Below are 121,896 nucleotides of genomic sequence, written 5' to 3'. Positions count from 1 at the left end.
TGGCAGAAGTTCCCCTCAACACGCCTCACCTCAGCGTAGAGGAGAGGGCAGACCACAGGGCGACAGGAAAAAAAAAGGTGTCTTGTGTCCAGAAGCATTTGGGTAGCTGGTGAGCCCAGGAGAGATTTCTGGAAGTTTTCCAAGGTGGAGATTCCATGTGGCTGAGCCCTGAAAGTCCCAAGAGCCCACAGTATTAAGTTACCTTTTCCTTTTGCATTTAATAAATGGTAGCCCCTATCTTTTACACATACAGATGAACATACACATACATACACACACACACACACACACACACACACACACACACACACACACACACGGGAAGCGGGGAGAAGGACAGAGAGAGAGAGAGAGAGAGAGAGAGGGAGGGAGAGAGAGAGAGAGAGAGAGAGAGAGAGAGAGAGAGAGGACACATGCATTTTTTGCAGACCTGGACACCACACTTTGATCGTGATGGAGAAATAAGTGGCCTCTCTAAGTCACTGTTATTTCTGCCTGCAGAGTTCTCACAACACGACACGGCTAGCACGTCTCATGGTAAGCTGTACTATTATCCATCAATGTCTGTTTTTCTACGCACAAGAACTTCATATTTTCTTGCTGTTATGGCTTGAGTCTGAGAACTCCCCCACAGGCTCACTATTTGAAATGGTGGTGGTGGTGCTATTTTGGGAGACTTTGGAACCTTTAGAGGGGGGAGACTGGCTGGGTCACTAGAGGTAGGACCTGGAGGATTATAGCCTATGGAACATTTGCCTGGACCCCCAGGGAGGGCCTAGGGTGTGGCTAAGCAGTGGCGTTCTTGCCCATCACGTGGAGTTCCATCCCAGCACCACACACACATACTCAAGGGTTCTAGCCCAGCCGCTCCTTTCTCTGCTTTGCCCCTGCTTTGCCTGCATGTCAATTGTCACTGTCACACCTCCACACTGTCCCACCATGTGGACTGAAAGCCCCCAAAACCATGAACCACAATAAAGCCCCCCGAAGTCCCTTCTGTCGGGACTTTTTGTCAGAGCCGAGCAAAAGTAGCTAATATCATGAGGCTTAACCAGAACCAGCTGCCAGAGCCGCCCTGAGGCCAAATGACTGTCTTATTTCCGGTATGACCTGTCAGAGTGCTCCAAGAAAAAGGAGAGCAGTCCTACCAAAACAGGGGAGTTTGGGTTTTATCGGGTGGTTTCAGCTGGGTGGGAGCTTGCGGGAGAGTCAAAAGGAAAAGGGAGCTGTGGCAGACAGAAGGGACGACCCTAAGCACGACTTCCAGGGGACCGCGGCTGTTGGGTACCAGCAGCCGTCAAGCTGCTCTCCTGAGATAAGGCATCAGCACACGTCTGAGATGTGCGGAGCATCCAGCTTCCGTTCCCTTGAAGGGGCTGGGTCCCACACGGGCCGCCATCTTGGTGGCTCAGGTGACTCCATCTTTGGGGCAGCCCTAACAAAAGTACCTGCCCTGTCGATCTTGCCTGCAGCCCTGTGACTTGTGGCCAATGAAAGGATGAGAAGAAATGAGGTGTGTCTCTTCTTGGTGGAGGCTGTCCGCTCTCTAACAACGGCTTCCCTCTCAGCTCCTGTTCCATTCCATTGTGGCTCCTCTGGCCATGATGGACATGCAAGGTGGGTGGAAACCCAGCCTTGAGCTTAAGTCACCAAGATTGTGAGGTGAGGACTGTCCGGCCTAACAGTGGAAACTGGAGGTTGACAAGGTCTTTGGGAATGACACCATGCTACAAGGGTTCCCCACGACGTGGCCAAATTACAGAAATTCTCCCTCCACCCTGTGCAGGATTTCACAGGTCACCTTCAGAATCCCCTTGTTCTGTCTGTGAGCCAGGGTCTGGGAACTGTCCCCACCCAGAGAACTGTCTTTTGTTTTCAGCTGTATTTTTCTCCCAGTGGCCTGAGCTGCCTACAAGTAAAGCAAGCAGCTTCAAGGATACAGGAGTTGCTACCCAAGCTAGGGTGGGCTTGTCAGTGATGCAGCTGCTTTCAAATCATCCGTGTTCCTCTTCATAACCCTTACCCTACTCCTGTGAGCAAGTCAAGTAAGCTCACAGTGTCACCAAACCGGGCTTAGGTGGGCTCATTGCTTTGTTCTGTCACCAATGCCCTATTTGAGTGAATAAATGCTTGTTCATATTTCACCAGGAAAACAGAACATTCGAGAAAGTTGCTGGGTGTGGTGGCGCAATGCCTTTAATCCCAGCACATAACTGGCAGAGTCAGATGAATCTCTGTGAGTGGGAGTCCGGTCTTTAGGGCTAGTTCCAGGACAGCTAGGGCTGTTATATAGAGAAACCCTGTCTCTAAATAAATAAATAAATAAAGGAATGTCCATGTCAGCTGGGCATGTGGTCCACAGTTCTAATCCTAGCACTCCGGAGGCAGAGGCAGGTAGATCTCATTGAGTTCGAGGACATCCTGGTCTACACAGTGAGTTCCAGGACAGCCATGGCTACACAGAGAAACCCTGTCTTGAAAAAAAAAGAAAAGAAAAGAAAGAAAGAAAAAAAGAAAGGAAGGAAGGATGTTCATGTTTCTGCTCATATTAGATGGTGGTTTGAGGCAAGTGTCACAGTCTTAATACCATCTCCTCAGCAGCTGGAAACGAATGCTAGCCATGATAGTGGTATCAGACCATCAAGTGTAAGGCAGCCCCAGTAAAAATCTCAGACACCAAGACAACTGTGGGTATACCTCGGTGATTGTTCTGTTGTGAAACTGAGAAGACACTGAAGGGAGGAAGAGCCACTTGGGATCCTGATTTGAGAGAGTCCAGTCTATGGTCACTCGGCTTGTGGGCTTGGGCATCCTACAGCGGCAATGTGAAAGGCTGTCCACTTCATGGTGGACGGAAGCACAGAGATCAGAGAGGAACAAGAGAGCACATCCCCTGTGACCCTCAAAGGCAGACCCCCTAGAATCGACGTCCTCCAATGAGTGCCCATGCTGCTAGAGCCATCTAAAATTATGCCATCACTGGCTAGACAACCAGAATGATCCTGACGGGGACATTTGATATTGGGACTATGACAGCTGGCAATACTCCATGTGTGCTGTCACACTCTGTTGCTTGAAGAAGTTAACACTATCCACACGTGACTACGTCAGGACCGACTGTCTGGAGGTGTTATGCATGGACCACTGGAGCCTTCCCCAAGGCCTCTGCTTCTCTAGTGGGTTTTAACATGTTTCTTTTTTTTGCTGTAAGAAGCTGTGACCAGGGTCTGGAGCGATGACTCAGAGGTTAAAAGTGCTGGCTGCTCTTGCAGAGGACCAGGCTGAAATCCCATGTGGTGATTCACAACCCAGGAGGCCCGATGCCCTCTTCCGGCCTCTGGGACACTACACACATGTGATGCACAGACGTATGCAGGTAAAATACTCATACATGTAAAATAATGCAATAAAAACCTCTGTGGCTCCCAGGGGTTTGGGAGTCCTTCTGGGGAATTATCAGACCCAAAGATGTCAGCGTTCTGCTACTGGGACAAATTTCCCAAGGCTAACAACCTGTAGGAGAAATTTCAGTTTTGACTTCCAGATGGTTCAGTCCAACATCCTCGGCCCCGTTGCTGTGAATCTGTGGCAAGGCGGAACACCATGAACAACCCAATACAAAGTGCTCACATCCTGGAAAGCCAGGAAGCAGAGAGTAACAGGGAGGATCCTTTTAAAATCAAGCCACACCCCCAGTCATCTACTTTCTCCAATCAGGCCCCACCTCCTAACAACCCATTCAGCCCTGAGTGTACCAGTGCGTTAATTCATCCATAATGTTGCCACCCTCGTGGACCAATTACCTCTCACCAGCTGAGACCCAGTCTTCAACCCAAGACCCTTTTTGAGGGACACTCAGATCTAAACCACAAGAGCAAGGGTTACCGTAGGCACCTTCAAACCTGCAACTGGTGCCAGAAATGTGGGTGTTCTTGAGCCTCCAAAACGATGCCGTTCCTTTGGGTGCCAGGCTGGCAATCATGTCCCTGATACTTGATGGTCCTCATCCAACAGAGAAGACTCTGGCTCAGAGCCCTTGGTCAGCAAGTGGATACTCAGCTAGAAGGCAATATAATACTTTGTCCTTATGTGTTGTCCCTGCAGCTACCTCAATGGCTTCTATTTATAGCGAAGAGTATCGACTTCCCACAGGACTGGCTTTTAGAGTAAATTTATTAAAGTAACGGAAGTTGGTCCTTACATGAAAGCAGCGCAGAGTCCAGGTGGAGGGAGATGTGGGAAAGGTTGGAGGATGCCATGACTGATGCCTGGGAAATACCATCCAGCATTCTGTGTGATTGCCCAGCCAGGGGGAAAAACATGGCTGCCGTCTATTCTAAAGGGCACTTTCCCTCCCCGTGACAATCTTGTTGCGCCTTTCCCAGGGCTGGGAAATGTTTTTTAAAAAGTGACCCACAGTTGTTCATAGTAGCGCATGCCTTTAATCCCAGTACTGGGGAGGCAGAGGCTCTGTGAGTTCAAGGACAGCCCAATCTACATAGTGAGTTACAGGATAGGCAGGGCTACATTTTGAGACCCTGTCTCAAAATAAAATAACATAAAATAAAGTGACCCACAGTTGGAAATAAACCTCATATCATTGTCATTGTGTATTATTTTTTTCCGGTTATACATATTTATTAAATCAGCAAGACACGATTGGTACACACCTATAATCCCAACAGTTGGGGAGCGGAGGCAGAGGGCATTGAGTGTGAGGCCAGCCTGGGCTAAGTAATGAGCCTGCCTCAGAACTTTAAAGTTAACATTAATAAAACAATGATAAGTAGGGCTCAGTTGGTAAAGTGTTTGCCCTGCATGCGGGAGACTGTGGGTTCAATCCCCGGCACCATACAAAACTGAGTGTGGTAAATGCATGTCTGTAATCACTCAGGAGCACAAACAGGGGGACTATCACATGTGGCCAGCCCAGGCTACAGAGAGAGCCTCTCCTTAAAAAAAAAATAGAATAGTGATATTTTCAGGTTTGTGTGTGTATTTGTGTGTCTGTGAGAGAGAATGTGTTTGTGTGTATGAGACTGTGTGGGTATATATGTGTTTGTGTGAGAGAGACTGCACATGTACGTGTATGAGCAAGTGTATGAGAGAGAGAGGGGGCGGTTTCTTGCTGATTGATCGATTTTGCTTTTTTCCTGAGATGGGAAGTGTCCTGATATGTCTTTACACTACATAGGCCACTCCCTGAGTCTTCCAAGGCGGTGCTTCAACTGTAAGGAAATAGCTCCAACAGTTGCTCCTGCTCTGATTCGGTGGTTAGTATCAGTAATGCCAGTTTGCAGGTCCCCGCTCTTAAGACAGACACCATCTCCCTCTCTCTTCAGGAATCCCCCAGGACACCAGAACCCACGGGTGTTCAGGTCCCTTACATAAATGATGTAGTGTCTGTACATATCCCTCCATACACCTAGAGCATCTCTAGGTAGGTGTCCATGGAGGCCAGAGGCATCAGATCCTTCTGGGAATCAAACTGGAGCCCTCTGCAAGAGCAGTGCATGCTCTTAACCGAACAACCAGCTCTCCAAACCTTTCTTATTTTCACATGTGTGCGCGTGATCCGCACATGACTTGGGTGCAGTGAGTACAGAGGTCAGAGAGGGCACCCAATGCTCCAGGAGCTGGAGTTGTGAGCCACCAGACATTGGTGCCAGAAATCAGTATGTCTCTTAACAGCTGAGCCACCTTCCAAGCCCCTTCCCCTTATTTTTGGGGCCAGGATCTCTTACTGAGCCTGGCCTGTTTTCCCAGTAGACTAGCTTGCCGTTGCACCTCCTCCCCCAACGCGGGGCTTACAGGTGTGAGCTGTCACAACTGGCTTGTTTGTGTGTTTGTTTTGAGACAGGGTTTCTCTGTGTAGTCCTGGCTGTCCGGGAACCCGCTCTGTAGACCAGGCTGGCCTGAACTCACAGAGATCTACTTACCTCTACCTCACAAGTGCTGGGACTAAAGGTGTGCACCACCATACCAGGCTCAAATGTGGCTGCTTATATGAGTGCCAGGGAGCCGAACACAGGTCTTCCTGTGGAGTACATCTTCCCCACTGGGCCATCTGCCCAGAGCGATTTATTTATTATATGAAACACTCAGCAGACATTTTCGTTTTATATTTATTTAGTTTTGTTTCTTTGTTTTCTTTTTTCTTACTTGTTTTTGAGACAGGGTCTAGCTAGCCTAAAACTTGCTATGTAGACCAGGCTGAACTTGAACTCTTGCCTCTGCTCCCTTTCCCCCTAGCTCTGGGATTACAGGTGTGCACCATCATACCCAGCCTAGTTAGTTATTTTTAAGACAGGGATTCATGTAGCCCAGGCTAGACTTGAACTTGAGTTATGCAGCCAAAGGCATTGAACTTCTGGCCCTTCGAAGTGCTGAGATTCGAGGCATGCTCTGCCAGGACTGGTTTTCTGGGTTGCTAGGGTTCAGACTGGGACTTCTGGACATACTGGACAGACACTCAGCTCATTTGCATATCCAGCCTAAGGTTTTCTCTCTCTCTCTCTTTTTTTTTTTTTTTTTTTTTTTTTTTTTTTTTTTTTTAAGGCAGGGTTTCTCTGTAGGTTTGGAGCCTGTCTCCTGGAACTCTCTTTGAAGATCAGGTTGGCCTCGAACTCACAGAGATCCAGCTGCCTCTGCCTCCCGAGTGCTGGAATTAAGGGCATGTGCTCCCACCGCCCGGCCCGGTTTTCTCTTCTTATGACTTCTTCTCTTCTTCTTTTCACGTGGCCGGGGCCTGCCTGAATGATTTCATAACTCCAGCTCACCCTGACTTAAAGCGTGCACAGCACGCTGGCTCCTGACTGTGTTGTGACCCTGACCAAACCCTGGCGAAGCCGCTCGTGTCCCCCTGCCCCCCAACACCCTGAGCCTGAAGGGGCCAGCCAGGCAGAATTTGGTTGAGCCCTCCTCATAAAGTAGAGTCCAAGGATCCTCAGGAAGTGTCTGCCGGAGCCCACCCTCTCCCAAAGTGCCCTCTGCTCTGAGCCGTGTTCTGAGGCCCCACCTGTGGGTTGGTAGGAGACAAAGCTGGAGGGTGCAGGCTGCATATTCGCACCTATGTATGAGGGACCCTGAGGGGCAGAGGGACTAGTAGTGTGACCTTAAGGGGGTGACTGTGGGCAGGGGCCCCGTTAAGGTGGAAGCTCCACCCCAGCCTCTGGCATCCATACACACCCAAACAATCTGGGATGCTATGTGGAGGCTCCACCCAAGCCCCCCCCCCCCCCCCCGTCTCCCTCCAAACCCTGCTGCATCTCAGAAAGCCTCCAAATGATGGCCCCTCCCCCAGAGATGCTCAAGACCACTCAAGACCACTCCCACAGGGTATTTAAACTGCCCTCCCACCCCCGAGAACAGACTGGTGGTTTTTCTGATCTCCCTTTCCGGTCTCCTCTCTGGGGGGGGACTGGAAGGCCATCGGGGAGCACGGTATCCATTGAACGTGGGCTTTTTCGAGTTCGGTTTGATTCGGTCTGATTTGGATTGCTGCATTGGCGGAGAGGCTTATCGGGGTGTAGAAACTCCTCTTCAGCCCCCACTTCATCCTTACTCCAGCTCTGACACCCAGATGTGCTGGTCCTAACCCAGGTCCTGGAAGTGGGCTGGACTGGGGTTCCGCCTCCGGCCCCCAAGCACCCTGGCCACATCCTCCTTCCCTGCACACATCGGACCTACCCTTCTCACTCACTTTATTTTGTCGCCCACCGTGGAATGTGTGGCACCCTTGCCTACCCCCAAGGGCTCCAGGCCCAGCCCTGACTCTTCCACTCACCCCTGTACCACAAACTCTCAGAAGACAGAAGCCACGGGACAAAGACCATGGATTTATCTTAACAGGTTGGATAAGGGGCAGGGCAGTGCCCGGGGAGCCAGGCACCCTCGGGGTGGGGAGGCCACCAGCCTCAGGCCTGGCTTCCTCCAGTGGTGTCTTCCTTGGAGAGTCCTTACATGCTGACCACTACAGGCTCTTGGGAGGGAGAAAGCAGGGGTGGCGAGCTGGTGTTCTATGAGGCTCCAACTGGGATGTCCATCGGGGTGTCGGCCCCCACTCACCTGTGGCGATTCAGGCACATTCGGGACAGGTGTCTACACTTCCCACCTGGAAGAAAAGGGACCAGTTCTCCCATGAGTTGGGAACGGTGTTGATTATCACATGCACTCTGGGGACCAACTAGGGGACAGTTAGGGCAGTCTTGGCCCTCAGGAAGCTCCCAGTCTACTTTATACACATGTGTGGGAGCCAATGAGATGGCTCGGCCACTGAAGGTGCTTGCTGCTGAGCCAGGCAACCTGAGTTCTATTCCTGGAACCTATGTGGTAGAAAGAAGACCAGGGACTGGAGAGAAGAAGGCTCAGCAGTTAAGAGCATAGGCTGCTCTTCCCTTGGTTCTGTTTTCAATTCCTAGCAACTGCATGGAGGCTCACAACCATCAATAACTAGTCCCATGGGATCCGATGCCTTCTTCTGGTGTGCAGACACAATACAGACAAAACACCCTATACATAAAATAAATCTTTGTAGTTTGTTTGTCTTGGGACAGGGCTTCTCTGTGTAGCCTTGGCTGTCCTGGAACTTGTTCTGTAGACCAGACTGGTCTCGAACTCAGTGATCCACCTGTATCTGCCTGCCTACTGAGTGCTGGGTATTTGCTACTACCTGGGATAATCGAGAGGGAGAGAGAGAACCAACTCTTGTAAGTTGTCCTCTGATCTCTACATGCACACATACGCATGCATGCATGCATGCACGCACGCATGCACACACACAAATGCAGGAGGTCGGGGGCAGAACAGCCTGTGCAAAGGCCTGTATTAAAAGGGCAGAGAAGAGTTCAAAGAACAGGAGAGAGGCTGGGGCCTGACCTGAGTCAGTTAACTGGGCATGGGGTAGAGAGTTTAAGAAGCCCGGGGACGTGAGAATATGGCAGCTCAGCTGCCTCTCGGGCCCTCTGCCCTACCCTCCCTACCTGTGCCTCCCTGACCTCTCCTCGAGGCAACTACCAATGCCCAGCTGTGTTCTGCCCCTGGCTCTCAGCAGATGATGCTCCCACCACCTGAGGAGCGGTCTGGTTTTACCCTCCCCCTCTTGCTTTACTGACAAGGACTCATCTCTCATTGGCTCTGCCATTTTCTGAAGCCCCCCCCCCCAGAGCAAGCCAGCAAGTCAAGGCCTTGTACCATGAGTCTCATGTGGCTTGGGTGTGTCCCTCCAAATGCCCATCTTAGAGCTGGATCATCAGTACTGCACTGGGGACCTTTGGGAGGCAGGGTCTGGGGCACCCAGGAAGTCACAGGTCTGCTCTCGGTTAGTTAACCCTGGAGGAGGAGTTGTCCTAGAAAGATCACCCAGCCTCCTCCCTGCTCTCCCCCTTCCTGTCATGTCATGTGACCTCTTCTGCTACACGCCCTCCCGCAGCAGAGGTGGACATGGAGTGTGTTCCTCCATCACGCTCCTGTCCCGCACCGAGTCAGCCACACTGGTTGGCTCTCTCTCTTCAGCATGGGGTGGGGGATATCACAGGCGAATGCTGCCACCCCGGGGCTGGGCAAACAGTTTACCCACTGGTAGCTCCCAAGCCTGTGGATCCCTTCCTAAGCTATAAGCCAGGACAACCGCTGCCTTACGTGACTCCTTGCTGAGCATTTGGTAACAACAATGAGAAGCGCCCAGCACAGCTCCCGAGGATGAGTGAAGTCAGGGCGGGGATGTGGGCACACGCGGTACAGTGTTTGCCCAGTGGCAGGTTTGAATCCCAGGGCGGCATTAACCGAGTGTGCCTACAATCCAAGCACTTGGGAGGTAGAGGCAGGAGGATCAGAAGTTCGAGGCTGAGATGGAAGAGGTGGCTTAGTGGTTACTCACTTCCTACCTTTGGAGAGGATCCAAGTTTGTTTCCTGGCATCCATCCCCATGCAGGGAGGCTTACATCTCCTGCAACTCCAGGGGATCCAACACTCTCTTCCACCTGCCATGGGCATCTGTACTCACACGCACACACTCATACAGACACACGCCTATACACAGAATTTAAAAATAAATCTTAAAAAAAAAAAATAAGATGTTCAAGGCCATCTTTGGCTACACAGAAAGTTCAAAGCCCCCCCTGGGCTACATGAGACCCTGTCTCAAAAAAAAAACAAGCAACCAACCCAAAACTGCTGAGTGGTGTGGCACACATCTCTAATCTCAACCCTCAGGAGGCTGAGGCAGAAGGGTTGTGAGTTCGAGCCCAGTCTCGGCTACACAGTGAGGCCCTGTCTCAAAAGGAAAAAAAGAAGAAGCCTTGTTTCCCCATCTCACAAATGGCTTACAGTGAAGCAGAATGCGGTGGGCATATTAGCAGCTGTCTGAGCCTGTGTCTGCTCTGTCTCCTCACCCCTCTCATCTGAGCACCACTATAAGAACAAACCCAGGAAGACTAAGATGACAAGAAGTGGCAAGCGCCCTGGGAACAGCGCCCCCTGCTGACTCAGAACAGCTGCAACCCGAAGAATAGCCCGGGGGGGCCCAGCCGGCTGCCACACCACCTGCTCAGAGCCTAGTCACCTCTTTTCCGTGGGGGACCTGAGATTGCACAGCTTTGCCCAGGGCGTTCAAGACCCTGACCCTCAGTGACCAGGCAGCCCAGCCCGTCCCACCCCGAGTCTCGGCGCCCTTGGCGCCCAAGCCCCACTCTCACTGGTGAGGATGATAATGCCCGTGATGAACAGCACCGCTGCCACCAGCAGCCCCCGTTTCCGGAGAGTAAAATCGTCTGTGGAGACAGAAATGGAGGCGAGAGGTCAGGGGTCTCCGTCCCTCCTCCCCGCTTATCTCCAGCGGTGCAGGGTGCGGGGCAGGCAGGGTGGTAACTTACCATAGTAGAAGGGGTTCTCATTCGAGTCTAGAGGGGACAGAGAGATGTGAGTCAGCTAGGCAGAGGTTTGTGGAGCGAATAAGTGAAGTGCAGAACTAACTAGGGAGCGGGGACACTGTGACACGCCCTGTGGCTGCCATCAACCTTCTCCACTCAATGTGTCTCACCCTTGGCCTCCACTGGCCTTCCTGCTCCCAAGTCCAACCAGACATCCACTCACCTTAGGTCCTTTGTGTGAACAGCCTTTCCCCAGACACCCACAAGGCCCCACCGGCACTTAATTCACCAGAACCCCTTCCTTGGTTCTGTGTATGAGTGTGACTATTCTGTAATCCCCAATTTCGCTCGATTTTTCTTGGCAACGAATTAAAAATCACCCGATATATAAGTGCTCCAATTATTTACATGCCGCCTCCCCACTAACGCGGCAGCTTCAGAGGGTCTTGCTATATAGCCCAGGCTGTCATGGGACTTGCTATGGCAGCCATCTTCCTTCTCTGCTTCCCAGGAAGAAGGATTGCAGTGATGCTGAGATATTTGTCTGTTCTATTGGTGGCTGTCTGGCACACACGTGAATCTGGGCTGAGTACGCAGACGAATGGGTGACCTGGGCATATGGCTTCTATGTCTTCAGTGGGGGTTCAGTAGGTGGGAAGTGGAGGAGATCAGGAGGGGAAGATTCTAGAACCCCTGCTGGTCAACAGGGGATCTTAGGTGTGTGAGCCAGTCTCTAGTGGCCAGCTGAGCCACCCAGCTGAGCCCAGCCTGAATTTCAATTTGCAGAATTCAGAGCCACCTAAACGTGCTGCACGCTGACCTGGCTAGTCCGACTGACCGTTTAGGCACTTGCTGCCATCTGCCCAGTCAGACATCACAGTGTTCCTGCCCTCTGTCAGCCTCTTTCATGGCCTGAGCCCTGCAGGTTTCCCCACATCAAGCAGATGTGGGTGCCTGTTTCTGGTCAGGAAAAGGAGGGACTAACCTTGTGGCTTGTAGAAGGGGCCCGATGTGAAGTGTTTGGTTGGGCTTGGAGACCCGATCCCAGGGAGTGCTGTGGTTCCTTTAGGTGATAGGCAGAAAATATAATCAGAAGACAGTGGAGAGCGGGAAGGGCCGCAGAGGCAGACACAGGGATGTGGATGTAATAATGGGCTACATCTGTGCATCTGGGAGGAGCACCCAGGCACCTCCCGCCAACACTCTAGCAGCCACACCTAGGCAGGCCCCTCTCCTGGAACCCCATTCATAACCCAAGAGCAGGGGCCAGAATTTCACTGACTTGCTCCACCACCTGCCTGGAGATATTTAATGACCATATTTCGAGCATCCCCTCTGCTTTGGGACCAAAAATAGCAGGGCATTCTATTTTAAACTGAAATTCAATGTAAGGAAGTGGAGAAGGGGTTTGCTATGTAACCCTATTGGCCTCATGCGCTCTCTTGCGCTCTCTCTCTCTCTCTCTCTCTCTCTCTCTCTCTCTCTCTCTCTCTCTCTCTCTCTCTCTCTCCCTCTCCCTCTCTCTTCCTCTTTCGCCTCCAGGGTTCTGATAAGGAGTTATCTGCTGCCTGGTCTCAGCCCCACCCCTTCCTCACACCTGCTAGTCAGTCTAGAGGAAACTACTTCCTTCCCGATTCTGGGCGGTGTGGACTTTTCCAGCCTAAGGTGGGAACAAGGCTCCTCTGACCAATCAGGGCGACCCACTTTTCAGCCCCCTTTCACGCTTCCATTGGGTCAGACAAGGACATGTGACCTCAACTGGGCCAATGAGAGTCAATTTCAGGCTTATGGGAAAGAGTTATGTGTCTCCTAGCTGCTCAGGTGTGGGACGTCTCTGCTACCAAGAAGAAAAGAGAATGTAGACAGTTAGGGGCGTGGGGGAGAATTCAGATATACGGACAGTTCCTAACTTTCTTGGTCCAGCTATGCTTGATACCTTCTCTTCACATTTTACAGAATCGAACTAACACATCTTTTTAAAAACAGTATATTTTTGCAGCTGAAAAGCTCCTGCTGTACCAGGAAAAAAGACACAAAGGAAACCCACAACTCCACTTCTCAGCTCCAGCCAGCCCAGAAATAGGGAAATGGCCAATCAGCTTGTCTATTGCATTGGGGTAAAACATGCTAGAATGTTCCAGCATGGAGTTGTTGGCTATGGAGTGGCTTCATCAAGGATCTGAGAAGGTCTTCCATAAAGAGGCATTGAACTTTAGCTCAGAATCCTCCAAATAGCTACACACACACACACTTGCACAGACACACACTTGCACAGACACATGCCCACACACAGATAAACTCACACATACACACTCTCTCTCTCTCTCACACACACACACACACAGAGAGAGAGAGAGAGAGAGAGAGAGAGAGAGAGAGAGAGAGAGAGAGAGAGCTTACTAGCAATTCTCCAGGCAAGTGCTTTAAGAAAAACACTTGGGGGAATGCTGACCCAGAATGGAGGAAATTAAACAAAAACTAGAGTCTGCTGCTGTCAGCCAAGGTTCTACCTTCCCCGCTGCTCCCGTGTGTCCCTGGATCTGTCACCGGATGCGTGGTGTCCATTCCTGTCGTTTGCTGGATCTCGGTTTTGCCCGCTGTCTGGCTTTGCGTGGTCTCTATTGCAGTCAGAAAAGAAGACGGGGAGGGGATGAGATGTGTTTGGCCACAGAGCTGCCAGACCGGGCTCCCTCCACATGGTGGTACACACAGTCTAAAATACCAGGTGTCACTTTGTTGGGATGGGGTGAGGACTCTGTGTTTTGCTTGCTTGTTCATCATCATCATCATTATTTGTTGTTGTTGTTTTGAGGCAGTGTTTCTTTGTGTGGCTTTGGAGCCTGTGCTGGAACTCGCTCTGTAGACCAGGCTGGCTTGGAACAGAGATCCACCTGCCTCTGCCTCCTGAGTGCTAGGATTAAAGGCTTGCGCCACCACCGCCTGGCAAGGGGTGGGGACTTTTTTAACACTGCAGGAGAACGATATGTGTGTCCATGTCCACTACTAGGACAACTTTCCTCTTTAAAGAAAACTTTTCTTTAAAAACAACTTTTCTCTTTAACAAAACAACACAGAGTCTTGCCATGCAGCCCAGGCTGACCTTACATTTTTTAGCCTCTTCCTGCTGCTTCCTGTGTGCTGGCATAAGACAATTTATACTTATTTTGGGGAAATACTAAGGGTTGAACTCAGAGCATCGGACAAGATAGGCATGCAATCATTGAGTCACCAGTCCTTCACTGGGGGATTCTAGGCAAGGACTCTACCACTGAGCCACGCCCCCAAACCCTCACTGGGGGATTCTAGGCAGGGGCTCTACCACTGAGCCACGCCCCCAAACCCTCACTGGGGGGATTCTAGGCAGGGGCTCTGCCACTGAGCCACGCCCCCAAACCCTCACTGGGGGGATTCTAGGCAGGGGCTCTACCACTGAGCCACGCCCCCAAACCCTCACTGGGGGATTCTAGGCAGGGGCTCTACCACTGAGCCATACCCCTAGCCCCTCACTGGGAGATTCTAGGCAGGGGCTCTACCACTGAGCCACACCCCCAAACCCTCACTGGGGGATTCTAGGCAGGGGCTCTGCCACTGAGCCATGTCTCTAATGTCATTAATCATTAACTGAAGAAATGGTATGTATACTCCAAGTAAAAAGTACAATAATTACTTGAAAAACAGCTTGTAAAGAGATACGGACCTAAGCAGAAACCACGGCTGAGCAGACACTGGGAGTGTCTGTAAAGATCGAGTGTTCAACTTTTGAAAGTAGGTCAATTAAAAAAAAAAAAAAAAAAAAAAAAACTATTTTGTTTTTAAGTCAGTGGAATCGGATGCCAGATAGGCACAGGCAGCTTGTAATGCCAGCACTCCTGAGGCTGAGGCAGGAGGACTGCCCTGAGTTCAAGGCCACCCTGGGCTACAAAGCAGTGTTGTCTGGACAAAATAAATATAGAGCGGAGCTGGCAAGGGTCCAGAGCTGTGGTGGGCTGAAGTGAGTGAGGTAACGTCAGCTGTCAGAGGTGCAGGGGTGGGTTCCCCCTAACTTTGCCCTACCCACTCACCATCGGATTCCCAGATCCTCACGGGAGTGGTAGGCTGGACTTCTGGGTTGGTTCTGTCTGGAATTGGGGTAAAAACAGGGTCAGAGAGAGAAGTGAGAAGGGAGCAGCAGAGTTTCCGCAGGTGGAAACTGGGGTTCCCATAGCAACTGCATCTTTTTTTTCAATGTCTGTGCAAGGCAGCCTCCACTGCCTTTCCTTTAGAGCCCTCCACCTTCTTTGAGACAGGCTCTCTCATTGGCTTGGAACCCTCCAGTAAGCTTGGCTGGCAAGCCCTAGAGGTCCATCTTCCTCTGCCTCCCCACCTTGGGATTTGCAACCCTCATGCCTGTCCTTGTATGTGCACTCTAGAGATTGAACTTGGGTCCTTGTGCTTGGGAGGCAAGGCCTTTACCGGACTGCCTTCAGCTCCATTTTGAGGTGATGAGAAGCATTCAGGACCCTTGATAACACTCAAACATGATGCCCCAGTCTGTCTGCCTCCAGAAATCCTTCCTGAAAAGGGGCTTTGACTCAGTTTCCCAAACCTCCCTGACCACAAACCAGTCCTTGGAGCATCCTCCTCCCCGGACATCAAACGGGACAACCAATGAGTTAGAAAGAGTCCCCTTCTCCCGGCTTTAGATCCTTCTCCATGAGAAGGTGACTAGGGATGAACCCAACACAGAGGACCCAGAGTCGGTGTTAGGTCCCTGGCAGTAGCATTTAAACACCTAGATCAAGCCATGCCTGAAGCTCACTTCCTGATCTTTTTTTTTTTTTTCCAGTTACACAAATGTCAATTTCTTTGTTTGGTCCAAGTGTGGTGGTGTTGTTACCTGCAGTGAGAATTTTAGGGCCTGCATTGCTTTCCTTACTTGGGACATGAGTATTCACAGACGTCTGGTCCACCGCAGAGCTGGATGTAGCCTTTTCTGTTGTCTGCCCTAGGGAACGGAAGCTGAGTCATCAGAAGGAGCCTCACACTCCCATCTGTCCCACCGTGCCCGACTTTCTGAAATCTCCTGAAAGCTCCGGCTGGGCTACTCAGTGGTCCCGAGGATGCTGTGAGCCCGGCAACTGCTATAGGACCTTCGCATGTCCTTGAAGGACAGCCTCACTGGGAGGCCAGGTGCCAGGGTCCGCCAGGGCCGTGGTTTCACATTCCACTCCCAAGCACTTCCTCCTGGCCATGTTGTGTGTCCTGAGCTGCTGACACCCCCTATGGCTCCTTTGCCTCCTCTGAAAAGTGGGGGATAATACCTGACTGTGGCTCCGTCCTGTGTGTAGGGAGTCCCTCACTGCTTCCTCGGCTAGGCCCTGTCCCCTCCCACTGGGGTGTCTAGCAGCCTCTCTCTGGCCTCCTGCAGCCAGAAGGAACTTGAGGGCACCCAAGTCAGGACAGACCCTGAAGGCGCAGAGCCCAGGGCAGCTGTACCTCACTCTAGGGAAAGCCAAAATTTTCACCTGGTTCTCAAGTTCCCCTGCCTCCAGTCCCATCACCACCTTCCACCTCATCTCATCCATCTCGCCCCGAGCCAGCCTTCCGCCCCACCGTGTCTCAGATTCACGCAGGCCGCTCCTTCCTTTCCCTGTGTCCCCACATTTGCTCACTGAGCATCAGTTCCCATCCATACAAGAACGGAAATAACTAAGCATAAGTGAGCTCACCGGCAAGACACACTAGCAAGTGCCACCCAGCCTGCCCCTTTTGAGAAGTGCTTGCCCCATGAGGGTCTCCTACTTGGCGCACTGGCCCCACCTGGATCCCTTTGCTGACCGCACACTCTCAGAAAACCCAACCGTTCTGCTTTGCTGGGAGCCTGGGGTTTCCTGGCTGCCCAGTAGAAAACTGACACCAATCTCTCAGCCAAGTCAAACTCAACAAGTCCTTCTCAGAGGTGAAAGGGAGGGTACCCAGCAGGACAGGCTCCAGCCAGACCCTCTGGAAACAGCCACCCTGCGACTGAAGTGTCCAAGGAGGGTGCAACCCGGAGCCCGCCTCGCCATCCCCACTTCCTGGTGCCAGCTCACTGCGGGGGGGGGGGGGGGGAAGGGGCGTGAGAGGAGGGAACAGAGAGCATTCAATCCCACTGAGGCTGGAGGAGGGGGTCGTCTTACCTCTGCTGAGCAGAATCAGGGCAGCAAAGACGAGGAGACACAGGCACCAGGACGGGGACATCTGCGGGAACAGTGGAGGCAAAGGTCAGTGAGGCATGGCACCTCGGCAGCTCCACACCCTCCCTGGAGCAGGCCCCTCTGGTACCTGCCTCTGGGAAGGGATGCTTTGTAAAAACCAGAGTCTCAAGCCACCATCCCCTTCTTCCATGAGCTGATTCCCAAAGAAAATCAGATTCGTCAGCTGAGCCTGGCCTCCTGATACCCCTGAGGCAGAGAAGCCTCTTCCTTGTCTTGCAAGCTGGAGCTGACCCTCCTCGTCGTCAGTGGTTCCCTGGCAGAGGAAGCCAGCCTCCCCTCACCCCACCCCACCCCCGCGGTGTCTGCTCCCTCGGGGACTGGAGCTCAGAGCAGTGGGGCCCGGAGGGGAAGAGGAAGGGTGACTAATGTGGGGCTGCACTCAGAGGAAAAAGTGAGCTGGTATCCAGCTGCCCTGCAGGCACCGCACCCATATTGGGAATATCTTAGCGGGGCAGTCTGCCGGAGATGGAGAGACTCGGCTCTGGGGAGACTGAGGCAGGAGGTAAACCCATAGAGGAACCAGGATGAATGTGAGGCAGAGAGGCATTGAGGTCCCCCTCCCAAGCTGCTTCCCACCTGCATGCGTGGCCCTCAGCAAGAGGGTAGAGCGAAGGAGGGACTTACATCCGAGCCCAGGGTCTCTAGCCTGGAGTGTGAGAGTACCGCGTGGGAGCTGCCTGGGGCAGAGGGTGTGGCCAGGGGCGCGGGCTCGGGCGGGCGGGGACCAGAGCAGCTCAGTCATTTCCTCTCCAGCTTCCAGGCCCTACAGTCAGGGGTGGGAGCAGGGGCGGTGGAGGACGATGGGGGACTGAGGGCGGTGGCCTCCAACTCGAGGGTCTGGGGACACAGATGGGGACAAGGGTACAGAGAACGGAAGGCCCCTTGGGGAGGTTTGGAGGGAAGGATGTGGTGAGGAGGAGGAGAAGAAGGAAGGGGCAGGCAGCCACCTCAACCTCCCACCCAGTCCTTGGGTGCCCACAGATGACAACATACAGACAGAACGGGGGAAAAAACGAATGCACATTTATTAAGCTCAAGACGTGGACCCTGAGGGTACAGCCAGGAGGGTCCTGGAGAAAGAGATCAGGAGATGCAGGAGGGAGGATCCCAAGGGACTGGGGACAGGTTCTTGGATCCCAGGAGCTGGAGGCCTGAGTCTCTGGGTCTGGGGTGCACTTGGGCTCTTTGGGGGATCGTCGTTGCCAAGGCCTGGGGAGGGACAGCGGGATGCAGTGGCTCCAGCCTTGGGGTGGGTGTGGCGGTTCATTGGGGGCACGCTCCCCGGCTCCAGGCTGGGTCCCCACCGCCTTCACCGGGTCCTCGGGCTCCTGCGCTCCGGCCAGGGACAGCAGTGGAGAGCTGCAGAGGATCCTACACGCCACCACCTCCAGGTGCTGGGAACAGAAGAGAGCCTGCACTAGTGACCCAAGTTAGGGAGTACACCAGAATCCAGGCTTGACCTCCCTCTGGCTATCCCTGGGGAGTCCATATCTTTCCATCTCTGACATCTGACCACCATGGGAACATTTGCATGGCTGCTGTCTGCCCATGTACGGCCACAGAGTAAGGGAACCTAGCTGTGGTGGACACTTAAGGCCGACCTGGGTGTTCCTGCAGGCTTAAAGTTTCCTTGGCAGAAAGAGCCCCTACCTGATGCTACACCCACGTTCCTTTGCTATATATGCTCTGGACAACCTGAACATCTAGTGGCATTCTCCAGGCCTCCACGTTCCTTCCAAAACAGGCCGCCTTTGCTAAGGCTGGGCCAAACACCTGCCCCCACGCTTCCCCAGCTCCTCAAAGACACCTCTGATGTCCTTAACTCTCATTAGGAAGACATGAAACAAAATATAATTCCTCACCCAGCCTGCCCCATATAACCTAGCCTAGTGGTTCACACCTGTAACCCCAGCACTTGGAAGTCTGAGGCAGGAGGATGGCTGTGAGTTTGAGGTTGGCCTGGGCTACAAAGTGAGTTCTTGGACAACCAGGACTAAAGAGACGTGGTATAAGAGGAAGAGAATCCCACCTCTGTTTTTTTTTTTTTTTCCTCCCTAAAATACCTAGAAGGGAGGTAATTCTGCTAATAATCACCCCCAAGTCTCCCATGTGCATCATCCTTGCCTCCCCTCCATCTTTAGGTCTTTATTCTACACTTCTGGTTGCCCCTATTCAGAAAGCCAGCCTCTCCTTTCTCCCTCTTGCCCCTAGCTTTTCTGTGGGCTCAGTGGAAGGTAGAGGGGAAGCCTGTGTGGGTTTCCCAGGTGCTAACTGGCGGCTTCCATCCTTGAAGACTTCCCCAGCCACACCCCAGCCACCAAGCTTTCTGACACTTGGGATCTCCTTGAGATATTGCTGCCCCCCCCAGATCCAGCCCCCTGAAAGACCTTGAATCAGCTGCTGCCTAGTGGGGTACCGGGCTCCCATCCTCCCAGGTAGCCCTCTAAGGATCCTGCTAGCATCCTCCAAAACCATGCTCACCTGAGGAGGGCAGTTCCGACTTACAGGATTTGCATGTTGGGCTGTGGAGAAAGAGGGAGAGAGGGGAGGAGAAGCTTAACCCGGTGGCTAGGCTCCCTGGGCCCTAAGTTAGGGGTCTCCATCCCAGTTCCCCAGGCTGCCCCACCTCTCAGACCTGGAGTCCGCCTTCCTGCACTTCACCTTCTTGCCTGTTAGGAAAGAGATAGCAGGGAAGGATACAGGTAGGGTAGGAAGAGACAGGGCAGGGCGGGGCGGGGGACCTTCACAGGTAAGCACGGAGTGGGTGGGGCCAGCAGGAGGCCCTCTACGGTGGGGACACTGTCAGTTTGGGGACTCACCAGTGGAGAGGGTACTTACTGAGGATGATGATGATTCCCAGCACAAACATGATAGTGGCCAGGGTCATCCCCACAGTCTGCACGGTGGCATAGTCTACGGGAGACAGGAGAACCTCAGGGCAGGGGCCCAACAGGACAGGAAAGCTGACAGCTGAGCCCCTAACTCCAGCAGGGACTGCGGGGGACCCAAATTGTCTGGGCCAGCCCGAGACCTCCACCCTCCCTTCCAGTGCCACCTTCCTGGAGTCTCACCCTGGACACTAAGCCCCATCAATTGCCCCATCTCGGGCCTCCTCTTGGTCCTGCCCTCCATGATCAGGGCCTACACTACCGCAGCAGGCCTCTCTATGGTCTTGCTGCCCCGCTTTCCCTCCCACAACCACCAGAGCCCTATCACTCCCAGTCAGATCAGGAGCCTGCTGAGGCCTCCCAAATGGCCCCTACAGTATTGCAAGCAAAAACCAAGGTAAGCCAAGATGCAAACCTCAGAGTTGTCTTACGCCTCTTCTCAAGGTGCTTCTCTGATTATTTGCGCACGCACCTGCCCATAGTCCTGATCCTAATCCATGGAGCCCCTGCTGAGTACTATTTGTTATGAGGCAGGCAGCAGCCTCACCTGACTGATACAGTCCATATAGCACCGATATAATGAATACTAGTCCTTCAGTAGATGACCTAGTCCTGATCCTCCTCAGGCTTCACACACCCCTTTCTCCTCCTCGGGCCTCTGCTTAGCTATGTAACCCCCTCTAATTCTAGAGTGTGCCAGCCATCCTGCCCCAGGGCCTTTGCACCAGCCCAAAGGCTCCATGCACTTAACTTCCTCCCTCACCTGTGGGTTTAACTGAGATGTCCCTTTGAAAAGTCTCTCGGCCCCAGCTCTCTCTAACCCCATTTCCTCTTTTAAAGTCTCTTTCATACAAATGAATGCTTTGAGACGGGTCTCCAACTCACAATCCCCCTGCCTTGGCCTCCTGAATGCTGGGAAGAATTATTCTTGTCTGCTGTATATGTGTGATAAGTAGAAGAAAAGGCCAACAGGCAGAAAGGCTGGCCCAGAAACCTCCCCATGGTGTCCCCAGAGCCAGATGTGGGGGCCTAGCTCCCAGCACACAGGCTCCACGGGGAGGCAACTGAGGAGCACTTACTGTATACACCCAGCATGTGCTCTTCAACACCTGACTTCAATGCTGTGATCAGACATTCATCAACAAACAAAAGCTGCTAACACACACAAATCCCCAAGTCATGGCAGGGTGTGGTGTGGCTGCTCCTGCTGGGGACTCAGGGACAGCCTCCTAGCAAGCAGCAGTCAATATCTGATCTGAGGCCAGCAAGGAAAGGAGCCTTAGCTCAGTGTGGAGAGCCGGAGGTAGGGGAGCGTGTTCCTGGCAGAAGGAACTGTGAGTTCAAAGGCCCAGAGCTAGTAAGGACCTTGGCCTATAAGAGGGTCTGTATTCATGAGTAAAGATGGAGGGAGTCGGGAGGCAGAAAGTGGAGGGAATTCAGGCTGGATCTCAGATCTGCCAAACCCAGGGCTTCAGTGTCTTAGGGATGAGAGACGGGCATCGTTAACGGTTACTCTTTCCATAGTCCTCATAGGTGGGAACCATTACTACTCCTTCTTTATAGGAGGGTTCAGAGAGGCCACACAGCTAGAGAGTGGATAAATGATGACTCAAACCTCTGAGTCATTTTACAACTCTTCCCAAGCTGCTTCTCTGATTACTTCAGGGCATGAGCCCACAGTTCTGATCATAACCCCTGGAGGCCTTGAGTACTATTTATTATTAAGGCAGATAGCAGCCTCACCTGGCTGCTGTAGTTCATCTAGCACTGATATAATGAATGTATTTGCCCTTCCCAGCTCTCTTCTTAGTCGGCAAACAGGAAGCGTGAGGTTGGTGCTTGCCAGCCCCAGTTAATCTCTGACTTTACAAGGTACTCAGCCTCTGTCAAGGGCTGGAGGGGGTAGGAGACCACCTCGTTTCCCCAACCTGGCTCTGCCCTCCTCCACAGACCCCTTCAGTGAGCCATAGCCACATGGCCACATGGCTGGTGGTCCAAGTCCTGTAGTCCCAGATGGAACTATCCTTCCATTCTAGCCCTAGGGCATCCCCAGCAGAAGATCCAACACTCACCATAGTAAAACGGGTCTGTTTCTTCAGGAACTGTGGGAAAGAAGACAGAGAAGAGGGGAAAACATGTTTCAACACTGGCTTTCTGGGCATCTTCGAGGACCAAGATGGTCCAAATGCTTCTTTATGAGACTTGGAGTAGGAAGCCCCTGGATGGTGGATGATGCTGCCTCTCAGAATCACACACAGGATGTTCTCCAGACCCATTCACTCTATCTGTCAGTGTCATGCCCTGTGTAGTGTATGACCCACCCAACTGTACATGGCAGTCCTGGTCCTAGAACCTTCAGAAATATTCTGTGAAACACACATACACACACACACATTCATACATAAACAAGCATATGCACACACACATGAACACATACATGAACACATGCACATGCATGCAACACAGGTACACACATGCACACATGCATACACATGAAAACATGCATGCATGCATGCATACACATGTACATACACATACACAGCCCAGTCTCACAAGAGGACCACCTGATGGACTTCCCCTGAAGACTCCCTCAACCCTTCCAGTCATCCCAGAGCCCCTGAGGTCTCAAGGCTGCCCCCTGCAGGGCTCTCCCATCCACTTAGGCTGTGACCAAATCCAGTATGGGCAACCTGTGCTGACTCATATTCTATCACCTAAGACGTCAGCAGTTTTGAGTGCTGGGATCAATCTTATGGCAACTCTGTGCTCTTCTGTCAATGAATCTTCTCCTCCATGTGAAGCAGAAGGCCCTTGGGTTCCTGAGGTTGGGTTCCTGAGGTGTGTGTGTGTGTGTGTGTGTGTGTGTGTGTGTGTGTGTGTGTAGCCTTTTTCCTTCCAGCAGGCTAGAAGAGGCAGACGTAGTAACTCATACCTATCCCCCAGCACTTGGAAGAATGAGACAGGGTAGAGACATCAAGGACAGCCTGGGCTATAAGAAGACCCCCACTCCAGGTGGAGGAGGACTCAGAACATCTTTCCAGTGTAAGATGTCCACCCTGGCCAGTCATGGTAGCACAGGCCTTTAATCCCAGTACTAGGGAGGCAGAGGAAAGTGGATCTCTGAAAGTTTGAGGCCAGCCTGGTCTACATAGTGAGTTCCAGACCAGCTGGGACTACATAGCGAGACCCTGTCTTAAAAAAAAATTAAAGTAAATTAAAAGATGGCCATCATGTAGCTTTCAACATTCTACCCCATCTACAGCAGATTTCTGCATCTTGTGCCACAGGGAAAGGAGGGGGGGTGATGACATTGGTGTTTCTCTCCCCCTTTCTGGGTTCTACTGGAACTTGGTGGGGCTGTGTCCTTAGAGCTGACTAATCAGCACTCAGGACTGGGAGTGCTTTAGTTTTTGGGGTGTGGAGACCTCCTGCCTCCATCTACATACCCATAAGTTAGCAATGCATCCCAGGGGCCTTTCTCCACAGAGATGGTTGGTACTATTTGTTACCAATACCACCTGGAGCCTAAACTGACACAGCTGGCTATGAGGGAAGGCCACAAATAGCTCTTTATCTGGCCTTCCCAGGTCTCTGTCCGGACTCTAAAGAAATCCGGGATTGGTGATGATGCATCTTTAACATTTGTCAGTGCAATTGTTGTTTGGGGAATGTGATTTAGTTTTGCTTTTTGGAAAGGTTCTCATTATGTAGTCCAGGCTGGTCTTAAGCTCATATTCCTCCTGCCTCCGCCTTCAGCATGCACCACCGCACCTGCCTCCTGTCTTTTAGAGCAAGAGAGGGGAAAAAAATACTAATTTTCTATTTGTGGTGGTGATTAAAAAAATAAAATAAGCCCACTAGTGGGTTTTTTTAAAGAAGTTAATCCTCTGAAGGAAAAAAATACATAAATAAATAGAGATAAAAGGAAAATTCTAATAGAGCAACAACACTCAGCCAAATACAGCCAGGACCCCGTGTCTGAGAGTCACCTGGCCTGCATTTTAGCTTCACCACCAGAGGGTGGGCAAATTGGTCTCTGCAGTTCAGCCTGGTTCTCAAGAAGTTTTCTGGAATGAATGAGTGAATGAATGAATTAATGAATTAACGAGAGGGTCTCCGAGTCTGCAGGTGATTGTATTAAAGGCAGAGTATCGCCCATCTCCCAAGTCTCCTGGTTTCCCATACATCCCTTCTCCAGGTGATTGCCTGTCCCAGCATCTTCTTGAACTCCTCCAAAGATCCCCTGTGGGTCCCTGACCACCGCAGTCCCAGTCTTCAGGGTGTGGCTGGGTTAAGGGTGGAGCCAGGAGACAGGAGAAGTAATGTACACCACTCTTGGCCAGTTGCCAGGGAGAGATCAGAAAGGAGGTGGTTGCTATGGTAACCAGGGCATCTTTCGAGGTGATTGGGGTCCTGGCACTCCAGGCTGGGTGGGATCCTATGTGAGGTTTGGGGGTTGAGCCAGTTTTATCTCCCCTTGCAGACCTGGCTTCTGGCCAAGCTGAATGTCTTCGCTCCCAAAAAATAGGGACCTAGAGCCAGGTATGCCCACATCCCCGTTCTGCTCACCCCTGGTTCTCCCTCATGTTCTCTGTCAAGAACCGCATTTCCATTCTCTCCCTCAACGATTCATTAATTTGTTTCCGAATGCTGCCTGCGAAGAATGCACCGGAGCTTTTCCTCCCCCGGGGTTTCCCAAGTCCTGCGGTCCCCTATCAGGCTGTGACAGGAAAAGGGGGATTGGCGAGCCTTCTGCCCTCCCACCTCTACCCGTCTGCTGCCATCGATCCTGCTAACCACCACCTCTGCGAAAAAGAAGCCCTGGGCTCCCGCCAGACCTGCTGGCTCAGCCCTGCCCCCTCTCCCTGGGGTGGCTCCCAGCCTCTGCAGCCCCTCACCCCCGCCCTGCCAGGGATTCTGCAGCTAGGGCTCTGCACAGCAGCGCCCCCCACCCCCTCCGCCGCGCCTGCTGCGATAGAGGAAAGGGAAGGGGCCCTAAGAGTGGAATTGGGGTTCCCTCCACCGCTAGGGGTTCCGCAGAACCCCCAGGTCCTCTGCCTTCAGCCTCCCCCGCCCCGTTCAAGCATCCTACCCCTAGCTCCTCTGCAGAGAACCAGGCAACAGAGGGGGAGATCAGGAAGCTACGGAGCCAGAGTGTTGAAGCGGGTGTACGCAGATCTGGGTTAATGGGTGCTAAGTGTAAACCCAGTGCGGCCAGATGCGGGGAGGCAAGTGTGTCTCCGAGATGAAACCATCAGTACACGTGGGCTGGGGAGAGGGGTCCCCGACATTCCATCACCACCATGCGGGTTCTCTGCAGCGCCGCAGCCCCACCCGTTCCCCCTCCCTCCATAACTGTGTGTATTCCTCTCTGTCTCCACGTCTGGAAATCGGCCTCCTTTCCTTCTGTCTCTCAGTCTCTTTCTCCTCCTAATTGCATCTCTGAGAGACTGTCTCCTGGGTTTTTGTGCCACTGGCCCTTCTGATTCTCTTGGTCTCTATCTCTTTCAGGCTTTCTCAGGACATCTCTTGTCACACCACCACCCTCTTCTCCCTTCTACAGTTCCTCTGGTCCTTTAGCATCTGCCTGCCTGGGACTTCAGCAAATATTCACATTATACTAGGCAGTTATGGCATAATGACCCTTTTCACTAGCCCACCTCTGGGTGCTGAAGTCTTCCAGAACCTCTGTGGCTGCAGATCCATCAGCTCCCACCCTTAAACCCCCATCTCTTCCCGTCAGCTTCCACTGCTCTGTGCTGGACCAGGCACCCGGTTGCCATAGCAACCTGTCCGAGCATCCTTTCTCTTGGGACTGCCACTCTCTAATCGTAGGTCCTGTACAGGGTGCCCAAGAAACCCCAAGGGGTGTCAAGGAATGTGCTCTTGGGCTTCCGCCCATGATAGGGGCAGACATTTCCCCTTCCTCTTCCTCTCAGTATGGGATTCTCCCCACATCCTGTCCCCTAAGCTCTTAGATCCCCCACCTCCATGCCAGCACCCATTCCCCAGGTGATGCTCACCGTTTGTGGGGCTCTGGGTTGGGGTGGCCATGCTGAGCCCGAATAGGGGGCTGCTGAATGCTGAGGCAGCGAAGGCGCGGCTGCAGCAGCTGGAAGCAGGACAGACTGATGTGGGGGGGTAAGGTGGGGGAGCCCTGGTAGGGCGGGGGGCCTGTAGCCAATGGGGGCCCGGAGAGCCCGCCCCCGTCCAGGCCATCCCCCCGCCCCCGCCCCCGCCCACTGCTGACGTCCCCGCCCCTTCCCCAAGGGTGGGGGCGCCCCCTGCCGGGACCAAGGGGGCTCCCGGGTTTTCGCCCAAGAGGCACTGAGATCAACCAAGCGCTGTCAAGAGGGAAAACCGAGTTTTATTGGAGGTCTTAGCAGTAAGGGGTGTTCCAAGAGGCAGAGCTGAAGCAAGGAACGCTGGAGGTGACCACAGGCGGCTGGGTGAGGAAAGGCGTCAGGTGGTGTCAGGGGGGGTCCTGTGTGAGTGACGGGAGTGAATGGCAAGCAGAGACCCCAAGCTTCCCTCGCCACGCTCCCGCCCGGGTACTGTGCTCCTCTGTCTCCCTTCCTCCCAACTTCAGCCCATCAGCTGCAGAACCTGGCTGAGTTTCCTGGAGCCAGGTGGAGGTTCTACCGCCTGCGGGTGGACAGACCTGAGGGGGGGACACAGAGGGTTCAGTGTCGTGGAGGGTATCAGCAACCTGGGTAGCTCCTTGCCAACCCATCGTGCTGCGCGCCCAGGAAGAGGGGTTCTTGGAAACAGCTGCCCCACAAACCCCCCCCCTCGCGCAGTGTCTACGAACTCACGGCGGATGGAGCTGCGGAAAGTTCCCTCCTCTTCATCGGGTTCCCCAGTTCTGGGAAGGGACAAACAGAGGAATTCGGATGGGCCAGGAGAGGCAGCTGCTTCCGAGAAGCCCCCTAGTGCAGGTCTTATTTCCCGAATGGCACCGGGAACTTGGATATGGGCACGGTCCATCCAAAACGAGAAGCGCCCTGCTGCAGTTTCGGGGTGCGGCAGGAGGTACTCCCAGTGAGGGCCTCCGGGATGTTGGGGAAGGGACTTGATATTGTTGGGGAGAGGGTCTTAGGAGACTGCCCTGATGGGACTTGGGTCCGATGAGTGACCCTAAGTCACCTTACCTCCCCGTACCTCAGTTTCCTCATCTGCAAAACGGAATTGATGATGATACCCACCTCATCCAGGTTGGGCGAGGGGTACATAACAGGGAAGAGGAATCGGCGCCTGGCGCGTGGTGCGCGCTCACGCACTCTAGAGAGTCGGTATGGAAGCATCTGTGATCGTCTTAGCACGCAGAAGGCATGCCTACGTTGCCTGCGCTTTAAAGGTTTATTTCGAGAGGGATCCTGCGCGACGATGGGGACTGGAGCTAAACTGGGCCGCCCTGTGAGGTGATCTCATTTCAGCAGCTCCTGCCCAGCTTCACTTCACTACGCTTGAGTTTCCAACTGCGGGGTTGGTGGGAGCCCAGCGCCCCCACTGGCTGGGAGCTGGGCCAGGCAAAGCGGGAGCTTGACCGTCATTCTGGAGCCAAGAGCTTGACTTGGGGTTTGGCACACACTAAGCGCTTAATACATGTTCGACTGCAGGATGGGGGCGCTTGCGGCCTCTCCCCAACCACTGCGGGAGGATCGAGGGAGGCCCGGAGGGCGCACTCACCTCTGCTGTTGGTTGAATTTGCACCGACATCTCTTGCCTGTGGAGTGGGAGGGTATAGGCTGAGCTTTCCTCGGGCTCCCACATCCCCAGGCTCTCCTCCAAACTGGGGAGGCCGCAGGGGTGGGGCGTGAGGAGGGACTGGAGGAAGGGTAGGGCGTGGGGGCGTGGTTGAATGTGGGGGCGTGGTTGGGAGTGGGGTGGAAGGTGAGGGGCGGGGTTTAGAGTGGGTGTGGTCTTGTGGGGCGTGGCTGGAGTCCGGGTAGGCGGTGAGTGATGTGGTTGGAGGCTGAGCCTGTGCTGCGCGTGGGTAGGGCAAGCCGCGTGGGTTGTTAGGAGCCAGGCTTGGACAGGGAAGGCTGGAGGCGGGGCCCAGACGGCAGGTGCAGACACTCACTAAGGATGATGAGGATGCCCAGGATGAAGAGGATCCCAGCGATGGTGAGGCCACCGATCCTCAGGGTGTGGTAATCTGTGGGCAGCCCGGAGGAGAGTGAGCAGAGGGGAAGAGGAGTCCAATGGGGAGAAGTATGCGGGGCAAAGGGGAAAAGAGGAGGAGCGGAGGAGGAGGGAGAGCAGATGGGGAGAGTGGAGGGCAGGGCAGAGGGAAGAGGGAGGGAGGAGGGAAAGGCCGGAGAGGAGGCAGTAGGGACTGGGGCACCTGATGCGGAGAAACCAGTCCAAATGAGACAGGGGGATCTAACAGGCAGGTAAGAGGGCCCAAGGCAAGCAGCGCAGGAGGCAGTGGAGAGTGAGGCAGACACTCACAGAGACAAAGAGGAAAGAGACAGAGAGGCAGAGACACGCACAGAGACATACAGAGAGACAGACACTCACAGAGACAAAGAGGAAAGAGACAGAGAGGCAGAGACACACACAGAGACATACAGAGAGACAGACACTCACAGAAACAAAGAGGAAAGAGACAGAGAGGCAGAGACATACAGAGAGACAGACACTCACAGAGACAAAGAGGAAAGAGACAGAGAGGCAGAGACACACACAGAGACATACAGAGAGACAGACACACACAGAGACAAAGAGGAAAGAGACAGAGAGGCAGAGACACACACAGAGACATACAGAGAGACAGACACTCACAGAGACAAAGAGGAAAGAGACAGAGAGGCAGAGACACACACAGAGACATACAGAGAGACAGACACTCACAGAGACTAAGAGGAAAGAGACAGAGAGGCAGAGACACGCACAGAGACATACAGAGAGACAGACACTCACAGAGACAAAGAGGAAAGAGACAGAGAGGCAGAGACACGCACAGAGACATACAGAGAGACAGACACTCACAGAGACAAAGAGGAAAGAGACAGAGAGGCAGAGAGACACACACAGACATACAGAGAGACGCAGAGTATAAACACCCAGGCCCTCTCTCTCCAAAGTCCATAATAGCTCCCCTCACCATAGGTGAATGGATCGGGTTCCTGTGGACCTTCTAGAAGAAAAACAAAAATCAATATTTCAGTATTTCTTGGGATGTGACAGGGACACACATAAGAGGAGCCTTTGGGGGCTCTACCTACCTTCTTGGGCTGGGAGTGTGGGTGCTACAGGACCATAGATAAGCTGCCAGCCTATTCTGCACCCTAGCAACCTCCTGTGGTAACCCAGTACCCCGATATCTTACAGGTTGTTCGTGTTGCCATCAACCAGGGGGCCAACGTCTATCGATTCCCACTTCTGCCTAACTCGGGCACCCACCCTCCTCTCTTCCCCAAAAGCCAGCTATGGCCACAGCCCGTGCGGTGCAGTGGTCCCTGGTTTCCTGCCACATGGATTTCTTTCACTTGGGGTCTCCCACTTCGGGGGGGCCTTCTCCTCCCTCTGGCACCCACGGGGTTGAGATAGAGGGCACCTCCTTCGGACTCACCTGCACTGGCCATGGTGAAGAGACACATGCAGAGAGCCAGGATGTGACCGGGAGATGCCATTGTCCTAAGAAGTCAGCCAGGGTCAAGAAATGTCCTCTCCCCTGCTCCCCTCCCCTCCTACAAAGGGCCTGAACCCACGGGGTTAAGTCAAGGACAGCCTAAGGACTTAGTTGCCTGAGAAACAGGGGCTCCCCCAGCTTTACAGGAACCATCACCAAAACAACTTCCTAATGGGGGCCAGGAGACTACACAGCAGATACCACAGCAAGGCAGGGGGACACACAGCCCTCCGGGGGCCTCCCACGGGCCACCCCCTACCAACAGCTGGTCCCAGAGTCCCAAAACCTACCCTTGTAAGGAAGGGCAGCAAGCTGCCTCTGGACACAGGTAGAAATGTGGAGACAGAGAGCAGGACACGCCCAGCCCCACCTGCCACTACACTCCTCAGCCAGTGGTCTCTCTAAACCCGGGCAGCCCCAGTGGTCTCTCTAAACCCGGGCAGCCCCGGCTCTCCTAGCCTGGGCTCTCTGCCTGCCCGCTCTCTCCCTGACCCTGGGTATAAATATCTCCCACTTCACCCCGGAGGAATTCGCTGCACACAGGCCACCATGGCAACAGCCCCCCCCCCCCGACGACTCGGGGGGTCCTGTATAACACGGCTGGGGTGAGGCTCAGCCAGGAGCTATATCCCCACAGGCCACCCCACCTCCCTTCCTGGAAGCTGTGAGAAAGGGGGAAACGGTTCTCCCTTTACCCTCCTTTGGTTGACATCTTTCATAACAAGACAACATTAGCCAAGTGAGTGTGACAAGAAGCCCGTGCTTGCGGGCCTGAGAGAAGTTAGGTGCTTGGTTCAGGGACAAACATAACCAGCACAGGCACACTTATCTGTGAGCACACACACACACACACACACACACACACACACACACACAACACACACCCCAACCAAGAACGGGTGTGGCTGGAATGGGGACAGACGACACCCTCTCCCCAAACCGCTGATTGGAGGGAGGGACACAGGGTGTAGACATAGCGCAGATTCCTCCAGGCCTTCTGTACCTCCAAACAATGACAGAAACAGGCCTATACTAATGGACACCCAACCTCATCCCCAGCCAGGGGTCTCACACAGCAGCCACTGGAAAAGGGAGGAGTCAGCAGCTCGCCCGCCCCTGTGCAACTCCTGTGCCCACATACTCCTCCCTCTTAGGTCAGGCCTGCCTGAGAAGCCACAGGCTGGCCACTCTTGTTCCCAAAATAGGCCTCCCAGCGAGGGGAGCAGAGAGGCCTGGAGGGAGGGCTGGGAGTCGCTCACCCCATTCACGCTGTCCCTGCTGACAGAAGACCCCCAATTGTCCAGCTGTGCACCCTGGGAGCTAAGCACTTTGGACCCCCTGGCCCAGAACTGGACGCTCCACCCCCGCAGGCTCCCCTCCTGGCCCCACCCTACTCTTGCCCTCCCCAACAAGCAACTGAAACTGGAGCCCAGGCTGGAGGGGGGCCAGGGGGCGGCCCCCAGCCCAGACCGCCCTGGCCGCTAGATTAACTCTCTCATCACAGCCCCAGGAGCAGCTGGGGCCTCAAGTGGACTAGACTGTGAGATGATATAAGCACTCTCTCTCTCGTGTGTGTGTGTGTGTGTGTGTGTGTGTGTGTGTGTGTGTGTGTGTGTGCGCGCGCGCGCGCGCGCACCCGTGGATGCAGCAGGGTCAGAGAATGTTTTCTGCTAGAATTTCCGGGAATTGGCCCAGCTGGGGCCTAAGGTCACACAACCTAAGTGCTTACAAGGTCACTGGCCTCTGACCGATGTTCTGCCAGGAGTAACACACACACACACACTCACACACACACACACACACTCGGGATCTGTGCACACACTGGATGAGTCTGGTGCTACACTAAGGAAGCCGAGGCAGGAGGATTGGGGATTAAAGGTCAGACTGTCCTGCAGCGTGAACTAGACAGAGTGTGAGACACGTGACCCTTCTCATTAAAAAAAGGCATTGCCATACTCTGTCTACTCTTACACATGGTTACACACTATCACACACAGCCCGCAGGGACACATCCAAAGACAGACTCACACCCAGCACTCCCATTCCCACAGGAGGAGGAGGTGAGCACACAGCTGAGCCCCTAGGAATGTGGGCTCACCAGCAAGTTGATGGTAGGGCTCGTCCTCTGCACGGCCATCGCTAACCCTCACACCGGGTGTACACCCTGTGTGCAGACCAGCAGGCACATCATGGTCTACAAAGCCATAGACACGCAGGGCCACATGTTCCAGAGCCGCAGATATGCACTTGATCTTCCTGTCCCCTTAGGGCATGTCATCCTGTGGAGCCATGGGGGAAACACTTCTGACGTTCTCACCGGCCAGACAGCTTCACAAGCCCTACAGACAGAGAGAGCAGGGGACAGGCATGGGTTCAAGACTCCTTGCAGCTATGGAGACTTCACTGTCCCTCAGCCATCCTGGGCTACAAAATGGAGAAGCCACTGATGTTCTATCTGCAACTCCTGGCCAGGCTCAGAGGGTCACGAACTTGGCGTTTTCTTGTCATCTCCATTTTAGAGGCTGGTAAACCGAGGTCTAGATATCTGATCTTCCTTAAGTCTGCTTGCTGGTAGAAATGCCCCCCAGCCTCAGCAAACAGCAGCCCAGATACTATGCTCCTCTGACAGACCTGTCAGGGACACACTTCCAGCCTCAGATAACCCTGTGTCCCCACATCCTTCTTCTACCCTCCAGGTCCCAGTGTCCCTGGTTACAGATAACCCTGGTTTACACAGCAACCGAGAGGGGACAGGAGCAGCCAGCCAGCCTGTCCAGCCTCCTTTGCTTACAGAGTGGTTCTGACATGCTCAGTGCCCCGGGTGAAACAGCTCGATCCTTTCTCATTGTGTGATGCTGGGCTGGTGACAGCCTGTCTGGGGCTCAGTTGTCCCATCTGTAAAATGGAAGGAATAGTAATATTCCCCCAACAGAGGGAGGTGGTGTGATTATCTAGAACAATCCGTGCAAAGCAGTGAAAAACTAGTGCTCTTACTGCAAGGCTGGTGCACAGTAAATGTTTGTTTGTACCCAGTTACCCCTGTCTTCACTGTAAAAGCCATCTTTCTAGCCACAAATGGGAGTGAGAACCTGTTGGAATGGTTCAGGCCTGACACTGTCCCCTTTGCATCCCTAGCCGAAAACTTTTTCAATTGCTTTTGCTTGTTTTGAGACAGGCTCTTGTTCCACAACCCCAGGTTGGCCTCCAACTTACTGTGTAGCCTAGACTAGCCTCCAACTTTTGATCCGACTGCCTCTACCCTCTGAGTGCTGGGGTTACCTGGGCCGTCACCACTGTGAATTCCCGTATAGGGCTGGGGATGTGGCTGTGAGCAGAGTGCTTCCTTAGCAGTCATGGAGTCCTGGGCTGAGTCCTCAGCACCACAGAACCTGGGAGAGTGATGATGCATGCTTATTCCCAGAGGGTTCTGAGATCAAGGCCATCCTTGGTTAAACAGCAAGTTCAAGGCCAGCCTGAGTTTTGTGAGACTCTGTACAAGAGAATTGCCCCCACGCCTGACTGAACCCCAAAGAGGGGATCTGATTTATTAGCTCACAGAGCCATCCATCTCCTCAGTCTGAGCATGGATAATACGAATGATCTCATTGACAAATAAGGAAACGAAGGAACAGAGAGGTCAAGTAACTTGACTGAGGCAACACAGTACTGGGCTGGACCCAGGATCTGTTTGGCTCCTGTCCTCCAATGTACCTCCGTGGAAAGAGGCTGTGCATTCCTCTGCCTTCTGGCCCCAGGCAGCAAAGTGGTTGTTACTATTACTCCAGAACCAATTGTCCCCCGGGGAAGCTAATCATTTAAGAGTGCCCCGTTTTTTGGAGAAGGGATTGTAAAGCAGGAACAGTGGTACCCCAGCCCCACACCTCACAAGGTTGCTGTGACGTCAGTGAGCTAACACACGTAAAACCTGGCACACAGTGTGGAGGTGCCCATCTGTCATTCCAGCACCAGGCAGGCTAAGCCAGGGGAATGTTGCATTTGAGGGCAGCCTGAACTACAAAATGAGTCCCAGGCCAGTCTCAAACAAACACGCAAACACATATAAACGATTATCACATAGCTCGAGGGGTGTGGGAGGGTCAACCCACTGGTTATGTGTGATTTACACATCGTTCTCAGTTAATGAAGAGAATATGTCCGAGTTTCTGAAAGCTTTCATCTGAAAACATCCAGTTGTGCACATGTCCACAAATTTCAGCCTCTAAAGAAAGGATGCAGGACAATACAGAGGGAACCTGGAGTCGGCTTCCCCGATTTGGATCCTGACTCTTCCTCCACTGGGCGGGGCCACCCTGAGCCCCTGACCTTTCTTCACTGTGAATTAGTCATGCAAACGACACTGGCCTGAGGGCCAGAAAAGATTCGACTGCTGGTGGTGAAGTTTTAGGGCAAAGGTCGATCGATTTGGTGTGGAAGAGAGAGGCAGCATCATCACTGTTAATTCTTACATTCAGTATCGGATCTTGGCTTTCATAGAGTTAATTACGGGGATCTGGAGAGAGCTCTGGTTGTCCTGCCAAGGGTGACCACCAGGGGGAGCAGCTGGACCAGTGTTGGCCTGGTGGTGCCTTGGTGACAGAGCGGACCACACCCTCTAAGAGAAGGGGCTGGCGGGACAGCTAGGATACCCCCCATCCCCCACTGACTTCTCCTCTAGCCCCTCCCATCCGCAGTCTGCAGAGCCATCTGCTCTCCACCCTGGGGACATCCTTCCCACTCTCCCCAACTGGGGTTGAGTGGGGACTCTGATGAGGGGGTTGGTTGGAAGTGCCTAGGGTGGGTCACGCCCTTGGCAGCCCCGCCCCCTCAAAGGCCATTCAGTCCCTTCCCTGGGCCTTTTCTTCCTATGGCCTCTGACCCCCTCCTTCCTACCCTTCTGCTGGGCACATCCCAGGCCACAGCAAGTGGAGCAGGAGTGTGGGAGGACTCACAGAAAGTACTGGAAACTTCAACAGGGCAGGGAGGTGAGAGGTACATGACACCAGGCAGAAGGACAAGGACAGACACACAGACACAGACACAGACACACACACACACACCAGAGATCTAGAAGCTGAACCAGAGACAGACAGACAAAGACAGAAATGGACAAGAGATTGCAGGGGTGGGAAACAGAATGATAGGGAGATAAAGATATTGACAGCAAATCCCACCCTCCAGATCCAGAGAGAGAGAGGGACAGGCTGAGAGAGAGAACAAGGAGGCCAGCCAGCTACAGGACAGCATGGCCAGCAGCAGGATGGAGGGGCAGCCCACAAGGATGCAGTGATTGCAGTCTGGCGGGACAGGGTCAGTGGGACCTGGGCAGGGGCAGGGGGCATGGGAGGCGCAGGCATTCTGTTGCTGCTGTTGGCCGGGGCTGGGGCAGGAGCAGCCTGGAGTCCCCCCAAGGGAAAGTGTCCTCCACGCTGCTCCTGTTCCAAGGACAGCACCCTGTGTGAGGGCTCCACCGAGCTGCCCGACAGCCTCTCCACCACGCTGCTGTCACTGTGAGTGCCAGACCCTGTGTGGGCCCAAAGGGAGGGAGGAGGCCTGGGGCCTTGGGGTGTGGTGCTGGGGTCTCTGTCAGAATCTTGGACATCGAAGGATTCTTGGATGTGTGGAAGAGGGCTGCTGAGATTTGGAAAGGTGCCCACTGGGAGAGTCCCGACAGGAAGAGCAACAGCCAGGGGCTTGTGCTTGTGCGGAGGGGGTCATGGCGGAGGGCAGGGTAAAGGGCAGTTGGAGGTACCCCCAGGCTCAACGTGGAAGGCCAGGGCCTCCAGAGCAGCCCGGGGCTCTGCTTTAAGAGAGGAAAATTGGAGTGGTTTTTCTGCTCACTGATCTCACCCATGTCCCCAGCTCCCTCGTCAGGATGGGGGTCTCCCAGCTGAAGGCTGGTAGCTTCATGAAGATGCCATCCTTACACCTGCTGTGAGTATAGTCTGGCTGGGCCCACCACCCACTGTTCAAGGAAATGGGTGTCCGTGTGTGTGTGTGTGTGTGTGTGTGTGTGAGAGAGAGAGAGAGAGAGAGAGAGAGAGAGAGAGAGAGAGAGAGAGAGATGCACGCATCCATGGTGGGTGTTCAGACACGTATGAGGACATGTGCACGTCATGTGTATTTATGCAAACACCTGTGTCTGTTCACATACGCCCACGCTTGCATGTGTCTTCGGGTTGGATGGGGGCTAAGAATAGAGCCACAGACACCGGTCTGCAGCTCTGAAAACATCTGCTTCGCCGCACCCCTTGCCAGGCTCTTCACATCCAATACCTTCTCCGTGATTGAGGATGATGCCTTCAGCGGCCTATCCTACCTGCAGTACCTGTGAGTACCGCCAGAGGCTGGGGAAAGGGGGTCTGGAGGGGCAGGCAAGCCTCTCTGAGACTCCCAGTGTAAGAAGACAAAGGGAGGCCGTCTGGGGAAGGGGCATCTGGCCATTGGCAGGTCCCTAGGAGGAAGGACAGCTCAGGGGCTACTGGTTGGAAATGAATCTCACTTCTGCGTACTTCAAGATTCACAAAGGAAGCTGGGCCTGCTAGCTTCAGGAGGTTAAAGCAGGAGGATACCTAATTCAAAGCCTCCTTGGGCTAAAGAGTGAGTTCAAGGCTAGCCAGAGCAACTCAGTGAGACCCTGTCTCATAATAAGAAAGGAAATAAAATAAAACAAGAGACTAGGGTTGCCATCTCGGGAGTAGACGCTTGCTTACCATGGGTGAGACCCTGGGTTTCAGTCCCAGCCCTGGAAACCAAAAAATCAGCAAGGGACTTAGATAGCCAGATTCAGTTGCCCTGATGCAGGGGGATTCCAGGAAAGGGTGTACAAAGAGGTCAGTGGCAGGGAATATTTGAAATTACCGGAAACCACTTGGAGCTGTGCAGTGACCATGTGAGTGTGGTGGCAGTGCCAGAGAGGGGATGGCTGCATGACAGGGCTGTGGTGTGATGCTGCTGCTGTGAATATGTCTGTAGGGGTGGCCCTTATTACTGATGAAAGAGAAATGGTGTGTGCAGGGAAGTCTCTTTCCCACCGGCCAGTTCCGATGCATGGTTGGTGGCTCAGGCTTATTGCTAATTAGCTCTTACAACTTAAACCAACCTATTTGTATTAATCTTCATTCTGCACCCGGCCTGCAATCTCCTTCCAGTGCTGACTGACTATGGGGGCTGCTGACCAAAATGGCTGCAACGATACTGTTGGTGTTATTGGGGATATCTATTAGGTGTGTGGGGCTGGCGTGTATGGTGATTATCAGTGTAGGTGCATGTGCTTATGGTGTGCGTTGATGCTGGTCACGGCTACGGGTAGAATGTTGGCGGGAGCTCTTTTCTATTTGTTTTTGGAAACTGGGGTTTTGGGCATGCTAGGACAGTAGTTAAAAACTCCTCACTGGGGGATTCTAGGCAGGGGCTCTACCACTGAGCCTCACCCCAGCCCCTCACTGGGGGATTCTAGGCAGGGGCTCTACCACTGAGCCACACCCCAGCCCCTCACTGGGGGATTCTAGACAGGTGCTCTACCACTGAGCCCACCCCAGCCCCTCACTGGGGGATTCTAGGCAGGGGCTCTATCTCTAAGGCACGCCTTAGCCCAGAGGTCATGCTTCTTTAAAATGTTGCATTTATGGGGGGGGTAACAGTGTATGTGTCATGATCCACATGTAGAAGTCAGATGACAACACGGGTTCTGGGGATCAAACCTGGGTTATCAGGCATGACGGTGACTGCCTTTACCTGCAGAGCCGTGCCCAGCCCTGTTGTTAGTTTTGATGGTGTTGTTGGCTCTGGGTTTACCGTTGATGATGAAGACACCGAGTGTTGGTGGTGACAGCGACACTGTAGGTATCAGCTGAGGTTTGTAACAATGGTGGCAGCGTTGGTGTCATGGCAGCAGCAGTCCCGGTTCTGGTCACGAAGGTGTGATGTTGGTGACACTATCTGTGTTGTTGGTGTAGGCTCTGGCAATGGGCGCTGAGGGAAGGTATGGCCATTCCAGGTGAGAGAGGAAAAAGAAGCCTTTCCGGTGGCTTCCTCGGGCTGGTTTCCCCAGCACTGTGGGCCTCCTACTCAGTCCACCCTCTCCCCACAGCTTCATTGAAGACAACAAGATTGGCTCCATCTCCAAGAACGCCCTGAGGGGACTCCATTCGCTCACACACCTGTGTGTACTTCCACAGCCCGGTCCTCCCCCATAGGCACCCGACATCCCTCAAGGCCATAGCATCTGCTGGCCACAGCTGACACTCTTTCTTCTCCTGCTCCATCAGAAGCCTGGCCAACAACCACCTCGAGGCGCTCCCCAGATTCCTGTTTCGAGGCCTGGACACTCTGACTCATGTGTGAGCTCAGGCTTGGGGGGGGGGGGTGGATGCTTACAGAGAGGGAGAGCCGGGCCTCCTTGGGCTAGCATGCACGGGTATGCTTTGCTTATACTTTCCGGTCACCTGAGGGTATCCTCCTACACCCTCACCTGCCTCTAAGCCTCAGAGAACCTGGGACACAGCTTCTTCCCCGTTTCTTGCCCCAGGGACCTGCGTGGGAACCCGTTCCAGTGTGACTGCCGAGTACTGTGGCTGCTTCAGTGGATGCCTACGGTGAATGCCAGTGTGGGCCTGGGGACCTGTGCAGGCCCCTCTGCCCTGGCCCAAATGCAACTGAGTCACCTTGACCCTAAGAAGTTCAAGTGCAGAGCCACAGGTGACAGCTTCCTTCCCCTCCCCCACTCCTCAGCAGTGGGAGGGCCCACAGGGCCTGGGTGGAGGCAGCCATAGGGCTTTGGAGATGGAGATACCTTCCCTGGGTCTCAGTTTCCTCATTTGTAAAGCAGGGTTGTAAACAGTGATGGCCGTTCTCTGGGAGGATTAAACGCTGGGCAATATTTTTCTTTACGGTTTGGTAGGCTCTTGACTCACAGACAAAGCTGTCATTGAACTTGTGACCCCCTTGCCTTCTGTGTGCAGGGGTTGCAAGCATGAATCGCAACTTGGTCTCTGCACAGCTTTCCGTACCAGTTCTGGGACAAGAGGTTTTTGTATTATTATTGTTGTTGTTGTTGTTATTATATGTAGGTGTGTGTGTCTGTGTATGGGTATGTGCATTCAAGTGCAGATGTTGAATCCTCTGGAATTAGAATTGTAGGCAGTCGGAAACTGGCCTGCATGGGTGCTGGGGACCGGAACTCCAGTTCTCTGCAGGAGCAGGAAAAAAAAAAAAAACAAAACAAAACAAAAAAAACCCTGCTCCCGGTAACCCTGAGCGGTCTCTCCAGCCCTTATTTGTTGCTGTTTTTGTTTGATTTTCTGAAACAAAGTCTCACTATGTAACCCAAGCTGCCTCAAACTTGTAGCAGTCCCTTGGTCTCAGACCCCCCTCCCCCCCCCCAAGTGCTGGTGACTGCCGGCAGCAATACGCAGGGCTTCCATGAGGGTTTTGTAAGCATCCCCTGGTATGGTTAATATGACACTTTTAAATACCCCTCCTTGGCACCCATTTTGTGCCGGGAGCTGTGGGCACCTCCCTCCTCCCTGGAGCTTGTCTTCTTTGAGCTTTTCCACAAATGCATAGATTATATCATGACATTTTTTTCTGAATGATGGGTCCTGCAGGACCGCAGTGACTCGCTGACTGGCCCTGGGTTTCGCGCTCCCTCCCCAAGGCTACTGTTGAGAAGGCAGTCAATCCCAAACAGTCCAGAACAATCCCTCTAAAATGAGGAGGCACAGGCAGAGTCTAGGGTAGGTGTGAGGTCAGGACCCGAGAAAGCATTAGCATCCGAGGAAGCCCAGAGCCTCCAGGGAAGCCAAGGAAGGATACAAACAGCACGTAATATGGTTTTCGCTCACATTTGCTTGTTTTTGTTTTTGAGACAGGGTTTCTCTAGGTAGCTCTGGCTGTCTTGGAACTCACTCTGTAGACCAGACTGGCCTCGAACTCACAGAGATCCACCTGCCTCTGCCTCGAGTGATGGGATTAAAGGTGTGTGCCACCAATGCCCAGCTTCATTTATGTTTTAAAATATGAGTGTGGGGGAGTGGTGGCTGTGTGTGTATCACACATGCATGCATGGCACACGCACAGAGTTCAGGGACAAGTGGGAATTAATATTCTGTCCTTGCACCACTGGGTTCTGGGACTAAATTCAGCTCCATCAGACTTGGTGGCAAGCGCCCTTACCCACTGAGCTATCCCCCCTCCCCTGGTCCCTCCAGCCCAGGAAGGGCTGATTTAAAGGATTTTTTTTTCTTTTTTTAAAGATTCTGCAGGGCTTTGTAGTACATACTTGTCTTGCAATCCAGCACTGGAACTGCTAAGGCTGGAAGATTGTGAACTTGGGGGCAGTGTGGGCTACATGGTGAAGTTCTACTTCAAAATCAAAATGAGATTCCCTTTGTGTGAACATCCATCCCTGTTTTAGCTTACTGTTTTAACCTTGCCACCTAGGAACAGGGCCTGGTATACAGGGTGACATACTACCAATGTACCGTCTCTCACTGACAACCTGGAGAGTGAATTAAAGAACCTCCTGGGGGTCTGGAGAGAGGGCTCAGTGGTTAAGAGCACTGATTGGTTTTCCAGAGGACCAGGGTTCAATTCTCAGCACCCACATGGCAGGCAGCTCACAACTGGTCTGTAAGTCTGAAATCTGACAGCCTCTCACAGACGAGCATGCTGGATAAACATTGCACACAACATAAAAATAAAAGAATTTCCTGGGCTGGTGAGATGGCTCTGTGAATAAGGACCTGGGTTCAATTCCCAGAGCCCATACGATGGAAGGAGAGACTAGCTCTCACACTTGCCCTCTGACCTCTACACGTGTCATGCAACCTCATACATAAACACAAATGGGAGCAGATGGCCTTTCCTCTGCATGGGTGGGGTAGCCCCTTGTTGTTGCCCTTGTTTTTATGGTTCAAGTCAGGCTGTGGCATCTCCGTATGCTTTCGGGTGTGGCACAAAAGCAGGAGAAAGAGGCCAGGTCCAGGAAAAGTCATGTTCACACACTGACGGGAACATCACACTTCCCGTCCGTTGTGAACTTGATCATGATTATCTGGGGATATCATGTTTGAGTAGGGCTGCTAGAACATCCTGGCTGGGCTGTCTGATGGTCATCTCCCTGCTTCATGAAAAAAAGTGCTTTGTGTGTGTGTGTGTGTGTGTGTGTGTGTGAGAGAGAGAGAGAGAGAGAGAGAGAGAGAGAGAGAGAGAGAGAGATACTAGGGATTAAACTCTGAGCATTCCACATGTTATTCCACTACTGATCTATACCCCCAGCCCCTCACTGGGGCATTCTAGGCAGGGGCTCTACAACTGAGCCACTCCCCCAGCTCCTTACTGGGGGATTCTAGTAGGTGTTCTAACTGGGTCATACTCCCAGCCCCTTACTGGGGGATTCTAGGCAGGGTTTCTACCACTGAGCCACGCCCCCAACCCCTCACTGGAAGACTATAGTCAGGGGCTTCACCACTGAGCTACATACATCCCAGCCTGTTTTTTACTTTTTTTGTTTTGAGTTTACTTTACTTGTTTTGAGATAAGGTCTGCTATTAAGTTGCCAGGTTTATCCTGAACTCCTGTATCCCAGACAGGCTCCGTCTCCTGCGTAGCTGGGTTGACAGGCTTGCCTTCTGTGCCCCAGCTCCAGCTGGGGAGGATGAGTGTTGCTGGCCAGCTGGCTGCCTGGCCCACTTTTATCCTCAGGTCCTCATGGTAACAAAGTGAAGCTCTCAGGAATGCTGCTGTAAAGTTAACTGAGTAACTAAACGTGCTGTTTGTGTTTTTGAGACAGGATCACACTATGTAGCTCAGGTTAACCAGCAACCAGAGATCCTCCTGCCTCAGCTTCCCCAAGGCTGCCATCATAAGTGTGTGTCACAACATCTGTCTAAGACAGTTTCTAAGAGACTAGTTGATGATGCTATATAGCTTTGAAAAAAAAAAAAAGATGTTCCTGTTAAAGATGTTCCTGTTTCTGAGAGTTAACACAGCTATAGACGAAAAGGTTCCATTCTATAGGTCCTGATGTGATGAACACCATGAATTCTCATTTCAAAGATGTGTTAACCAAGGCTCAGCAATAAGGTCCCCTGCCCACCACCAGGCACCTGACTCTCTTGCTGCCTCTAGAACTGTCCTGGCTCCAGACTGTTGGGGAGTCGGCACTGAGCGTGGAGTCCTTCTCCTACCAGGGGGAGCCTCACATGATCCTGGCACAGCCCTTCGCTGGCCGCTGCCTGATCCTGGTCTGGGACTATAGCCTGCAGCGCTTCCGGCCTGAAGAAGAGCTGTCTGGTGAGCTCCCTTCCTGCCCCTTCCCTCCTGTCCCCAGACTGCCACTGAGCCTGACTGTGTCCCACTCTCCCTACAGCGCCCTCCGTAGTCTCCTGCAAACCTCTGGTGCTGGGTCCACGCCTCTTCATATTGGCTGCCCGCCTGTGGGGAGGCTCACATCTGTGGTCTCGGACCAGCCCCGACCTGCGTCTGGCCCCAGTGCAGGTCCTAGCCCCTCAACGACTTCTGCGACCCAATGACGCCGAGCTCCTGTGGTTGGATGGGCAGCCCTGCTTCGTGGTGGCTGATGCCTCCAAAGCTGGTAGCACCACGCTGCTATGCCGCGACGGGCACGGCTTCTACCCACGCCAGAGCCTGCACGCCTGGCACCGCGACACGGACGCTGAGACCCTGGAGCTGGATGGCCGACCGCATCTGCTGCTTGCTTCGGCCTCCCAGAGGCCGGTGCTGTTCCATTGGTTCGGTGGCCGCTTCGAGAGGCGCACAGACATCCCAGAGGCCGAGGATGTCTACGCCACGAAACACTTTCAGGCCGGTGGAGACGTGTTCCTGTGCCTGACTCGATATATTGGGGACTCCATGGTGAGGCTGGGGGCAGGCAATGGAAGCCAGGCCTGGTCACAAATGCTGACCCTCATTTGACAGGGGGGCTGGACCACACTGTTTCAGCACAGCTTCTCACTGGTGGATTCCAGGCACGGTTTCTATCACTGAGCCTCCTTCACAACCAATTCCTCATGAATCCTAGGCGAGCAAGCCCCACTAAGCCACACACCCAGCCCTCTTCTAGTGAATTCCAGGCAAAAGTTCTACAGCTGAGCTATACTCCCAACCATCAACTGGTGAATTCTAAGGGAGATCTTGCCTCCTGAACTACAGCCCGAGGCAGAGACTCAGAGAGGGTCTTAATATGTAGTCCAGGATGGCCTCAATCACATGATTCAGTCAGTCCTGCACTGGTGTAACAGACATGTGCCAACATGACCTGCTCCGCTAAACTTAACTCTATTCTGCTAAGCTTGGCTCTGTAACTCTAGAACATTCCAGGATGGTAGTGAACTCCAACCCCTCCCCTCCCATTGGGATGCTACACCCTCGAGCCTGAGCTGGTGTTAGACTCTGCTTACCACCTCTGGGGCTCGCTTTTCAGAACGAGGTACAGTCAGGGACAGATCCCTCCTAACTCAGCTATTTGAAGGGTCTCCAGGGGAAAACACTGGAGATAAGAATGGGTGTCAGGGATCAGGAGGCTGGAGAAGGAGGAAGCTGGGTCGGGGTATGGCCAGAACAGATGGGCTAGATGTAACACATAACAGTAAAATCAACAGACCATTGCTCGGCACTCTGCATGGCATTCAAGGGAGAAAGGTCTAGAACAATGATCTGCTCTGAGCAGATAAATGTTATCTATACATTAAGAAAGCTGCTGGACATAGTGTTGGTGTCACACGCTTGTCATCTCAGTACAGTATGGTGAAACTGAGGACCTACAGGCTCATGTTAGGGCTTGAGGCTGACAGGCAGGCCCAGTGCCTCTTGACCCAGGGTTTAACTAGCTTCCACACCCTGCAGGTCATGCGCTGGGATGGATCCATGTTCCGCCTGCTACAGCAGCTTCCGTCTCGAGGTGCTCATGTCTTCCAGCCATTGCTCATTGCCAGAGACCAGTTGGCCATCCTTGGCAGCGACTTTGCCTTCAGTCAGGTTTTCCGTCTCGAGCCGGATAAAGGGATCCTGGAGCCACTACAGGAGCTGGGACCCCCGGCCTTGGTGGCCCCCCGAGCCTTTGCCCAAGTCACCATAGCAGGAAAACGCTTTCTATTCGCAGCATGCTTCAAGGGTCCCACGCAGATCTACCAGCACCACGAGTTGGATCTCAGTGCCTAAGGCTGGGCAGGACCCTGGAAGTGGCTGTGGGGCTGACAAGGGCTTCCTGCGACATTTGGGTACCCTCTCCGGCCTGACGGCCTGACCATCACAGCCAGTTGGTCCTGTGTGATACAGACCACTATTCAAATGTATCAGCCTGAGTCAGGCTTAGCCTACGGTTTGAAGGATGGGCACCTTAGAGGCAAACGGGAGGAAGTCTACCTGCTTCCAACAACGTTTGGGGCCCTTGCAGTCCGAAGTCTCCTTTTGCCTGAGGACAGGTGCTCCCACAGGCAAAGACTTGGGAGCTCAGCCTGGAGCTGGGATTACAGAAATCAAAAAGACAATCTACTGAATTCCAAAAGGTCTGGATATCCCACCCTCAACGACCCCTTGGTCCTGCTCCATATAAAGTACCGAGAGAGAGCTTTCTTTTCCACTCAAACCCAACCTGGCCATTGGCTTTCGTGGAGGAGTACGCATCTCTGTGACGTCACAGTTGCTGGGCAGTTTCCGGGCCTGGCACTTTGCTGCTTGTGCGCATGTCTGCTGCCAAAGGCTGATCGCTGGTGTTTTGTTGCTTTTACACGTGCGCAGAAAAAGTGAAATGGTAAAGATGAGTCTGGAGGTGTCGGAGAAAGCCCTGGGCACCCGGTTCCCAGAATGTGACAGGGCAAGAACAGAAAATGTATCCATTCAATAAATGCCCTGCGCTCCGAACCTGCCCAGTCTGTGGGCTCATGGCAGGAAAGTCTTGTCAATGTTGTTGAGTGGCAGTGATGATGGCGCTGGATGGGATCCTGGGCAAGAACTTTGCTTTGAAAGGTTTTAGGCATTTTCCCAATGTTACATGGCATCATTCCGGAGGCCTTGACATCAGGGTACTGGCAGCCTCAAACCTGGGGTTAGTGGAGGGTCTCACTCCGTGTAACCACTGTATAGTGTTAGGTGTATTCTGGGGGAATTAAAGGCTTCCCAGGGACAGGTGGTATATGGAAAGGTCTCATGATAAAGTGAGGTCTCACAATGAATGAGAAGGTTACTGCAGGGGCTAAACTGAGTGTCTCCAACATGGGGACATGGTAGGATGACCCTGTTATATAGTTATTCTCAATGTCAACCAGAACACCCACACTGCGTGCGATTAGGGTTCTTTTTTCACACCCACAATTGTCCCTAGTTTACCACTAGAACATCTTAAGTGACACAGGAGGCTGCCCATGGTCAGAGAGGGAAGTCTCATACCTACCATCAAGCCACGACACCAAGGTCTAAGCGAGACTCAGCCACCGACTGCTGCACACACAAGTGCCCACCTCATCAAGGCCCACCCCAACACCTGCCCACTTCCTCGCCGCCCACTGCCATACTCCAGAATGCACACGCGGTCTCTAGCTCACCTGAGCACGATGTAAAATTATTTTAGGTTAACAACTGAACAAAGAGCCTGCTACCACGAGAGGTAAGATGAGGCCCGGGGGAAGGCAGAGTCAAGAACGGACAGGACAGCCGTCTTGGAATTCAGGCTCACTTCCAGAGCCAGGACCTGGGCTCAAAGGCATTCTGTGCTCTTCAACTGGTTCCTCTTCAGCAATTGTGAGCAGAGCCTGGTAAAGGGATAGAGTCAATTCGCAAGGGTCTGTCCAGCCCCTTCCCCCCAGTGCAGGCACACTCTGGCCCCAGCTACCACTTGTGACCCTTACCCCATCCACAACCTGCAGTCATCCTAAGTGTCTTACCAGGTGTGATGAGAGGTGGCCCATCCGCTGGACGGTGACTAGGGAAATAGAAGTGATAACATACGAATAAATCACCCATTTGCCCTCTCCCTCGGGGCTAAGGGATTCTCAGCTTGCCTAGCTAGACCATTTCTTAGCTAGACCATTTCTTAGTTTTCCACTGTAGGTTTGTACAAAGCTATGGACCAAAGCCTTAGGATAATTTGCATGGAGCAAAGCCCAGGAAACCTCGGGGCAGAGCACCCAGGCCTGTCCTCTTTGCACAAGGCTTAGCCTTTTTTGGGTGTGCCCAGAACCCATCTCACCTGGGCTTCTGGCTGAACTTGCATTTGCACTTTCCACCTGTTGGAGATGGATGTGGTCAGAGGAAGGAACACATAGTCCCTTCCCTGTTAACCCCCGATTCCCCGTCCCTCCTGTACTCACTCAAGAGGACGATGATGCCCACAGCACAGAGAATCCCTGCACAGATGAGCCCGCCGACTCGGAGGTTGTACCAGTCTGAGAGGAAAACAGAAAATGTCAAAGCTAGCCCAGATCCCCCCACCCCCACTTAGCTCCCCACTCACTTGACAGCAGTAAAAGGGAAAAGCAAAACCCCAGCCCAGTGGGGCATACATTGCAGTTTATATCCAAGCAAACGAGAAAGTCCATGTCCATTCAGGGACAGAGAAGCCATCTGAAGGGAAAGGATCAGTGTGAGGGACGGAAAGTCAAGATGTGGGTCTTTAGAGAGAGCGGTGGAGCAAGGGCTCTCTGAGAAGGTCCCATTGGGATGGAGAGCTGCAGGAAGGCAGAGGTGGCCCTGAAGACACGTGGAAGACAGCGGTCCAGGAAGGACCAGCAGGTGCACAGGTCATGAGGTTGGAAGTTGCCTTCTGTATCTGAGGATGATAGCTGAAGCAGGGGTGAGGATCGGTGGAGGAGAGGCCAGGGGGGCAAGTGACAGCTCCTGGAAGAAGCTGGAAGTGGACAGGTATGGGGTAGAATTCCCTACCTTCTCTGGTACGATTTTCATGACCAGCATTCTGTGGTTAGTCTAAACCTAATGCCTCTTGCAGACGGGACTCAGGCCTGTGTCTGTCTTGAATTCTCCCTCGTGGCTGATTCCTTTAATCTATCTGCATGCTCAACAACCCATTTCAAACCCTCTCCTATCCTGGTCCCTGGGTCTCCGTGAACTGTCAGCCACCCTCGTGTGAGACACTTGGCACAAAATAATGTGGAAAGAAGCAAAGAGGGGACACGGCTCTTACCATAGTAGAAAGGGCTATCCTTATCTGCAAAGAGAGACAGGACACACATGAATCTGAGACAATAGCAGGGATCTGGGGTAAGGGGCATGGAGGGGTGGGCTCTGACTCACCTTCGGGATCGTTGGCATCCAGAGAAGGCAGGCCTGTGGGGACAAGTAAGGACAAGTCATACTATGATGGTCGTAGAAGAGCCCTCAGCAGGAACCATGGGGGTTTGTTGCCTGAGGAAAAATGTTCCATAGCGGAACAGCCTCACCTCCAAAGTGAGGACTTAGCCACTGGCTAGTCCCACCTGGGCATGCGCCTGTGAGTCATGCCAGCATTTTGCCACCGGAAACAGATCCTATTCCGGTACGTTTTGGCACTGTTTGAGCGAATGTTTCCAGACACTCGGCTGGGCCATGCCTCCTCCTAGAGAGACTTTGCTCTTCCAGGTGGCAGATGGTTTCTGTTCCCAGAACAATTTTCTTCACACCAGCAATGCCCGCAGCTCTGCACAGCCACAGCCCACGGTTAGCAGGGTTGCTGACCCCTTTGAAATAACTCACAGTTGGCAACGTCAATCCATTCTTACATCCCAGATAGAATGCAATGTGTGCCCAAAGAATGGTAAAGTAAAAAGCAGAAAAAGGGGGCGGGGGGGGGGGAACCAGAGAGAGATGGCCCAGTGGTTAAGAACTTGGATTGCTCTTGCAAAGACCCAAGTTCAGTTCCCAGCACCCGCATGATGGCTCCCAAACATCTGTAACTCCAGTTCCAAAGGGGATCTGACACCCTCTTCTGGCTTCCACAGTCACCAGGCAAACGGCAAAACATCCACACACATAAAATTAAAAAAAAAAAAAGAAAGAAAACGTGGATAGCACCTCAGAAATGATGCCCAAAAGTGTCCCCCGGCTGCCACACCCACAGACACACACACATAGGCACAGCTGCACACACGTGAACACAGTCAGTCATGCACACACGAAAGAGGCAGAGGGAGGAAAGAAGGGGAAAACACACAAAGGCAAGGACCAAGGATTAAATGCTGGCTGAGTTTTGCTAACGGGAGAAAAACAATGCTTAATTATATTTGAGGCACGAATTCTTGGGGCCCACTCCACCCAGGCCCTGTTGCACTGATGTTCAAACATTAATGTATTGAAGCCTTACAAAGTCTCTGTGACTAAGTGCTGTTCTCAGAGGAGGGGGAAACTGAGGCACGGGGTATTCCAGTTACACGCACACACGCGCGTGCGCGCGCGCGCACACACACACACACACACACACACACACACACACCACAGCTTGTCACCACCCAGCTGACAGGCCCAGGGGAAAGGGCAGCTTGGTGACCAGCTACTCACCCACTAGGAGGAGCAACAGGCTCAGAGCAACCTCTTGCATGTTGCAGCGTGTGTCTAGAGGAGCCCAGAGAACAAGCAGAGCGTTAGCAGAGACCCGGATGCACAGCCTTGCAACCTCTGCTTCCCTACCCCACCTGTTTCTCACCAGGGGCACAGCCCAAGGAACACATGGGAAGGCCGCTAGTGACTGCAGCTCACTGGGAGATAAGGAGCCCCAAAGTCAAGTGGGGGCTGGGTGAGCACCCAGGAACCATGAAGGGACAGCCATTGCCATTCCCGGGACAGTGACTTTAGGTTCTTCTTGGAGACGAGAGGTGGAGTGGTGTTTTTGCTACGTCCAGGCTGGCCTTGAATTTGCCATCCTCCTGCCTCCGCTCTCCAAGTGCTGGGGTTAGAGGTGCACACCTTCACATTCGGCATGTGGTCCCTATCTGTATGATGGGGGCACTGGGGCTCTGAGAGGTGAAAGTTCATGCCCACAATCGCTTGGTCCGGAAGGCAGGGTTTAACAACGCCCCGTTCCCCGCTAGCTGTTTATAACTAGAACCATGAGGGCCTCGGGGTGTTTTGGGGAGCAGGGTGTCAGGAGCCAGGTGGCAAGAGGCCCGGGTACTGGGCGTGGCTCCCACAGACAGCTTGGAGCCTGCCCGGCTCTGCCCACACGCTGCAGGCTTCTAGCTGGGTCCCGAGCTGACTTCCTGGGCTCCTGGGTGGGTGTATGGCAGAAATGATGCCAAGTTGGTGGGGCGTGTGCAGAGGGGGACCCTGGCTTCAGTTTTACCCTCACTTTCTGCCCCAACCTTGGGTCAGACCCCACTGAGCTTTCTCTCCAGGCCCAGCTCAAGTCCAGTCTTTGGCCCCTACCCTGGCCCTCATCCCTGACTAGGCCTCTGCTCTTGCTCCTTAGCCCAGCCCCTGGCCCTGTGAGGCTTTCCTTTCAGCAACAAACACTCCATAGTTCCCCAGTGAGGCTCACTCAGCACAGAGCCCCTTCCATACAGCCCTGGCCTAATGGTCTGCCTTTCTGTCACCCTGAAGGCCTGTAATCAGCAACTTGTCTCTGTATCCCCTACTTGCCCTGCTCACCGTCGTGAGCTCGTGTACACACACACACACACACACACACACACACACACACACAGTCCCCATTTCCCACATGCTGGACACTGTCCAGTGACCTTGTAGGTTCCTTTTTCAATCGCTACCAGTCCCAATGTCACCCTTCTGAGCTAACCCTTTTTTACCCACATGAAAACACACACTTGGAAAGAATAGAGCCAGCCACTGATGGTGCAGGGGTGTCCCATATGCTCACACAGACTTCTCCATTTCCCTGGGCTCACCCCCAGAGGCCTGGGAAACCTTTCAGCTTCTCTAGTCATTGAATTCGGTCCAGGCCTGTCATGCAAACTGACCGGGAAGCTGAGGCGGAAGAGATGATAATTCACAGCCAATACAGAGTATAAGGCCAGTCTGAACAATGTAGTGAGGTGTCACACAATAAAAAGTAAAAAGAGGACGGCAGATGCAGCTCAGTGGCGGAGCCCCTGCCTAGAATCCCCCAGTGAGGGGCTGGGGTGTGGCTCAGTGGTAGAGCCCTGCCTAGAATCCCCCAGTGAGGGGCTGGGGTGTGGCTCAGTGGCGGAGCCCCTGCCTAGAATCCCCCAGTGAGGGGCTGGGGTGTGGCTCAGTGGCGGAGCCCCTGCCTAGAATCCCCCAGTGAGGGGCTGGGGTGTGGCTCAGTGGCGGAGCCCCTGCCTAGAATCCCCCAGTGAGGGGCTGGGGTGTGGCTCAGTGGCGGAGCCCCTGCCTAGAATCCCCCAGTGAGGGGCTGAGGCGTGGCTCAGTGGTTGAGCCCCTACTTAGAAATCACCCAGTGAGACGCTGGGGGCGTGGCTCAGTGGTAGAGCCCCTGCCTAGAATCCCCCAGTGAGGGGCTGGGATGTGGCTCAGTGGCGGAGCCCCTGCCTAGAATCCCCCAGTGAGGGTCTCGGAGAGCGCCCATCAGTGGAGGCTTGCTTAGTCTGCTCTCCAGGCCCTGACTTTAATACTCATCTCACACACACACACACACACACACACACACACACACACACACACACCCCTCATTTTAGACTGAGCACATATTTTTTGCAGTAGATTTGGGGACTATGTCTCAGATGTCTAGAGCCCCAGCACTATGAAGAGCTGGAGTGGTGGTGGGGTACCAGCTACGGGTGTCTGCCGTCTGAGGCTGCCCGCGGTGCGTGTAAAACAGCTGGCTGTGCAGCTGGCTGCTCCTGAGTGCCTAGCCCATGCAGGCACTTTTTCCCAGTTCCACCTGACTCCCTCATATTTATCATCTCCACAGCTCGGTGAAGCCGGCACTGTCATTACTCCACATCGCTGTCACAGCCCTCACTTCTGAATTCACCGAAACGTCGTATGCTGTCATCTCGGCTACTGGGCTCCCCTCTCCCTACAGACCTCTCCAAGACCCTGGAAACCACCCAGAATTGGAGAGCCTGGGCAGGGGTGGGGAAAGACAGGAATTTCCTCTGTAGCCCCTGATGCAGCTGTCTCCACCGGGGCGTTTGCAGGGCTGCGGGGAGCCGGGAGCTGCTAGCAGCTTCTACCCTCACTATCCTGCCCTGCCAGCGCTGTACTCTGAGGAGAGCCTGCCCGCTTCTGAGTGAACCATACAGAGAGCAAGCTTCGCCTGGGACACTACCCACCCTCATCTACTTCCTGTCAGAGGACAGTTGCTACCCCCCACTGCCTCCTGTACTTTCTCCTCCTCCAAGATGGAGGAGGATGGCCACATCTGCAGGGGCATGCAGCACACACCCTTGCCATCTCCTAACCAAGTCCTACTTCACAGCCTCCCTAGAGCAGAGCACCTCTCATCATCGTGTGCCCCAATACCTGTTCATCCAGGCACAGCCCCCACCTGCTCCATCCCTCAACACATTTAAATTACCCCTTGTCTACCCAGTTACCCCTAGACACCGCTCCACACCTCACCCACCGAGAAACCCCCAATCGTGATAACATGGTGTAATCACTTCCTGTCCACCCTGACCCCCCACCCGGTTCAGAGACCACTGGCAAACTCGGACTTCTCATCCACTCAGACCCCCCCCCCAAGTCTCCCCTGATTCCCACTGTGACCAGCAGGTGGGTTACCCTAGTAGTCTAGTCCAGTCCCACAGAGTCAAGCCATGAGGGACAGACAGACCGCTGAGGCAGAAGAGGGTAGTCTCCTGTCCCCAGAAAAGAAATCTTGAAGCTGGAAGACCGTTGGGGTGTTTAACACCCGTTTCTGTGTAGCAGGAACAGTCAGAGGAGAGCGGGGGTTGGGGGACAGAGGCCCCTGGGAGGAAGGGGCCCCTGGGCCGCTCACCTGAGTAGCTCAACAGGCTGAGAGGTGGTTCCGGGAGAAAGCAGAATGCGGACTGCCAAGCCTGGGCAGCCTTTATCCACAACTGCCACGCCCTGAGCAAACCTGGGCAGGCAGGCACAAGTCAGGTCTCCCTGAGGCCAGGGACGCCCCCACCCCATTCCTCCCTTAAAGAGACAGTTCTCCCCATTCTCTGGATATGGTAGCCCCGGATGAGATGAAAGGGGGCAGGGTGGGCTGGAGATGGGCATCTTAGAGCAGGGGATATGCTTTGTTCAATCCCCTGAACTCTAAAGGAGACCCGGAATGGGGACACTTCCCAGCTCCTTAATGACAATCCTTATCTTTTTGGAGGGAGGTTAAGGTGGAACATCTGTGTGACCCCTTTCTGATTTAGGCTTGCAGGGGGACTTTTTCTTTGTTAGTTTGTCTGTGACAGGGTCTTACTATGTAGCCCTGGCTTGCCTGGAACTCACATCACATTGTAGACCAGGCTGGCCTTGGTATCATCGGGGTCTACCTGTCTCTGCCTCCCAAGTGCTGGGACTAAAGGTGTGCTGTGGTTTTGTTTGGGGGTGGGATTGCTGGCATTTGTAGGCATTAAAGCCCTCTGTCTCTCCTGGATTCTTTGTTGGCAAGGCTGAGGGGTTAATAGAACCCTGGCATGACCAGAGTCGCCATGTGAAGGACACACTTGCACAGTGGGCAGATGTGGGGGGGTGTGGCTGTGGGGCTCACAGACCAGGCCCTAGAAGACTGGGAACAGAACTGGCTTGGGGGCACCAGGCTGTAGCTCCAGAGCCATGTTTCTCCCAGGAATCCAGAGCTGACGGGAGGCTGCTCCAGAGTGGGTGTTGGTGTGGATGCTAAAACTGCCTTCCTCCACTGCAGATAAGCCCCCCTGTACACAGCAAACCCCCACCCTGCCCTCCTCCCTGTCCTGGCCCCCTCCTCCTTCCACACTCTTCCGCCTAGGGTCTATACAAGCCCCCACATGGTCCCTGTTGGGGGCTCCCCTCCCCCCCCAATTCTGCCTTCTTGCACAGAAGGACTGTTGTCTGGGGGCTGGATAGAGAACAAGGCACCATTGAGTGGCTGGCAGAGGATTGGGGTCACCGGGAGGGGCAGCACCAGGAAAGGGGTGGCTTCTATTCGGCTACCAGATGGACTCCAGACGACCCCCAACACACCATGGGGGTGGTGGGGCGGAGCCCCAGAGGCATCAGGCTAGGCTGCCCTTGTGGGAATGCAGAGGAAAGTTAAAGGGGACTTAGGGTCAAAGGTCTCGGCGGCAAGGGAAAAGACCCCCAGACACCTACCCCTTCCTATCCCGGCCTCTCTCCTCGATGTAGCTAACTTAGCCTGTGTTCCCTAGGGCAACTCTTGAGCTCCATGCCCTAGCTACTGCAAGGTTTTCTGCCTCCTGTAAAGGAGGAGATCTCTCCCTGAGGGTAGGAGGCAGATGCAGAAATAAAAACAGAGGAGAGGCCTGGAAGAGGTCTGACCAGGAATGGAGTGCAGACAGAAGATCCCAGATGCCTTTAGGGGATCTTTGTACCTAGCTGCATTTTAACACCCTTCCCCAAGCCAGGAACTTGACAGTCCCTCTGGAAAACAACCAAAACCCTTGGTGGTCCCAAGAGTAGGATGGTGTCTCTCTCTGCTGGACACTATTAGGAACTACAAGCATCAGAGAGCGGGGCGGGTGTGTGTGTGTGTGTGTGTGTGTGTGTGTGTGTGTGTGTGTGTGTGTGTGTGTCCTTCCTGGGTGCAAGGCCAGATGCTAGAGGGACCAGGTGAGAATCGTGAGTAAATTGTGAGGCAGGAGACTATGAGACCATCCAGCACGGTGAGAATGATTGTCTTGACTAAGATGAGTGATGCCCAGTGGTCAGATGTAAGTGGATCTCCAGGCACCTTGCAAAGGGACCAAAGTGAGTGTGAGTGAGTGTGTGTGTGTGTGTGCGCGCGCGTGCGCGTACCTACATAGGGATGGAATATCTCTGGAGAGTCATGCCCATGGGTATGGGGGTGGACCTGGGAGAAGGTGGAGGAGGAATTGGACTTCCACTTTATACTTTGGAATTTTACATCCTGAAAATATACTATCTTTTTAAAAAGCTTAATTGAGGGGGCTGGAGAGATGGCTCAGCAGTTAAGAGTGCGCTTGAAGAGGACCTGAATTCTGTTCCTGAAACCCACGGCTCAAAACCCATGGTGAACCGATGCCCCAGGCCTCTGAGAGTACTGCACACACATGCACATACCCACACAAAGAGGCACAATTAAACATAAACTAAGTGTGTTATAAGCTTGATTGAGACTGTTAAGGGTAGGGCAGTCTGGTACATGCCTGTAATCCTAACATCTGGAAGGCTGAGTTCAGAAGAATTTGAGTTTGAGACCAGCCTGGTCTACACAGCAAGTCCTAGGTTAATCCAGGATGTGTTGCAAGATCCTGTCACAGTTGCTAACAATATTAAGTAAAATTAAATAATAAACTAAAAAACATACATTATTCAGTGTCTGTCTACACATATTGCCAGGATACCCTTATGATGCCAAATGCTTATCTGTTCAAATCCCTTATTTACAATGCTGTAGTATTTGTCCAGAATTTATCCATGTCTGCTGTAGATTTAAAATCACCCCCAGAGTGATTTTACAACACATTTATAGAGATGTTGTGTTGCAAGGTCAAAAGGTCAGACAGCCCCCCCCACTACCACCACCATAGGACTCCCCCAAAGTGGATAAACTCTCCTCTCACACAGAGCTGGCAGGTGCATAGGGATGATTGTATATGCAATATCTTTTATAAGCATATATTAATATAGATGGTAAAGTTATTGGCAGTGTCCTTCCTTCCTATTGATTTATTTCGTTTTTATTTGTGTGTGTGTGTGTGGTGTGGTATGTGTGTCTCTGTGTAGGGGTTGTATGTGTCTGTGTGTGGTGTGTGTTGTTGTAGGTGGCATGTGTAGGGTGTATGTGTGGGGTGTATTGTGGCATGTGTGTCTGTGTGTGGTGTGGTGTGTGTGTGTGTGTGTGTGTGTGTGCACCTGTGGTGCCCTCAGAGGCCAGAAGAGGACACTGGGTTCCCTGGAACTGAAGTTTCAGGCCTTTCTGAACAGCCCACCGTGGGTGATGGGAGCAGAACTCTGCTCCTCTGCAGAGCGGTAAGAGTTCTTAGCCTCTAAGTCACCTGGCCGGCGCCCTCGTGTTGCTTTTTGTGGATCATTGGCCCAGAGTGGCCTGTGGAACCTGGGATGGGCTGTGTTTTCTCAGCACTGTGGGTGTTCTTACTTAATATGAAAAATCAGCCCTCTATGTGGTCCCTGAGTAACCCAGCATTGTCAGGAATGCAATGAACGCAGAGCCAACGCCATGGGTGTTATGGAAGCAGCCTTGGGAGGCGTGGAGGATGGGTCAGAGGGCTCTGTCCAAGCCTGTCAATGAAAAGCTGTGTCCTCCTGGTCAAAGGCATGGAATCTACCTCTGGCCTTGGGTGAAGATGAGACATTCTGATCTGCTCCAAAGATTAGAACATGACATACCGTAGTCTAGCTTGCTTTTGTTGATGTCACTCTGACCAAAATTGACTTAGGGAAGGAGACTGGTTATTTCAGCATGCAGTCCAATGTTGGGAGGTGAAGGCGGGAAGATAAAGCAGAGACCATGGAAGAACACTGCTTGCTTGGCTTGTTCACAGGTCTCATGCTTAGCTAGCCTTCCTATACAAACAAGGGTCACCTGCCCAGGGAATGGTGTTGCCCGCAGTGGGCAGAGCTCTCCAGCATCTTTAAACAGCCCCCACAGACATGTCCACAGGTCCCTCTGACCCTGTCAGTTCCTCAGTGGGGATTCCATTCTCGGGTTCTAGGCTTCAGTTAACCCAGCTGGGCCTGTCTATCATCCAGCCAGATCATCCCTCAAAAAGGCGATCCACTAAAGCCATGCTAGGGAGATGGGAGGAATTATTATCCCCTTAATGCAATAATGTACTTATCCTTCCCTGAAGCCCCTCCCCTATGTAGATGCTTGAAAAGTTTTCATCTTGTAACACTGTAGCCTAACAGTTTTTTCTGAGTCCCTCCACCCTTCCCAGAGCATGCTTTTTCCTTTCCTGGCTGTCTTTTTTGTTCATGTACCTGCCAAAAATCCCAAGCATGCATTCTTTCCCTGGCACACTGGATTTTTTCACTCTTTCTCTGAAGCTCCCACACCTCTTCTCCCTTGCAGGTCTCCGTTGCCAAAGAGATGGCTTTCTCGATCCCTCTTCTCTAACACCTTCCTCGGCAGCTGCGGAGATCAACGGCCTGCCTGCCTGACCTGACGCTTGTTGCTTAACCTCTTTCCTATGGTGGTTTGGATAAAAACGGCCCCCATAGGCTCATAGGCAGTGGCACTATCAGGAGGAGTGGCCTTTTTGAAAGAAGTATGTCACTGGGGTGGGGGGGGGGAGCTTTGAGGGCTCAGATGCTCAAGCCAGTTCACTTCCCGCTGCCTGCTGATCCAGATGTTGAATCCTCAGCCTCCTGTCCAGCACCGTGTCTGCCTGCATGCCACCCTGCTCCCCACCATGATCATAATGGACTGAACCTCTAAACTGTAAGCCAGCCCCAATAAAACGTTGTCTCTTCACAGCAATAAGACCCTAATACAACACTCCCACCTGAGTTGTTTTAAAATTCTTTTATTTTTGAGTCCAAGTAAAGAGAGCGCAGGTCCTCATGCTGTGTGAGTGAGCCATCTCCACCCTCTAGAAGTGTATTTTTAACATGTATTTTGTGTATAGATGTTTTGCCTGAATGTGTGTATATGAGTCGTGTGTGTGGTGCCCACAGAAGTCAGAAGAGGTCTTAGACCCCTGGAGCTGGAGTTACAGATGGCTGTGAGCCACCATGTGGGTGCTGGGAACTGAACCTGGGCCCTCTGGAAGAACAGCCACCTCTCCAGCCCCTTAAAAGTGTATTTATTATTATTATTTTTTTTTTATGATGACCTCTCCCGATTTCCCAAGAAGTCGACTTTTAACTTTCTTGGTTTTAATTTGTGTTTTGTTTTTGAGACAGGGCTTTCAGTGTAACCCAGGCTCCTCTTGCCTCTCCTGGGACCACAGGTGTGCAACCACCACACCTGCTGATGCTTAACAGGTTGCTGACCAAACAAATTTGTCTTGTGGTTGAATGTGGCTCTAGGGCTTTCGACGTGAACTCTCCAGCTGAGGGAACCAAACTGAGGAGAGACTCAGCCCAGCCCAGCAGTCAATCACCCCATTGTAGTTGCTACTAATCCCAGAATGCTCCAGGGGTGGAGCTCGGGCCCAGCGTTTTCCCAACAGCAATTCCCTCCGCTGCAGATCTCTTCCCCTCTAAGTGCCCAGCTGGTTCCTTCACCCTTGACCCCAGCAACCTGGAGGCTCCTGGTCTGAATCCAACTACTGTAAGTTTCCTTTACTTTCACACAGTGTTACCAAAAAAAGTAACAGTTGCTGCTGTGCCTACCGTTGGTCTGTTGGGAATTTGATTCTCAGAGGAAGGATGTTGAGAGGCGGGGCCTTAGATTCATGGGCGTGGGCTATTCTAAAAGCAAGCCACTTGCTTCTTGTTACCCTCACTTGCTCTTCCACTCTCTGCCATGGGATGATGAGACCAGAAATCCGTCACCAGAGGCTAGCACCATGCGCTTTGAACCTCCCAGCCTCCAGAACCGTGAGCCGAACACAGACCAGTTAATTCTAAATGACCTGGCTCCAGGTATAATGTTAGGGCGGCAGAAAATGGAGCAAGACCAGGCCATTTCAATACAACCAGCTGTATTTCCTGCTTCTCCCGGGAAGTCTGGCCTAACTGGACCCAAGCATCACCTGGCAGCAATAGTTAGAGTGAGTTTTGTCTTCCCAGGGTGACCAAGTTCCATCTGTCCTTGGTTTTCACTGAGGATCTTTCTAGCTCCAGGCTGGCTCCTGACCCCAGACAGACGCATCATCTTCAGCAATGTCTGTGTAGTCAAGACCCCCACAGGATGTCACTGGAGCTCACCTATCCAAGTGAAGAGAAAGAGGCAAATGATATCCTTCCTCCCCACCCCCAAAGGCTTTGGCAGGTTAACTGACAAAAATGCCTGGGGCTGGACATGACCTGTAGAGGCCTGTTATCCCAGCAACGGGAAGGCTGGGACAGGAAGATTGGGAGTTCAAGGCCAGCCTGTGCTACATATCAAACCCTGTCTTAAAAAAAAAAAAAAAAAAAAAAAAAAATCAAGCAGGTCGGTCGGACAAGATGGCTCTGTGAGTTGAGGTTCTCGCTGCCAAGCCTGATGCCCTCAGTTGATAGCAAGCTTCCCCACCAACATGGTAAAAGATGAGAAGAGATTCCCGAAAGTTGTCCTCTGGCTTCTACATATACATCGTGGCATACCCCCACAAATATATAAAAGATCTTCCTGACAGACAGACAGAGGGGTAACTGGACTACAGCAAAGGCTTTGTTGAGGGGAAGAAGAGAACCAGAAATTTCTCTTTTTAGGCCTTCGGTCGGCCATTGCTGGGTGTAGGCAGAGAAAAGAATTAAAGAACCCCACTTAGCTGGGCGATGGTGGTGCACCCCTTTAATCCCAGGGCTCCAGAAGCAGAGGCGGGTGGATCTTCAGAGTTCCAGGACAGCCAGGGCTATCAGAAACCCTGTCTTGAAACACCCTCCCAGCAAAAACAAAAAAGAAAAAAAGAACAAAAAGAAAACTAGAACTCCATGTGACTAATAAGAGCCCTCCTCAGGGCCAACCGTTACCCAGGGCCCACAGGAAGGCAAGACTGTAGGAAATGAGGGCAGGTATAGTGGTACACACCTTTAATCCCAGCACTCGGGAGGCGAAGGGGAATGGGTTGGGGAATGGGTCTTCAGGGTAGCCTTGGCTACACAGAGAGAGCCTGTTTCCAAAAGGGGGTGGGGCCAAGACTTTATAAAAACAAGTTGCTTTAGTTTTGGGGGATTGTCCTTGCTTATGTTACACGGGGTGGGGGGAGGGGGCTCTCTGAACCGGGTGTGGCCTGGCTGTTTTAATGAGTTTTTGTTGGATAGGCTGAAAGGGACTGCAGCTGTTGCCCAGACAGCTGTTTTCTGCTGAATAGGGCAGTCAGGGTCCTCACCAGTGGAGGGGGAGGGGGAGGATGCCTATCCTTAACACCAAACAGTATTAATGACAAGATCAACACGCTGTGTGGAAAGAATGAAGATGTTTGAGTAAACCTGGGCCAGTGAGATGGCTCCCTGGGGAAAGGCGCTTGCCGCCAAACCTGGAAACCAGCATTGAACCCTGGCCACACATGGTGGAAAGTGAGACGTGACTACTGAAAGTTGTCCTCTGACCTCCACAGGACACACACACATGCACACACACACACACGAAATGTGAGTACATCTTTTTAAAGTTATTTTTTTATTCATTTATTTTTTTACTTTTATTTTACATATCATCCCAGTTCCCCTCCCTCCCTCCCTCTTTCCCTCTCTGTGACTACATTTTTAAAAAGAAGAATAATCTAAAAGTTAGTTAGCCAGGCAATGGTGGCACAAGCCTTATAGTCCCAGTACTCAGGAGGCAGAGGCAGGGGGATCTCTGTGAGTTCGAGGTCAGCCTGGTCTACAAGAGCGAGTTCCAGGACAGGCTCCAAAGCTACACAGAGAAACCCTGCTTTTGAAAAACAACAACAAAAAAGTTACAGAGTTTAGTTGAGGGTAAGAAATCATATTTATGTGTGATCTCTATGTTAAGTATATTTCTGCATATTAAATACCTTACTATCGATTCTCCCCCTAGCTAAAAGCTTTTGTCCTCCTGCCTCATAGCCTTTGCTCAGGGATCAGTTTCCAGCCAGTGACCCCTGGCTACCACTGCCCCGTCCTGACTTAACCCCTTGTGTATGTGGTCAGAGCCTGAGGCTGTGGGGTCTGTGAGTGTACAGTCTTGGGGTTGGCTGGCACTCGTGTGGCCTGCTGGCAGCCTGACCCCCATCTCAGCATCCTCAGTCACTCTGACCCTCCTTGCCCTGATCTCAAGGCCAACCCTGGGCTCTGAGCATGCCTGGGCCAGGCACACCCCTTTGTGGCTGACTATCTTGGCATTTTCAAGGGATTGTCCCAGTGCCTGTGGCTCTTGGGCTAGCTGTGACTGGCTTAGTGACGTGTGACTTAGGGCCAAGTCAAACCACTAAGGGTCAGACCCAGGTCTTGCATGTATGTGCAGGGGGAGAACAAAGGACAACAGAGTCCCATTGAGTCCCCCCCACCTCCAAAGACAGACAGAATCAGAGAAGCGCATCTTCACAGGAGGATGTCCCAGAAGCAGGCTCTGCCTCCTACTCCACTGTCCTCACCGAGACCCAGCTTCTTACCCACCAACCTCTGCCTGGTCCCCTGTCCCTGTCTGCAGTCTCTGTGTTCTATCAGCTGCAGCCAGAGGAAGCCTGTATCGCTGAGTCAGCTCCCACGGCCCTGCCCAGAGGCATCTCGTTCCAGCTAAAAGCTAAGACTTCCATGTCACCATGTGTAAGTCTCCCCATCTGACTCCTTATCACCCCCGGACTTACGATTTCCACTATCTCACCAACTCTGTGCTATACATCAAGCCTCTCTGCTGCTCCTCCCACGCCCCACAGGCCACACACCAGCCACCCAGGTCCCAGGGCCTTTGCACACCCAACAAGCAACTTTCCTAGGTGAGGGTGCATTCATTCAGTCGCTCCCTCATCTTCATTCTCCTGGGCTCCTCTCCGGTGCCACCTTCCCAATGAGGCCACTCAATTTAAAGTCACAGTGTGTGTGTGTGTGTGTGTGTGTGTGTGTGTGTGTGAGAGAGAGAGAGAGAGAGAGAGAGAGAGAGAGAGAGAGAGAGAGAGAGAGAGCATGTGTGGAGCTCACAGGTCAGCATTGGCTGGCTGTCTTCCTTAGTCACTTAACTTTGTATTTTGAACTCACAGATTCTGTGGGACTGGCTGCCCGGTGAGCTCCAGGGACACTCTTGTCTGAGGGGGCAGGAAGTACACAGTCTCCCTGGGGGACAGACAGACAGGGAGAGGGGCAACCCTTGGGGAGTCCACGAAGTCTGGCATAGCAAAATGAGGCAGGGCCAAGCCCCTCCCTCCTGGGTCAAGGTTGAGTAAGATATCCCGCCATAGGGAATGGGCTCCAAAAAGCCAATTCTTGCACCCAGGATAAGTCCTGGTCCCACTGTCAGGCCACCCGCCCCCCCCAACAGATCAGGCCACATAACTGTTACCCACATGCAGAGGGCCTAGTTCGGTCCCATGCAGGTTCCCCAGCTGTCAGTCCAGAGTCTGTGAGCTCCCACTAGCTTGGGTCAGCTGGCTCTGAGGTTTTCCTCATCATGATCTTGAGCCCCCTTGCTCATGTGCTATGAAGATGGTAAACTTCCAAGATGGCTGACTTCTCCCCCCTTCTCCTGACCCAGGACAAATGCTGGCAGCTAAAACAAAGTGTGGTGGGGTCCTTTTCTCCTACCAATAGGGTCCCCAAGTGATGGGCTGGCTCACCAAGGTCAAGGCCAGAATCAGGACAGTTTGAGCAGCTGTGAGCCAGTCAGTCAGCCAGCCTTTCTCTTATCCCACTAACCCTAAACTTCAGATTTAGGAAGCCCCAGGCCTCAAGGAGAGACTGTGCACGTGCGTGTGCGTGCACATGTACATTCCTGATCGAGTGTGCATGCGTGCCAGCGTGCTTTTTCTCTGTGAGCCTGCTGTGACCATGCTTCCTCACCCTAATAAAAGCCTTTCTTCAGCTGGTGAGTCTGTCTGCTGCCTGCTGTGACCATGCTTCCTCACCCTAATAAAAGCCTTTCTTCAGCTGGTGAGTCTGTCTGCTGCTGTCTGCACTGTTCACAGTTTCTCTGCTGCTGGCTGTAATGCTTCAGATCTTTTGAGCCTTTTCATTTTTTTTTAATACAATTTTTTTTTTTTTATTTAAAGTTGCAACAAGCTCATTTTACATGCCAATCCCAGTTCCCTCACTCCCCCCTTCCCCCTGTCTCCTTCCCAACCCCCATCCCATCCCCTTTCTGCTCCCCAGGGAGGGTGAGGCCTTCCATGGGGAGTCGTCAAAGTCTGTCATGTCACATCATTTGGAGCAGGGCCTAGGCCGTCCCCCGTGTGTCTAAGCTGAGAGAGTAACCCTCTGTGTGGAATGGGCTCCCAAAGTCCATTTGTACACTAGGGATAGATACTGATCCACTGTCAGAGGCCCCACAGACGCCCAGTCCTCCTAACTAACTCCCACGTTCAGGGGGTTTGGTTGGTCCTATGCTGGTTTCCCAGCTGTCAGACTGGAGTGCATGAGCCCCCTCCCCCTTGTCAGAGAAAACAAACCCAACTGAGATTCCTAGACCATAACAGCACCGTGTCTAGCTTTTTCTTTTTGTGGAGATTTATGTTGTTTTGTTGCTATCACTGTTTTAATTTTTTTGAGTATGGGTATTTTGCTTGCATATATGACTGTGTACTGTGTGTGTACAGTGCCAGGTAAAAACCAGAAGAGGGCGTCAGATCCTCTGGAACTGGAGTTGTGAGCCACCATGTGGGTGCTGGGAATTGAACCTGGGTCCTCCCGGACAAGCTATTAAGAACAGCCAGTGTTCTTAACCACTGAGCCCTCTCCCCCCCAGCCCCTCAAAGTCCACTTTCTGCCTGACATCACTTCCCTGCACACAGTTTAGTGTCTGGGTACTGGAAAGGAGGAAGGAGCTTGACTGTCTCACAAGCTGCCACCTGCCCCAAACAGAACTCACAGGTGCCTGAACACAGCTCAGAAATATTTCCCGGGCAGCTGAGTGAGAACCACACTTGTGAGTTAGTGCCCCGGACCCCAGCATGATTCAGGCCCCCACCTTCCTAAAGACAGGGACCACTGGAGAGAGCAAAGTAGGCCCACGTAGGTGGAGGGACCGAACTCACAGCCAGGCACCTGGGATCCAACTCTAGGGCTGCCATTTCTCCTCATGTGCCCTCAGCTGGGCACAGCTCTCACTCTGGTCCTCAGTTTCCCCTTGTGGCAACTGGGATAATAATAGCCAGTCCCCTGCGGGACTGCCCTTTTGGCTTCAATGGGGCTGTTGTGTGGGATACAGACAGCATGACTAATTCTGGAAGCTGGTTCCCTTCCTGGAAGGGGGTGGAGTGGGAGGGGTGGAGCTGTGGGGTTTTCATCAGGCAACAAAGGAACCGTTGTGGGCAGGGGCCCCCAGGGGAAGGAAACATCCAGCCCTGTGGGTCCTGGACAGAAGTCCCAGGTCTCAGAGAGGATTACCAGGGCGTTCACATTCTTTGAAGGCTGCATCAAGAAATACTGGTTTTTTGCAAGAGGAGGACACTGTGGTGTCCTGGGCTTCACCAGAAGTAGCAGTGAAGTTGGGGGAGAGGTCGCGCCTGGAAGGTTTCTATAACCCGATATTAAGTCTCTCTGGCCATGAGGCCGATTTAAGTCCAGGTTTAGTTTGAGCAAAGCATTCCCAGGTGGTCCCAGGGGAAGAGGAGAAAACCGAGGGGAGAGCCATGAGTAGGGGGCTTTTAATGCCCTCTGTGAGTAGAGGTAGAATGCCCATAACAGCCCAGTGGCTCACATACTCTGCCAGAAGGTCTCTGGGCCTAAGCACTTTCTTACACGCGGCAGCCATGCCGGACTGAGCCACTCAGACAGTGCCACTGAGCACAAAAACGCAAGTCACAAAGCAGGGCAGTGGTGGAGCAAGCTTTTAATCCCAGCACTCGTGAGGCAGAGGCAGGCGGATCTCTGTGAGTTCGAGACCAGCCTGGTCTACAAGAGCTAGTTCCAGGACAGTCTCTAAAACCACAGAGAAACCCTGTCTGGAAAAACCAAAAAAGAAACAAAAACAGAAACAAACAAAACACCGGTCACACTGACGGCCCCTGGTAAGTGCCAGGCAGCTGTCAAAAGGTGATGTGTGCACAGGAGCTGGCATGATTCTCAGAGCGGACAGGGGCTGTGCCAAGAGCAGACTGGTGTAGAGGAAGACAGCTTGGACGACATGACTCTGTGAGCATGGCTTGGCTGGAGGCATTTCCTACCAGAAGAGTACCACAGGAGCAGAGAATGATGGAAAGGGCGGAGGGCAGCAGAGGGACTGCTATGGAGATGCGGTGGCCATGGTGATGGTGATAATGACGGTGGGAGTATTGGAGGTGATGGTTGATGTGAATAAAGTGCGGTGACCCTTGGCGAATTCCTTCGCAGGTGAGGGGGACCGAGGTTGGGGACAGACAAGCCAGGCCGACAGAGCTTAAGTGAGAAGTTTTATTAGAAAGGGAAGCAGTGGGAAAGGAAAGAGAAAAGATGTAAAGAGAGAGACAGAGGACAGAAGAGAAGAGAGAGACAGGAAAAGTCTGCCCCGGGGGAACAGCGGGGGGGGGGGGGCGCTAAGTGGGCGGGGTCTGTCTTTTAAAGGTGTCTTTGCACCTGCATGCAGACTACTTAGTCATGGAGCCCTGGGCTGACCAGGGTACTGTCTGAGTGCATTCTGCCAGGTGTCAGGGGAGGCCAGCGTAATGCCCGAATCCTTATAATGGTGGTAGTGGTGATTATGATGCTAGCGATGTCAGTGATGATGGTTGTGGTGATGATGGTGGTGGTAGGGACGGAGGATGTGGTGATGGTTGTGATGTGGATGCTGGCGACGATGGCCATAGGGTTCTTGTGCCAGGGGCACTGAAAAGGGCCTGAAGTTATTTGTCAGCTCTTCAGGGATAGGATGTGGCTCAGCAGTAGCTCCTTGCCTCACACGCAGGAGGGCTGGATTCTGTCCTCAGCTACAAAAGTTAATGTGACCCTATAATCACAACTAAGGGAAAAGAAACAAACAGGAACTCTGCCGCTGCTTCGCGTGGGGCCTGTCCCTGGAAGACTCCACATGTCCAGTGTCCTGCCAGCAGCTGGGAGATCACAGGGTCTCTCAGCAGGGCCACCTCCAGGCCTCTGTCCTGGCCAGCCCTCACTGCCAGCCGCTGCAGCTCTCTGTGCCATGTTGGAAACAGTTAAGAGCCTCAGGCCAAAGTCCCAAACCGCTTTTGTCCTGACTCAGTGTGAGCTGCCCTCCTTAGATCGTAGGTTCTGCAGTCTGCTTGTTTGGCTCCCAGTTCCAGCTCAGCCACATGGGCAGGTCTCCCAGTGTGTGCCACCCTGCTCTGGGACCACCGGCCCCCAGCAGCCAGGGCAGCCCAAGGGCTGAGAAACCACGGGCTCCCTGAAGCTACTCCACTGTGAGGTTTTGTTTGTTTCCTTGAGATAAGGTTTGGCTATGCAGCCCAGACTGGACTGAATAAGCCTCCTGCCTCAGCCTTCCAAGTGAGTGCTAGGCTAACAGGCCTTCACGGACACCCCAGGCTTCCACTGTTTAAAGAGTTACGGTGGCTGGCAGCTACATCACATGTGGCATGATCAAGCTGTGGGCCATGGCGTGTTCCCTGTCCCCCTTCTCCTGGTGACAGTGGGGGGCATCTGGGATTCTGTTACATGTGTGTTGGTGTCTCCTCTTCATCTGAGGGTGTCATTCACACGGACAGCGAGACCTTGTTTGACACGCTGTTACCCACAGCCTTCATCGGTCAACTCTCACAACTGCACAGGTGGGTGTGAGGGCCTCGCTCTCCACGTTTTTATTTTAAAGGAAAACAGGCACAGAGGTGCTAAGTAATTTTTCCAGGGCACCCAGAGAGTGGTGTTGCTGGGTTCTCACCCGGGCAGCTTAGCATTGGGATCTGGACTTTCCTCAATGCCGCAGAGGCAAACACCAACCAAACAACAACAAAAAACAGAGCTGGTTCCGGCAATGTGGACATGCAACCTCAGCTACACTGGAGGTTGAAGATAGAGCATGGGTTCACACCGGGCAGGGACAACTTAGCAAGTTTAGTCTCAAAATAGAAATCACAAAAAGAGTTAGGGATGTAGCTTGGTAGAAAGTGCCTGCTGGGAATATGGCTGAGCGGTAGAGCAGCTGCCTAGAATCCCCCAGTGAGGGGCTGGGGTGTGGCTCAGTGGTAGAGCCCCTGCCTAGAATCTCCCAGTGAGGGGATAGGGTGTGGCTCAGTAGTAGAGCCCCTGCCTAGAATCCCCCAGTGAGGGGCTGGGGTGTGGCTCAGTGGTAGAGCCCCTGCCTAGAATCCCCCAGTGAGGGGCTGGAGGTGTGGCTTAGTGGTAGAGCCCTTGCCTAGAATCCCCCAGTGTGGGGATAGGGTGTGGCTCAGTAGTAGAGGTCTTGTCTTACATGCACAAAGCTTTAATCTTTGGAACTAAAATCATGGTCACAATGACTGTTGAAACTGCTTAATGCTCTTGACAAAAATGGCCTGGCAGCAAGGCAAGGACACGGGAAGTGGACATTTGTCCTTTGAGCACTGGCCAGTACCTATTGCCACCACTAACCTCTTCCCAGCCTCTGCCAGGCCATCTCCCCAGGGGTTGGCCTGGGTCAGGAAGACACCAATTGGAGAATCCCGTTCCCAAGCCACAGGACAGGTTCAAGAAGGAGCCAATCAGAGCTGCACTACGAACTGATGTTTGGGTTTCCTCAGGACTCTTTCTCTTGCCGAGCAGAAATTGAGGGGCTGCCAAGTGTGTTCTGGGAGATTGTGTCTTCAGGAGGAGCCAGTAGGGTGGGAAGCAATACAGAGCCACGGAGGCGGACCGTAATGGCACAGTTGGAGTACCTGAACAGAGCCTGGCCTGAAATCCCCACAGCGTTCATGAGGGGAGCCATCCCAATGAGCAGACTGACAGGCAGGTGGGTGGAGGCAGTGGGCGTGGACTAACAGGTGGGAGGAGGCAGCGGGCGTGGCGAAATCCTGGGCAGGGCAAGTACCCCTTGCTAGCCTCTGCCTGGAGTCATACAGAGGCTTCCCATCTGGACCTACTAGGTGTGGTCCCTCTCTACCATGCACAGACTTTCTACCAGCACAGCGCCCCCAAAGAGGGAGAAACACAGAGGTCACAGAGACAGGTCTCCATGTGGACTAGTGCACCTGTCAGCTCAGTTGCAAGCCTGGGTAGCTGCATCCCACATAAAGCAGGCAAAGATGCACACCCTCCCCTTTGTGATGCTCAGGGGACTAGGCTGGGAGAGCGACTGGCTTGGGAAACAGGGAAACACAAGCAGCTGCATGTGACAGAGACAGGTGGTGTGGGAGCTCAGGGCACCTCCTGGGTCCCTACCCAGGCGACACTGGACACAGGCATAGGTCTCATATAGCATGACAAATATGTAATGACACTAGCCCCAGGAGACTAGGAAGCCAGCATCAGCCTGCGTCACCCTCCTCAAGGCACTGAGGTGGACATCATAAAGCCACCAATCATATGCAGTGGGTGAGTCTGTGCTTGCCAGACTCCCGGGACCAGGCCTGAGACTCCCTGTCTTAGTTTCTTTTCTATGCTGTGATAGAAATTGCCTTGTTTATAGAAGAAAGGGCTAATTTGGGGCTCAGGGCTCTAAAGGATTGGGCCCACAATGGTGGGAAGGGCATGACCACAGGGGCGGGAACAGAATTGTGGCTTGAGAAGCAGCTGAGAGCTCACATCTCAAACTGCAAAGAGGAAGCAGAAGCCACATACTGGAAACTGGGCATCGTTTTTGAAACCTCAAAGCCTGCCCCCAATAACATACTTCCTCCAGCAATGCCACACCTCCTAACCCTACCCAAACACTGTTATCAATTGGGGACCAAACATTCATTTGGGCACCCAAATACCAGGGACATTTCATGCAAATCACCACACTCCGCTAGAACCTTTGGGGTGTGACCCTGCCTCTTTAGATGGATGCCATGCCCCGGACTGGCTTTACTTGTATCTGTCAGGCAGGATGTGAACTGAGGAGTGTGGAAATGAGGTGGGGGGGGGGCTTTGTCAAGAAAGCCTTTGGCTGTGGACATAGCTCAGTGGTAAAGCACTTGCTTGCCTGGTTATACACAAGGTCTTGGACCCCATCCTAACACCACCACCCCAAAATTGCAGTGGCACATGCCAGGCCAGCACGTGCTACACAGAGAGACTCAAAAGAAAAACAAGTTGCTGGAAAGACCGCTCCGTGGTTAAAAGCATGTATCGCTTTGGCAAAGAACCAGCGTTGGGTTCCCAACACTCACGTTAAGTGGCTCATGACTGCCTGCAACTCCAAGGGATCCAGTGCCCAGCTCTGGCCTCTGCAGCCACTGCACTCACGCACAAACACCTAGACAGATGCATACACATAAATAAAAATAGAAGACTTGGAAAAGGAAAGTACACCGTGCCATTTCCAGTTGGCTCTCTGTGTCTCCCGCTGGTGGGTCACATGTGAGCTCCCAGCTTCTGCTGCAGCCCCATGCCTGCCCGCCCTGCTCCCATGCTCCCATGGACTCTGACCCTCTGGAACTGTACGCCATGAAATCAACGTTGTTTATAAGCTTCCATGGTCATGGTGTCTTATCACAAGATAGAAAAGTAACGAAGACACGAACTCAGGTCTGTGGCTGTCAGGCTCTCCTAGGGCTGGCTAACACTCATCCAGAAGAGCAGTCAGGGCAGGCCCCACAGCTATGAATTTCAACAAGTTCCCCATGATGCTGATGGTCAGGGATAGCCTCTTGAGGACCAATGATGTTGAAGATAAAGCACCGTTGCTGGGATTCAGGGGCAGTGATAGTGCGGCCTTCTGCTACAGCAGCCTGGATGCAGGCAGGGGACGGAAGATGGGGTTGGGGGCAGGGTTGGATCGTGGGATAATCATTTCCCTATGGAAGTCAGTCAGAAGAGGATTGGCCAATCAGGGTCAAGGTCACAGGTGTGACAGGGCATGGAGTGTTCGGCTGCTTGTATCTGGTGATTTTCTTGGAGAGACCTGGGAGGAATGTTTGTTTGTTCACCCCAAACAGGGAGGAAGATGATGGACCAAGGAAAGTCTCCCTCAAGCCCAGCTCAGCCAGTTGCTTGGGCAACTCAGAGCAGCAGCACCCCAAAAACGTCCATCCTCACGAAATATCCCTCCTCTCCTATAGTATGAGCAGCAGCAGCAGGGCAGGAGGGTTAGGGTTAGGTTAGGGTTAGGTTAGGGTTAGGTTAGGGTTAGGTTAGGGTTAGGTTAGGGTTAGGTTAGGGTTAGGTTAGGGTTAGGTTAGGGTTAGGTTAGGGTTAGGTTAGGGTTAGGTTAGGGTTAGGTTAGGGTTAGGTTAGGGTTAGGTTAGGGTTAGGTTAGGGTTAGGTTAGGGTTAGGTTAGGGTTAGGGTCTCATGGGGTTAGGGTTAGGGTTAGAGTTAGAGTTAGGGTTTAGGGTTAGGTTAGGATTAAGGTCTCATGAGGGTCAGGGTTAGGGTTTAGGGTTAGGGTTAGGGTTAGGTTCTTATGAGGGTTGTATAACCCTCCCCACCCATTGCCACATACCCAGTATGTTACTTAACCTTTTAAAATTATTTTGAATTTTATTACATCTTATTTGTGTGTGTGCGTGTGTTTAAGTTGTGGTACACATGTGGAGGTCAGGGGACATCTTGCAGAAGGGAGTTGGTTCAGGCTTGACAGCAAGTCCCTCTACCTACTGAGCCGTTGTGTCACAGGCCCAGGTCCTTGTTTTATTTTCAGACTGGGAATGAAACCCAGAGCCTTGCACTTGACGTGGATGGTTCGTCTTGGCTGTCAACTTGAATGGATTGAGAATCGCCGTGGAAACACCCCTGTGGATCTGCCTGTGAGGGTGCTGGAGCCTGAGACTGAGTCTGAGGCAGATCTCCCTGACCTCAGCATTGTAAGCAGTCACAGGGAGTAAAGGTTGAAATCCCAGCACCACAGGGTGCCCACATCGCCAGCAGCCCCTCAGCTGATTGCTCAAGCCCCATTGAAGTGACCGAGATCAAAGTCATCTAGAATACCTCATCCCCCCTAAACACTCCTTCTGGCTTCTCCACAAATCTGGGGTGCCTTGGTGTCCCCAGAAGCATCCATGATACCCAAACTGTAGCTGAAACATTTTCATGGAGGTCCCAGGCACTGGGTGACCACTCTACCTTACGACCTGGGGGGTGTGGGCCCTGGGGGGGGGTAGGCCCTGGGGGTGGGTCCTGTGTAGTGGGCCCTGGGTGGTGAGTCCTGGGCGTGGACCCTGGGTGATGGGCCCTGTGTAGTGGGCCCTGGGGGTGGGCCCTGTGTAGTGGGCCCTGGGTGGTGAGACCTGGGTGTGGGCCCTGGGGGTGGGCCCTGGGTGGTGAGTCCTGGGGGTGGGCCCTGGGCGTGGGCTCTGGGTGGTGGGCCCTGGGTGGTGAGCCCTGGGGGTGGGCCCTGGGCGTGGGCCCTGGGTGGTGAGCCCTGGGTGTGGGCCCTGGGGGTGGGCCCTGGGTGGTGAGCCCTGGGTGTGGGTCCTGGGCGTGGGCCCTGGGTGGTGAGTCCTGGGGGTGGGCCCTGGGCGTGGGCCCTGGGTGGTGAGTCCTGGGGGTGAGTCCTGGGGGTGGGCCCTGGGTGATGGGCCCTGTGTAGTGGGCCCTGGGGGTGGGCCCTGTGTAGTGGGCCCTGGGTGGTGGGCCCTGGGGGTGGGCCCTGGGGGTGGGCCCTGGGTGGTAAGTCCTGGGGGTGGGCCCTGGGCGTGGGCCCTGGGTGTGGGCCCTGGGGGTGAGTCCTGGGGGTGGGCCCTGGGTGAGTGAGAGTGAGACTGAGGTGGACTGGCACACGGTGGGGTGGGGTGGGGTGGGGCGGGGCGGGGCGGGGCTTGGGAAGTTCCCAGGGATTACTCTTGCCTCCTAGCCTGACTGCTGCTGGGCTGGATGAGAGGTGGAGGAGAAGGGAAGGAGACGGTGCCTCCAGGCTTGCTCAATTGGTGGCACTGTCACCAGCACCCAGGACCCAAAAAGAGGTCTGACCCTATGCACAGGGAGGGCAGGATGCAACTGTTGTCACAGACAGGGAAATTGAGGGAGTGTTTGACATAGAGGGGACACATGGCTATTATAGGCTGCCCGGGGCCAGGCGCCGTATCTGCAGTGTGGTAGGGATGCCTGCCCCCCCCCCCCAGCATTTGAACTGTTACAGGGAGACTAAAGACAGAGGGGGAATTCACCAGGAGAGGCTGCTGGGGTGGCTCAACAGTAAAGGTACCGCCACCAAACTTGACAGCCCCAGTTCAATCCCAAGGACCCATATGGTAGAAGAGAGCTGATCCCTGACCTCTATACATGTTACACACACACACACACACACACACACACACACACACGCACGCACGCACGCACGCACTCACAGAACAAGAGACTCCACACTCAGTGGAGACGGAAAGGGCTCAGAACCGTGTCTGCAGAGATTCAGGATGACATTTGGCCAGAGCCAGGGATGGGGACCCCTTCTTCAAAATGTCACCCCAGTACTCAGGAGGAAGGTGGGAGAGTTTGAGGCCAGCCTGAGCTACACAGTGAGAGTCCTTCTCCAGGAAAAAGAAAAGGTAGGGCAGGGCTGGAGAGCGCGCCACTTCCCCAGAGGGCCGGGAGCTCCCAGCACCCATGGCTCATCACGGCTCCAGCTTCAGGGCATCCAATACCACTGGCTTCTGAGGACACTCACACTTACGGACACATGTTCCTCTGACATCCTTCACCATGCTGTTTGAGACAGGGTCTCTCGCTGAACCAGGAGCACGCAGATGGGCTAGATTATCTATCGGGCAGTGATTCCCAAAGATCCTCCTCTGTTTCCTCAGCACTGGGTTACAGGCATACACTTCGGGATCCAGCTTTTTCAGTGTGTCCTGGGGATCAAACTCAGAACTCCATACTTGTGTGACAATTATTTCTCCTGCCAAACCATCGTTCAGGCTGCAGCAGGCAGCCCCTGAGGCTGGACCTTTAGAAGGAGCCCATTTCCCTGCTCTGTTAGCTGCCAACTGGATCCAATGTCTGTTCTAAAGTAAACGGCCCCCAACTCTGATGGCTTCCCTATGAAAGGTGGGGGCTTCGTCCCCGCCCTTAGAGTTCAGGCAGATTGGCAATTGTACTGGCTAACCAAAAAGCAAAAACAAGGCCAGGCATCTTTTATCCCAGCACTCAGGAGGCAGAGGCAGGCAGATCTCTGAGTTTGAGGCCAGCCTGGTCTACAGAGTGAGTTCCAGGACAGCCAGAGACACACAGGGAAACCCGGTCGTGGAAAAAAAAAAAAAAAAAAGAATCAGTTAACCAAACAACAACAACAAAAAGCAAAGCAAAATCAAGGCTGGAATGTCAATGGCAGAAGCTTCTGAAATACTAACTCACTCTGGAGCCCTGGTTACCTTGTAAGAAGTAAGATGTCTTGAGGCATCAATGATGTGACAGAGCTCAAGCCACTCAGTCAGAAGATGAGCTGGTGGTGGCTGTGGAGGCCAGCCTTCCATCCATCCATCCATCCAGCCAGCCAGCCAGCCTTCCATTCATCCAGCCTTCCATTCATTCAGCCTCCCAGCCATCCATCCATCCAGCCTCCTAGCCTCCCAGCCTTATAGCCTCCCAGCCTTCCAGCCTTCCAGCCTTCCAGCCATCAAGCCTTCCATCCATCCAGCCTTCCAGCCTAGACACAGATTATGGGTCAAGAAGCCTCCATAGTCCCTTACACACCAAGTCCTTGGTCCTTTTTGTTGCTAACCAACTGCAGCGCATCATGGAGCAGACACAGCTACCCCTGGCCAACCTTCCATGCCACTGAGCCAGTGAGCCTAATAGAAGGGTTATTATCCCCTGCTAGGTTTGGGCGGTTTGTTTTGCAGCCAAAGGGCAGAACAGCAGCTCCTTGAGTAACTTGCATTATTGTAATAACATTGCTTTTATGCAGAAACCAAAAATTCATCTCCCCACGCACACCACTGTTTGAACCTTCCCTAACAATTACCTCTGAATGTAAAATTAATGGCCTTCAGAGCCCTTGTTAATCACGGCAGCGTTTCCACCCGTAAGTCTAGCACGAGGAAGAAAGTGCACATTACTCTCGGCTTGACTGTGAGGGTGCTAGCATTCTCACACACAGAGCCTGCGTGCGCTTGCATGTGCACAGGTTCTTCTGTAGGCATGAGAAGAACAGAGCCAGTTGTAGGGGTGCAGACCTGTATTCTCAGGAGCCCCGGGCAGGAGGATGGCAAGTTCTAGGTCAGCCTGGGCTACAGTCACGGTTTGAATCTCGAATATCCCCCACAGCTTCCTGCATCTGGGTACACAGTTCCCAGCTAGTGGTGCTGGTCCCAGAGGCTATGACACTGAGGTAGGGGAACCCAGCTGGAGGACAGAGTTCACCGGGGCGGCGGGGTTGGTGGCGCGGGGGGGGGGGGGTTGACAGTTTCTGGTTTGGTTCTTTCTCTCTGCTTCTTCTGACCCAGCATGGTGTGAAGAGCTTTGGGTTCCAGCTCCCACCACTGTGACCGTCTGCCCAACCCCCACCGTGATGGATCATTGTTCCTCCAAAACCATAAGCCAGCATAAACCTTCCCTTCAGTTATCCCAGGGATTTCGGCACAGCAGTGAGAAAAGCGACTGTCACAAATATAGATAGATGCTGTCCGGAGAGAAAGGGCACGGGTGGGTTTATGTCTGTCACTCCAGAACCCAAGAGGCTGAGACAGGCGGATGAAGGGCTTCAGGCCATCCTTGGCTACCTAGTGAGTTTGAGCTAGCCTGGGCTACATGGGACCCTGGTTGTCTGTTTTGTAAACAATGTGAACACGGTAGTGGAGAAAGAGAAAGTTTCTGGAGGCCGCAGAGCCCTCCCCTGCCACTTGAGGGCATTAGGGTCTCGTGGCGATGGAGAATGAAGATGCTGGAGGAACCCAGAGTGGAGGTCCCTGGTTTATAGTCTCCTGGTGTTCCTCTGTGGTTTGCATCTGGTGTGCCCCCTGGGGCTGGAGAGGTGGCTCAGGGGTTAAGAGCATTGACTGCTCTTCCAGAGGTTCCAAGTTCAACTCCCAGCAGCCACATGGTGGTTCACAACCATCTGTAATGATATCTGGTGCCCTCCTACATGCTGGCAGAACACTGTATGCATAATAAATATATAAATCTTTTTTAAAAAATCTGCTGAGCCCCTTTGTGGCCCCTTGGAAGCTTGGTCATTGGGGACTAAGAGGCAGGGCCTGGAGCAAGGGCTTTGGGGTGTTAATGCTAGGAAGAAAGGTTTCTGTTGCTATGATTGATAGAACACCGTGGCCAAAAGTGACTTAGGGAAGAAAGGGTTCATTTCAGCTGGACGGCTCTTGGCTCACACTCCATCACTGAGGGAGTCAGGGCAGGGGCCTGGAGGCAGGATCTGAAGCAGAGGCCATGGTGCAATGCAATGCTACTTACTGGCTTGCTCCACGTGGCTTGTCCAACCTATGTTCTGATAGCAGCCAGTACCACCTGTGGGGGGGGGACCTCCACACTGGGCGGGGCCCACCCACATCAATCATCAACCAAAAAAGACTGACCAACAGGTCAGTCTGATAGAGGCATTTTCTCAACTGAGCTTCCCACATCCCAGATGGCCCCAAGTAGTGTGAAGTGGACACGGAACTAGCCCGTACGAGAGGGATCACTAAGCACTGGTGAGGCCTAAGAGTGCTTATTCCAGAAGGACAAGGCTAGCCCTGCCCTTGTCTGCCTGCAGTCTCTTCCAGTGATCTTTTCCCCATGGCTTGCTCCACAGCATTACTGGATGCCAGGGGTGCCTGTGGGCTGCATCACTTTGGACTGCAGGAAAACACCCCCACCTCTATTTTGGAACAGGTTCTCTCTATGTAGCCCAGGCTGGCCTCAAATTCATGACCCTCTTTGTGTGTGTGCGCGCACGTGCATGCATGCACGTGTGTATGGGTGTGTATGTGTGCAGGTGCTCTTGGAAGCCAGAAGAGGGTGCCCAGATTCCCGGAGCTGGGGTTACAGTTTGTTGTGAGCAGCACGATGCGAGTGCTGGGAACTGAACTCAGGTCCTTTGAAAGAACACCAAGCACTCTTGCTGCTGAGCTATCTCTTCAAGCCCTTAAACTTCGTTTCTTAATAACCACCCTTGGGTGTCTTACTATAGCAATGGAAAAGAAATAAATACATGTCCAAATTGCTACCAGATCCCCTATGGCCATCAGGACAGGGCCATGCTATCTCCAAGCTGTGCCCTCTCTCTACACAAGCATACTTCTTCCTCCAAAATATATCTGTTCAGACCCTCCACAGGGCATTATGCTCCTGGAGAGGCTTCAAGCTTCTAAAACACAAGAACAGCACATTTTCAGCCGACAATTACAAAAGGAACATTTATGCTCATCCCCTCCAACTTTCTGTATACGTGTGTGTGTGTGTGTGTGTGTGTGTGTGTGTGTGTTTCTGGGATCTGAACCCATGCCCTTGAGCATGCTAGGTGAGTCATGTTCATATCTAACAAATCAACATTTAACTGACCCCCAAAATGCCACAGACAAGGCAGTTTTGGGAACCCCCTGAGGGGCAGTGTTCTGCAAGTAACATGTGGGGCTGTTAGGCTTTGAGTTGGCAACACAGTGGTAAAGGCAGACCCTACTAAGGCTTTGGGGGCCAGGTGCTGATGGCTAGAACATTTCCAGACAAATGGAGTGTGAGTCCCTCCAAGTGCTTTAGAAGAAATGTCTCTGGAGCTTGAGGCTGACCACCTATGTGTTCTCATGTTTATCAGTTATGATCGTAAACAGGCAGTGGTGGTGTGTGCTGCTGAATCCATGCACTGGGAAAGCTGAGGCAGGCGGATTGTCACATATTGAAGACCAGCTTGGGCTACATAGAATACCAGACCAGTTATGGCTCCATAAAGAGATCCTGCCCCTGCAACCTCACACCCACACCCATGCATCCGCACCCCCCAGAAAGCTGGATGCAGTGACAAGGCCCTTAATCCCAGCACTTGGGAGACAGAGGCAGGTCTGTCTCTGGGAGTTCAAGCTAGCTTGATCTTCATAGAGAGTTCCAGAACAGCCAAGACTACATAGTGAGATTTGGTCTCAAAAAGAAAAAAGCCCCAAAGCAAGAAAAGAAAAAAGAAACTTAGAATTTTAAAAAAGTCTTGAAAATCAGTGTCTGTTAAGCACTTTCTCCTGCCACTGAGTAGAGCGTCCTTTTTTGGCTGAAGAACCCTAAATTCTCAAGTGCCAGGGCAGCAGTGCCCCCTGGTGGCCACCGAGCTCTGCTGATGCAGCGGGAAGGGGTACTGAGGGGCGGGTGCTTCAAGCTGTACTTAGAAGGCCTGTCGCTCACTCCTTCTCTCTGTCTCTCTGTCCCACAAGGTTTTGTTTTCTCTTGCCCCAAAGCAGATGTGTTTATTGATCTTGGATATCTGATGTCCATTTTTCCTCAAAACAACTCGTTCTTTCTTTTTTGAAAGGTTTATTTATTTTATGTATATGGTGCTCTATCTACATATAGAGTCTACATGCCAGAAGAGGACATCCGATCCCATTGCAGGTGGCTGTAAGCCACCATGTGGGTGCTGGGAATTGAACTCAGGACCTCTGGAAGAGCCACCAGTGTTCTTAACCTCTGAGCCATCTCTCCAGCCCCTCATTTTCTTTTGAAGAGTCTCTCACAAGCATCTCGTGTGGTTCCTGAAGACCCAGCACCCATCCCCAGGCAGCATTTCGAGTAAAAGGTACTCCAACAAGGTCACATGACCCAACTGACCACTGAAAGCTGGGCATCCTTGGGACACCCCCCACTTCCACTTTCTAGTGTCCTCGTGAAAAGTGCACCCCCTTACATCCACCCCGCTGGACATCCTGAACCTGGTCCACAGCACGTACCCTGGCTTACATAGAAATGAGGTATGTCTCTTGTGGGAAAGACTACTTGGGAATGGAGCTCACACAAAATAATGGAGATCTGAGAGCTTTCGGATTGAGCAATGCCTAAAGTCAGACTCTCCTGGGTACTTAATACCCTTCTCCAATATCTCCCTCCTTTTTATTTTTTAAGATAGGATCTATCTGTCTGTGTAGCCAAGGCTGGCCTGAAACTCACTATGTAGCCCAGGCTAGCCTTTAACTTGTGACGTTCCTCCCAAGTGTTGGGGTTATAGGAGTGAGCCACCATGATTGGCTTAAATGCTTTCTCACATGGGTAAGAATTGGGGGGGGGGCTCCCAATCCCATCCTGATTTGCCTTCAGGCCTCTCTGCTGCTCTCAAAATGTCCACATTGCTGCTCAAGTTTGTAAACTCAGAGACCCATTAATCAAAACCACCTTTATTAGTTAAAGAGTATTCCCACAGGGGTGCCTGGGAAGCAGCCCCCAGAGGACAGGGAATATATACATGGGGTGGGCCGGCCACTGTGGAGGAGAGTCCCTGGACCTGTGGACTGAGTGGGTGAAAACTGCTCCGTGTGAGGCCCGCTGTGGAGCCGACCATGCGGGGCTGGAGCCGGCAGACCATCTCCGGCTCTGGAGGCACATGTAGCGCAGAGGTGAGGTGAGGCTGGGTCACGCTTGCGTCACCATACCACTGGCTTCGGAGTGAGTCTAGGGAAAGAGCCATGGGCTTCCAAGGTCTCAGACGCTTCTCCCAACCATACTCTGTAACTAGCCCGTTCCCCAGCCCAAACACAGGCTTCCCCCAAACTCCTACTCTCCTTAGTAGAATCCCAGACAGGGCCGCCCAATACCAGCTCACCTTGATGGCCTGGAAGATCCACTCCCGGAAGTCAATGACTTTGGTGTACACTCCTGGCTTCTGGGCCAAAGCACAGCCCGTACCCCAGCTCACAATGCCACATAGCCGCCATCTTGACGTCCCAGAGATGCTGTCCTCACACACAAAGGGGCCGCCGCTGTCCCCCTGGTGGGCGGGATGGGACACCTGGCTGGAGGCCGCCGTGGCTGGGGGGAGGAGAAGGGGGGAGCCCCATCCCCACTACCCTAGCCTGGCCCATTCTCTGTAGTGTCGGGCCTGGGGGCTGCCCCGCTGTGTCCCTCACCTGGCAAGCATCAATGCCACCCTCAGGATATCCAGCACAGAACATCTTGGATTTGATCTGATTCCAGTAGAAGTCAGGGCTGTTACAGACCTCGTTGCTTATGATGGGCACCCGGGCCTCCTGGAGCATCACAGCCTGCTGGCCTGAGGAGATGTGGGTAAGGTGGCCAGAACTGGGAAACAAGCCCTCCCCTCCTGGTGCCATAGCCTTGGGGTCCCTTTGAGATTCACCTAGTTCCACCCCCACCCCACACCCCACCCCCAGCAGCTTCAGGCCTAACGGCATGGCTGGAAGGACCTGGAACTCACCATAGAACTGTGTGTTGCCCCAGCCAGTCACAGTACAGACCTTGCCGTCCACCAGGGCCTGTCCCGCAGCAGGGAGACACACCGGCTGGATGTATTCTGTGAGAGGAAACATACCACTCCAGTCCCCACTAGCCTGTCCCTTGTGAGAGGCAGTGATGCAGCCACCTCACCCGCCACACAACTCCAGAGCACCCTATCGCTACCAGATGGAGCCTTCGTCGTCCCTAGTTGTCCCAGGGAGCTGGGGTTGACCTTTGCCTCAGGACGGACAGGAGGCCCCGTCACCTGTCCAAAGTTTGACAGAAGCCAATGGCATAATCAGAACCGCAGCCAAAGTTAGCTCAATTCCCCAAGTGTGGGCTCTTAACCATGGTCGCGGGACTATAACCAGCTGAGAGGCAGGAAATAGGAAAACACGCCCTGCCCTTGAGACCCCTGGCTTCTACCTGTCAGAAAACTGTCATCATAAACACACAGGCCTCCTCTGCCATTGGCTTCCCTGAGATGGAGGCTCCTTGTGCAGGTGCACACAAACGCAAACAGTGCTGGCAGCCCTCACTGTTGCCATGACGTTAACTCAGCCTCCCTCTGCTTCAGCACCTGGCTACAACAGGCTATGATCACGCCCCACGCTGGGGATAGAGCTCAGTGGTGGAGTGCTTGCCTACAGTACACAGGATCCCTGGGCCACCTCCCCGGCACCGAAGAAGACACAACACACACACAAAATAATTTCCGTGTGGAAACTGTGGCAAGAAATGGATGTAGCATTGAAAACAGGAAGTGTTTGTAAGAATAGTAAGTATAAACAACATTAGAGAGACCACCGTGGAGGACTGTGGGAAAATGGAGGAGTCCAGACTTGGGACGCACAGAGGCCCACGAAAGCACACGGTCAGTTAGCAACAAGCAGATACTCTAAGAAGTGTGTCCTCAGATGCTTTTGTCATTGTGTGCAGATCGTAAGAGCCCCTTCATACAAATTAAGATGACTCTGATGTCAAAAGGCCATCTTATCTCATAGGACCACAGTCGTATAGATGCTGCCTCTGTCTGTGACCAAAATAATCTCATGCAACGCACAGCTCTTATTCATTCGCTATTGTTTATGTAGTAATTTATTTGGGACCTTTTGAGAAAGGGCCTCTCAACACAGTCCAGACTCATAGTCTTTCTTCCTCAACCTCCCTCAGGGCTTAGATGCCCAGGCATGTGCCACATTAGCTGGTTCTCCATATTTGTTTTTAAAGGATGTATGTATGTGTGTGTGTGAGTGAGTGTGTGTGAGTATGTAAATATGTGTGTGTGAGTGTGTGTATGTGTGAGTGTGTGTGAGTGAGTGTGTGTATGTGTGAGTGAGTGTGTGTTGAGTGTGTGTGAGTGAGAGTATGTGTGAGAGTGTTTGTGTATGAGTGTGTGAGAGAGTGAGTGTGTAAATGTGTGTGTGAGTGTGTGTGTGTGCGTGCGCATGTGCACGCATGCACACATGCCTATGGAGCCCAGAAGACAGAGCCAGAATCAGAGATAGTTGTGAGAGGCTGAACGTGGTTGCTAGGAACTGAATGAGGGTCCTCTATAAGAAGAGCAAGTGCTCTTAACCACAGAGCCATCTCTCCAGCCCCTCTCCACACGTGTTAATCTGCATGGTGTTTGGAGGGGCGTATCCTTGCTAACAATTACTGCAGCTTCACACAACTATAACCCACGTGGCCTCTAATTCTCCATGCGCAGGTGTGTATGAGTTGATGCTTTGGCATATTTCCAGATTGGCATAGCTGCCATCATGGTTCACTTCAGAACACTATCTCCCCCAAAGGAGCCTCGGATTCCTTACCTGTTTGTAAATATCTCCACCCCAACTGCTCTCCTATCTGGGTGAGCTATTTGTAGTTAGTTAGAGTATCTTGCATAGCCTACGTTAGCATCAAACTCACTATGTGGCCAAGACTAGCCTTGAACTCGATCCTCCTGCCTCCTCCTCCTGAGTGCTGGGATTCAGGCATATGCCTTCATGCCCAGGTTGCTATGACTAAATGGCTCTATTAAGAGTATGTGTGTGACCATCTCTTTCGTGTCAGACAGCAATCGCTGGGTCACAGTGACCGGCTCCTTTACAAAGGGAGGCTCAGGTGGTTGTGTATGTCGGCCATTCTATCTAGCAGTCATGCTCTCCAGCCTTCATGGCTAATGCCCAGGTTGTACCTCCCTCAAGATGGATCTATCATCACCATGGAAACCTGAAGATGGATATACTTTGCTTCATGGGCCCCTTCTTTGATCCCTGAGTCTCTGGAGTCCCCAGCCTGAGGCTGGGCCACCAGGCTTACCTGTGAGAGGCAGGGGGCTGGAGAGATGGACTAGGGCAATGTCGTTGCTGTTCTCCTCAATGGTAGGGTCTCGAAAGGGAAGGTAGCCCCCATGGTAGATCACAGCCTTAACCCCCAGTTGCATGCCATGGGGCGAGGTCCGGGCCACAGCACCAGCAAATACTCGCCATCGAGACAGGACCCGGTTCCGCCTGCCAGGACAGAAGGGACAAGTCCCTGGGCCCGGCCTCTGCAGACCTCTCTCCTGCCCCACCCTCGGTAGGACTGTGGGGAACACTCACTCTGGAAAGCAATGTGCAGCTGTCAGCACCCAGTCCCCGGACAGCAGGGATCCCCCACAGAGGTGGGCCCCATCATAACGCAGGCTGACCTGCCATGGCCACCTTCCCAGGCTGCTGTCCTGGCCCCCAACAATGCGATCCACCGGCAGCTTTCTGCGGCCACAGTCTGCGGATAGGTGACAAGGGATGGGAGGGATCTGAGTTCTAGGTCATAGTCTAGCCCTGAGGATGGAAGGAGACACAGCCCTGCCCCAGCAGTTTGTGGGAACAGGGCTCTCCTCATCCTTGGACATGTGGAGATCCTGGGCAGTTTGTGGGGATACACTCCACCCTCGGGTCCCAGGGCTCCAGTCCTGGCCTGTATCTAGAGAAGGGTTGGAGGCCAGGGTCTCACCTTGACAGACAGCAGTCACAAATCGGCCTCTAGGGCAGTCGCTGGAAGAGTCAGGGATGGAGACAGAGAGACAAAGTAAGCAACCAGTTAGGATGATATTTGGAGGCTAGGGGTCCAGTGCCACCCGCAGCCGCCCTGCTCACCACACAGAGATGACATCTAGCAACCTCTGAGCCATCGGCAGGCCGCCCTCATCCACGCAGAAAAAGCCCGACGTACCGTTGGCGCCCGCAGCTCGCACATCCAGCTCCGAGTGCGCCAGGGCCCTGCGCAGGGCTCGGGTCAGAGCCACCTCCCCCGCCCCATTCTGTGCTCTCCCCTCCCACAAAGGACCACCCGGGTACCTGAGGAAGCCCATCTCCTCACAGCCGAGCCCTGCCACCTTGGCGTTGGAGCGTGAAGAACACAGCAGCCTCCAAGTCCCCTCCGTCTTGTCGAACACTGCAAGTCGCGAGTCCCCGGGGTTGATCTGCACTGCAGGGCGACAGGGCCACGCCTGGGTCCCACAGTGGCCCACTGCCAGCTTCCCTGGCTGCCTGGGGTCCTGAGGGCTCTGGTTCTGCACCCCTCATTGCCCAGGGGTGGCATGGGATTTCACTAGTGGGTGTCTCTCCCCACTGGGATACCCAAGCTGCTGCAACTTGTCTCAGACACCAAGAACCAGGGAAATGATTTCTTTTGAAAGATGAGACAGTGAACCTGCACAGCCTGCACACTGTGGATGAACAAGCCCAGATTCAGCTAGGCTTGAGGAGCCTCCAGAGGAGTTGGGAACCCTTGGCTAATTCACCAGGTTACTAAAACATTTAACTAAGTATGACATGGAGAAAAGAAAGATTAGTAAGGGGCCTGGCAGTAGGAGGAGCTGGAACAGATGCCTGTAATTCTAGCACTCAGAAGGTGAAAACCACAGGATTATGAGTTCAAGGCCAGTCTGAACTGGCTACGAAAGGGGCAGGGGAGGCTGGTTATGGTGATGAGCCTAGAATTTGCTGAAGGAGGTATTAGCAGGAGGGGTCATGAGTTTGACGATAGCCTGGGCTATACATTCTAACCAGATGTGGTGGCGCACGCCTTTAGTCCCAGCACTCAGGAGGCAGAGGCACGCAGATTTCTGTAAGATGGAGGCCAGCCTGCTCTACAGAGAGTTGCAGGATGGCCAGAGCTTGGTAGAGAAACCCTGTCTCAAACAAACAAATAATAAAATAATAAAATAGAGGAGGAGGAGGAGGAAGAGGTGAACCTAGGCTCTTTTATCAACCAAGCAAAACCTGAAAGATGAACTCAGTGACACCAGAGTCACCTTAGCTTGGTGGGTGGCAGGAGAGTTGTCGCAAGTTTGAACCCAGTGTGGGCTACACATTTAATTCCAGGCCAGCCAGGGCTCCAGAATTAAAGACCCTGTTTCAAATATCAATAGTCACCCAGCCAATAAATCACTAATAACTGATGAGTCAGGCACAAAAGCACCTGCTGTGCCAGTGCGTGGGGGCTGAGGCAGGAGGCTTGTGGGTTTGAGGTCAATCAGAGCTACATAATGTCTCAGGCAGAATGAGAGATGGAGTGGAAGGAGAGAGAAAAGGGGAGGGAGGGAAAGAGGAACGGATGGAGAGAGGGAGGGAGGGAGGGAGGGAGGGGGGAGGGAGGGAGGGAGGGAGGTAGCATGATGCAGGACAGGGCTACAACAGCAGGCTAGCTCACAGCACTGGTTCTGTCTGAGGGTGGCTGGGGCAGTCTGTGGCTGGCCAATGCTTCCTGACCCTCCATCTGTCTTCATAAGGTCAGAGAAGCCCTGTTCATACCTGAGTCAGATCAAACCCCTTAGGAGTGTTTCTTTACACTTACTAAATACTTTGAACATGCTAGGTATTATTTTTGGCTGTACATAAGTCACACAAAATGTCTCCCTGTATGGAGGGCAAAGCCCAGGAGGGCAGACAGATAATGAACGGGACAAATAACGGAAATGTGTCCTGTGTCGCAGCAGAAGGGGCCCTGGAGATGGGCCAGGCCAACAGAAGGACTGGGGATCTGGGATGTGGGGGCGGAGTTGCTCTTCGCTGTAAGTGGGCAGGCAAGGACAGCTTTGCTGGGAAGGTGCCACATGAGCAATGAGGAGAAACAGGAGGCGAGAAGTAGGCCAGAGGAGCTAAAGAATAGAAAGTGGGGATCTGAGGGCTGAGGCGGGGAGCTGGGTGAGGAACAGCTGGAGGGCAGAGAGAGGATGGAAGAGTTAGCGCCGCTGGACCAACATGCCGCTGGGCCAGGACTCAGAGCTGGGGCTAGGGGTCACACACTGTCCTGACTCAGGGATGCATGAGTTCCTCCTGGCTGCTGATGGGGACAGACTGTAGGGCAGGAACTGGAGCCCACACTATGACCGCAGTGTGACAGAGATGGAGGCTAGGCCAGCAGGGAATGGAGCTGGATTCTGGGGATATTCTGTAGGCAGAGACCTAGGCCCAGTAGTACAGGACTGTCATCTCACCTACTTAGGAAGCTGAGGCTAGTAGATCAAAAGTCCAAAGCCTGCCTGGGCTATTGAGTGAGTTCAAGATGAGCCTGAGTAACTCAGGGAAAAGGGTCTCACAGTAAAATGTAAAAAGAGGGCTGGTGGCATCCTTACCCAGAGGGAGAGCCCCTGCCTAGAATCCCCCAGTGAGGGGCTGGAATATAGCTCATTGGTAGAGCCCCTGCCTGCATGATTAAGGCCTTTGGTCCAATACCTAGCACCAATACAAATAAATAATAATAATAATAATAATAATAATAATAATAATAATAAAATTACAAGCACATCTCACAGATGGTATACCAACCATCAAAGGAAACACTTATTGTAACAACCAGCTAACCAGGATTTGAACTCAGACTGCCTGCTGGCTTCCATGTTCCCTGTCTTTCTCTGCCCAGCACACACTCATCTGTAGCAAGACTAAAAGCTGTGGGGGCAGTTTGCTGTAAATATGGCCTCCATCTCTGGCCTCCATTAAGGACTGACTGACCCCAGGACCAAGACAAGAACAGCAACTTGGAGTCAGTAGGCATCATTCCTAACTGCTAACCGTATGGGGGTTTTAGGGGGGAAATGGGTAAATTTTTTTACAAATGAAATGTGCATTTGGAAGATACTGGAAGTGGCGGATGGGAACAGCACATGCATTTTTTTTTTTTTTTTTTTTTTTGGTCTGTTTCTGGTTTTGGAAGACAAGGTCTCACTCAGTAGCCCAGACAGGCCTGGAACTTGCGATCCTCTTGCTTCAGCCTTCTGAGTGGCTTCCTGTGGCAGCTGTGCACCCACAGGCCATTTGCTTTAAAGTCCTATTCTGTGCTGTTCTTTGTCATTTCACAACTGCTCTTCTGGTGTGCAGGGTACCGCCAGATGTGATCACCGATCTGGGAGACATATTTAGAGGTGTGAAGATCCCAGGGCGAACTAAAGTGGGGATCCAGTCAAGGCTGTGTTTTCTCGTCTGTGCCCTCATATCTCAGCGTTCTAGAAAGTGCTACTAACAGGGCAGAGAGAGGCTGGCTGTCTGAGTCGAGATTGGTGTCTGTCTTCATTTGTCTTCGTGCTTCTTTTTTTCTTTTCTTTTCTTTTTCTTTTTCAGGGTTCTGCTATCTAGCCCAGGCTAACCTCAAACTTTCAATCATTTTGCCTCAGTCTCTCGAGCGCTGGGATCACAAGTATCCTTAGCCCAGTTCTTCTATATGCATTTTCTTAAGGGGAGATTTCCTGAGCAACTACTGTGTGCGTCAGGCTGCCCGACCCATAAACAAAGCATCTCTGCTTCCCCTGAGTGCTCACAGACTGTCAGTGTGAGCGTTCCAATACAGCTGGGGGGGGGGGGGGCTACGGGCGGGAGAGTATGCAGTGTGAGCTTTAGAAAGGGCTTGCTCCAGGAGGGGTGAGGACTTTGATTTGGCTAAAGGCTGAGCCCTAGTATGGATAAGCCAGATAACGATCTCCTCTCTTACCCGTTTGGCTGTTTGGCTCCGCTCACCCACATCCCAGATGAGGAAGTAGAAGCTCTTAGAAAGCCCCAGCTCAGAAATGAAGGGAACCCCAGCGCCAGGAGGGGCCTGGTGAGCAGTGTCTTGGCAAGAGGATAGTGGAGTGCCTGGGGACACAGCCTGTGGTCCCAGCTCCTCGGGGAGGTAAGACAGGAGAAATCCAGGTTTAAGGATAGTTCAAGATCAGCTCAACATAGCAAAAATTCTGTTCCAAAAAGAAAAGTAAAAAGGAGGGGGGAGTGTAGCTCAGCAGTAGATTGTTTGGCTAGAATACTGCAGGACTGGGGGCGTGGCCCAGTGGTGGATCACCTGACTACAATCCCCCAGTGCGGGGCTGGGGGGCGTGGCTCAGTGGTAGAGCCCCTGCCTACAATCCCCCAGTGCGGGGCTGGGGGGCGTGGCTCAGTGGTAGAGCCCCTGCCTAGAATCCCCCAGTGCGGGGCTGGGGGCGTGGCTCAGTGGTAGAGCCCCTGCCTAGAGTCCCCCAGTGCGGGGCTAGGGTGTGGCTTTGTGATAGAGCCCCTGCCTAGAATCCCCCAGTGAGACACTGGAGGGGTGGTTCTATCCTCCCTAAGCATGTGTATGACTCTGAGTTCTATCATCAGTTTGGCAAAGGAGGAAGAGGTGAAGATGAAGATGAGGGTGAAGGTGATGTTGACCCTGGAGGGATGGGCTATTTAGGGAGCAGGGGAAGCACTGGGTGCAGACACACAGCTCTGCAATCAAGGTGAACTGCAGATCCTAAGAGACTTTAGGGTTGCGATTTCATCCTGGTGCCGTGCGGAGCGGTAGGGCCTGGTGATCTGCTTCTCTGTCACTTACTCAACTGTGGTCCTAGGCAAGGCAGTCTACTTCACAGAGCCTCAGTTTCCCCTGTATGCAAACCCCTGGCTGGCGATAGCCTGAGACCGCAGCCAACTTTCACTATGGCAATGAACACAGCAGTTTCTTGACAAATAACTAAAGAGGAGTTACACAGGACTACCACCTGATTGCCAGGGTTGCTATGACCTGGATAAGAGCCAGAGTCTCGCCGTGTAGCTCAAGCTAGCCTCGAACTCACAACCCTCCTGCCTCAGTTTCCTGAGCGTGGGGAGATGTATGCCACCACACTGAGCCATGGCCGGTCTGTGCCTTCACTCTTCTTGAAAACGCTCCTATAGGACGTAATGAGCCAATGCCATCAAGCCTCGAGGCTGGTCTCTGCCCCGCCTTGAGGTCAGTGTTTGTAAGTTCAGTCAGGGTGACTAAGTCCAATGCCAACTGTTCAAATCTGGAATCTTGTTTCTTCGAAAAAGGCACGCTGCACTCCACCATCGCCGCCCCTTTCTGCTTCCCTGGCTCACAGAGAAGCAAGTTGGAGGTAGCCTCAGGGAAGCCTCATCCCTTCTTCCCACTTGGGGTTTCTGCCGGTGTTCCTGTGGTGGCCCCTCCTTCCGCATGCGCAGTCACACCCACAAGTCTGAAAGCTGTTCCTGACCCCACCGTTACTCGCCTCCAAGCGCAGAAAGGGCAGCTAGAGCTGCTGCATCCTCCGAGCTGGGAGTCTACTGAATTCGTCCTGCCCCTCTGGAATGGGTTTTGACCACACCCCACGATATACATGTGTCCAGCACAATTTGTATCGTGGTGGGAGGTCCGTGGTCCAGGTCGTACCATCATATGGTCAAGCCTCAGTTTCCCCTTGTGTAAAAGGGAGGAATAACAGCCCCACATTCAAAAGGCCTTTCAGGCTGTGCATATGCATGTATGTGCAGCAGGTAGACGTGTGTTTGTGCATGTGGAGGACAGAGGACAACATTGGGTATCATTCCCTAAGCACTGTCTACCTTGAGTCGGAGACAGGGTGTCTCTCACTGCCTGGAGCCCCCGGGAGCCTCCTGTCTCCATCTCAGTGCTGGGATTAACAAACCTGCTCCCTGGTACTCCGCCTTCTCACATGGGTTCTGGGACTTGAACTCAGGTCCTCATGCTTGCAAGGCAAGCGCTTTGCTGACTGAGCTATCTCCTCAGCCTCGATTTCGGGCTTTTTGTTTTTATTTTTAATGGGGTTTCAGCTAGGTGTGGTGATGCACTCCTGGTAATCCCAGGACTTGGAAGCTGGAGGTAGAAGGACCAAGAGGCCCTCTATAGTAAGTTTGAGGACAGCTGGACCAAGTAAGACCTTTCCTCAAAAATAAAACTGAACAAGAAAATTTTTTCAACTGCATAGGATACTTACTCACGGGTGACTTTTCTAGGGCTTGGGTAGCAACCGCACCCTTGGGAGACAGACCTCAGAAGCTAAGCAGAGCTGGGTCTGTAGTGCTTGGATGGGAGTTCCCTGAGTCACTTAGACTAAAGCCTGTGACTTGGACACAGTGGTCCATGCCCGTAATCCCGTCACCATGAAGCTGAGGCAGGAGGCTTGGCACAAATCTGAGGCCATCCTGGGTGAGTTCTAAGCCAGCCTGGGCTACAGACAAAATTCTTTTGGTTCACCAGCAGTGCAGGCATCGAGCACAAACACAGTTATCAGTGCCAAGAGGACTTTGAGCTCCCCATCCTGCTCTTCCCCCTGGGCACCCTGGGGATCCAGGCCTGCTCTGCTCACCTGGGTACAGCGGCTCCTGGTCGCTCCGCAGAAGGATGGTCACTGTGGAGAAGGATGACGTGAGAGCAGGCAGGATAGGTGTGACCTCAGGAGCTGGGGGAGGGAGGTGCTCTCACCAATGGCCCAGGATGCGGCCCCAATGCCTGTCAGCAGCAGCAGAGTCCCCACAGTGAGAGCCGCCACCTTGGGCCTGGAGCAGCATGAAGCCGTCCGGGCACCTGCAACAGATACCAAGCTAGGGTCACTGCCAGGCTTGTCCTCAGCCCAGCAAGGGTTGGGCACTGGGCCGGTACCCTACCAGGGAGTAGAGAATACCTTATCAGTCCCCATTTCCCAGGCCAGGCAGCTGGCAGGGCTGTCGCGTGGACAGCCAGGTGTCTGGCTCCCCAAGGGTTCCAGCTGGGAAGTGGGTATGGCTCGGCTGCCTGCCACCTCCCTGCCTCCCTCCCTGGTGCTGGCGGTTGCTCCTCTCCTGTGACAAGGCACTTCTGGACTTCGTTTGTTTCTTCCTGCTAGCCTGTCCCCAGACCCCCTCTCCTGCTAACTTTTCCAGAAATTCTTACAACTTTGAGGTGTCTGTGACCTCTGACCTTTACCCTCTCGGTAACCCTAGAGCCAGATCTCTTTCTCACAAGGCCCAGCTCCAAGATCAAATTTGTCCCTGGGAGGTTGAGAACACAAGTTTCAAAACTTAGCTGAACCTCTTCCCCCCCCCCCCCCCCCCCCCCGCTTTGGTGTTTTGTTTCGTTTTATTTGTATTTTGAGACAAGGTCTGTAACAATGCCAGCATCAAACTCACCATGTAGACCAGGTTGGCCTCAAACTAGTGAGAGCTGTCCTGTTCCGCCTCCCTAGAGCTAACATGACAAGCATGCGCCTTATACCTGACCATGTTTCTGTTTCTAGTTTTTCCTTTCCTTTTCTTTCTTTTTTTTGGGGGGGCGTGGTTTTTTATTTTTTGAGACAGGGTTTCTCTGTGTAACCCTGGCTGTCCTGGAATTCACTTTGTAGACCAGGCTGGCCTCATAAAAATCCGCCTGCCTCCGCCTCCCGAGTGCAGGTATTAAAGGTGTACTCCACCCATGCGCTGTTTTGTTTTTTAAGACAAGGTCTCTCCATGAAGCTCAGACTGGGCTCAAACGTGTGATGCCCCTGCCTCCACTCCTGAGTGCTAAGATGACAGGCATGTACCACCATGCCTGGCAAGCTCACTTTGAAATAGCGGCCTCGGAGAGATGGTGAGTAAGAGCCCTTGCTGGGCAAGCTTGGGGACCAGAGTTAGGGTCACCCGTGTAAAACGCCAGGTGTGGTAGTGCACACATCTGTACGCCCAGCACTGTTGGGTGGGCAAAGACAGGAGGGTGGCCTGGGCCTGCTGGCCACTGGCCTAGCTGCCAGCTCAGTGAGAGGACCCCATCTTTAGGGAATAAGACAGACAAAATCAGCACACTCAGTGTCCCCCTCTGTGTCCTCCCCAGCATGTGCACAGGCACCCCACACACATGCACCACAGTCATACACATACGTGCACGTGTACACACAGAGAGAAAATAAAAATACGTAAAAGAAAGGAAAACAGTAAGATTAATGTTCTTACCCTTTCGTGGCTGGGATCTTGGACACGTGAAACCACCTCTGTGAGCCCCAGGTTCCCCGTCTGTTAAATGAGCATGCATCTGGCACCCACTTTTGAAATGACTGCGAAGTTCTTTAAGCCCAGCCCCAGCTGTCACCCTCCGTGTGCCCAGTGCTCAGTCTCTGTCTCTGACCCACATCATGGCGCCCCTTTTTCCCATGGCCCAGAGCGTTTAAATCACACTTCTCCAGTGACTCAGCCTGCAGCCACTGGGATCCAATTCCAAAGTATGTCCCCAAGAAGCCAAACTGCCTCTCGCTATGCCATTGTGCCTGGAATCCATATTTATAAGGCACTGTTGCTGTGTGATCATGGGCAACTGTCACTGCCTCTCTGAGTCTCCGTGTATCAGTAGGATAGAACTCCGCCCCATCTGTCTGTTAAGCACCGTAGGGTTAGGCATCAAGTAGGGCTTCTGACAGGAAACGGGGAGACCCCTCGGGAAGAGATTATCTAAGACCTGCAAAGAGAGATACCAAGGTGCAGAGCTGCGCGTTGAAGGAAGCGCACAGGCTGAGCCTGGCAGGTGAGACTGCACACGCTCTGTTAGAGGGCTGCAAGACCAAAGACGCAGCCAATTGGCATGAACTGGAGGAAGGCTGTGGGAAGCCCAGAGAGAAGAGGACTTTCTGTCTCGGTGTAACAGAGATCCTATAGGCTGAACACAGCTGCCAAGAAAGCCTTCCACTGACCCCAACTTGAGAGAGGGCTCTAAAAAGTACTCTCAAGGCTCCAAGAGCCCCAGCCCTCATACCCAGGTCCCTGGTAGCATGGCTAGTGCTCACAGTACAAAATCAGCACTAGGAAGAGAACAGGAAGTAGTCCAGGGTCTTCCCAGTGCAGTTCCTGATAGTGGTTTAAGGCAAGGTGTCGTTTACAGAGGAAAAGAGCTCACTAGTGAGAAAACTGGGCATCCCAGCACTGACCTCCATGCTGGGCCCTGGGGCCACCGTTCTCTTTATATCTACCACACCCATGCTGTCCACAGTGTCTTTCAAAGCCTGTCCGTCCTCCCTCCCCTCCCCCCAGCAGCCCTGGCTCATCCCCTCATCCCAGGACCTCCTCCCCTCCCCCCAGCAGCCCTGGCTCATCCCCTCATCCCAGGACCTCCTCCCCTCCCCCCAGCAGCCCTGGCTCATCACCCTCATCCCAGGACCTCCTCCCCTCCCCACAGCAGCCCTGGCTCATCACCCTCATCCCAGGACCTCCTCCCCTCCCCACAGAAGCCCTGGCTCATCACCCTCATCCCAGGACCTCCTCCCTCCCCTCAGCAGCCCGGGCTCATCACCCTCATCCCAGGACCTCCTCCCCTCCCCACAGCAGCCCGGGCTCATCACCCTCATCCCAGGACCTCCTTTCAACTGCTGCCCACTTCCTTCCTGCTCCAGCTTGCCAGCTCCAAGCCCCCACATACATGTTTTTGCATAGCACCTGACTAGTTCATCTCCCTGGTTCCTCCTCTACACAGAGACCCGAGAAATGTAAATGTGAACCCAAACTGTCCCTTCTCTATCCAGAACATTCCCCTGGGCCTCCTTGGTGTCCTGGACCCAGCATCAGAATAAGCATGGCTTTTAGAGTCCAGAGTCCTGAATATAGTAGGTCTTCAAATCCTCAGGTAGACATTGGTCATTATCAAAGGGCTAAGAACTTTCATAGGTGTCCCAACCACAGAACTCACACAGTGCTGATTAGAAGCCTGTCATCCCATTTTTCAGGAGGCTGAAGCAGAAGGATTGTTAAATTTGGAGCCAGCCTGGGCTGCATATTGAGACTAAGTGTTAAAACAAGAAGAAAAGAAAAAAAAAAAAAAAAAGACTGAGGGTGTGGCTCAGTGGTGGAGCCCCTGCCTAGAATCCCCCAGTGAGGGGCTGGGGTGTGGCTCAGTGGTAGAGCCCCTGCCTAGAATCCCCCAGTGAGGGGCTGGGGCGTGGCTCAGTGGTAGAGCCCCTGCCTAGAATCCCCCAGTGAGGGGCTGGGGGTGTGGCTCAGTGGTAGAGCCCTGCCTAGAATCCCTCAATGAGGGGCTGGGGTGTGGCTCAGTGGTAGAGCCCCTGCCTAGAATCCCCCAGTGAGGGGCTGGGGGCGTGGCTCAGTGGTAGAGCCCCTGCCTAGAATCCCCCAGTGAGGGGCTGGGGTGTGGCTCAGTGGTGGAGCCCCTGCCTAGAATCCCCCAGTGAGGGGCTGGGGTGTGGCTCAGTGGTAGAGCCCCTGCCTAGAATCCCCCAGTGAGGAGTTGGGGGTGTGGCTCAGTGTTAGACCTGTTGTCTAGCACATATGTGAGCACAGCTTTGATCCTCACTATTTCAGGGGTAGAAAGAAAAAGAAAAAGAGCTAGGACCACCTCCAGCACTACCTATGGAGAGACCCTACCCTGCCAAGGACTCTGCTGAGGTTGGTCGGCCACAGGTACCAGCTCCAGCACACACCTGCCCCATCTTCCCCTGCCAGATGCGCTGTCCTCCTTCCCCCCCCCCCCCATCATCTTTTGACTTGCATCTCACACCTGGCTCCTTCTAATTCCAGGTCCCCAGCCTCAGTCCTGGAAGCCTGGTGCACACTTCCACAGCCATTGCGGAGGGCCTCATAAACACCGGCAGTGACGGCTGCAGAGGGCCTCAGGGTCACACATCACCTACTTCACTGTCCTTCAGATCCCTTCAATCCACGCCACAGTTAAAGAGGATGGAGCTGTCCTTCCTTCATCTTTCCCAACATTGCCCTCCCAGAGCAGAGCAAGGTGCCTAGGGATGCAGGGAGCATGCTCTGTATGTCCCTCAGCATCCAAGCCCAGCACCAGTCATCCACACATTCTCTCCGTTTTCTTCCCTGTAGGCCCTAGCCTAGCATCCCTCCGGTCACCTCCAGGAAAGAAATAGTCACACACCTGGTCACTTTGTACAATGCGGAGGGGAGCCTGGGTTCACAGTGGACCATGCTCGCCTGGAATCTGAGTCCAGACACCCATGCTTATCACCGGCCCACACGTTTACTGCTCCCCACCTAGTGTCAATTAAGTCCTCATTCCAGAGTTACCATTCCTCTTACAGAGGAAACAGACGCCCAGAGAGAATAGGGCACGTCCAGGGTTACACGGCTAAAAAGTGCCCAGGGCCGGAACTCAGCTAGCCCAGCTCACAGAAGACAGCCAGGATTTGGGGGGTTGGGAGGAAAGCCGCCCCAACTGGCATCTCTGTCTGTTCCCAAGTACAAAGTAGCAAGAGAGGCTGGCTTCCAGTGTGAGCGTCTCGTCTCGGTTACCCCTCGGTTGGCTTTTCTGCCTCTCTCCTCTCTACCCATTCAGGTCAAGTTCAAAGTCCCCCGTTTGCTCTTTTGCCCTCAAAGCCGGGAGGTAGAAGGATCAGCTGTAACTGTGGGGGTCATGGATCCTTGGGTTCCTGGGTTCCTCCTTCAGAACACCTCTGGGTTACAACACTTATCTCATGCCCCGAGTCCCAAGCTATTGACTATGTGTTCCGTGATCCCAACAACCCCATGGAGGGAGTTATTATTATCTGTCCATACTTGACTGAAGGGAAGGGTGGACTGAAGCCCAGAGATGTCATGCTACTTGCCCAAGATCACACAGCAAAAGCCAACAGAATCAGCTAGGCTGACTCTCCACCCTTAACCGAGATGGCACCAGCAGCAGCCCCCACCAGCAGCCCCCACCTCAGCCGCCAGAAGATGACCCGTGTCGTTGGTTAGCTGAGAAAGCCCTAGGATGTGAGGGGAAACTGAGGCACCAGGAATGTCATATGGGGTAGCGAGGAGACAGCCACTCAGAAGGTTGGCTAATAGTTAATCAGATGGACAGGGACTCTGGTGGGGGGTGGTCTTGAGTCTGACAGGAAGACCCCAAGACAGGGGGCAGGGTACAGGCTAGGAGACAGACCAGGAAATGGTGCTAGGTAGGGCCAAAGCAGGGGTTCAGGGACAGGGGGACTCACCCTCTTTCTTCGCCATGTCAGGGACTCTTGTTAATGATTCCCAGGTTGACCTGTTGGGCTGGGGCGGAACCTAGGGACAGGAACAAGGAGGCACGGCCTGGGGGAGCCTGGCTTGGCTCTGTCCTGGCGCCCCAGTCCCAGCAGGCTCTCATCGAGGGAGCAGCTGGCCCTGAGCTTGGGGGGGGGGGGGAGCAGGGCATGAAAGGGCAGAGGTTTCGCTGGGGTCAATGGTAGCAATGTGTGACCAGCCACCAGGGGGACACCTGGAGTGGCAAGGCAGAGCCTGGCTGGCAGAGGCTGAACTTCCAGGGGGCTTGAGGGTTTTGAGGGACCACTCTGAGGAGTCCTCGGATGTCTGGGCTTGCAGGGCAAGCATGCCGGAGGTGGTCTACAGTTCCTGGGATCCCTTGTATGGGCTGGTGGGCATCAGATTGGTGGGGGACAAGGGGCTCCGAATTCTGTGCCTTACCCTGGGGTCCGCCGGAGATGGAGCAGGTTTGGGGTTAGTCTCCAGGCCTGGGTAGGGGCATGGCGTCCCCACAGCCGCGGGCAGCGCGGGAGGCAGGGGTAGCAGCGGCAGTGAGCAGCGTGGGGCCTGCTGAGCCCGCGGCCTCACCTGAGGAGGAGGGGGCTGGGTGGGAGGCGGGGACGGGGCGTGGAAGGGCGGACCCGGGAACTGGCTGCCACAGAGGCCACCTGGCTAAAGGGGCGGGGCCCGCAGGGGTTGAGCCGGGTAGGCTCAGACACCAGGCTGGCCTCCCACCTCCAGGGGCAATCAGGTGTGTCCTGTGACAAACTGGGGGTGCTTAGAGACCCGAGGGATGGGATTCCAAACTGGAGGAATGAGCTGCAAAGTTCCGGCTTGCCCAGGTCCACCATGCGTGTGGCCATGTAGACCTCCGATCGCACTTAGTTCCATGCCGGTCCCCTGCCCTCCTCTGATCCAGCCCCTGCCGCCATGGGCCTCTAGCCCTTCCTGTCCCTAGCGGGGCCCAGCCCCTCCCCCAGCCTCTTTCCTACAAGTCACGGGGGCTGGTTTGTTTTGGCAGAGGCTCTGCTGCCTGCCCAGTGACCTCTGGAGCCCGGAAAGTCCTGAGAGGGGGATGGGGGGGCTTGGCCCTGAAAATTCAACGCTGACTGCCCGGGTCCAGGCCAAATGGCCGGAAGTGGTTAGACCCAAGTGTATCAAGTCCCACCCCAGCAGCCAAGTGCCAATGTGCGTCAGATCCCAGACCCGGAGCCAGATAAACATCAGACGACCCAGGAGGCTATCTACACCTGCCCAGTGGCCCTGGCTAGCATTCGAGTCACAACAGCTGTCGCCAGCCACACAGCAGGCCACCTCTCCAGCCACAGACCTGAAGCCTGTCTCAGGCAGGGGCCAAACGGTTCTGCCGGGCCAATGGGCCTGACTCTTGTCTTCCTGTTGGCCTCCTTCACTCTTCCGCCTCTCTCTCTCCGGTTGTCTCTCAGCTTCTGTCTGTCTGTTTCTCTCCCTGCCTCTGTCCGCCCTTGCTCTGCCTCACTCTGATGCCCTCTCTCCCTTTCTTTCCATCTCCCCAAAGCTTACAGTGATCAGAGCCCAGCAAGTCTCACAAAACCCTAACGTCCAGTTGCCTGTGCGCCCCTGCAGATCGCGAAGCCACCTTCTGGACACTAGTGCTGACTCTTACCCACTGAAATAATGATTCCCAGAGTCACAGCATTAGCCAAGCTCTAAGCACTTCATCAGCCCCTGGCGTTACCCTTAAAAGTGGCCGAGGCCCTGATGCTTGGGGGGAAGGGTCCCCAGGAGACACTCTGAGGCCTTGGGAATGGGGTGGGGAGGAGCTGAGGGTGCTAAATAAGAGAATAGAGACTCAGTCCAAGAATCTTTATTCCATGAACAAAAACTACTTCTGTAAAGAGAGAGGAGGCCGGAGAGGCCCTTCCCGGGAGACCACAATTGAAGGCTGGTGAGAGAGGGCGGGTGGACCAGGGCTAGGAGGTGTCACAGAGAGGGAACCCCAGGTCCAGCCGGAGGAAGCGGAGGAGAGATGAGGCCCAGAACTCCCTGCCCACGACTGTCCCTGTCCCGGCCCCTCTTGACCCCATCAAGCAGGGCTGGGGCCGGCTGGCCTGGCAGTGCGTGGTGTAGGAAGCGGCCTAAGTGCAAATCAGCAAAAAGAAGAGGGCGGGGCCTGCCCCCTCGCCTCACCGCCCCCTCCCCCAAACAGGCAGCAAAAGCAGGGTGGGGCGGCCATATTGCTTCACCCATCATGCATGGTGGTGGGAGGGTGGGCAGGAGGCGGTGGATGAGGTGGGATCAGTCCCTGCCCGCTCCCACCCAGGTGGCTCCTCTGCAGGACTGTGAGGCTGGGGAGACCGATGGGCTGACTCCCATTGCCGGCGGAGGGCACCCATCAGGGGCTGGCCCCCCCACTGCGGGGGGAGGGTACCCGTCAGGGCTGGCTCTTCCTTGAGGTGAAGCCCAGGGCCTTCAGGGTAAGAAGTAGAGACTTGGAGAGCAGGTCCCTGAACCGTCCTGGATGGCAATGCCCAGACCAGTCCGTCAGCCTTACCAGCGCTATTCAGCCACCTGGACGCCTGTACAGTTCTCTTTGCTCTCAGATGTAATGGCCAGGTATTCCGAGCTGTTCAGAGAAAGCAAGGCAGACAGTGACTCCTGGAGCCAACCCTATGAATGCCTCAGGCATGCAGGGATGCTGAGACTGGAGAGATGGCCATGGGGTGGGCTGGGCCGGACCCCCCCCCCCCCAGTGTGAATGAGGGGCCTCTGTGATATTCAGGAATCTGGAGGCAATCAAAAGACTTGGGTTTTGGATCCTGGCTGTGCTGCCTGGCATTCTCTGCTTTTCTGTTTTCCTGGTCTGCAAGCAACTACTCCATTGGTCTCTGACACAGATGCTCTGAGTGACAGGTGACACCTTGGTGGCCTCGGCACGCCTCACCAGCCCCACTCACGCGTTCTCTTGTGCAGCAGCTTCCGTGGCAGCAGCGATCTTCTTGTAGCAATATACCATCTCCGCCACGAGCCATATGGTCAACACCACAATGAGCACATACATCATGATCTCTGACACGATGGACGCCATGTCTCTGTTGGCTGCAGGGGCCGGGTAGGGTTTAAGCAGCTGGCAGAAGCTCCAGCTCTAGGAGGCATAACAGCCCCAGAGTATGAAATACTTGCTCAGGCTCAACCTCTCTGAGCCCAGGCCGCAGACAAGGTAATTGTGTTAGTTTCTAGAGGCATTACAGTTACTTTGGTAGTGACAGGGCTCTTGGGTAGGCCTAGGGACATATGTCAACGTGCCTTCCTGTGGTGTTTGTGACAAACTGGAGGATGCACGCGCAGTGCTGACAGAGTGTAATTCTGCCAATCAAAAGCCTGGGGTTCAGATCTCAACTCTGCCAACTGTGTGACCTTGGAAAAGGGACTAAGCCTCTCTGGGCCTCTGTTACCTCCAACAGCAAGCAAGCAAGCAAACAAACATCCAGTTTCTTAGCACAGTGTTCAGCCTGTCAACGAGTCTAGTCCCAACTGGCATTCTTATTACTGTTGTAATGGGGCCACTCTGGGTCTATTGTTGGGTTTGAACTGGCTTTTTTTTTTTTTTTTCCTTTGAGGCGGGGTTTCTCTGTGTAGCCCTGGCTGTCCTGGAACTTGCTCTGTAGACCAGGCTAGCCTTGAACTTACAGAGATCCTCCTGCCTCTGCCTCCCGAGTGCTGGGATTAAAGGCGCGCACCAGCGCCGCCGCCACCACCCAGCTCTGGCTTTGTTTTTTATTAACAGTGTAACCTCAGGGACATGACTCCCCCTCTCAGTGCCCCTCTGTCAGAAGAGGACAAAAACACTCCAGAGTTGCTGGGCAACAGAAGAACATGGAGCAGCTAGCAGGGCAGCCAGCGTTGCTCGGAATTGGCTGTTTTCGGGAAAGCCTCCCTGCTTTCCACAGGGCCCGCCTGCCTCTCCAGCTTCCTTTCATGGGTCCTAAATTTAAACTGTAAAGGGAGCGCATCCAGCCAGGAGACTGGAAGGCAAGGACACTTTGGCACATGTCCTCAGCCGGATTTGGCTGGTGTCCACCCTACATCCCTGGCCCCCTTGGTAGCCCGGATCTCATATCTCCCCTCATCCCCCCCCACCCCCCGCCTGACCTGTGAGGTCTTCCTCTCCTTCTAGCCTTAGTGCTTGCCACCCTGCCTGGACATTGCTGCTGTTTCCGGGTCAGAGGAAGGGAGGGCAGGGTGCAGGGCTGGATGTTCCCACATTTGTTCGTTGATTCATTCATTCATTCACTCACTCATTCATTCATCAGGCACTCCCCATGTTGTGAGTGACCCCTCTCCACCTGACTCTGCTAAATTCTCTTTGAGACAGGGACTTTCTATGTAGCCTAAGCCAGCCTTGAACTCATAACCCTCGTGCCTCTGCATTCTAAACGCTGAGAGTTAAGGCATGCCATGACCATATCCATTTGGCTGTCTTTTCTATCTACAGCTGACTTTTCAGACAAGGACTCCAAGGCCTGGAGGCAGCTTGCTGCTGTGCCAGAGACACACGGCCAAGATGGGCTCAGAGCTAGGGCTCGACCCCAAGCATGGCTAACTGTTCAGGGTGCACAGTTGCTGTCCTGTAGCTGAGGCAAGCCTTGTAACAGCTGGTAAATACCCAGGCCGGCTTCAAGTCATGGGGGATCTCAGGAGGTGGAACTGTGGGGGTCCTCACATTACAGGTGAGCTGAGGCTGAGGCAGAGCCCATCTGGTCACACAGAGACGGGCAGCAGCTCCTTCTGGATGGCTCTTTGAACATCCCCATCTTTCCTGAGGACTGAACCCAGACAGAGCCTTACACTTGCTGGGCTAGAGCTCTACCACTGAGCCGTCTCTTTTTTTCATTTTGTGATGGGGCTTGCCATGTTCCCCAGGCTAGCCTTGAACTCTCTACAGCCCAGGCTTCTATCTCCGCCTCAGCAGGGACCGACGACAGGCCAGGGACTCCACATCAGGCCTTTGCCTTCTTAAGACACCTGAATCCTCTAAGACTGCCTGTGGGCCCACACAGCAGCCCTTCTGTGATCCGGCCGCTGTGAGGTTCATATCCTGCCGAGGGTGTCACTATGTCCCCTGTGGTGCCCAGCTGCACCCTGTCACCTTTCCACACTCTTCATCCGTCACTCTGTTTTTGGGTGTGACTCCACGCATGGTTGGGAACTACCAATGGAACACAGCAAGACAGAGTGAGAATAACAACCAGCCCTGGGAGGAGCCAGGAGAGAGGGCTCACACCTCTAGTCCCAACACCTGGGAGGCTGAGGCAGGAGTCTCAACCCAGCCTGGGCTACAGAGGAAGAGGCTGCATCAAAAAGCCAGAAGTGGGCGCTCAGTTTGCAGAGTGCTTGCCTAGCACGCGGGAAGTCTTGGGTTTGCATCCCAACGGTAAAACCGGCAAACACACATGTTATCCCAGCATGTGGGAGGTACCGGAAGGAGAACCAGGAATCCAAGGTCACCCGTGGCTATGTAGCAAGTTGGATAGTAGCCTGGGTAACATTAGGCCTGTCTTTAAAAGCCCCAAAAGAACATAAAGAAAGAATAAAACATAAAACAAAACAAAAAACCACCATGGCCAGCTGGAGGTGGTGGCTCACTCTTTTAATCCCAGCTCAGGAGGCAGAGGCAGGCAGATCTCTGAGTTCGAGGCCAGCCTGGTCTACAGAGCGAGTTCCCAGCCAGGGCTACACAGAGAAACCTTGTGTCCGGGAAAACAAAACAACACACACTAAGTTTTTCAGGTGTGGTGACTCACACCTATAATCCCAGCACTCAGGAGGCCGAGGCAGGGGAATTTGTTTGAGTGGGGATGCGAATGTGAACCCAAGGTTAGCCTGGGCTACATAGTGGATAATGTGTCTCAAAATAACAATGTAAGTAAATACCAAAAAATAATACAATGTACTGTGGCCACTCAGCCTGCTGGGCTACATAGTGGACAATGTGTCTCAAAATAACAATGTAAGTAAATACCAAAAAGTAATACAATGTACTGTGGCTACTGAGATGGCTCAGACACCATGCCTGACAACCTGAGTTTGATCCTTAGATGGAAGGAGAGAGAGCTGACTTCCTCAGGTTGACCTCTGACCTCCACGTGTGCAACACGGCTTGCACATGCTATATGCCTCCCACAACAAAGAAATGAAAATATAACAAAAATTTAAAAGCAGCAGGTATTGTGGTATGACAGGTAGAAAATGCTAGAAATTGCTAGATGCTTCTGAAAACATGACCTCAACAGAAAGGGCTCTGTGTTCTGAACACAATGCAGCGCAGGCACAGAGTTATGACAGGGCAGAGAATGCTGGTAAAAAAAAAAAAAGTCAAGCTTTATGGTGGGCGTGGACTGAGCAAGGGCCCACATGAGACCCAGCGCTCGCTCTCCAGCTCCCCCCTCAGAAGCCGGGGGACCTGGTTTTCGCAGTGGCCTTAGCTCTACTGAACCCGGTGCACGCACGCAAAACTCCACTTTCTGTGCCCACCGCCCACTACACACCCAGCATAGTGACGTCCCAGTGCCTCCCTCAGATGCGCCTCTCACTTGCCTTCTGTACCACTTTGATGAGAAACATAAAAAAGCTAATTATAAAAAGGATCCTGCAGGCTCTGCCTGACGGAACACGGATGCGCGCGAGAAGTCGTCTGGGGTGCAGGCGATTTGGTGGCAGGATCTCACCTTCCTTGGGGTCCACAAATTGGGGGTGGTGAAGCCCCTCCCTCAGATGCTGGTGGGAGGGTCCAGCAGGGGCTTTGTAAGAAGCCAGAAGGTCAAGGCCCAAGTTGGGAAGATGTGAAGTGCTCACCGGCCCCAGCACCCACTTCCCAGAGTCCTTCACTGCCTCTAGGATTGGAATAGCTTCTCCTGACTTTCTAAGAAAATAGGACACGGAACTCTGGAAAATTCCAGCTGATGCTGATCAGAAGATGGTCTATCCCAGAATAGTGGAACACCTCTTTAGTCCCAGGACTTGGGAAGCAGAGGCAGGTGGCTCTTTGAGTTCAAGGCCAGCCTGGTCTACAGAGTAAGATCCAGGACAGCCAGGGCGACACAGAGAAACCCTGTCTTTAATAATAATAATAATAATAATAATAATAATAATAATAATAATATAAAGTTATAAAGTTGGAGGGTAGCCTGGGCGACAAAGCAAAACCCTGCCTCAAAAACTAAAAAATAAGATGGTTTGAGGAAGAGGTCCAAGGCAACTGAATTCAAAATGCTGGCTCCACTCAGAAACACCACAGGCCTCTGCTACTCCCATTGTGACCACCAGTAAGGTCCCAGCCTCACTGCTGTGCGACCTGAGACACTCTAAGCCATATACAATATTCTCTCTGGTCCCTGGGGACAATCCTGGGGCTCAGAGATAGGAAGACACCTGTCAGAGGTCACACAGCATGAGGCAGCCCGGTGTACACTATTTATGGGGGAAAGGCCTACGCTGACCTCCTGTGAGCAGAAGCGCTGAAGGCTTCGGAGCCGGAAACGGGGTGCCCTTCCCCCTACGGCAGCGGGCCGGTCTCTGTGTGGTACCGGCCTATCCCCTTCTTTCCATCCATCCCTCCATCTGGCTTGCCGGAGGGCGACAAGGTTCCACTCACCCTTGTCCACCACCTCCAGGTGGATCTTCTTGACGACGCTGGTGTTGTGCTCGTAATTATCAAAGAAAAGAAGACGGTAGACGTGGCACTCGTAATCGCCAGAGTGGTTGTAGGTGACATTGGTGATGAAGATGGACAGGTCCTGCAGGTCCTTCGTGCCCCGACTCCCGTTCCACACCACACGGCCCTCAAAGCGTTCATCTTCCTCCAGCTGCAGTACCTCGTTCTCGTAGCGTAGGATCTTGGGGTGGTTAGTGATGAGTGGGGTATATAAGTCACTGTCTGGGGCTGTCTCCCACAAGTGAGACCCCCATGCTGTCCCTCATCTTGACCCTCCCCAGGACAGACGATGCATGGGGGGAACAACATCTTTTGTTCTTTTTTGTGGTTCTGGTATTGTAACCTTTGCACATACTAGCCAAGTACTCTACCACTGAGCCACACCCCCAGCCCCTCACTGGGGGATTCTAGGCAGGGGCTCTACCACTGAGCCACGCCCCCAGCCCCTCACTGGGGGATTCTAGGCAGGGGCTCCACCACTGAGCCATGCCCCCAGCCCCTCACTGGGGGATTCTAGGCAGGGACTCTACCACTGAGCCACGCCCCCAGCCCCTCACTGGGGGATTCTAGGCAGGGGCTCTACCACTGAGCCACACCCCAGCCCCTCACTGGGGGATTCTAGGCAGGAACTCTACCACTGAGCCACACCCCCAGCCCCTCACTGGGGGATTCTAGGCAGGGGCTCTACCACTGAGCCACGCCCCCAGCCCCTCACTGGGGGATTCTAGGCAGGAACTCTACCACTGATCTATACCCCAACTCCTCACTTGTAGATTTTAGGTAGGGGCACTAACCCTGAGCCATACTCCCAGCCCCTCACTGTTGAATTTTTGCCAAGGACTCTCTTGCCAAACCCTGCCCCAAGCTCCTTACTGGTGTGGGTTTCAGGTTCTCTCATCAAGCTATGTCCCCAGCCCAAGCTCAGGCATCTTGACTTTGGGCAAGGAGGAATCAAGGAGGTTGAAATCTCACCCGGGATCGTGCCAGCCCCTGACTCTCCTAGCCCTCCTGGCCTCTGCAGCCTCCTTTCTCTACCCATCTCCCAGCCACCAGTCTCCATTGGGCACAGCCTCCATCTCCTGCCACATACACATTTAAAGTATGCACAGTGTAAAGCTTTGCTCTTTGATTTCTCTCTGTGGCTGCCCAAGACATTTTTGCTGTTGCCACATAATCCCAATGACATTTCTTTCCCTACCCGAGATATGCCAGCTGCATCAACTCATTCGACCCTCATGCAGACGGAGGGGGTTGAAGCCAGTGAGGTGGCTTAGCAGGTAAAGGTGTTTGTCACCACACTGATAGCTTGGGTTCCAACCTTAGGACCCATGTGATAGAATGAAAGAATGAACTTCTGCAAGTTGTGCTCTGACCTCCACACACATGCCATGGCATGCATGGGGGAGCATGCACGGGCGAGCGTGCACGCACGCGCGCGCACACACACACACACGTGTAATTTTTAAATGTGAGGCAGAGACCATGGACCCTCACTGTGACTCATGTTCAGTGACTCGCCCAAGGTGATTCACAGACCTCAGAGTGGGGATTTAAATTCAGGTCATCCATCACACCACATCTTAATCATTAGTAAAGCACTCACATAAGCCAAGTATATGCCTGTAATCCCAGCACTTGAGAAGCTGAGGCAGGAGGATTGCCAAGAGTGAGAGCCCAGGCTGAGCTACTTAGCAATAGCACTAAAAGCAATACGGAAAAACAAGCAAGCAAACAGCTTTGAGATCCAGCGTTGCTGGCGCCTTCCCCTGGACGCCAGCCCAGCCCAGGCACCCACACACACCTTGACGAATTCCTCTGTCCCCTTCTGGCGGAAGGTCCACTCTGTGAAGGTCTCGGCACTGGTCTCACTGCGACGCTTACAGGAGATGCACAGAATTTTGAAGGTCATCCCATACACGGCCTCGGTCTCGGAGTCCACCTCCACGCAGCCCCCCCAGACTGAGGACACTGGGGACAGAGTGGGCTCAAGTCAGGGAGGCACCTGCCATCCTAGGCAACACGGGGCTCACTGGCCCACAGAAACCATCTGTTTTCCTTCTCACCATTTTTTCAGATAGCGGATGCCAAACCCATCCCCGCTTCTCTCTCGCCGTGTGACCTTGACAAGTCACCCATCTTCTGGGAGTCTCAGTTTCCCCCACCCCCTGTCTCCTCTTCCCTTCCTCTGCCTGTTAGGTAGAAGAAAATGTCATCTTTGTTCCTAGTAGTTGCCAGGTAGACCATGCACTCTGGAGGCCCCAGGAAGCAGGATGCCCTTGTGGTGGATAACTCCACTGAAGTGCCCTGGTCCTCAAAAGACAACAGCCTTCCGTGTGTGCGGTACGGGGGCTCTAGCATTCCATGCCACTCTACAGAACCAGCCATGGGTTGAGAGATGGGAAGGGTGGCTGAGGGGGTTCACTCCTGCCTTCTCCCTCTAACCTCTCTGTAACCCACTCCTATCCGTCTCGTCTTCACCACCCTGCCCTGTCCCCCTTTCCACTGACTGCCTCGCTTCAAGACCTTCATCCCAAGTGAAAAGTTCTTTGCTGCCTCCACTGGTTTCCAGGCCCTTGGGTCCCTCCTTCACCCTCTTGCTTCCACCACTCAAGAGCTGATAAGTCCGTGCTCCGATTCCAGCTCCGGGTCTCTTCCTGGTCCCCCAGCCTCCTGAACTCTTAGGCTGTGGCCTCAGTCTCCCCCATATTTATCTCTCCTAGGGGTGTCTGAAGGTCCCCGCACCGCCGTGTCCCTCACTCTGTCTTCCCACCTTTGTATGACTTACCGTTACTATTAATGTTATTGCTTTAAACTCCCTTCTGGCAGGCATTCTGCCCCCGGGGCTGCCTCTCTATCTCCAACCCCTCTCGGGCTCTCCAGATCTTTCCACCTCTCTCAAGTTTCTCTGTCCCTGGCTCCAGCTCTTAACACTCTCGCTCCAGTGTCCCTGTCTGCCTCAGTCTCTCGGTTTATTTCCATGTCCTGGACATGCCTGGAGTCTTCCCCTCCGTATCCGTATCCATCCCTTCCCGGTTTGTCTCTCCCGGCCCCAGTTCCCGGGCGCTTGCCTTCCCCCACACCTCACGCGGCTGTGGGTGTCACATTGCAGCCTGCGGGGCTCTGCAAGCAGCTGACTCCGCATCTCCTCGCCCCCCGGCCCGGCGCCCGCAGACCCACCTCCGTGCCAAGTGTCTCCCCCCAACCCCCCGAGAATCGCCTACATCGCCTGGATCCCCCCGTGTCGTCCCGGGTCCCGCGACCCCAGCGACCTCGCACCGCGCACAACTTCCCAGGCAGGGACTTGGCGAGCTCGGGCTATGCGGGCCAGGGGTGTCCCGAGCGCTGATGGCGCGGGTCCCCCAGCAACACTTACCCAGCGCCGCGCCCACCACGAGGGCCAGCAGCGTCCCCATGGCCGCGCAGGGCGGCGGGTGCGCAGAGCGCGGCGACAGGCGTTGGGACCCGAAGGCGACTGGCCCGGGCGCGGGCGCGGCAGCTGCGACTGGGGGGGCGCGCCCCCCCGCTCCGGTTACCGCCGGGGGCCCAGCCCCGGGGCCCGGAGAGCGGGCATCCCCGCCACGCGGCGGGAGGCTCGGGATGCTGCGTGCGCTCGCGCCACAGGGCGCATCCAGGCTGCGGCGACCCCTGCCTGGCTCCGGACACAGCTCGGGAGCTCGCTGTCGGGCTCCTGGTGCTGGGGCGCGGACCGAGGGCTCCTGCGCACTGCAGCGGCGGCCCGGGAGGGAGGAGGGAGCCGGAGGAAGGAGGAGGGAGCGGGAGGGGGCGGGATGAATCACCGCGGGGGGAGGGCGCGGCCGCCCAGCCTTTGCCGCAGCGGCCCGGGAGGCGCCGGGGCACCGGCCTCTCCAGTAGCTCCGCGGCTTCTGCGCACCCTGTGAGTGGTCTGGATCACTCCGACTTCGCCAGACTCTTTGGGATGGAGGAACCCTTTCCTCTGCCTCTTCCGATAAAGGTCATCTCCAGATACCCAAGAGGATTTGGAGGACAATTTGGGAGACCACTTTCCGTTTTCCTAATTATGGAGGTCAACCTAATTGAGTTGTCGAGGAGATGGGGCTAGGACATCCGAGGGACCTACTTCTGACTTCTGAGATCCCTCGGACTGGAGGTCACTAAGCCAGCACCTAAGAGGGCATGGGGGGGGGGGTCAAGGGGCACAGGCTAGGGCTAAAAAGAAACCCTCAAACCATATCCAAGCTGAAAGGGTACCTTGGTATCCCAGCACTCTTGGGGGTCGGAGGTGCGGGGGGTGGGGGGATTTCAAAAGGGCCATTCCCGCGATCCCTCGCTGCGACTCTGACGTCATCTTCCCAGCCCTCCTCTCCCGTACCGTCCACCGGTCCCCCCCCCCCCCCCAGCACACCAGCTTCAGGGCCTTTGCCCTACTTCCTGCCTAGGCACCCCCCCCCCACTATCCCCAGGTGATGGAAGGGCTGATTCCCTGTTCTGATGCCCAGGGCTCCAATGTCACCTTCACAGTATTTTCTGTGCCCATTTTGAGTAATCTGCCTTCCTCCGTAGTTACTGGGCTGTCTGGGCTCTCCTTTACTTTGTCAGAACAGTTGGTGGTACCTAACCTTATGGGAGTTTGTCTTAGTTTTTATTATATTTAATTTAGTCTCTGTGTGTGAGACCACACACCCATACCAAGGCATACAACGACTTGGGGGAGCTGATCCTCATCTTCACTATGTGGGTCCTGTGTGCTGAACTTAGGTTAGGAGGCCTGGTGGTCAGTGCCCTTAAGTGCTAAGCCTAATGTTTTTTAGAGACAGGATCTCAATATGTAGCCCAGGCTAGCTTCTACCTGGTGACCCCTCCTGCTTCAGGATGTACCACCATACCAAGTTTGTATTCTTATATGACCGTGTTTGTTGCCTGGGCCTTCCCCAGGGTGAAGATACTGTACTGTCTTGTGTCCCAACAGCTCCCCAAGCTGTGCTTGGCTTATTATAGGGCTCTGGACCACCAGGACCAAGGTGTGTGTGTGGGGGGGGGGCCTTGGCAGGGAATGGCTGGCCCAGTCCTAGCTTCCAGTTCTGTTTGGAATAAGGTCCCAGAGAAGCCACAGTGTGGGGCAGGGCCAGCACCAGGACGTAGTGGCGAGTAGCCAGGGACACCAGACACCTTTGTGGTCTCGGCTTTTGAGCCAGCACCTCCTGAGCTGTGAAATTCCTTGTGCAGAAAATAAACCTTCCACAGTTCCAGTGACCCTGGTGGGGGCTGGGAGGAGTCATAGCAGGGAGGACTTAGTAGTGGACAGGGGTCACCTCCTCACAGCCCCGCAAGGCCCCCGTCGGGGGAGGCCGTCTGTGGTGGAGGGAGACAGCAGTCTTTTACTCTGATGAACTTAATTCTTACTCCAAGGTGTTGGCCTTGTGTCCGATTTTCGCATGTGGGAAGAGAGCTTCAGCCCGGGGTGCGGCCAGATCACACAGCTGCAGGTCTGGCTTCACGCTTTGTTGCTGCTTTCAACCAATCCTTCTGCCCCACAACTTGGCATGTGACCTTCCAAAGATCCTTCGAGACTGACAGACTTCCTTCCCTTTGGCCTTAGCCCAGGGTTTGGAGCAGGGTAGCTGGCTTCTACCGACACCACTGATGCTTGCTGAGGTGGTGGTTGCTTCTGGGAGGGATAACAACTTGTGTATAAGCCTGAAGATCTGGGGCTGGAAAAAACGGCTCAGTGGTTAAAAATATCTGCTGTTCTTGAAGAGGACCCAGGTTCGGTTCCCAGCACCCACATGATGGCTTACAGCCACCCAGAACTTCAGTTCTAGGGGACTCGGTGCCCTATTTTGACCTCTGAGGACACAACACATCCCATACATGCAGGCAAAACACTCATTTGTACACATAAAAAAAATTAACAAATCTACAACAAAAATTTTCATATGGAGATGTCATGGGGGATGCCTAGACTCTGCCTTAACGGCACCTTGAGGGGTAAGAGAACATTTAATGCTCTCAACACGAGTTTCATCTTTCCTTCTGTTTCTTCTGCGCTAAAAAGAATGAGTTTTGGCCTACTTTGTGCCAAGTCCCTTTAGGATCTACATGCTGAGCCTGGTGGTATAGGCCTGTCACCCCAGTTCCTCAGGGGACTGAGGTAGGAACACAAGTTCTAGGTCCCACAAGGGCTTTACTAGGTGAGTTCAAATCTAGTGAGACTCTATCTCACAGTAGAAAAGACATTAAGAGATCTAAATATTAAATCTGATTTAAGGTGACCGTCACCTTTAATCCCAGCCCTGGAGAGTTAGAGGCAGGCCCGTCTCTGTGAGTTCAAGGCCTGCCTGACCTATATATATAACAAGTTCCAGGACAGCCTCAGTTTCGTAGAACCCCATCTCCAAATAAATAAATATATAGATATAAAATTCCAAATTAAAATAAAATGTGAAAAGACTGTAACTGTAGCTCTGGGGTCGAATGCTTGTCCAGCAAACGCCTTAGGTTCAATTCCCAATACCCAAAAGGACACATGTATCGACTTCAAATCTCTTTGATGGCGGATCTAAACTGTGGTCCCTCACATGTTGGCATGCCCCCACTAAGGGGCTGCTAGATATGTAGGCCATCTGAGGAAGCTGCTTTGCAACTGAGTAAGGCAGATAGATCTGGCATCAGATGACAGGGACAGGACCCTAGTACCTGCACCACGGACAGTGAGTGGGAAGCCCCCGTTGGGTCCACGGGCACAGCCATAGCCATTTCCAAGCCTTTATTGAGGTTGTTATCCCCAAATAAATATAATACATTAAACCCAGAGATGAGGGTCTCGTGCACCCCAAAAGGTGCCCCCCACAACCCCAGCTGGGCAAAATAAGTTAGTTGGGGGGGGAGAGCCTGCCAAAGGCCAGGCCAGCTCCCTGGCGGAGCAGGCAGTGGCAGCTGGACTTGCACACACAGATCTAAAGTGCTTCTTGTTTCTATGGTCCCCAGGTCTGTGTGGCTCTTGGCAGGGCCACTGGGAGGGGCAGGCGGGAACCTCCCGGCGGCGTTCACACCGAGCCAGCAGTGGCTGCCAGGGTTCCGTGTGTCCTTCTGTCCATTTGGGGGAATGACTTTTCAATCAGGAGTCCTCCTCAGGGGAAGCTGTCATCAGGCTGTGGCTGGGTGTCCAGAGGAGGATCCGGGATGGTAATTCCTTGATGTAACTTCTCCAAGGAGAACTTCATCTGCCAGAAGAGATGGAGGAGGTGGGATGAACACACACTTCTCAAAGTGCAATCCTGTGACCCAGGTGGTATCGGTTCAAATCCTGACTCTACTATTACAACAGTGGGTAAATCCGTTCATTGCTATGGGCCTACTTTCTTGAAGTATGAGTGATTAATATGCCAGCTTTATAGGATTATATCAGAAATTGGAGTGTGCCAGAGCCAGCCCACAGTAAGTTCACCCAGTGACATTCACCAAGTACCTGGTCTTGAACCAAAGGATGCCACACACCTCCTACATCTTGTCCGTTTACAAAAGAGGGACAAGATGCTACTTCTTAAATCTGCACCAGCTCCCACAAGTTGACGTGCTGAAAGGTCCCCACCAGATGGTGCTATTGTGGAAGGCTGTGGAGCCTTCAGAAGTCGGGCCTGTTTACTCAGGTTACTTGGGAAGGCCTTTGAGAGTCAAACCCAACCCTTAATTCCACTTCCCGGTCCTTGTTCTCATGTTCCCAGGGCACACTTCCCACCCCCATGACTGACAGCACATCTTGAGCTTAATAAACATTTCCTTCGTTTATGGTTTGACTGTGAAACATCCCCCACCCTGGGCTCAAGTCCTTGAACACTTAATCCGCAGCTGGAGGACCTAGGCCACTAGGGATGGGCCTTGTGGATTACAGCCTGGCCTTTCTTCCGGGCTCTGTTTCTTCTCTACTTCCTGATCCCTACCTAACCTGAGCAAGAACCAAGCTGCTAAGGACGTGGACAGAGCCTCCTCAGACACCATGATGGACCACCACATCCTACAAACCATGAGACAAAACATGGCTTCCCTCAGTTGCTAAGTGTTGCCAGGTGGGGAAGAAAATGGACCAGTGCACCTTGTGTCTGCCACACACGTTGGTCACAGAGAAAGTAACTTCCTGTGGCAAGGCTGGCTAGAGGACAGGCCACTTCAGGTTGGTAGCAGGACAGTCCAGCTGTGCTAATGGCTCTTGCTCTCATGTCTGACAGTGATTTAGTATGCTCAGCAATTTAGGGAGAGGGAAACAATCAAGCTTGAACTCAGGACTGGGAAATCCAGCTCTGTTTTTCTGGGACCTAGTCTCAATTCCCTCCCTAGTCTGTCCTGCATGCCCTTTCCACTGAAGCATCTCTCCCCGGAGCTTGGTTTTGGGCATGCAACTATGTCCCTCAAAATGGTCTTTTGTTTTGAACCTGTGCTGGGGAATAGAATATTTTTAGTTTTGTTTGGTTTTCTGCCCTAACCCACGTGTTGTGCATATTAGTTAAATGGCCTACCACTGAGCCACACCCCCAGCCCCTCACTTGGGGATTCTAGGCAGGGGCTCTACCACTGAGCCACACCCCAGCCCCTCACTGGGGGATTCTAGGCAGGGGCTCCACCACTGAGCCACACCCCCAGCCCCTCACTGGGGGATTCTAGGCAGGGGCTCTACCACTGAGCCACACCCCAGCCCCTCACTGGGGGATTCTAGGCAGGGGCTCTACCACTGAGCCACAACCCCAGCCCCTCACTGGGGGATTCTAGGCAGGGGCTCTACCACTGAGCCACACCCAGCCCCTCACTGGGGGATTCTAGGCAGGGGCTCTGTCACTGAGCCATGCCTCCAGCCCCACTACACAGTATGTCTATCAATCCCTTCAGTCCAAGTCTGATGCCCTGAGGAACCAGATAGAACCAGTCTTCTCCTCAATTTTTCATCTTCCTATCATGGGCACCCACCCCAGTACCCCACATCTTCCTCAGTCTTCCACAGCTGCTGGCTGCAGTCCTCTCAGGCCTAAGGGCAGCACTATATGGTGACAGTACATTCACTGAGCACCTACTGTATGCCTGGGTGAGGCTCACCAATAGCAAGTGCATTAAGTGTTTATGGTGTGCTTGGCAGTACCCCAAATGTCAGTGCAGCCTCAGCTCGAAGGTTGGCATCTGAGGCAGACAAGGCTCAGATGACAGTCACTGACATAAAGTCACCCAGCAGAGTGCCACCTTGGCTGTCCCCTGAACTGCAGAGGGTAGCTTCATCAACCCCTTTTTAGAGATGGGACCCAAATGTCCTTGGGAAATTCACTCCCCTATAAGCAGACCTAAGCCCAAGGCAGGCAGAGGACCAAGCCCAGTGCAACCTGGGCACTCTGATTGGCTAGAGGAAGGATGCACATGTGACCCCCGCAGCCAATGACACAGAGTGCTATTCTCTGCACATCCCCCAAACCCAGCCTGCCACCGGCAGAACAGAAAGATGGGAAACCTACTATAGCCAAGTGGCTGGATCCAGTCATGACTGAAAGACATTTCTCCGGGATATGGTTCCATGAACCTCCCTATCAAACTAAGAGGTCACAACCAGGACTGGCTTCCTCGTGTTATGACAGGGAAAATAAAGACCCTGAGATGGGGGCGTCTCCACCAAGGCCCCACAGTCCCACAGCCCCACGGGGCTGCCCTGTACCTCATCCAGGAGCTCCACGGATGCTCGCAGGATCTGCCTCCACTTGTGGACCTCGACACTGTGGAAGCGTTTCTGCAGAGCCAAGATCTCGGCCCACTCCGCGGCCGTCTGCGGGAACTTGCTGTGGAGACGCAAAGTCCAAGTGAAGGGTCTTGGCCCTTTAGTCTGCTTAAGCTCCGCACCCCACCTTGCCCTCAGGTTCTCTCTCCACTTACCCCTTGGCCAGTGCCAGGCTGTGCCAGGACTCAAAGGTGTGGGCCGTTCTCTCGAGAGCCCAGAGACGGTAAAAGAGGAGGGCATTGAGAGCGATGAGGACTACGAGGCTGCAGACAGAGCCAGAGATCAGGGATCCTGGGATGAGGATGCTCCCTCCAGTCTGGCCGGGAGCTCTGCCCCGTCCCCAACACGCTAGTATAACCATACCTTAAAGGGTACCGTTATTACCCACCCTTTTCAGAGGAGGGAAGCGGCTCAGAGGGGCGACTAATACGCCTAGGGTCACACAGCCCATAAGCAGAAAACACGGTTCACACCCTGACCTATGTCATGCCTACATGCTTGCCGGCCACACTAAGCCATCTTCCCTGGAAGAGCCAGGGACATTGAACAGGGAGATAATGCCGCAGGGGGATGAGCTGCAATCCAGCGGGGAGGGTAGCAAGGGGAGAATTCAGGGCCCTACCTCACACAGATCCTGCGGAGGCAGCAAGGGGAAGACAGAGACATGAGAACTGCCCAGGGCGGTGCTGGTGCCCAGCCTCCTCCACCCGGCGCAGCTAGCTCTGAGCCTGGCAGACCAGAGTTCGCCCTGGGTGACCTTAGGAAACTGAGGTCTTAAGAGGCTGAGCATGTGGCCTGGGTCAGCTTGAAGCTGGGCGTCTTCCTTGCTTTTCCTCGGAGTATCCCGGCCTTCCATAGGAACTCCCTGTCCCCCACCAAAACTGCATGATGTCCTCCCAAACCCAGAGTCTCAGCTCAGCCATCCTCGGCTTCCCATCCTTTGCTACCATGACCTCCCATACCAGCCCAGCTCCTTCCCGTTGGTCTGATGGCATCTCTCCACCTCCCCACCGCTAGCTCCTATGGGGCTCCTGGACCGCTGTTTCTGGCTTCACCCAGCTCAGGGCTGGGTGCAGGAAAACCAGAGTAAAGCGCATCCACGACCTGACGTCTTTTGAGGGGCTAACTCCACATATCCTTCCAAAAATATCTTTCCTTTCACCTTCCATGGCCCTCAGGGTGGCTGCTGTCCCAAAAGAAAGACTTCTCTATGACAAATTGAGCAGCGCGAGAGGACTCTGCCGGCCACACCCCAAACACCGCCTCACACAGTCCTTCCGAGTTGAGCCCACACCCCAGCCAAAGCAGAGGCCCAAGCACTTGATCACCTCATGCAGCCAGGCTGCAGATCCAAGCACTTGATCACCTCATGCAGCCAGGCTGCAGAGCCCTTACTCACACAATGCTGATGAGAACCAGGGCGCTGGGGATCCCTGCCCCGGGGCCCTGATCTACGGACGGTTCCGAGAAGCGAGAGCTGAGGGAACCTGTAAAACAGCAACTTGGGGTGAGCCCGGCATACCTCAGGGACCACCACCTCCTCCAGCTGCCCACCTCGATGAAACGCACCTGAGGCGTGTATGCTGGCCCGGGTGCAGGGGTCCGGGTCTGGGTGCTGAGGCCCGTCCGCCTGCCCCCTCCAGCTCAGGGGCCGCTTCCGTCTCCGCAGGCCTGAGAGCAGTCCTCGAGCACCCTCCCCTCCTTCCTCCAGGGACAGCTTCTCCGCCTTGGCAAGTTCCCGCTCTGAGGGACAAGAGCTGACTCAGGACGTCTGTACCCGGCTGGGCCACTGCCGCTGCCCCGCCAGCCTCCTGCCCCCTACCCAGATGGTGGAAATAATCTTCAATGCCACTCCACGAGTTCTTCTCAATGAGAGACTTCACCAGGCTCCATGGCTGCTTTCGGTAGCGGATCTCCGAGGACACACTACGGGGGGCACGAGAGGGGAACGTAGGTCAGGTTTTGGGGAGGGCAATCTATCTACCCCAAACATCTAATTCAAAGAAAGGGCTTTGCCACTGACAAACAGTCCTTCCTATGGCTCAGGATAAACACCTTAAGCCTCGGCCTCTTCAGCTTTTTCCACTTAACATTTAAATCACACAGCCTTTGGCTTTAGACTGTTCTGGGGATTTTGGACTGAGGCTCCTACCTGCTAAGCAGGAGCTCAATGGGTGAGCCATGCCCTCAGCCCCTCCCTGGGAGATTCCACTTCGTTTTCTTCGTTTCTAAATCCTGTGATGGCTTTCTCGCCCAGGACAGCTTTGACCTCACTCTGTAGCCTTGGGATCCTCTGGTCCCAGCATCCTCAGAACTGAAATTATAGGCCCTGCCCTCCACCTACAAGACTTTTCTAGAATCCATGTACTGTCCTTTATGTTATTCCTAACTGGCCTGGCCCCTACCTCTACCCCTAGACAACGGAGTGGGAGGCCTCTTCTTGGTCTCCCTGTCCACATCTGTAGCCACAAGGAGCCCGTGTGTGGAGTCCACTCAGGGTTCCCTGGACTCAGAGCTCTTCCCAGGCGCATGCTAATGGTCAAGTCCACCATGAAATCTTGCAAAGCTCCATGAACTATCATGAACCTTGGATATCAACTCCTACCTCTCTACTCCTGCTACCCCCATGCTTCTACCCCAGGCCTTTGTACTGGCCATTCCTAATGGGAAGCCCCCTCCTCTGGTTATTGTGAAACATTCATTTATCAGAAGGCCTTCCCCATCATCAGAATCAGGGAACAACGCTCTGCCCCTTCTGAGAGGCGGTAAAATGAAGATCATTCTGCCACCACTCAATTCACTAGAATTTCTCCAGTAGAGTTTGGAGTCCCTAAGCAGAGAATTTTTGTCCCTCAAGCCTAGAATGGATGTTCAATAAACAATCGAGCACATGAACTCCTCCTCAGTTCTCCAATGAGCTCTGCCAAAGGTGGTCCCTGGGGTTACCCTCTGACCTCTGCCAGGGTAGGAGGCAGCCCTGAGATGGCGTAGGGATAGGGCACACTTGGGGCTCACCGAAGCCGGGCTTTGTTCCGGGCCAGACCCAGGATGCAGTAGCGGTGGGCAGTGTAGAAGTAGTCCTGATACGGGATGCCCTGGGTGAGCACCTCAGAATCCACCACGCACCCACCCGCCTGTGGGCCACGCCGGAACAGCGTCTGAGGGGCACAGAGGGGCAGGAGGGAGGTCAGGCCTGCCTCACACATCCGCCCCACCCACTCAGCCACCTGGCCAGGCCCACCTGTGTCTCCACCACAGAGGCGCTCTTGGGGCCTAGCGGGTTGCTGATGGGGATGGTGTAGGTCAGGACTCTGCGTTGGTGGCACTTGCTGTCACTGTTCCAGGGGCTCAAGGTCACATCTAGGGGAGGGAGGAGGAGGTGAATAAGGACAGTGTTTTCCTTCCTTTGTTCCCAGGCTGTAGGAGATTCGGACTTTCCAGGGGGTTTCGGTTCTCTGGGGATTGGTCCCCAACTGTACCACCCTGCGTCACCTTCAGTTTAGAAGCTAAAAGGTTTAGACTACAGTCATAATGACAGCTGGGACACTGACCCCTTGCGGAACCTCATGTGTGGTTTCTCCAAAGCATCAAATGAGGGAACCACAACCTTTGGACACCTTTTCCTGGACGTCTCCTGAGCCCTCACACCCACCAGGCCCCACACTGAACTCAGTGTCTCTCCAAATCCTTCCCCCCGGGTCCCCATTCCACCATCCTCCATGCTCCAGGCCCTGACTTCCCTGACATGTTACCTCTATTGTCTGGGGGCGGGGGTGTGTCTGCATGTGTTGTGTATCTATGCCTATGCATGTTCCTGTGCAGCTGCCCACGAGTGAGTGAGTGTGTGTGTGTGTGTGTGTGTCCATCCAGGTGAGTGCATTACCTATAGAAGCCAAAGGTATTGGATCCCACTGGAGCTGGAGTTACAGGCAGTTGTGAGCAGACCTATACAGGTGCTAGGAACTGAACTTGTGTCTTCTGCAAAGTAGCACATGCTCTGGACCTCTAAGCCATCACGCTAGCCCTTTGAAAACATTCCTTACTACATTTATTTATTTATGGGCGAGCATGTGTACATGTGTGTCAGAGGACAACATGAGCCAGTTGGTTCCCTCCTCCTACTGTGTAGGTTTTGGGCAAGCATCTTGTTGGCCCAATACTCGACTTTTTATGTGGGTTCTGGATATCAAACTTGGGTCCTCACGCTTGCACAAAAAGCACTTTAGGGACTGAGCCATCTCCCTAGGCCAGCTCTACTGTCGCCTAGTCTGCTGAGGGTTGCGTCTAGTCTGCTTATCTCTGCCTGCTCAAGGTTCTACCCAGGAATAATATCTGGTTAAAACCAAGCCTAAACATGTGCTCTCTGCCTCGTTCATTTCCATTGCTCCCCAGTCCTCGAGGAGTCTGAGCGGGCAGACACCACACATCAGATCACTAACTTGCATTGGATAGACTCGGTGCAGTTACTGCCGGAGGCATTTTCCTAGCAGCAGCCCCTTTACTTCTCATGGCAATGCAGGCACCACAAGTACCCCAGTGTGCAGAAGAAACTGAGGCAGGGAGAGGCTGCAAGCCCTCTCCGAGGCCACTCAGCTAGCAAGAGGGCAGCAGGCAGTCTGCTCCCGCGGGTGCTAGACAAGAAAGCCTCCGCGTCCGTTGCCCCCTGACCTGTGAACTTGCATTGCTGCAGGAAACCTTGCAGGAACGGTGAGTCCGAGAACAGCATTTGCTGCAGACGCTCAGCACCCACGTGGAAGACAGAGTTGATGAGGAGACGGCCAGAGAGGTCGGGAAGCAGGGCGGCCAGGTCACCTGGGAGACAAAAGTGTCCTTGTTATATGGGTTCACCCTGCCCATCCCCTGAGCCAACTGCTCCTTCTCACTCCCAGGCCTCCAGGGTGGAAGGACAAACTCATCTTCCTGAACACAAGACACGCAGGAACCTGAATCAGTACTCAACCCTTCCTACCGCACAGAACAACCTGGGCACACGCCCCAGCTCTGCCAACAAAAGCCACCATAACGGCGCCCATTGGCACAGATGCCTATGGTCAATTGGAGTTGTTCATCACGTCAAACCAACTGAAGCCAAGCCTGGGGTTTTTGCTATAGTTACTGAGCTGGACATTGTCAGGCGGCCAGGCCTAGGGCTCTATCTCTGTGCTCACAAGAGTAAAGTCTACCCGAAATTGAGTATAGAGAAAATGAACGTAACCAGTTTTACAGCCTGCCTTTCCTGGCCCCATAACCTTTAACGCAGGGCTCAGAGCATGCCATTTGAATGACATCCCTGGCCACCTGCACGGCTTGCCCTATGGACCAATGCCTTCCCTCTCACTGGCCCCAACTGGGTATAACCAAAGCGAATGAACTGGGGCCACCTGCCTCACCTTCCTCCCCAGTAGATGAAGAAGAGTTACTCGTGTCTGTCAATAGTTCCTCTCTGGACAGCAGATCCAAGGGGCCCAGGGATGTGGGCCCATCTGGTGGGGCTGGCTCAGTACTTGGAGGTTCTGCTACTGGGGTCACTGTCTGGCTGGAGGAGGCATCCAGCTGGCTGGCTGTCGGCTCCTCCTTGTCCTCCTCGGCCTGCAGAGAAGGGCTCCATCCAGCCTTCTCATACCTCGACTCCAGCCCAAGGGTCCCCATGGGTAAGCGAGTTTGATAGACTGTTTTAGTGACCGACTCTGGAGACGTGATGTCTGTACCTGGGGCTCCTGGCTAGTTTGACAGAGGCCTCCCGGCCATTCAGTGATGAGGGCTTATGCCAGTGCTTGGCCTACAAGCTTTACTGCCCACCTTACTCCTCTGTGCCTCCCTTTTCCTCCTACTCTGCTAATATTTTCCCCAATTTACCTCGTCTGTCTTTCCCTCTCCACCCATCCCCAACTCATTCCTCTGCCAAGTTCCTGACCCTCTACTGATCTTCCGTGCCCCCTCCGCCATTGCCAACATCTCTCCATAAACACCCACTTGCTCACCCCATGGTCTGCATCACTGCTGGCCCGAGAGAGGTTCGGGGTGACCCGGCCACGCCTTGAACCCACAGGGCTCGGCTCCTGGCTGCGGTCAGTCGCCCCTGAGGGGGTGATGTCACTGAGTGCAATCACATCTCCCACCTCTTTGGGACTCCTGCAAGGGGAAGGAGGAAGTGGGAGATGGCTGGATCTTCAAGCCTCCACAGGCTTGAAGGCCACATTCACTGTGTTCTCCTCCCCCGCCCCCATCCCTGGCTTTGCACAGTAACCTCTGACCACCCAGCACTTAGGAGATCTACAAAAAGATATGTCAGCATGTCTATCAACAGTTTGTCACTGGACAGCAAATCCAAGGGATCCAGGGAGGTCCCTCAGAGACTCCTGGCATCCCTTTGAGCCACCTCCAACTCACCCAAGGCCATTCAGTTGCAAGGGGCAGACATAGTCTTCATCTTCACTGGTAAGGCCCAGCTCCGAGCCATAGCACTGATGGACCAGGTGCCAAAGCTCTCGGGGACTCAGTGTCTAGATACAAAGGATGCAAGCTTGATGTCTTGTTCAAATGGGCCTGGTGGCAGCAGTTCCCTTGGCTTCCACAAGGGGGCAGTATGGCTATGGCTACCCACCCCAGAGCCAACCCATCTCCATCTTGCTGGCATCTATCACCTGCCAACCTGTATCTGCAAAGCCTGGGCCCTGGGTGCTATAAGCCACACCTTAGACCTCTTAAGTACATGATGCAGTGGCCAGGGAAGCTTCCCATTTTTACTCAGAAAGGAGAAGTCACCTGCTCAAGGTCACACAAATGACCCACAAGGATTGAAACCCAGCCAGATTCCAGAAGAGCCCAAGATCTTGTTCCCCATGCTGCCCTGTCTCCAGCCTCCTCTATACATCCTCAGCAGCCATGCATGGCCTTCCTACTACCCATGGCCACAATGACAACAAAATAATAGCAACTAGTGATAACAGCCAAGGCCACGGCAGTTGCTGGCATTCTTACAGGCTCTGAGTAAGTGCTAACTCAAAGTAGATATCAGTGTAATCCTATCAGGATTTCAGGACGAGATGTGCCCAGTAGCCCCTTCAAGGTCACCCAGCTGGGAGGTGACAGCGCGGAGATCAGAGTCTCAATAACACCTAATCCACCCAACCTGAGCCCAGCCCACACCCAGTCCTGGGAGCTATGAGGTCCCCCTTCAGGACCAGCCCCAAGCCATACACAGTTTGGCAGTGAGGCTGGAATTGCAAGGCCTGGGTTTCACCCTTCCTCTGCCCACATCAGGCTGAGTGGAGGCCTCTGGTAGTTCTTGCTTTTGAGGATGACCAGTTTGGAGCTGCCCTGGGGGATGGGTGCCCAGGAGAGATCGAGACGCACAGTAAGGCAGGGATGGGAGAGGGAATCTGAGAGGTGACAGTTGTTTTTGGTGGGCAGGTGTGATGGCTCCTCACCGTCTGCCCCCTCCCTCTCTGCTAGCAGAACCTCACATGGAGGCTTCCCTGGGCACTGGGGACCAGGCTATACCACTTCCTTCCTCCTTTATTGAGGACTTGGCTTCGACGCTTGCCGTGGGAACTCTTAGCCTATCCTCAGCAAGCCCTTCGGAGAAGTCACAGATGTACAAGGCCCGGTGTCCACGGAAGTGTTGGGAGTTTCCTACGAATGTGAGGTCCTCTCTGGTTAACCCCACCCTCCACCCTGAGCATCATCCATGCCCACCTTTTCAAGTAGTGCGTTCTGCCAGAGGCGGAAGATGAGGAGGAAGCAGCGATCACGGGCCCCAAAGGAGGTAAAGAAATGCTGCAAAGAGAAAGCAAGAGATGCCATGGTCACCTCGGGGAGGAGGCTTCCGGGACGTCCCTCCCGACATCCCTTTGAGCCACCTTCCCCATGTCTGGAGCTGAGACAGCCAAGCCCGGTACACTCTCCTAGCCCTCTTCGCTGTCAAGGATGTCTAATTCCTTCTGCCTTGGGCAGACAAAATACAAAGGGAAGCCTGTTGCAGAGTCTTTCCCTGGTCCTTCCTGTTTCCTGTTAGGACCCGGAATCTTTCAGCCAAATGGACAAATGCCAGGTGAGGTGCTGTCCCAGTTCTAGCGAGGGAGAGGCAAGATCTGGAGTTTGAGGTCAACCTGAGCAACACAGCCAGACCCCATCTCAAAAGCAAACAAACGATGGAAGTCCAGGGGCTGAAGAGACGGCTCGGTGGTTAAGAGTGCTTCCTGGTTTTACAAAGGCCCCAGTTTGTGTTCCCAGCACCAACTTCAGGGAGCTCACAACCATCTCTACCTCTAGTTCCAGGAGATCTGACACCCTCTGGCTTCCATGGGCACTGCAGGCATGTGGTACACATATATGCAGGACAAAACATCCATATCCACAAAATAAAAAATATTTTAAAATAAGCAAGTCTTTAATCCCAGCACTCTGGACACAGACACAGGTGGATCTCTGTGAGTTCAAGGCCAGCCTGACTACAGAGTGGGTTCCAGGACAGCCAAGGCTATGTAGAGAGATCCTGCCCCCCAAAAGAAAAACAAGATCTAGGGAGATGGCTCAGTGGTGGATGTGTTGGTCTGGCAGCTATAAAGGCCTGGGTTCGAATCCCAGCTTTGGCTGGCTGGGAGCATCTGAATTGCAGAATTCATATAAATTGTAGGCTCGCTATCGTGCAGGACATCTACGTGAGGGGACATTGCATACGAAGGAGAAACCCCAGTCAAAATGAGGGGCACAAGGGGTAAAAATAAACAGGTCAGGGGCAGCACAAACGGCCTGACAGCCTGTGTGGGCGGAACTGAGGATCCCTGCGCTGCTCCTGGCACATGGCTCCCCACGTTAGGTCCGGTCCTCACTCACCTTCTCACTCTCCGTACAGATCTGAATGGCATTGGGGATGAGTTTAGCCGTCTTTTCCTTCTTCAGACAGGTCACTTCCTTCAGCTGGATGGAAATCTAAAGACGGCACAGGGCAGTGAGAACGAGCCCGAAGCCCTTGCGCACCCGGAGGCCCCGCGGTATCAACCTGTGGCTCAACTCACTGTGGTCTCCCAGCGGAAGATGTTGCTGTAGAAACATATCCAGTTCTCGGAGAGGTAGAGGCGGCCCTGGAGGAGGATCTCCCGCTGCAGGGCGCAGGAGTAATCTGAGAGTGGCAGAGAGAAAGACAGGCAGACATCTGAGTCACACAGGCTGTGGCCCAGCAGCCCACAGGCCAGCAGGGAGGGATCCGGGTCAGAAACTGCGGCTGGGGGCATGGAGGCATGGAGACTCACCCACGATGAGGCGCTCTGCCTCAGGGAGCTTGCTAAACAATTTCCGGAAGTCCTCGTTGCGCTGTTTGTATGTGGGACTCAGCATCTGCCGAGAGGGTTTGGGGCATGGGAACCTGAGTACAGATTCCAAGCCCCTGTTTGGCCCCCAAAGGCCTTCAATTCTTTTCCATCTTAAAAAAAAAATTACTTATTTTATGTGTGTGGCTGTTTTTTCCCTACGTGTATGAGTGCCCACCATGTGTGTGCCCCAGTGCCCACCATGTGTGTGCCCAGTGCAGACGGAGGCCAGAAAAGGGCATCTCATCCACTGGAACTGGAGTTACAGACAGTTGTGAGCCACCAACCATACAGGGGTACTGGGAATCAAACCTGGGTCCTCTGGAAGAGCAGCCTGTGCTCCTAACCACTGAGCCATCTCTCCAGCCCTTACTTATTGGCATCATATATGAGCCAGGCTCTGTGCAAGGTACCACCACCAGCATCAGTTAATCCTACTCAATTTCCAAGACCCCTTTGGCCTTTCAAGGTTGGGCTGCGGTTTCTTAAGGGAGGGAGGAAGGCTGAGACAGGTTAAGTGACTTGCCCAAGGCAAGGCCACTCAGAGAAAACAACAGCAGGCATCTCATCCGGTGTGTTAAACAGAAGTGTCTCATTGTTGGGTCTGTAAGTATCATGGACTCCCTGTGGGCTCTGGGCTGGGACTCCCGACAGGCAGACAGACAGACCCTCCCATGTGCCCATGTGCAGATACTCACGCTGTACCAGCTCTGCATCTTCTGCAAGAGAAAGAGATGAGTCAGGAGAAGCCTGTAGTTTGTTTGTTTGCTTGCTTTTTTAATCTTTTATTCTTTGGGAAGCCCACTAACCAGCTCCTAAATAAAGGTCGGTGTCTGGCTGTGTGGCTCAGTGGCTGGCCCCGGCACCCTCCTCTCCTCCTCTCCTCCTCTCCTCACTCCTCCCCTCTCCCCCTCCCCCTCCCCCCCTTTTTTTTTTCTCTTTCTATTTATTCTCTCTGCCTGGCAGCCCGCCTACCCCTCTCCTGACTTGCTATTGGCCATTCAGCTCTTTATTGGACCAATCAAGTGTTTTAAACGGGCAAAGTCACACAGCTTCCCAGAGTTAAGCAAATGCAACATAAAAGAATGCAACACATCTTTAGCTAATATTTCACAACAGGACCCCTTGTGTTTTCTGGCCTTGCCGCCGGCCCAACCCCACCTGAGTTCATACCCACCTTACTGTTGCGGATGAAGTTCCGGCTGCCCAGGCTCTGGGTGCTGGGGGTCCCAGGCACACCACCCTTCTCTGAGGAGCTATCAGACCCCTTCTCCACCATGGTGCCTGGTTCTGGCTCAGGAGCAGGAGGAGGCCGGCTTGGGGGCAAGAGCTGCAGCCGTTTCCGGAGAGATGGGGAGCTGCTTGGTGAGCTCCGACCAGAGTGGGGTGTGGTGCTAGGAAGAGAGAAGAGTGGGTGAGGAGAAACGGGCAGGGATGAGCTCGATTCTGAAGGTGTGTCAATCATCTAGTAGCGCACCCCTCTACCTACCCATCTATTTATCATCTGTCTATCCAACCATCCACCAACCTAGACATCGACCTATGAGTCCTTCCACCCACCCCATATACTTTATTCTCTACCAGTCCGTCTGTCTGTCCATCCATCCTTCTCTTCACCTACTTCCTGACTGACCCTAGAGCCCGTCCCTGAACATCCTGTGCCTGGGTTGCTTCACTGTAACCCAGGGAATGGTGACCTCACATCTAGCTGTTTTGGGGGTTAAAGGGCTCAAACTGTGAAGTCTCTTTAATACAGCCAGGTACAGTGAGACCGTGACTCAGTGACACCTTCTGTCTTATGACCACCAGTGGAGGCCAGCGGACACTTTTGGAAGTCGGTTCTTTCCTTCCACCATGGATTCAGAGGACCGAATTCAGAAAATCAGGCTTCCATGGTAAATGCTTTTACCCAATAAGCCATGTCACTGGCCTGACATCTGGTAATTTTTAAACATTCTTGAACGAAGTCATTCATAAAGCAATCTTTATTGACGAGTGCTACTCAAAATGCAAACCTAAGTACTTTTCTTTCTTAAAGTGTTATTTATTTTTATTTGTGTGTACCGCAGGTGTGTAGTGCCTATGGAGAGGAAAAGAGGGCGCCAGATCCTCCAGAGCTGGAGTTATACACCATACAGGTGCAGAGAACTGAAC

At 53.6% G+C, this 121,896-nt stretch overlaps 9 protein-coding genes across 15 annotated transcripts in view; 1 reads left to right on the top strand and 8 right to left on the bottom strand.

The window, feature by feature from the left end:
• Nucleotides 1–7,818: 7,818 nt before the first annotated feature.
• On the bottom strand, nucleotides 7,819–18,012 carry Fxyd5 (FXYD domain containing ion transport regulator 5). Of its 3 annotated transcripts, none has more exons than XM_051207315.1 (9): nucleotides 17,729–18,012; nucleotides 17,027–17,087; nucleotides 15,745–15,852; nucleotides 14,930–14,986; nucleotides 13,379–13,486; nucleotides 11,854–11,931; nucleotides 10,872–10,898; nucleotides 10,695–10,769; nucleotides 7,819–8,113 (listed from the first exon to the last, which is right to left on the bottom strand). In XM_051207315.1, the coding sequence occupies exons 2-9, from the start codon at nucleotides 17,085–17,087 to the stop codon at nucleotides 8,064–8,066; spliced, it is 564 nt and encodes a 187-aa protein (XP_051063272.1). In that variant the 5' UTR covers nucleotides 17,729–18,012; the 3' UTR covers nucleotides 7,819–8,063. The 3 variants fall into 3 exon arrangements, with proteins under 3 accessions (XP_051063272.1, XP_051063270.1, XP_051063271.1); XM_051207313.1 differs by lacking the exon at nucleotides 17,729–18,012 and adding an exon at nucleotides 17,172–17,331; XM_051207314.1 differs by lacking the exon at nucleotides 17,729–18,012 and adding an exon at nucleotides 17,172–17,327 and having other exon boundaries at nucleotides 15,784–15,852.
• A 95-nt stretch (nucleotides 18,013–18,107) lies between these two features.
• On the bottom strand, nucleotides 18,108–26,226 carry Fxyd7 (FXYD domain containing ion transport regulator 7). Its single transcript, XM_051207317.1, has 6 exons — nucleotides 26,016–26,226; nucleotides 22,065–22,094; nucleotides 19,943–20,017; nucleotides 19,731–19,773; nucleotides 19,586–19,626; nucleotides 18,108–18,498 (listed from the first exon to the last, which is right to left on the bottom strand). Exons 1-6 carry the CDS (start codon nucleotides 26,209–26,211, stop codon nucleotides 18,476–18,478), a joined length of 408 nt encoding a protein of 135 aa, XP_051063274.1. The 5' UTR covers nucleotides 26,212–26,226; the 3' UTR covers nucleotides 18,108–18,475.
• Nucleotides 26,227–26,339: 113 nt separating this feature from the next.
• Fxyd1 (FXYD domain containing ion transport regulator 1) lies at nucleotides 26,340–31,019 on the bottom strand. Its single transcript, XM_051207319.1, has 8 exons — nucleotides 30,889–31,019; nucleotides 29,570–29,634; nucleotides 29,102–29,134; nucleotides 28,076–28,150; nucleotides 27,682–27,718; nucleotides 26,808–26,857; nucleotides 26,599–26,653; nucleotides 26,340–26,476 (listed from the first exon to the last, which is right to left on the bottom strand). Exons 1-7 carry the CDS (start codon nucleotides 30,891–30,893, stop codon nucleotides 26,631–26,633), a joined length of 288 nt encoding a protein of 95 aa, XP_051063276.1. The 5' UTR covers nucleotides 30,894–31,019; the 3' UTR covers nucleotides 26,340–26,476; nucleotides 26,599–26,630.
• Nucleotides 31,020–34,966: 3,947 nt separating this feature from the next.
• On the top strand, nucleotides 34,967–43,856 carry Lgi4 (leucine rich repeat LGI family member 4). The gene is made up of 9 exons (XM_051207325.1): nucleotides 34,967–35,136; nucleotides 35,489–35,560; nucleotides 35,885–35,956; nucleotides 37,719–37,790; nucleotides 37,897–37,968; nucleotides 38,157–38,326; nucleotides 41,759–41,923; nucleotides 42,000–42,505; nucleotides 43,496–43,856. Exons 1-9 carry the CDS (start codon nucleotides 34,967–34,969, stop codon nucleotides 43,808–43,810), a joined length of 1,614 nt encoding a protein of 537 aa, XP_051063282.1. The 3' UTR covers nucleotides 43,811–43,856.
• Nucleotides 43,857–45,379: 1,523 nt separating this feature from the next.
• Fxyd3 (FXYD domain containing ion transport regulator 3) lies at nucleotides 45,380–51,644 on the bottom strand. Its single transcript, XM_051207676.1, has 8 exons — nucleotides 51,519–51,644; nucleotides 48,137–48,190; nucleotides 46,898–46,930; nucleotides 46,788–46,811; nucleotides 45,958–46,032; nucleotides 45,837–45,873; nucleotides 45,496–45,569; nucleotides 45,380–45,399 (listed from the first exon to the last, which is right to left on the bottom strand). Exons 2-8 carry the CDS (start codon nucleotides 48,174–48,176, stop codon nucleotides 45,380–45,382), a joined length of 303 nt encoding a protein of 100 aa, XP_051063633.1. The 5' UTR covers nucleotides 48,177–48,190; nucleotides 51,519–51,644.
• Nucleotides 51,645–69,577: 17,933 nt separating this feature from the next.
• On the bottom strand, nucleotides 69,578–71,153 carry LOC127238903 (proline-rich protein 2-like). Its single transcript, XM_051207674.1, has 2 exons — nucleotides 71,123–71,153; nucleotides 69,578–70,194 (listed from the first exon to the last, which is right to left on the bottom strand). Exons 1-2 carry the CDS (start codon nucleotides 71,151–71,153, stop codon nucleotides 69,578–69,580), a joined length of 648 nt encoding a protein of 215 aa, XP_051063631.1.
• Nucleotides 71,154–76,735: 5,582 nt separating this feature from the next.
• Nucleotides 76,736–93,604, bottom strand: Hpn (hepsin). The gene is made up of 13 exons (XM_051207292.1): nucleotides 93,453–93,604; nucleotides 92,984–93,053; nucleotides 87,514–87,615; nucleotides 87,398–87,439; nucleotides 81,135–81,264; nucleotides 80,934–81,056; nucleotides 80,791–80,831; nucleotides 80,397–80,562; nucleotides 80,116–80,306; nucleotides 77,789–77,884; nucleotides 77,481–77,623; nucleotides 77,177–77,341; nucleotides 76,736–77,025 (listed from the first exon to the last, which is right to left on the bottom strand). The coding sequence occupies exons 2-13, from the start codon at nucleotides 92,997–92,999 to the stop codon at nucleotides 76,987–76,989; spliced, it is 1,254 nt and encodes a 417-aa protein (XP_051063249.1). The 5' UTR covers nucleotides 93,000–93,053; nucleotides 93,453–93,604; the 3' UTR covers nucleotides 76,736–76,986.
• Nucleotides 93,605–94,844: 1,240 nt separating this feature from the next.
• Nucleotides 94,845–104,446, bottom strand: Scn1b (sodium voltage-gated channel beta subunit 1). Its single transcript, XM_051207312.1, has 5 exons — nucleotides 104,078–104,446; nucleotides 102,506–102,672; nucleotides 100,645–100,885; nucleotides 95,948–96,089; nucleotides 94,845–95,616 (listed from the first exon to the last, which is right to left on the bottom strand). Exons 1-5 carry the CDS (start codon nucleotides 104,115–104,117, stop codon nucleotides 95,550–95,552), a joined length of 657 nt encoding a protein of 218 aa, XP_051063269.1. The 5' UTR covers nucleotides 104,118–104,446; the 3' UTR covers nucleotides 94,845–95,549.
• A 2,988-nt stretch (nucleotides 104,447–107,434) lies between these two features.
• Gramd1a (GRAM domain containing 1A) overlaps nucleotides 107,435–121,896 on the bottom strand; it is a 25,162-nt gene continuing 10,700 nt past the window's right edge. For 3 of the 5 annotated variants that reach the window (XM_051207267.1, XM_051207265.1, XM_051207268.1), the window contains exons 2-19: nucleotides 120,920–121,136; nucleotides 120,441–120,461; nucleotides 119,686–119,770; nucleotides 119,452–119,555; nucleotides 119,270–119,365; nucleotides 118,130–118,210; nucleotides 116,822–116,934; nucleotides 116,401–116,563; nucleotides 115,822–116,020; nucleotides 115,100–115,243; nucleotides 113,673–113,791; nucleotides 113,447–113,589; nucleotides 112,254–112,357; nucleotides 112,001–112,174; nucleotides 111,831–111,918; nucleotides 110,587–110,694; nucleotides 110,372–110,492; nucleotides 107,435–107,906 (exon numbers count right to left, since the gene is read on the bottom strand). In XM_051207267.1, the coding sequence (XP_051063224.1) occupies nucleotides 107,814–107,906; nucleotides 110,372–110,492; nucleotides 110,587–110,694; nucleotides 111,831–111,918; nucleotides 112,001–112,174; nucleotides 112,254–112,357; nucleotides 113,447–113,589; nucleotides 113,673–113,791; nucleotides 115,100–115,243; nucleotides 115,822–116,020; nucleotides 116,401–116,563; nucleotides 116,822–116,934; nucleotides 118,130–118,210; nucleotides 119,270–119,365; nucleotides 119,452–119,555; nucleotides 119,686–119,770; nucleotides 120,441–120,461; nucleotides 120,920–121,021 (2,058 nt within the window). In that variant the 5' untranslated portion in view covers nucleotides 121,022–121,136 and the 3' untranslated portion in view covers nucleotides 107,435–107,813. The remainder of the gene's footprint in view (nucleotides 107,907–110,371; nucleotides 110,493–110,586; nucleotides 110,695–111,830; nucleotides 111,919–112,000; nucleotides 112,175–112,253; nucleotides 112,358–113,446; nucleotides 113,590–113,672; nucleotides 113,792–115,099; nucleotides 115,244–115,821; nucleotides 116,021–116,400; nucleotides 116,564–116,821; nucleotides 116,935–118,129; nucleotides 118,211–119,269; nucleotides 119,366–119,451; nucleotides 119,556–119,685; nucleotides 119,771–120,440; nucleotides 120,462–120,919; nucleotides 121,137–121,896) is intronic. The other 2 variants (XM_051207264.1, XM_051207266.1) reach the window with 1 other exon arrangement.

The sequence above is a fragment of the Phodopus roborovskii genome, unplaced genomic scaffold (genome assembly GCF_943737965.1).
Source record: "Phodopus roborovskii unplaced genomic scaffold, PHOROB, whole genome shotgun sequence".
Taxonomy (NCBI): Eukaryota; Metazoa; Chordata; class Mammalia; order Rodentia; family Cricetidae; genus Phodopus; species Phodopus roborovskii.
Note: the sequence above shows the minus strand (reverse complement) of the source record. Positions and strands in the feature narration are given on the sequence as shown.

Excerpts from the sequence above, each read along its gene's own strand:
- Fxyd5 (XM_051207313.1), bottom strand. The coding sequence starts at position 17,234 with ATGGAAGAAGGGGATGGTGGCTTGAGACTCTGGTTTTTACAAAGCATC. Across the intron at positions 13,487-14,929 it reads GAGGATCTGGGAATCCGATG|AGACCACGCAAAGCCAGACA; the intron begins GTGAGTGGGTAG and ends TGACTGCAATAG. Across the intron at positions 10,899-11,853 it reads CCCCTTCTACAAGCCACAAG|ACTCGAATGAGAACCCCTTC; the intron begins GTTAGTCCCTCC and ends TGTCCCCTCTAG.
- LOC127238903 (XM_051207674.1), bottom strand. The coding sequence starts at position 71,153 with ATGGTGAAGGATGTCAGAGGAACATGTGTCC. Across the intron at positions 70,195-71,122 it reads TGTCAGAGGAACATGTGTCC|GGCCCACCCCCAGGACTCAC; the intron begins GTAAGTGTGAGT and ends TCACTCACCCAG.
- Fxyd7 (XM_051207317.1), bottom strand. The coding sequence starts at position 26,211 with ATGGCCTGGACGGGGGCGGGCTCTCCGGGCCCCCATTGGCTACAGGCC. Across the intron at positions 19,627-19,730 it reads GCGGACTCCAGGTCTGAGAG|CCCAACATGCAAATCCTGTA; the intron begins GTGGGGCAGCCT and ends CTTTCTCCACAG. Across the intron at positions 18,499-19,585 it reads GTCGGAACTGCCCTCCTCAG|CACCTGGAGGTGGTGGCGTG; the intron begins GTGAGCATGGTT and ends TTCTGTTCCCAG.
- Scn1b (XM_051207312.1), bottom strand. The coding sequence starts at position 104,117 with ATGGGGACGCTGCTGGCCCTCGTGGTGGGCGCGGCGCTGG. Across the intron at positions 102,673-104,077 it reads CGTGGTGGGCGCGGCGCTGG|TGTCCTCAGTCTGGGGGGGC; the intron begins GTAAGTGTTGCT and ends CTCTGTCCCCAG. Across the intron at positions 95,617-95,947 it reads GCTGCTGCACAAGAGAACGC|CTCGGAATACCTGGCCATTA; the intron begins GTGAGTGGGGCT and ends TTCTCTGAACAG.
- Fxyd1 (XM_051207319.1), bottom strand. Across the intron at positions 28,151-29,101 it reads ACCCGATCCATTCACCTATG|ATTACCACACCCTGAGGATC; the intron begins GTGAGGGGAGCT and ends GGCTGCCCACAG. Across the intron at positions 27,719-28,075 it reads GGGCATCCTCATCATCCTTA|GCAAGAGATGTCGGTGCAAA; the intron begins GTGAGTGTCTGC and ends CCCACTCCACAG.
- Lgi4 (XM_051207325.1), top strand. The coding sequence starts at position 34,967 with ATGGGAGGCGCAGGCATTCTGTTGCTGCTGTTGGCCGGGGCTGGGGCA. Across the intron at positions 37,969-38,156 it reads CTGGACACTCTGACTCATGT|GGACCTGCGTGGGAACCCGT; the intron begins GTGAGCTCAGGC and ends TTCTTGCCCCAG. Across the intron at positions 41,924-41,999 it reads GCCTGAAGAAGAGCTGTCTG|CGCCCTCCGTAGTCTCCTGC; the intron begins GTGAGCTCCCTT and ends CTCTCCCTACAG.
- Fxyd3 (XM_051207676.1), bottom strand. The coding sequence starts at position 48,176 with ATGCAAGAGGTTGCTCTGAGCCTGTTGCTCCTCCTAGTGG. Across the intron at positions 46,931-48,136 it reads CCTGTTGCTCCTCCTAGTGG|GCCTGCCTTCTCTGGATGCC; the intron begins GTGAGTAGCTGG and ends TTGTCCCCACAG. Across the intron at positions 46,812-46,897 it reads GGATGCCAACGATCCCGAAG|ATAAGGATAGCCCTTTCTAC; the intron begins GTGAGTCAGAGC and ends CTCTCTTTGCAG.
- Hpn (XM_051207292.1), bottom strand. Across the intron at positions 81,265-87,397 it reads CCAGGAGCCGCTGTACCCAG|TGCAGATCAACCCCGGGGAC; the intron begins GTGAGCAGAGCA and ends GTCGCCCTGCAG. Across the intron at positions 77,624-77,788 it reads GGGCAACACACAGTTCTATG|GCCAGCAGGCTGTGATGCTC; the intron begins GTGAGTTCCAGG and ends ACATCTCCTCAG.